The sequence below is a fragment of the Jaculus jaculus genome, chromosome 6 (assembly GCF_020740685.1).
Source record: "Jaculus jaculus isolate mJacJac1 chromosome 6, mJacJac1.mat.Y.cur, whole genome shotgun sequence".
NCBI classification, from domain to species: Eukaryota; Metazoa; Chordata; class Mammalia; order Rodentia; family Dipodidae; genus Jaculus; species Jaculus jaculus.
This window is the reverse complement of record NC_059107.1, coordinates 143,459,248-143,603,426: the sequence shown is the minus strand read 5'-3', so window position 1 is coordinate 143,603,426 and position 144,179 is coordinate 143,459,248. Positions and strand designations below refer to the sequence as shown.

The 144,179-nt window shown below is 40.1% G+C and overlaps 2 protein-coding genes and 1 non-coding gene across 5 annotated transcripts; 1 reads left to right on the top strand and 2 right to left on the bottom strand.

Annotated features, from left to right (window-relative positions):
• Positions 1–29,694: 29,694 nt before the first annotated feature.
• Positions 29,695–59,113, bottom strand: Gas2l3 (growth arrest specific 2 like 3). 2 transcript variants are annotated; one of them, XM_045153376.1, is made up of 9 exons: positions 58,902–59,113; positions 46,735–46,782; positions 44,281–44,449; positions 43,380–43,495; positions 40,473–40,614; positions 35,632–35,695; positions 35,147–35,285; positions 33,647–33,754; positions 29,695–31,761 (listed from the first exon to the last, which is right to left on the bottom strand). In XM_045153376.1, the coding sequence occupies exons 2-9, from the start codon at positions 46,756–46,758 to the stop codon at positions 30,496–30,498; spliced, it is 2,028 nt and encodes a 675-aa protein (XP_045009311.1). In that variant the 5' UTR covers positions 46,759–46,782; positions 58,902–59,113; the 3' UTR covers positions 29,695–30,495. The 2 variants fall into 2 exon arrangements, with proteins under 2 accessions (XP_045009311.1, XP_045009310.1); XM_045153375.1 differs by lacking the exon at positions 58,902–59,113 and adding an exon at positions 51,796–51,921.
• Positions 59,114–70,860: 11,747 nt separating this feature from the next.
• Positions 70,861–124,252, bottom strand: Nr1h4 (nuclear receptor subfamily 1 group H member 4). 2 transcript variants are annotated; one of them, XM_004650209.2, is made up of 9 exons: positions 124,126–124,252; positions 117,531–117,896; positions 98,145–98,297; positions 95,014–95,147; positions 92,994–93,092; positions 92,569–92,668; positions 87,276–87,422; positions 72,825–72,938; positions 70,861–71,355 (listed from the first exon to the last, which is right to left on the bottom strand). In XM_004650209.2, the coding sequence occupies exons 1-9, from the start codon at positions 124,232–124,234 to the stop codon at positions 71,117–71,119; spliced, it is 1,461 nt and encodes a 486-aa protein (XP_004650266.1). In that variant the 5' UTR covers positions 124,235–124,252; the 3' UTR covers positions 70,861–71,116. The 2 variants fall into 2 exon arrangements, with proteins under 2 accessions (XP_004650266.1, XP_004650267.1); XM_004650210.2 differs by having other exon boundaries at positions 98,157–98,297.
• A 6,623-nt stretch (positions 124,253–130,875) lies between these two features.
• LOC123461845 lies at positions 130,876–130,985 on the top strand. Its single transcript, XR_006637909.1, has one exon. It is a non-coding gene; the product is annotated as a U6 spliceosomal RNA (small nuclear RNA).
• Positions 130,986–144,179: the final 13,194 nt, after the last annotated feature.

Here is a 144,179-nt window from a genome sequence, read left to right as displayed (position 1 = left end):
TCTTTTTGGGTGAAAGAGGGAAAGAAAATATTTTAAAGTTTGTATGAAGCAATAAAAAAATGTGGATATAAAATAACTTCCAAAAACTCAGCAGTAATGCTGTTGGTGGGATGAAATAAAAAAAAAAATGCTGTTTCCCTGATGAACCGGATACCAGCACAAGGGAGAAGGAGACCAACACAGATAAAAATCAACTCCTACCAAATCAGAGAGACAGAGCCTCAGAGGCCCCCAAATGCTGGGTCAGGATATGCAAAGACATTTATCGTACCAATAACTGTGGGCTAACTCCACAATGCATGACCCATATACCTCAACAAGGAGGGGCCAATGGGGAGGGCGTAGGTCACGGATGAGCCTAATAATGGTACCAAACTGCCTGTATTTGCTGAATAGAAAACAAATAAAAAAAAATGCTAGAGAAACGCAAGATATTCTAGATGATTCTAATGCAATACTGGCAATAATATGATGACCTAAGAAAAGCCAAATTACTGAAATAAAGTAAACATAAAATATATTTCCCTGTTACATATAAGAATTTTGCCTATGAGATTTCAAAAAAGCATCACCAATGCGGAAGACAAAAATAATTCAATTAATGATGGTGGAATATAACCTGCAAGAAATATTATTTATATCTTTATTTCCACATGTATTTATTCCAACACATTTCAAATGGATGAAGATTTTAAAAAAGCAAACCTAACTGGGCATATTGGCTCACATCTGTAAGGTACTCAGGAGGTTGAGACAGGAGTCTTAAAATAAGTTCTAGGCCAGCCTGGGCTGTGGTGTATTACCTTATCTCAAAAAGTAATTAGTTAATTAGAAATACAAATAAGTCATAAAAGGGGGGCTGAAGAAATAGCTCAGTGGTTGAGGCATTTTCCTGCAAGCCTAGCAACCTGGGTTTGATTCCCCAGTACCCACTCAAAGCCAGATGCATAGTGATGCATGCATCTAGAGTTCTTGTCAGCAGCTGGAGGCCCTGGCATGCTCATTTTCTCTCTCTCCTCTCTCTCTCTCTCTCAGTTTCTTTTCCTGTGCTTGCAAATAAATAAATTTTAATAATAAAAACAAGTGCTGGAGAGGTGGCCTAGCAGCTAAGGTACTTGCCTGCAAAGCCAAAGAACCCAAGTTTGAATTCCCAGGACCCATATAAGCCAGATACACACAGTGACGCATGGGTCAGGGATTCGTTTGCAGCAGCCAACCAAAAGTCCTGACACCACAATTCTCTTTGTCTATCTGCTTCTTTTGTTTTCTCTCTTTCTCTTTCTCTCTCTGTCTCTCAATAAATAAGTAAAAATAAATAAATTATAAAAGTAGATGATATAAAAGTAAATGTTTATTAAACACTTGGGATAACATAACTTGAGACTAAAAAGAAATGGAAGAATTGACACAGGTGAGACATTTCACTGCGTACAATTAATATTACTTCCATATAAAACATATAACCAAGCAACATATATATGAAACATATATGAAAGAAAGCAAGAGCTATAAATTTTACTTTACTAAAATAATAATTATGCAAATTATCAAGAAAACCATGGAGACTGCTAGGAATGAAACTAAGCAAAGGATATTCATAGAATTTGTTTAGCTTTAATACTGACCAAAGATGTGAGAATGAAAAGAAAAACTTACACTTTTCACTTGTTAGTAAAAAATAGGAACAAAAACAAAGAGAAAAAAAAAACAAAAACAAGATCATTATCCAGAGTTGGAAAAGAATAGAAGTACTATGAAAGGCAGTTCCTCAGCCCTTCTGGTGAAATCGGAAACTGTGAGCACATATTTGAAACCAGTTGTAAGAACTATACACGCCTTCCTTAACCCTGAGCGGGCACGGCTGTGAGCTCCGGTACCACCAGCACTTGGAAAGCCTGAGGCAGGAGGCGCTTGAGCGCAGAGCCGCCCTGAGCTACAACCAAGCTCTTGTCTCAAAGAACAAAACTTAAAAAAAAAAAAAAAACTCACTAGTAATCCTAATAAAATTAAAGTACTTCTGATAAATGAAAGTATTTTTCAATGGGTGACACTACAGCAAGCATGTCTAACGCACAGGCCACTCGTGTTGCAGGGCAGCTGTGAGTGTGGCCCCTGCATTTGCAGACAACATCATGCTGCAACGTCCCAAGCTGGACACTCGTACTCTGCAGGACTCCTTTGTTTGCAGCCATAGACACTTACGTTAAAGATCCACAAGGTTTTTAAATATTTAGGAAAAAATTCCTGCTGCTGAAACTGTGATTCTCTGGTGTGATTTTTTTTTTTTTTTTTTTTATTCCCCAAAAGCATTTGTGGAACACTTCCTGCCTGGTGGAAGGTTAACCAGTACATCTCAGGGTTGGAACTCTGGTTGGTTGGTTGGATTTTTTTTTTTTTTTTTTTTTTTTTTTGGTTTTTCAAGGTAAGGTCTGGCTTTGGCTCAGGCTGACCTGGAATTAACTATGTAGTCTCAGGGTGGCCTCAAACTCATGGCAATCCTCCTACCTCTGCCTTCCCAATGCTGGGATTAAAGGCATGAGCCACCACGTCCTGCTGGATTTTTTTTTTTTTTTTTGAGACAAAGTTTTACTTTGTAGCCCAGGCTAATTTTGAACTCATGACCATCTGCCTGGCTTGGCATCCCAAAGCATGAACCACCACTTACAGTTCTTTCTTTGTGCAGTGTGACCAGCCTGTCATCTAAGGAGCATTCCTCAACGTGATTCTGTATACAAATGAGGAGGTCTGCTTAGTTTTATCACACACAGTTCCAAGTCCCAGGGGCTTGTCGCCTATTGGAGGAATTCACTCACAGCATTTAAGAGTCTCCAGGGAAAACTCTGAAGTAGAAGGTACGTATCACTATTAGAAGTCCTGGATGCCGGCACTGAGGAGATCGCAGTCAGCAAAGCACTTGCTAAACAAACATGAGAACGTGGGTTTGGATTCCCAGCACTCTATATATACATACATGTGGCCCACATCCATGTGAACACATATACACATGCATGCACACCACACACATAAACACATGAAAGAATGGAAGGGAGGGAGGGAAAGAAAAACGAAAAGTGAGTTCTGAAAGCTCTGTGACACTTTTCTTTTTCAATCTGTAATTTTGGTCATCACAACACTGTCAGTGAAAATTGCTAGAAAGATCTACAGTGCTAGTCTCACATTACTTCTTTGGTACATGATAAAGCAATCTAAACTCACTATGTACTGTTTGCAAATAGAGGAATACCCATGTCTCCAAGGTTTAGTGAGAAAGAGATGACTCATTGTCTGCATACACTGACAGGTCTAGGTGAGAAGTCACGGAACTGGAAAGATCCAGAAAGATCTTAAGATGCAACATTATTATCTATTGATATTGATTCTGACCTGGAGAGAAATGGAATGCCCTTGGTATTACACTGAACAGTTGTACCCATATCTACAATGACATATATCTTTGAAGCTTAATTCTGGTCCAAAGCACAAGGTCCCTGTCATCACAAATTCATCATTCTTCCCTGCTCAGAAGTTTGATAAAGTTCTGTTCAGTGAGGACCCCAGGTCTGTTTTCACACATGTGTTTCTGGGTTGTCTCTATATGTGTCTGGAAGACAGTAAGCACTGAAACAAAGGCAAGGGGAGGAAGGGGAATCTGGACAGGCTGCATCTTAGGATGGTTTTTAGAGAAAGAAGCTCAGGGGAAGGCTCTTTCATAGAAACTAGCCTTTCCCATAATGTATGCCTCAGCTCCCTTTTCCTTCATGATGTTATGTCTTAGGACTACTGCCTATTTACTACATATTGATTTCATCTTTCTCTAGGGCCTTATGAAGCAATAGAAGCTAAGCTGTTCTCTAGTGCACTGATTTGTTTTCTGCTGAAAGAATAAGCTTCATTTTCAGAATTCCTATGTAACCATTAAGGGTTCTCCAAGCTAACTTCTGTTAATATCAATATTTTCTGAGTCACATAGCATTTCTGTGGCTATTTGAGCATTAGGCTCTGATTGTTTGAATTCACACCCTACTCTTATTTCTAAAGTCTTTATAGGGTTGCAGATAAGTAGGAGGTCTCTAAGGGAACTTCCAATAGATAGCAACTCTCATCCCTGCCAAGGTTCTGAGCAAGGAGAGAAATTCAATTATGTATAAAGATAGAAATAAAAATAATAACCACTGTTCATAATAACAGCTGGGTGGAAGGGCAAAGTCTAAAGTGTTAATGGAATGAGCTTGCTGACAGGATTGGGCAGATTCGGGTGCCAAACTCTAGATAGAAATGAATCAGAAAGTCTCTTCACTCTCACCGTCACTCCTCCACTGTCTACCTACCTCAAGACAGAGAATTTTGCCTGGTCAGTTCATAAAGGAGGCAAAATTCTCTTTCAAATTTACCAATTAGCTAAGTTACCACCTTCTTCAGATGGAGTAGGGAAAGGGAGAAAGCACCTTTCATGAAAAGGAAACATCACAGGATGGGAAGAAAGGTCCCAGCCAATGAGAGCCTTACATGAAGCCATGGGAAAGGAAGGAAAGGGAAGGGAATTGGAAACGTTTGCCGTTGGTCCTGATTTCACCATATTTGCTGTCCATAAGGATTTGAGCAAACAATAACCTGCCTGAGCCTTAGTTCTGCATTCATAAGATGGAGATGATACTGTCACTTTGTGTCCCACAAAGTCATTACAAGATGGCACAAAACAACACAGCCCAAATATCGTTTAGGCACCAGTCCTACAATCACAAATAGAAACATATAAAACCCTAACTGGAAACTGCAGGATTGCAGTTAGATACCTTAGCTGCTGGCTTCCTCCTCTTAGCTTTCAAGCAGAGGGCATCTGTATTTAAACTACTTCCTAAAATGCTCCCCAGTCCCTTCAGCTACCTGCTGTGCACTTTTCACTATAACCCTAAAGGGACAAGACATTATCCACGGGCCTTCTGAACCCTACTGTCTTGGGTCCTACATGCCATCCCCTGAACTATCTGTTGGGCTTTCCCTCGGCTATGGTAGAGACAAAAGATCTAGCCGGTTGGTCCGAGGAAGCAAATGCCTAATTCCTAGGAGGCATCCTACATCTGGCTCCTCACAAGAGCCTGATTCTCCCTAATTGGTGGGCAAGAAATCTAAGGCAAGCCTGTTCCCAATCCAAGGTTCCTGTTTCCACAGAAGCAGGAATGGTGTGATCTGTGAGTCGCTAGTCTAGAAAGCGGGGCTTCACTGCCAGCTCCGCTAGCATCCTCCATGTCCACGTAACAGTTGTTAATATAGTTGGATCTTAGATGCCCCAGCATTGGAGGCCGTGGATTAAAGGCTTGGTCCCCTGGGTAGGACTCCTGGGAAGTGGTGGGGCCTTGAAGAGGTACAAGCCTTACGAGAGCTTTTAAGGTCCTTGTACTTGCTTTGAAGGTACAGTGGGGCCCTCGGCTTCTTCCCGTCTCTCACTTTCCTTGCTGAAGTAAGCAGGCCATAAGTAAACTGTTACACTCCACCATATATGATGATGTATGTGACCAACCAGGGACTGGGACCTCCGCAGCTGTGATCCAAGTAAGCCTTTTCCTTGTATGTTTGTTATCTCAAGTATTTCATGACAGGAATAGAAAGCTAACCCACAGCTATTATTTATTGAGAGCTGCTGTGAGGTGAGTGCTCTTTTAAATGCTTTATATATCTCTTTAGCTCAGTATAATCCCAAGGTAAAGGCTCAATTTGTTTTCTTCATCCGTTTAATGATGAGGAAATTAAGGTCCATGGAGGTGAATTATTATGCTGTGTTATTTACTTTTTGCATCTATATTCAGGTAGCAGAGGGCAAACAAACCGACCTGGAATTTACTATGTAGTCTCAGGCTGGCCTCAAACTCACAGTGTTCCTCCTACCTCTGCCTCCTGAGGGCTGGGATTAAAGTCAGGATTGACACAGGAATCTCCATCAAAGTGGCTGCTTTGGGGACTCTGTGATCCCGTAAGCAGCCCCTCTTTATGCTCTATAAGTGACAGCCCCACCATAAACTCATTGGTTCACTGAACTGGTATTGGTGAAATCATACTTTGATCTTCCATTTGGGCCTTATTTGGGGTGAAGATGTGTGTTTGCATCTCCCTAGGGGAAAAGTTTCCTGCAACAATCACCAAGCTCTGTATATTTTATATCATGTTTTTCAAATATCTTTGCATTGTCTCCTTGAGGCCCTCATCATTTCTCCTTCAGATTGTTGTAACCTCAGATGAAAACACCCTCCTGGCTTGGCTTCTGCCTGTCTCACCAACTATACCTCTGCCTCTGCCCACTTCATGCCTCTGCCCACTCCACACTCCTGCCCATGCCACACCTCTGTTTGCTCCACATCTTGCATTCATACTGAACACATTAGCTCCCAGAACACGATTTGTATTTTGAAATTTCTACACACCTTTAAAGACATTTTTCTACCTTCCCTAAACTTACTATTTCACAAACTCCTACCTATTCAGTCTCAAAGGCCCAGTTCAAGTGGTTTAAGTATGACAATGTCTTCCTAGTTACCTCCAGTATGGCTGGTCAGTCCCTTCTTTATATTTTATAAGTTTGTATCTTGAATTATCTGCTCATCTGTCACTATAGTCTGTGGTATTCATATATGGGGAGCTTGGGTCAACATAAAGAGTTAGGACCTACAGAGAGGGCATTGGTTCATCAGGGTCATGCTCTCTAAGAGATCATGGGATCCTGAATGATTTCCCTCCAGAAGAAATCCCACTGTTGCCTGAATACCCATCTGGCAATGACATTCCCTCCTCACTCACATGACTCACCATGATATGATCTGCCACAACACTGAACATCCAAAAGGACCCTGATGAGGAAAGAGCAGATACTGGGGCTAAGCTCTTAAGTCCCAAAACTAAATAAGCCTCTTACTTTCATATATAAGATCTCAGATATCCAATAGATTAAAAAAAAATAACACAGACTAATGAACATGTTTATCTTCTAAACTGACATAGTTTCTTTAATGACAAAGACAATTCATAATTTATAACAGCAATAAATTATTATACTTATTAAATTACTACATTCCAGGACACTCTGCTAGTCACTTTATAATTTTCATCACTCTATCTACCTACTTGGAATATGTTATACCCATTTTACAGATATAAAGACTATAGTTTACTGGCCTTTGTATAATCACATCTAGCAAAGTTTTAGAAAGAGTCACTCAACTAATGATCATTGAATTTTAAGGCAAAATAAATGATTACACAACCCACAATTATTTATTTGGATATTTACCACATCTAACTCTAACAGAGCTAGAACCTTATGGTTCATATAGAAATGTCGTAAAGCCATAATCTGTCTGTGTTTTTTTATTGTTTCCCATTTAACTCTATATAAACATATTTGATATAATTTTCTGCTTTATTTTTGCATTTAAAACTCTAATGAAGCAATTGTTGGTCCTGACGGAGGAATAGAACACAGGAATGCTTATTTCTGGCTTACTTACATCAAGATGATAAGCTATGTATTTTGGAATACACATATTTTAAAATTCATAGTCATGATAAAAGTAAAGGTTTCTGTGGCCCAGGGGAAGTGTCTTCCACAATAATGAATGAGAACTAAGGCCACAGGCTACAAACACATGAGACAATCCAAATCTATGATAGAACCATCAACTCCAACAAATAGAAAATTTATACCCAAAGAGAGAAATAAAGCAGTCCCCAGAAGACTTTGATTTTTTTTAATCTTAAAAGAAGTTGAAGAATAAAGGAAATAATTTCCAAGAATGTAAGCTATAAGGAGAACAATGAGTTAATGAAACACCAATTTTAAAGCATCTTAGAAAATAGATAGTAGTTGTCATAAGAAAAGTATGAATCTAGTTGATTAGATCTAGTGAAAGAAAAATTCTGTGAGAAAAATCACCCAGCAAAGACCACAGAGCTGAAGTGACAGAAAATATAAAAATGAAAAAATGCTCACCACCTGCCCTGTAAGAACTTTTCTTAACATTCATATCTGTGTATTAATGCTACTCTCACTTTTGGTTAGAGAAGATTCTCTTTGCAGATGGTGGTAACCTCTGGGATGACTCAAAAGGCACCATAGTGCTGAGAAGTGACAGAGGAGTGTTCAGCACTAAGTCATCTCTATCACACTCTCTAAGGCTCAGGGTCCATTGCAGAAGAGGTGGCATAAAAAGTGTAAGAGCCAAAGGAAGGGAAGGGCAGTGCACAATGCAATTTTCCAGATAACAATTTGGCCTGGATATCCATGACCTCACAATGCCTGACACTACCTACACAAGAACTTCATAATAGGAGGAAAAGATGATGACATCAAAATAAAAGAGAGACTAACTGAAAGGGGGAGGGGATATGATGGAGAGTGGATTTGTGAAGGGGAATGTGAGGGCGGGAAAAGGAGGGAATTATCATGAGATATTACCTACAATTATGGAAGTTGTGAATTAAAGTTTTTTAAACAGTGACAGGAAAGAATGCAATGCTCTGACATGAATCTTCACAATTAAAGGCATATCGGGTACAAAGCAGGAAACTTTAAAAAATGTTTTTTAAATTTATTTATTTTTTATTAACAACTTCCATGATTGTAAATAATGTCTCATGGTAATTCCCTCCCTCCCCTCACCTTCCCCTTTGAAAGTCCATTCTCCATCATATCCCCTCCCCCTCTCAATCAGTCTCTCTTTTATTTTGATTTCATGATCTTTTCTTCTTATTATGATAGTCTTACATAAGTAGTGTCTGGCACTGTGAGGGTATGGATAACCAGGCCATTTTGTGTCTGGAGGAGCACATTGTAAGGAGTTCTACCCTTCCTTTGGCTCTTACATTCTTTTTTTTTTTTTTTTTTTTTTTTTTTTTTTTAATTTTTTTATTTATTTATTTATTTTGAGAGCAACAGACACAGAGAGAAAGACAGAGGGAGAGAGAGAGAATGGGCGCGCCAGGGCTTCCAGCCTCTGCAAACGAACTCCAGACGCGTGCGCCCCCTTGTGCATCTGGCTAACGTGGGACCTGGGGAACCGAGCCTCGAACTAGGGTCCTTAGGCTTCACAGGCAAGCGCTTAACCGCTAAGCCATCTCTCCAGCCCGGCTCTTACATTCTTTCTGCCACCTCTTCCACAATGGACCCTGAGCCTTGAAACACCTTATAGAGTGCGATAGAAATATTGCAGTGCTGAGCACTCCTGTCGCTTCTTCCCAGCACTGTGATGCCTTCTGAATCATCCCAAAGTCACTGCCATCTGAAAAGAGAAGGTTCTCTAAAAAGTGAGAGTAGCATGATACATGGGTGTGAACATTAAGAGAAGTGCTTACTGGGCAGTTTGGTGAGCATAGTATGTGCATTTAGCCAGACAGCTGCAGACATTATACCCCTAGGGCTCATGATTACCCCTGTTGTAGGCTTTCAGTATCAGGTATGTATTCCCTCCCATGGAGCGGGCCTCCAGTCAAATTAAAGGGCAGTTGGTTTCCCCCATAACAGATGTGACACTATTGTACCCGTTGGCTCATTTGGTCTGGCTAGCTGAATGTAAGGCTTGTAGTGTCCACTGTGGAACATCTTCACTGGTGATTTCTCTCTGTCCCATTGAATTGCATGCAGTGTAACTTTTTCCAGCTTTCTGTCAGCTGGTCTATTATGGAGGAGGTTTTCAGCTCAGCTCTAGCAGGATTTCTCAGTGACCTTGCAGCCCAAGTATGTGTAGTCTTCAGCAATAGGGTCTTACCATCTATTCCTGGTGGGAAACCAAGGGCCTCGGCAATGGCCTGTAATATTTTGGGGTTTTCAGGAACCTCCCTGACCAACAACTCACTGGAAATTATCCCATCCCTGGCATTGAAAATTTTCTAGTAATAGACTATGGCTCCTCTGTGTTCAATTGTCCAAAAAAGTAGGTTTCCACATGACTTATCTATATCCTCTTAGATTTTGATTAGCCCTCCCTCCACCTTTCCTTTACTCAATCTCCTCTCCTGACCTCACTTAGGCCTTTTCATCCCCATTAATCTGTTCTACTTATATATACACAATACCATCCTATTAAGTACCCCCCTCCCTCTCTTTCTGTTGCCTTTATATCTCCCTTCTGGCTTATTGGTCTCTGCCACTGAGTTTTCTTCCTACTCACACAGAAGTCCAATCCTTTGTAGCTAGGATCCACATAGACGTTTGGCTTTCTGAGCCTGGGTTACCCTGGAAATGGAACAAGCCTAAATATCCCTCAACTGATAAGTGGATAATGAAGATGTGGCACATTTACACAGTGGAGTTCTACTCAGCGGTAAAGAAAAATAAAATTATGAAATTTGCAGAAAAATGGGTGGATCTGGAAAAAAAGTTTTTTTTAGCTCTTAGTCACCTTGTAGAAGCAGTCTAGAACACACACACACACACACACGTGATAAAAAGAGAAGTATTAAAACCAGAGAAAAACTACAGAAAGTGGCAATGATATGTCAAATTCCTAAACCAGAACAATATTTGTCAGGGCTGCTCTCACCTTTGGTCAGAGAAGCTTCTTTTTGCAGCTGGTGGTGTCTGCTGGGGAGACTCAAGTGCTGAGAATAAGTGATTGTTGAGTGATCAGCACTGAATGGGACAGCTGTGTTACCCCCTCCAAGGCTCGGGGGACACTGTGGAAGAGGGTGAATAAAGAATATGAGCACTGGAGGACGGGAGGAGTGCTTTGGAATGATGTCTTTGGGACATGAAGTGGCTGTCAAGCATTCATGACCTCACAGTGACTGTCACTGCCTGCATGAGACCTGCATAATACTGGGCACATCAATACATTGTCAAGGACGATGGAGGAGGAAAAAAAAAGATATCAAATCAGAAAATGGACTGTTGGAAAGAGGCAGTTCAGTGGAAGGGCTGGTGGGAGGAGGGACAAAAGAAGGTAGATATTAGAATTATACTAAATCATGTTCATACATGAAAATTGTCAATTAAAACAATTAAGAAGGGCTAGGGAGATTGCTCAGTAGTTCAAGCCAGATGCATGTGCACAAAGTAGCACATGCATCAGTTCTTTTACAGTGGCAAGAGACCCTGGTATTTCTCTCTCTCTCTCTCTCTCTCTCTCTCTCTCTCTCTCTCTCTCGTTGTACAAATAAATAAAAATATTTTTGAAAATTATAAAAAAGAAAATTAGAATCCTAATTTGAGCAAATAAAAATCACATGATCTTGAAAAAAGTAACTCACAATGCAACAAGCTTGAATGATTCATTTGCATAAGCATGTTGTGTTCATTTGCATAAGAATGCTGCATTCATTTGCATAAGCATGCTGTGTTCATTTGCATAAGAATGCTGCATTCATTTGCATAAGCATGCTGTGTTCATTTGCATAAGAATGTTGTGTGAAGAGAGATATAAAAACTCTATTTCAAAAAGTAATAAGAGGGCTGAGAAGATGGCATGGTGGTTAAAGGCACTTTCTTGCAAAGCCTGAATGCCTGGGTTTAATTCCCCACGTACCTGCATAAAGCCAGATGCACTAAGTGGTGCATGCATCTAGAGTTTGTAACTGCAAGAGACCCTGGTATATCCATTAATTCTCTCTCTCTCTCTCTCTCCCTCCCCCCACCTCCCGTCTCTCTCTTTCAGTCATAAATAATGTGTTTTTAAATAAAAGTGAAGAAGAAATAGACATTTTCATACAAAGACTGAAGAAGGTTATTATCCAAAGATCTTTGCTATCAGGCGTGGTGGGGCATGCCTTTAATCCCACCACTGAGGAGGCAGAGGTAGGAGGATCACCATGAGTTCAAGGCCACCCTGAGACTACATAGTGAATTCCAGGTCAGAGCCTGAGCTGGAGTGAGACCCTACCTCAGAAAAAAAAAAAAAAAAAAACACAAAAGATCTCCCCTGACAATTTAAATAAAATAGAAAAATAAATCCATGAGGAAGGGAAGGATGCAATTATTGACTATGAAATACAAGTACTTACTAGCTGTAAAAATAGAAATAACAAGTATTGTTTCTTATTTAAAAGCAAAAAGAGTTAAACCTCTAGATAATAATAATTAAAGCTGGTGGTGGGTGCCAGTATAAGAGATAAATAGAGTAAGTCCCCTCTTTGTTTGAGACTTACATTTTGTGTGTGTAAAATTTTAAACAACTGAAATACAATGTTGATGAGCTTATAAAATGAAAAATGGAAGAGAAAACAGAAAGTAAGAAATGAGGGAACAAAAGCAAAAGACAAAGTATGAAGAGAGAAACTCAATTACATCCATGATCACAATCAATGTGGGCAGGTTAAATTCACATACAGACACTTCTGGATTGAATAAAACAAGCAAATTATGACATTTGCTTGCAGCACACCAAAGTGAGATGCTCCCATTTCCTTTGAGTATGTGTGTTCTCGTGTGTGTGCATATGCTCTTATGTGTGTGCATGTGTGTGTAGGTATGTGTGCATGCATGTGCCAGAAGAGGGGACCTCATTCAGTCTACACACTCTCTGTTAAAAATGTTGGTGTTGGGCTGGAGAGATGGCTTAGTGGTTAAGTGCTTGCCTGTGAAGCCTAAGGACCCCGGTTCGAGGCTCGGTTCCCCAGGTCCCACGTTAGCCAGATGCACAAGGGGGCGCACGCGTCTGGAGTTCGTTTGCAGAGGCTGGAGGCCCTGGTGCGCCCATTCTCTCTCTCTCCCTCTATCTGTCTTTCTCTCTGTGTCTGTCGCTCTCAAATAAATAAATAAAATTTAAAAAAAAAAATGTTGGTGTTGGGCTGGAGAGATCACGTAATGGCTAAGGCACTGGCCTGTGAAGCATAAGGACTCATGTTCGGTTCTCCAGGTCCCAAGAAAGCCAGACGCACAGTGACACAAGCACACAAGGTCACACATGTGCACAAGGGGCACACACATTTGGAGTTTGAGCACAGGGGCTGGAGGCCCAAGAGTACCAATTCTTTTTCTTCCCCTTTCATTTTCTCACTCTCACATTTTAAAAAAGCAGTCTGTTGGGCTTGCCTCAAAAACAAAAATGTTGCGGCTGGAGGGATGGCTTAGCAGTTAAGGGGTTTGCCTGCAAAGCCCAACAACCCAGGTTCAATTCCCCAGGACCCACGTTAGCCAGATGCACAAGTGGGCACAAGCGTCTGGAGTTCATTTGCAGTGGCTAGAGGACCTGGCGTGCCCATTCCCTCTCTCGTTCTCTCTCTCTTTCTCTCTGTCTGTCGCTGTCAAATAAAAGTAAGTAAAAATTTTAAAAAATGTTGTTGTCACTGAAATTTTTTTAAAATTTATTTTCAAGAGAAAGAGGAGAGAGAGAGATCATATTGTGCATCTGGCTTTACGTGGGTACTGGGGAATCCCATCCCAGATGGCAGGCCTCACAAACAAGCACCTTTAACCACTGAGCCATCTCCCCATTCTTTAGTTTCTTTATGAACTGAGTAAGACAATTTTACCCTTTGCATACATTCTCTTACAGGTTGTCAATCAATTAAGATTATTTTTTAATTCAGTAAAATCTTTCATCTGAAAAGTACAGAACACTGACTATGAAACAGAATAGTATCTAGCCAAGAAAGTGGCATCGATGAAAGTGACTGAAGACACCAGCAGATCAGCTGTCTGTACACCATAGAAGGAATAGCTCCACGCTTCCAGTTTATTCTTGACGCAGCCCTTAACCTCCAAAGGAAGGAAATTTTCACAAATCCCTGATTATTCACTTGACAATTTTAGCCAGAGACCTTCTTCATGCTTTCCTGAGGCCTGTGTAAATCAATTGTTAGACACTGTGCAATTATCATTCTTGCAACTGACTGCTTGTGGCAGATTTAAATTCCATTTTGCAAGACAGCCAAAAACTCTCCTTTGCCTCCTAAGCTCAAAAGCCAGAAAACAGCTGAGAGATGGCCACTGCTTTGTTCTTGAATGGAGCTAATTACAGAGCTGTCTGCAGCGGGACAGGCACTCTGCAGTCAGTGTGTAAATAGGGACAATTAGAGCTCATTTTAGGCAGACATTATTTCTAAAATAAGAAACTGAGCTTCGGATTTTAATTACTCTCATAGGAATTGTTACATTAAACAGAATGTGAACATTTCCCCCCCTAATTCAGTTCAACGGACATGACAATTCTCTGTCATAAGAATGTTCTAATTATAACATTTCTACAGATGGTTTGGTAAGAACGTGAAGTTCATTCCCCTCATCGTTCCTCACCCAGTTTATTTTAATCCTATACCATAGTTTTAAATAATTTGCGTAATATTGAAATTGGAATATTTTGCTCTTATTCCTTAGATTCATTATTTTCAATGTTTAAATTTTAAGCAATCAACAACTCACTAAGACTCTTCCTGTACCTGCCAAACATTGCTTCTTATGTTTTGTGAGCACTGTCTTGCTTAGTCCTCATTTCTCCTTTAGGAGAAGTGTGAACTTCATTTTACAGTTGAGGGATTGAGATGTTGTGAGTTACCCAAGGTCACAGTAAGTGGTGGGTCCGTGATTCAGAGCTGCTCCACAGACATAACGCTCTGGAATTCTGGGGACCAGCAGCATTTAGAAACCAGTACAAACATGTCCTGCCTTTGGGATGTGGTGAGGGAGTCAATGGACATTTCAAGGTTGTTTAGGAAATCACTGTTGTGCGCCATGTTTGTGTGTGTGTGTGTGTGTGTGTGTAGCTCTAGGTGGAGAAATCAAGCCATCTTGAAGTTTGCAACAGTTGTCAAGGTGTAGGTCAGTGGGTGCTGGGGGCGGGACAGAGGGAGAAACAGTCAAATAAACACCTCAGTTGGGGTGCCTCTTACTCTTGTCGTTTTTAGGTTAGGTTCAAAATTCAAATGATTGTCCTTTCTGCATGTTCATTGTATGGATAGACAGCTACTTCGCACTTTCTAATTGACTTCCATTCTTTTTCTTGTTCTAAATATGACCATGTTACATTATCTCAACCATATAATCATAATCAATTTTAAGAAATAACAGATTAGGTATGGTTATGGCCTGTAGAATGGGTTCACTGTGAAAAGTCTGGAGACTAGAGTCAAATAGATGTGTACACGGCTAGAACCTTGACACCCTCCTAGACGTGTGTCTCCATCTCTGTCTCTCATACATACATGGCCAAGCTACATGGATCTTATCTATTTATAGCTTCTAGAGTCACAATGCTCATAAATGGCTTTCTGAAAAGGCAAACTCTGAACTAGCACCCCTCTGTTCCCATCTAGCCAGTCAGTCTCCTCATCATCATCTTCCTCATCTGTCTCATAATGAGATCCAAGCTCCTTCCAGTGACTCACAGAGCTCCACATACCCTTGTGTTACCTGTTCCCACATCCCACAGGTGGGAGTGCTACATCCCACCTGTGACTGGTGTTTTGAAGTTTTACACATCAGCATTTTAAGTGCATGTCCCCAAGTGTCTAGAAAGATATCAAGCCCTTAGTTAATATAGAATGAATAAAGAGTATGTGATAGACTGTAGAGGAACTAGAATAAATTTCTCAACCACTTCAGGATTGATATTTACTGACTTACTCTTATTGATCAATAATCATAAAGTTAGCCATTTCCAGATACCACATTTATATGATAGTGTTCCTTTGTGACAAAATGTGTAGCTCACAGACATTTAGCTAATGCTATGGAAGGTAGGAGTGATATACCTATTATTAAATAGCAACTGTCCTTAATTTGTCATTTTTTAAAAATATAAGCACTAAATGGCTTAATAGCTAGTCAGTCTTATCCCCAAGAGAGTCCCCCAGTCTACTATCCACAACCAGAGGCACTTTCCTTCTTTGCTAACACTTTCTGTGTACACATTCCATCAATATCACTGGCAAGTCAAACCACTTAACTTCAAATAGAACCAACCAGAGCACATGACCTTGAGATTTAAGACCACAAAGTGACTACAAAGTGAACAACCATTATATGTACTTTGTAGACAGCACAGACCTCTTTTTGCCTCATGCACTCACTCTTCTACAGCTTCAAAAGACAAGAGAAATATTAGGAACAACTCGTGTTGACATACCCTAAAGCTTCAGTACACAGCCTAGCTCCCCGTGGGTCATCACATGCATGGAGGAAGGACTGGTCATTCCTGACTTCTGTTGTCAGAATCAAGATTGGCAAATACACAAAAGTTAGGGGGAGAAGCTCTCATTTATATTTATAATTTTTATCCTTTAGAATTATTTCACTTTGTGTCTTACACTCCAAGTATTTCCTTCCTGTTTCTGACATTTTTATAACTATAGACCAATTATATTAATTCTCTTCTTTCCACACTTCCCCTTTTTCTTCTAGGACAAAGGCCAATCACTTCAGCTAGGCCCTTTGTGCTTTCCTCAGTGTGGTAGACACATTATCCACCACTGAGCTGCACCCCAAATCCTTGGTAATGACTCTGAGCAAACTGTGCTGTGGATTGCCTGGTTGCTCTTAGACCCACCCAGTCCCTTCTCCTGCTCTGCTTTGAGCTATGTTAACTGATTGTTCCAGACTCCAGGGCCAGTCAGCAGAAGACACTAGTGGGCCATGGGAGAATTAAAAAATAAAAAAAAATAAAAAAAGGGAGAAGCCAGGGTGTTTCTCTTCCTCTCTCATTGCCTTGCGCAGCATGTCTGGTGGCTGCTGAGTCTCCTCCTCGGCTCCAGCTCCTGACAGGCGGGCCTGCTGCGGTATCAGCTTCCTCAAATGGACAGTACGGATGGAGTCCCAAGGATCTCAGCCAAGCCTGGTATCCACCTACGCCTAAGGCAATAAGATGCTCTCTCTAAGTCTCACTTACATAAGCCAAGGCATCGTCTTAAACTTAAGCCATTTTAATTTGGGTCTCTTTCATTATTTGCAACAGATGGACCTTTATCATGAGTCAATTGAGTAGTAACTTCTCACTTATCAAGTAGATGGGAATACTAGTGACATTATAAGGAAGCATACAAGGTGCTACCTGGCATAGGACAGAAGGACAGCTGTGGAAATTCATAAGAAGGAGGTGACTTTCAGTATGACATCAGCAGGACTAGAACCAAGGCAGTGTGGTCTTAATTCTGGTTAGAACGGAAAAACCCAGGAAGATTTTATCCCCCTCCTATGTTTTTTTTTTTTTGGAGTGAATGTCTCTATATAGTCAAGGTTAGCCTTAAAGTCATGATTCTCCCAGCACTAGGGAAGGTTTCTTGAGCAGTGGTGTGTCAGGATTCAAGTTGAACTGTAGGCAGATTCCAAAGCCATGTGAGATGATTTGAGCAGGGCTGCAGGGCCACCAGCATGCACCGAGCCAGGGCCTGCTATGCACCCAGACTAGATTGTGAATGGTGTTCCCTAGTAACTGGAGGCAGCCTTGAGTTGGAAGGAAAGCTTAAAGTGCAGTTGAAGAGCTACTGGGAAGCTATTGGTCCTCCAGGAGAAGGGGAAGCAAGCAAAGAGCTTGGGAGGAACAGAAAGAGATGGGTTTTAAGACACACTCTAAAATAATAAGAGTTTCAATGCAGGGAGAGGAGATGTGAACAGGAATAGGGAAGTCGGGAGAAAGTATGGGTTTGGTGGAAACGGAGAGGTCCTTGTTAGATAAGAGAAATTGGGCTGCAAATGAACATCTGGCAAATATTCACATGGAAGCAATACTGGAAATCATTTCAGAAGAAATTTGTGAGAAGATAGCCAGGGAATTGCCCTTAGAGAAAAGCTATAGGGAAAGAACAGAGGAGGAAGACAGTCAGAAAAAGAGCAGTGTGGGATCAAAAATGATGAGAAGACCCGTGGCAGACTGAAGACAGCATATGGAGAGGGCTGACCATTCCCGCAGCCCTTCTTCCTGTCAACAATACCATCATGAAACACTTGCCACAAGGGACTTCTACCAACCCCAATCCCTGAACTACAAAGAAAGGAGTCCAGATGACCCTGACGGACATCCAGCATGAGCCACAGGCCACACAGACTCGTTCTTTCTGCAGCACAGCCCAGAGCAGCCTGTCCATGGTTGAGGATGGGGAGTGGGAAGAAAAATGAAGAGACAAAGTGTAATCAAAGATTTGAACATGTCTGTGGGATTCAGTGGAAAAGCCGGAAGCTATCCTAATTCAACAGTATTATGGTATGCAGGAAGAACTTTAGAACTTGGAAAAAAGAAGCTGAAGTTCTAAGTGAGAGAGTATAGTTGGCCATTCATGATTTTGAGGGAACCCAAAGGCTGGACTGGCTTTTATTTTAAAGAGTTATGCAAAAACCCATGCCTGAGCTCATATCTTTGTTTTTTTTTTAGTTTTTTTTTCTTAATATTTTATTTATTTGAGAGAGAGAGAAAGAGGCAAAGACAGAATGGACATGCCAGGGCCTCCAGCTACTACAAACAAACTCCAGATGCATGCGCCACCTTGTGCGTCTGACTTACATGGGTCCTAGGGAATCAAACCCGAGGTCTTTGGTTTTTTTTTGCAGGCAAATGCCTTAACCTCTAAGCCATCTCTCCAGGCCTCATGTCTTTTTTAACAAAGAATTGAAAATCCAAATTGAGAAAGATGATATTTTTGCAAATCACTACATTTATTCCATTTTAGGGAGTTTAGATGGGGAGAGAAAAAGTCTGACAACCAAAGGGTGAGGAGTGGATACATCCACGTGGTCTAAGGGCCCATGTAAAAGTCCATGGGCCTAGGCAAAAACCTTACCAGTGGCAAAATCCTCAGGTGCTGGGAGATGAACAGTCCACGAGTTGGAAAAGAGGGAAAGTCTGCCCCTAAAGCCCCTGTGAACAGCCAGGCTTTTTATTTTGGGACCGAGGTTAAATTTGGAAGGAGTTGGCACATTTGGGTACAGCATCCGGAAGGGGCTGGGCTTGAACTCTGCACACACCTGAGTAATTCCAGCTCTGAGGGGCCTGCTGCAGATAACAAAGCAAATGTGTGACATAAGCAGCCAGAAATCAGTTTAAGATTTCCCCTATGAGCCTTTTTCTAATAGATAATTTCCCTCTCAGAACTACCCCTCTGCACTCTGGTGTGTCACAGCTTAGACACATCCAACATAGGCATCACCAGCAAATATTTTTTGCAAAGTGGGATCCCTTCTAGAAAAAGGTAAGTAGAGGACTGAGGTGTAGCTCAGTGGTATAAATGGATAAATAACTTATAATCAAGTCTTTGAGATAATTCAGTATCAGATCTTCCTCTGAGTAGAGTGTCTCAGTCCAATAATGCTGCTATAACAAAAAAACTCATAGCCTGATAAATAACATAAATTTAGTTCCTGCAATAAACAATATAAGCATTCTGGATGCTGGAAGCTGAAGAGTAAAGTGTCAGCAGATTTGGTATCTAGGAACGACTCTCTGTTGGCTTTGAAGGTGGCATCTTGTTGCTGTGTCCCGTGGAGAAGTGGGATGCCACTTCCTTACATGGCAGGAAGAATTAAAGCCACACCCTCACTCCCTTTTATGAGGGCGCTGATCTCATTGATGAGAATGGAGCCTTCCCTGGCTAAATTACCTTCTAAAGCCCCTCTCCATAAATATTGTTGCTATTGGGGAATTTGTTTTGAGATGAATTTTGGAGAGTCCCAAACATTCAAACCAAACACAGAGCAACAAAAATTTTAAAAAAATAAATAAAACACCTTTTAGCCCTCCGTTTCTTCATTAAAAAACAGAGATAGTAATAGAATCTACATGATTAAATTGCAAAATGTATTTACTATGCACAAAGCCTTTAGAAGTATATAGCATAAGTTCTACCTAAGTGTTCCTGAACCCCTAGATTTTAGGAAGAACCTCTATAACATGATTAAATCTGCTAGTGGTTTCCTTCTGTGGTCATTTTAACAATTTTCTTCTATCTGTGAAGAAAAGCCAATGTCTACTATTCAAGGAAGCACACAGGTATGGCTAGCAATGAATATATTTAACATCTCTATCAGTATCAAAGATGTCAAATAAAAATCAATCTTAACTTTTCTAACACAATTGTGCCATTTCATCTAATAAAAAGCAATCAAAAACTGAGGGTATGAGAAAGCTCTTAAATCCTTTCGAGGAGTCACTGGAAGTCCCCCTGGGCCAGGAATGATATGCATGATCAGGTAAGCTTCCAGACAGCTCAAACCTAAAAAAACCTCACACCTAAAGAGTTAACCAACCTATTGTTCTATTTGCATGACTCCCAATCACTGGCATGACTGATAGTTTTAATGAACTAATTAATTCAATAGCTCCTTTTAATTTTATTTTTAATAGCTAGTCTTTTAATAGTTTCATGTTAAAGTTGGAGTTGCACCTCTAGAAATTAATTGAGAGGCACGTTAACTTTTCATCAGTGTAAAAAGTTACCTGAGATATATCAACTTAAAAGAAAGAAAATTGGGCTGGAAAGATGACTCAGCAGTTAAATGTGCTTTCTGAAAAACCATGAGGGCCTGAGGGGGCCTGAAACCACCAAAGCTCAAATTTCCAGTTCCCATGCAAACAGCTGGGTATGCCCTCCCCCGCACACACACATACACCTGTAACCCCAGTCCTTCAGGGGAGCAAGGGAGGTCTGAGAATCATGTGAGCCTCACAAGCTCTGGACTCAGTAAAAATACTCCAGCTCAAAACAAGTCCAGGCAGAAGAGCGATGGAGCAGGAAGAACCCAACATTCTGTACCATGGGTGAGCGCTCCCCACTGCAGATGAGCCTAGGGGGCGCTACACCCCCCTCTCACACACAAGTGGTAAAATGAACAGGGAAAGATTTTGGCTCCATTTCATGTGTTTCAGTCCATGTTACTTGACACAGTCACTTTGGGTCTGTGGAGGCGCAGGATTCCATCATGAAAGTACATGGTTTTGCTTTTTACCCTGGCTGCCAGGAATGGGGTGGGGTCTCAGTAACCCTTCTGAAGAAAAGAAATGCCTCAGTGATCTGGCTTCCTCCCTTTAGGTCTCAGCTCTTCTTACAGGCTTTATGGCCTTCTAATAGTACCATGGGCTGGGGACCAACCCTTGAATGAATAAGCCTCTGAGGAACACTTCAGATCCAAACCATAGCAGTGAGGACCTAGAACATTTTTTTCTCTCTCTCTTTCTCTTCCTCTCCCCCCCCCCTTCCCTCTCTCTCAGGAGAGAGCTTTGAAATGTTCTCATATATGCTCATTCAGGGAGAAGATTCTCTGGGATCTTGGGATAAAATACAACCTCTCCAACTTGGACTTTATAGAGATTCTTTCTCAGGAACATCCATGTACTTGAGCATTTCCAGGGACCAAAAGCACAGCTTTAGATTTAGACAGAGTCTACGACCATACCACCCTGAACATGCCCGGTCTCATCTGATCTTGGAAGCTAAGCAGGGTCGGGCCTGGTTAGTACTTGGATAAGAGATTTAGACAGAGCCAGAGAGCAGTCTGCATCTTGTCACTCTCAATCACCTAACAGGTCAGTGCTGGAAACTGATGACCTCTTAATGAAAACTCTGCCCTAGATAACGCAGACCAAGTTCAAGCATGAGTTGGGCTTTTTCTTCCCCCCTCACCCCAAGAGTACTAGACAAAAGCAGTCATGTCTATGCAGACTTCTAAAGAAAATCCTCCTGGCATCAGCCTCTGCTAAGACAAGAGAATAAAACTATTCTTTGTTCTGGGGCAGTGGTAGTCTACAGATCATGTGACCTGACTGTTCATATGGTGATGGGTCAAGGGAGAGTGGCCTGTGAGCAGCCTGGTCATTGGTTGACAGGTGACCTAGACAGTGGCCTGCTGAAAGAAGCACCGCCCTTAATAGTCTCTCTTGAGACTAAACTTGAAAATGGTATCACACCAGTTTTTGCTATTTTTTTTTTTAAACACAAGATCCATAAAGTAGAAATCTGGAGGATGGTAAGAGTGTGTTCATGGCAGAGCACTCCGGAGGAGGTGGGAACTCGGCTGTGGGAGGAGAGATGAGGCTGTTTGTTACTATGGCTCCCTAAGTTTCTGGATGACTCCAATTCAAGACTGTGAGGCTCACTGTCCTGATACTTCTCGGCTCAGGCCAGATTCCTGCTATCTTTTGGCTGTGTGTATCTATAAAGCAACCCACTATTAGAGAAGAATAAGCCAGTTTCTTGAAACCAATAGAGATAAACTAAAGATGCCAAGTCTTCCCAGGATGTCTTTGGGTTCTTTGGGCTCCAGGCCAGCTGGGAAGTTGGCTCAGAAGGTTATTCTGTGATTCACAGCTGTATATTTCACAGGGAAGGTTCCTCTGTCATTTGCTAAAGCAGCAGGAAGTGTTAACCTCAGAGAGCAACCTTCCCCTCACCAGTTGAAACCAGCCCAGCTGCACAGGAGCTGGCTGGAGATCCTCTGTCTGTTCTTACAATGTACTTGAAAGATTCAAGTGCAGCTTAGTGACTGGGGGTAAGAGCAACCACTCCCTAGTATCACAGGAAACAGTTCAGAGTTAGAGAAGCATCCTCGCACCCAACATGGGTTTCTTCATTTTTAAACTAATGACATATCCAAAGAAAGCCCATATTCATTTGTTTCCACCATCCGCTTGGGACTTGATTCTTACTGTTGTTTTCTAGGTAACAATCCTTAGCAAATGACTCTGATTCTTGGAGCTCAGATACAAACTAGAGTTCTCTCTCTCTCAATTTCTCTTTCTGTCTCTCTCTAGTGTTGTTTCTGTGTGTTCCTGATCTGAAGCAATATGAGAAAATGCAGTTTTCATGGTATTTTATTCCATGAGTAAAGTAAATCACAAAGTACTGAGTGGTCTACAGTCTCAAAGAACATTATGCCAACCCCCATTAAAACACTGTACTGTGTACCACAGCCTCTTTGAAGATTGTGGTTGGTCTTATCTGTCTTACCACTATCTCCCTAGCCCCTAACTTAGTAATAGTGATAGTGTCAGAGTGAATGCTGAGTATCAGGTAAACACTCAGAAAAACTACTTCTAAATGAACCACTGGATGGTGTTATCTACATTGTGGTCAAGCAGGCTGCTTCAGATCTACTGATGAACCCAAGGAATTAAAGAGGGTGCTGGGATAGACCCAGTGCACCGAGACCTGGGGAAGGGTCCAGGACCCAGGATTGTTCATATAAACAACTGGGATAACTACCAAAAGGAACAATACCTAGGGTGGCCCGTATAAACACCTGGGATGGCTGTGAAAGGGCCCCTTGCCCCTACGGTGATTCATATGAACACCCAGAATGACTGTTGTAGGGCCTAGCCCCTAGGGTGGTTAATATAAGCAGCCAGGATGACTGTTGAAGGGTCCAACCCCTATGGTGGTCTATATGAACACTAAGGATAGCTGTAGAATGGTCTAGCCCCTAGGGTGGTTCATAAAACACCCGGGATGATTGTGGAAGGGTCCAGCACCTAGGGTGGTTCATATGAACACCTTGGATAACTGCCTCTCCCTCTCTTGACTTTTTGCTGTTGATCCATTGGTTTTAAAGAAGTATAGGGCTACAGGGATGGCTTAGCGGTTAAGGCACTTGCCTGCAAAACCAAAGGACCCAGGTTTGATTCCCGAGGACCCACGTAAGCCAGATGCATCTGGAGTTTGTTTGCAGTGGCTGTAGGCCCTGACGTGCCCATTCTCTCTCTCCCTATTTCTATCTCTCTCTGTCTCAAATAAATAAATAAAATTGGTTTAAAAAAAAAAGAATTAAAACTAACAGATTCCATCAACTAACACATCCTTTCATTGTGAGGCTGGAATGAGGCAGCAGCATGGTATAATACCCTGAGTAGCCAGCCTCACAACCTTGCATTCTTTAAAATATAAACCTCAATAGTAATGGGGACAGTTCCCACATTTTTCCTTCTGTTAAAATACTTCAATCTCTAGGGCCAATGTAACTGAAAAGAATCCATCACTCTAAGGCCTCTTGTTTCTTCTCTTTCTTCTCCAAGGAAAAGGTTATGTTTGCTTCTTTTGAACTCTCCAATGACATTTTCTTTTGGAAAAGTAAGCCTGAGGTTCACTTCACATATACTGATGACTTGTGTCTATTTGAAAAGAAACAAAGATACTTCCTTCCCCTTCTTTCTCACACAAACATAACAGACTGTTAAATGCAGGAGATACAGTGATGATTAAGAGTTCCCAGCATGGGATGGAGAGAGTGAGGGGTTAGATGATGGGAAATTTCATTGTTAGACACACTGCAAACTATTAAGAGAGAAAGTGCACTGGAGGTATCTCCAACCCCAGCTTGAAGGACCTAACATTTTGGCTGAAGATAAAGGGCAAGCCTGAGGCAGGTGAGAAGGAACAGTGCCAGGCTTCTCTCACCTCGGCTGACTCTAACACCCCCTTAGCACTCCAAAACACTCCCCTTCTTCACTTGCCCTTTGAGCCTCATAGATTTCAAAGTGTCAGTGATATATAAATATATGTCTGTAACTGTTAGGCATTGTGAGGCTTCATGAACTCCAGAAATTGCTTTTGCCAATGCTTAAACCAAATGGAACTTACGCAAATGGTGGTTTAAATTTCATTTCAAAGCTTGGGATTAAAGCAAAATTTAAAATGTCACACTCCTCTTCCATTATCTACCGTAGTTTGGCCTATCTTTCCTTCTCATTTATTGCATTCCTGCAGGCAGCATGATGCAAGAAAATTATCGACGAGCTCTACATACCATAGCTTTGTATTGCATTTTCAAAGTGCTTAAGAGGAGTTTATTCCTTTTGGGAGAAGTATATGAAACCTGCCGACTCAAAGGGCCATTCTTAATTTTAAATGTCTTTTGTTTTTCTTTTGGAAGGAGATTCTAGGGACACTACATTACCTTTCACCATCATCTCCTTCCACTGCATTGTTGGGCAACTGGTTAAGCATTTTGCTAGATTTAAATTTTTTCTCATTCATTCATTTATCCACCGGATATTTAGAGCACTTTTATTGTCTTACAATGTCCTGAGATTTGAATGTAGTCACTAATTGTTCCAAGAACAATGCTTTAAACATAGTCACTTTGCAATTACTAATTAAACCAAAAATGTACAAATAAACCAATATTTAAGTCTTCACCTTTATAATACTATAGGATAATTTTTTTAAATGCAACATTTTTCTTAAGCAAAAGTAAAAAGAAAAAAAAACAGATTTTTTTAAAAATTTTTTTATTTATTTATTTGAGAGAGACAGACACAGAGAGAAAGGCAGATAGAGGGAGAGAGAATGGGCGCGCCAGGGCTTCCAGCCTCTGCAAACGAACTCCAGATGCGTGCGCCCCCTTGTTCATCTGGCTAACGTGGGACCTGGGGAACCGAGCCTCGAACCGGGGTCCTTAGGCTTCACAGGCAAGCGCTTAACCGCTAAGCCATCTCTCCAGCCCAAAACAGATTGTTTTTAAAGAGATATATAAATCCTATTTTCTTTCCCCTGAATCATATAAACATGAAAGGCAACTCAACAACTTATGGGAGAGTGTAAGTAGTTTAAAAAACGTATCCTTGGACAGGAGAGATGGTGCAGCAGTTAAGGAACTTGCCTGCAAAGCCTAAGGACTGGAGTTCAATTCTCAGCACCACGTAAAGGCAGATGCACAAAGTGGAGCTTGTGTCTGGAGATTGCTTGCCATGGCTGGAAACTCTGGTGCACCCATTCTTTCTCTCTCTTGCCTCTTTCTCTCACAATTTTATTTTTACAAGAAAACTTACCCTTTCATAAACTTCAGTTTATTGTGGTATTCTTTTTATATTCACTATCAATTGCCTTGAGCTTTCTTTTCCTAATTTGTTAAGTGTGTTCATTCATTTTCCATTAACAATACTGAATGCCTATCAAATGCCCACCTTTGTTGTGATATGTGGTAAACAACACAGCTCCAGTTCCTGCCTTCACAGTGAAGCCAATATTCCAGCAAAGGTAATCCCTCTCTCATAGAACTGTTGGACAGATCAGATGTTATGTACTTATTTTGTGACTTGTAAGAGCTACAAACACCCAGGGGTCCTGAAAGCCACTGCCTTCCTCCTCCTCTTTCATGACCTCCTCCACACTCAGCAGATTAAGTGATCTGAATAGACACGAGAGCCATTCAGCACTGACAAGTTAGTACTAGAGACCAACTTTCATATACAAGTTCAAAGTTATTCTATGTCAATTCTCATATGGGAAATCACTGAAAGTAATTTAAGAAAAAGGGTTATTTTATATATATATATATATATATATATATATATATATATATATATATATATGTATGTATATATATATGAAATCCTAAAATATTAGCCAGAGTTTAATTTTCACATTTACTGAGCCCATACATCTGCAACAGATACAGCTCTTCCTATTTAAATATTCAAAAAGAAATATTTCATTAATCTTTGTATTAAGACCATCTTACTGTTGTTAGAAAGCACAATATTTACTGCAAAACAGCTTAATTTCATATTTGTCTATATTTTCAGATTTACTGGAAAAGATTTTAATACATTCCTAATAATTTCTAAATTTCATAAAATGAATTATTAAAAAGTTTTACATTCATAAGCTAGAAAAATATAAAATTATGCTTCTGTTTTCCTCTTGGAAATACTACAGGTAATAAATACTGAACTATAACTGCTTTGTATAATTTCTCTGATCATAAATATAAGGAAAAATATGAGGATTTAAAAAATATTCATGCTGCAAAGTGTGAAGATGAAACAGAATTACATTACTAAGAATTCAGAAATTCCTATTATCATTAACCTGTGAACACAGTGCTTGTGGTGACCTATAAAATTTGATCTTAATAATCAATAATTTTTATTATCTCAAAGATTATTAAATGACAGTCTGGACCTTCTTAAAGAAACTTCTATCAGGGCTGGAGAGATGGCTTAGCAGTTAAGCACTTGCCTGTGAAGCCTAAGGACCCCGGTTCGAGGCTCGATTCCCCAGGTCCCATGTTAGCCAGATGCACAAGGGGGCGCACGCATCTGGAGTTCGTTTGCAGAGGCTGGAAGCCCTGGCACACCCATTCTCTCTCTCTCCCTCTATCTTTCTCTCTGTGTCTGTCACTCTCAAATAAATAAATAAATAAATAAATAAATAAAAATTTTAAAAAAAAGAAACTTCTATCAGATACAGCAATTTGGAGAGCTTAATGACACCACCTTATAATGTCCTCGGAGCAGTCAAATAAAAAGGACAATTTAAGTATTAAAAGTATTAAACAAAAGAACAAAGTAACAAAAGAATTAAAAGTTCTCAAATATTCAAATGTTCCATATATGCAACTTCCCATACAAAACAAATCATCAGAATGCACTTAAAATATACCCAAAACACAAACTGAGACATTGGTTTATGTTTAAATTTTAATACTTGAGAAAACATAAGTTAAATTAGATACAAATGCTGCTGGTACAAAAAATATACACAAATTTGGACTCAAGTAGAGTCAACACGGGGACTTGGATGTAAGAATACATCATAAAACTTTTATTGGATCCTTTTAAAGAAGTAACAGATTTAAAATCAGACATGAAAGATTGTAGAACTATTTCCCCTAAAAGACTCCTTCAAACACTAAGAATAATAAATGTAGGTCAGGTATGGTGACTCATGCCTACCCAGGCTGCATTGTGAGTACAAGCAACCAGCACTACGGAGTAAGGCTTTGTCTGAAAACAATACAATAAAATAAACAAAACTGTTTTATAAATTTAGCATGATTTAGAATGGAGACAAAACTTTTGCGTTCAGGTATTTTGATGACATAGGCATCAAAGATGTCACTTGAAGTCCAATGCAAAAATAAACAGTATTTCATTATCCTGTGCAGTTTATATTTGCCACATTACAAATGATTGTGAAGAAAAATAATAACCTATTCCATTTTTAATTATTTCTTCCTCTGGGTACTTTAGTATTTTATGCTTAACATTTTATTGAATACTAACACATAAAAAACCTTTATAAAATCTTTATTACTAAGAAATGAAAACCTCATTCCAGCTTCCATAATTGTACAATTTGTGGCAGGAATCATTAGCTCTCTAAGAGAATTTCAAAGTATATTTGAAGAAATTACTTGTTTTTTTTTATTCTTATAAAACCTTTTTATAAAGAATTAGGTAAGAAATATCCAATATGCTAATAACTAGAGAATTTTCCTACTGCTGAAGATTACATTCGCAAATTGACTTCTGATATTTCAAATAAGTAATTATCTAGTTAATTCTGGAATTTGTGCCAGGAGCCTGTGGGATATAGTCTCAGACACAAGCTAAATTATTTACATAACTGTAAAATCTACCAAGATCCATAGGCTGCCTATAATATCTTCTTTTAAATTTCCATAACCCTGATACAAAATTTCATTTAAAGTCTTTGTATAAGAGGATAAACTCTATGATGTTAAAATTTTTCTTCTTTGAAAGGTATATTAAATATTTCTAGTCACTAAAAAAGTAATGTTCCTAGCACCTCTTGAACACTGGATTTGCTTCCAAAGAAGTAAACATTAACTTTCTCCATGCCCAAAAGGAACTATACTGAGTATTACTGCTCTTTGAAAAGAAGCATTAATTATTTCAAAAGATGTCCTGAATAATCTATCTCTGAGTTTTAACCATGTTCCTTAGAAAAGGATCACTTGTTTTTATACAAAATTTTCTTGCTTTCTCCTGTGTAGAATATTAGTAGCAGCTTAAGATATTTATTCAATGATTGTACTCAAACTCTGTGTAAACTTTTTTCCTTTAGAAACCACACTTGAGACTGGAAATGTAGAATGTTTGCATAGCATGTGAAAAGCTCCTGAATCTATCCCTAATACTACAAAGATGACAAAAAGGAGGAACAAGACAGGGGTCAGGAGGAGAAGAACAGAGGAGAGAGGAAGGAAGGGACACTTACATTTAAAACAGAGAAGCACAAATCTCAATACTAAATATAAAGCCTATGTTGACTGATAATACTGTTCTGTTATATAAAGCTTTCCAAAGTATATTAATAATTTTTAAATAGCCACAATCCCTTACATAAGGTATTTGCAAGTATCACTGGGAATGGAAGAAATCCATGCCATCATGACATGATCTGAATCTGTTCCTGGAGAGAATCTGCTGGTAAAGCCGACTTCCCATGCATGCTGTCCTCGGCCACCGGAAAGCTAAAGGCAGCATAGCTTTAGTAAAGACAATTAACACAACTGAAAGAATATAATTAAAAGTGGTACTGTGCTAGCAAAAGAAAAATAATTACATGATAGAATTTTTATATAATATCACTCTAAGATTCGTGTGTGTGTGTATGTGCATGTGTGTGTGTGTGTGTGTGTGTGTGTGTGTGTGTGTGTCACGCATACTCCACGTGCATGTGTGGTAGTGTGGAAGCCAGAGGACAACCTTGCATGCTATTATTCAGGCACTACCCACTGTTGATTTTTGTTGGTGGTGTACTGTTTCTTTGAGGCAGTCTCTCATTGGCCTAGAACTCACCTCCTAGACCCGAGATCCCAAGTGCAGCAACCTGACCTTTTTTACATAGGTTCTGGTGATTAAACTTAGGTCATGTTAGTGAGGCAAGCACTTTACTGCCTAAGCAGCTCCCCAGCCCCTAACATCCTTTTAATGTCAGCTTAATTTTAAGATTGTTAAAATAGAATTATAGTATTAAAACACACTATTTTAATATAACATACTTAAATGTACTCATAAGAAATTCCTATTGAATTAAAATATTTTCATTACTAAATGAGTTTTCCTCTCACATTGCACAGCATCCATCTAAAAAATATAAGGTGTCTAAATTTTTATAAACACATGAAAAATCTTATTTTACTAAATTTCAGTTCATGTTTCAATAAGGTAATCTATTTGTTAGAGTTTTTTTCTACCAAAAATATTGCTTATGAAATGCTGACAAGTATTAATATAAGCCAGTTTAAAAAAAAATCAGTTCCTTCTGATATAGAAAACTTAAAAATATTTCAATAATAAGAATTTTATCTAGCCCAGAATAATGCCAAACCAAGCAGCCCCCTGCACTGGCACTTAGTAGAGGTGGCCCAGACAGTCCTGGCCAGGAAATAAAATCTGGTGCCTTCTGTAGTGCATGTGCCTAACCATTGCCTAGTTGCACTGCGTAGCCCAGGCTGACCTGCCATACTGGGAACACAGGCACATGCCTCCATGGCCAACCAAACCACAGCTTTCTGATGAACATGCAGTAACTAATACTAAGAGCATCAGTGTTTCCATTAACGGTATAATAACCTCCATACTTAATACCCGTTCAAAATATGGTAACTGTAGTTATAATTCTAGTAGTGTTATTTGACGTTTACACGTCCCTCAAACAACAGACGCCAACAAAGATGCTGCAGTTTGAAAACATTTGCCTGTTCGTAGTTCAAACATTGAGTCCTCTCCTCAACCCAGCCTCCCTCCAGCATCTTGTACTTAATGTCTGCTCCTATTTGGCCTTGACGATGTGAAGCTAATACACCCAACTGATCCTTTGTCCTGATGTGGTAAAGTGATGCACGTACACTTATTTTCTTGGCTTCTTACTTCCAGTCATAACAAAATAATGGTCATCTACTTCCTTTTTCTTTGGAGCAGGTTTATTTCCGTTGTCTGCTCCCTTCCCAGATGAGGGTGGCTTCCTGGTAGAAGGTGGTGCTGTGCCATTTTTAGGAGGCCCTTTAGCTAGATGTGGGCCCTTCGGGGCAGCCTGTGTTGACTTTGGTGCTGTCTTTGTCTTGGCAGCAGATTGGGGAACACTAACAATAGACAGTGGGGTGCGGCCAGGAGGCTTTGGGGAGGTAGGCCCTGTCTTCTGGGGCTGCTTCTTGGCAACAGAAGCTGCATGCTTGTCATTCGATCCCTGTGGAGGTTTAACAGAAGAAACAGAAGACACAGAGACTGGATGATTCAAATTCAAGTCTGATTTAAGTGTTTGTGTTGGGATTCCATCACATGCCTGAGACCGTGTTTCTAGCCCCAGGGCCATGGTTTTGGAACTCGATTTGGTTTTCGCAGGGGACTGGAAAGAAGGAGATGGTTTAGGCCTCATGTTCACTTTTGCTTTAGGTAGCATTGGACTCTCTGATGATGAATTTGTAGGTGTCTCGTCCCTGGAAGAAACGTGATTGTGTTTCAAGTGCTTTGGTTCAACTTTCCCAGATTTACTAGATGGAATTGTAGACATGGACAGATCCTTTGATTTCTGGGCTGGAATTACCTTGGCCTGAGCCCGGCTGGGGACAGTGACCCCCTTTCTCAGTGACTCTGGAGCACACAGTGCAAATCCTGATGAAGCGGGAGAAGCGCTCTTCCCAGCTGCCTTTAAAGAGGCGAGGGGAGAAGACGCACTGTGAGGGGCGTGCGGCTTCTTTGTTCCACCCTTCAAACACGTGAGCTTGACACGAGACGCTGCTGCTGGTGAGTCTGGATGTTTAGAGCGGACTGACACGGAACCCTGATCGCCTCTCACTGCAGATGCAGGCAGGGGGGGCACCCCGGGTACACGGGCCTGCTTTTCCTTGCTCTTCGGAACACTGACTGGTGTGCCAGGTTTTAAATTTTGCTTCTGAAACATGTTAACTGCCGACATAGGGTTCATTTCAGGAGGTTGAGGTGTCCTGGCAGGTGAGTCAGGAACACTTTCATTCGAAACTCCTTTCTGAAATGCTAAAATTTTTTGTTCCAAGGTAGCAAACTGTAGTATTCGACAGGGATCATATTTCAGCAAAAATCCTTGCAGAGTATCCCAACCTCCACCAACACGAACCATGACATGTTTCCCATGAAGCATCTGCCCCAAAAAGAAGTTTAAAAACAAAGCAGTAAAACTGTGATGTTTATTCTTACAGTTTACCAAAGTCACAACTGCAGTATCTCTAACATGCACTCAGAGTACTGCCACCAACTTCACTACAAACTCAGTCTTGTTTTTATACTAAGAACATAATAAATTTAGCAAGTATTAACTTACATAGCTAGCAGCAAAATCCCTCAATTTATAATAAAATATTTATATATAATTTACATTCTAAAAAAACAAATTATTAACATAGAAAACTGCAAGAGAAATAGTGTTCAATAAGTTGAGTATTAAGGGAAGGAAGAATACAGAAAGATAAACGGAGACAAAGAAAAAATGCTTCATGATGGAAAAAAGTAACTAACTATGGAAGAAGAAACAAAAACCAGGACTGGGGAAATGGCTCAGCAGCTAAAGTTTGCTGCAAAGCCCACTGGCCTGAAGTTCAACTTCCCAGCCATACAAGGAAAGGAGAATGCAGTAAGAGCCACAGGAGACTCTGCTATGCTCAAATTCACGAGAAACAAGAAATAAAAAATTTTTAAAAACTAAATACTGTACAAGTTAATAAATTATTTTCTTATACATTAGATCAACTACATCTTTAAGCATGTTGATGTAAGTATTATTAAATCTTCTTTACAGATAAGAAAATGATGGCTGGGGCTGGAGAAATGGTTTAGTGGTTGAGGCACTTGCCTACAAAGCCAAGTGCATAAGGTGGCACATGCATGTGGAGTGCATTTACAGTGGCAGGAGGTCCTGATGCACCCATTCTCTCCTCTCTTCCTCCTTCCCTCTCTCCCTCCCTCTCTCTCTCAAATAAATTAAAATAAATTAAAAAAAAAAGAAATTGATGGATGTAAATAATGAAGGAACTGGCTGTGGATTCAAATGCATGGAATCTGCTCTAGACCAAGCCACACTTCTGTGGGTGTAGACAAACCCTGTCTCTGCCAGTACAGCCCAGGCAGTATTTTAGCCTCTGTCCATTCAGCTAGCATTTGCTTAAGTTGGTGAAATTATTGTATTTTTTATATTTTATTTGTTTATTTATTTGATATGGAGAGAGAGACACAGGAAGAGGCAGAGACAGAGAGAATGGGCGCACCAGGGCCTCCAACTACTGCAAACAAACTCCAGGTGCATGTGCCGCTTTGTGCAACTGGCTTACGTGGGGCTCGAGGACTCAAACCTGGGTCCTTTGGCTTTGCAGGCAAGTGCCCTAACTGCTATGCCATCTCTCCAGCCCTGAAATTGTATTTTTAAGTACTTTTTCTATTATGTTCCCAACTTGACAGATGAGCAGCTCTGGCATTATATCAGAAGTATAAAGATTGCTCATCAGGTGACATTTAAATTTTCTTATCAGTGAAGGGGACAAGTCGCCAAATGCTGGTGGAACAAATTGAACATGGCCAGCGGCAGACAGTGTGGCCCTGTGCTGTGCCAATAAGGAAGTGATACCCCATGTGAATTGGATCTATGTGCTTACTTTCTTACTATGAATATTTAGCCATCTTACACATGTTGGTTTTTACATCTTTTGGTACAGTGGGTGATGACTCATTTTTAGAAAAGTTTTTAAATGGGGTAAATTACCTATGATGTATGAAGACTTTCCCTCAATTACATTCAATGTCTAAATAGTCTCAATTGTCTATAGTTACTTGTTTCCTGTGTTAAAAACATTTATTTCAACTCACTGAAAACTGATAAAATTAAGTACTCCAAGTTTTCCCCGTGCAGGGAAATTATTCCATTGATGGTACCCTCAATTACAACGTTTGAAAAGACAAAATGGGAGCAAAAAGGGTTGGTAAAGTAATAAACCCAATTTCAAAACAACACTTATATATGTGTATAGCAGACTTACCCTTATAAAGAGTATCTTATCCCCTAGTCGGTATCGTCCTTCTGACAAGTACTCAATAGAAAATCGATGAGAACAACTACAAGGAGGGTCTTCAGCAATATGTTTAACCTAAGATTAAAATTAACTATTAATATTTTATTACTCGTTACAACTATTTTGTGTCAAGCTAAAATGCAATTTTATTTGACAATAAAATACATTTCAAAGATAAAACTTAAAGACAGTTCAACTATCTAATATTTTTTCTTTTCTTGTTAGGAGATGTTGACTAAACATTGTTAAACCAGCAACAGCAAGCAGTGGTGAAGTCTGAGTGTCTCTGCATGTCTGTCTGCTCTGTCTGATTCTCTCTCTGTCTCTGGCCAAGGGACATGAGCTTAACGTCATAACCTCTGAAGGAGGCCTGCAAATGCATAAGACAGTGAAATTAGTAAAAACACATTTCCCATGTTTTAGGAAATGAGAGATCTTCATTAAGCTTGACTTATTTTAAGCTCTGCATAAGCATAGTTCTGTTAAATTAAATAATGTCCAGTCAGATAAAGGTTACTAAGCTAATATTGTAGGAGAATATTTAGATTATTGCAATCACTGCTAAAATAAGCACAGACATACTCATATCTTTATATCCATTATAAGGTAAAATTTCATGAGGGTAAATATCAATTCAAGGAGCATTTTTAAGTGCTTGCTCCATTTTAATCATCCCCTAAGGAGAGGGAAGGAAAAATATTACTTCTACTATGCCTCATCATTTTTTTTATTGAACAAAGCCCCCAAAAAGATAATAAACAGAAAAATAAATTCAGTTATTCTATATTAAAAACATAGAACTTTAAATAAATGAATTAAATGAAGATATATTTAAAATATTTTAAGTGAAAAAAAGTCACAGATCAGACACTGTGACAAACATTTGGTTTTTCCCTAAAATACATTTTTTAAAAGCAAGGTCATAATATCTTCTCAATTACTAGTCACAGTGTTTACAAATTCATTTAATTGAACTTAGGCCTGACATCTTAAAACATTATATATTATTGTCTTAATTATCTACCAAAAATGAATGGACAACTACAAATTCACCAGGGCCCAACAAGAGTATTATAGAGTTTATTTCCCTATATTGTTGACAGATTTTCACTCAGTGGAGTTCATCTTATTCAAAGGCCATGGCATGTATATTTATAATACACACAACTCATATACATAAAACAGTCAAGAATAAAGTGAAATTAGAAATAAATTGGGAATTCTTGTGGTCTACAGTGGGCTTCATGATTGGCTGTAGCCTATTTAACCCGTTACTCTTGAATTAAGCACCACTCTTCATGTACCTTTAAATATCTACTCTCATCTTATCAGGAAGTGAAGATGGACAACCAGTGTACATTGTAAGAAACCCTTCCTTGCAACTATATCCCACCTGCAGCGATCTTAAAGTACAGAAAACTATGGGACTTGAGGAGTCAGAGTCAAAGAAATGTAGCCATTACTTACAGCTTCATGTAGCTCCTCATGCTGACAGCATGATTTTGGAATGCTGAAGGACTCTTCAAGCCCAGAGGTATTAAGCAAGGTCTCTTCTAACTCAATTTCTTTCTCAAGCTTTACTAATACTGGAGGTTCAACTCCATATCTGCAAATAAACCAGGAAATCTGATAAATGCTGACCAAAGCATATATACCTCAACAAGGAGAGACCAGTGGGAGGGGGGAGGACATGGATGAGCCTAACAATAGTACCAACTTGACTGTATTCACTGAGCACAAAACTAATTAATAAAAAAATAATAAATTAAAATAAATAACTAAATACCACAAAGTAAACAAAGACATAAAAAGATAAATGAGAAAATTTAGGTTACTTCATTATAATCAAAACTCATTTTCTTTTGTTTATAGAAAATAGCGTGCTAAGCTAAAATTAAGTAGCATAAAAGTATCTGTGCCATTAAAATTCTAAAATACTATGGAATACATACCTTGACACAATTCGACCAATTTCAAGAAGACAAAGATACACTTGTCTGGGATCTTTGTGTAAAACTGTGGAAAATAAGACCATATATTATATAGAGCAGAATTAAATGAGGAAATAGAGTATTGGCATGGACAAAGGTAAAAGAAAAGGAAGCACTGAAGACAAGGGGCTTGTACTCAAAGAAGACTAGAAGAAACATTCTCATTGTTCTCTGTGTTCTTCTGCAATTTTTTTCTTTATTTGCTAGCTTGAATGAAGAGAATTGATGTCTACCAAGGACACTTATTTAGATAACATCAGGCTTAAAAAGGTAAGGGCTTAGGATTAGAGGGATAGCTTAGCAGTTACGGCACTTGCCTGTGAACCATATGAACACAGGTTTGATTCTCCAGGACTCACACAAGCCAGAGACACAGGATGGTGTATGTGTCCAGAGTTTGTCTGCAGTGGCTGGAGGCCCTGGAGTATATGCAAGCACATTCTCTCTCTCTCCCTCCCTCTTTTTCTCTCTCCTTCTTCCCTGCCTTTCTCTCTCTCTCAAACACATAAATAAATAAATAAAATGGAAGGGATTAGTAGTACTAAATTATTATTATTACAGATCTCTCAATAGGAGATAGTTTTATAAGAGATAATGGTAACTCAGCTGTACTGTAAACCACATCTTTCTCAAACTTTTCAAAGAAAGGAAGTAGTCACTAACTTATGATACCATCATTATCCTTAAACCAAAGCCAGGATCCAGAGGAAGGCCTCATAAGAAAACTAATCACAATATTTATTCCTTATGCATGTAGATGTCAATCTTAACACACCAACAAACAAAATTCAGGGAGGAAATTATGCACGATGAGCTTGGGAGGGGGAGGCAAGGATTGATGGCAGATGCAGTTCATTTAACATGAAAACCTACCAACTGTATTATCCTACTAGTAGAAAAAAAAAAGAGTTCAAACACTGGAGGGAAAACAAAACAATGAGAATAGAAGAAAACTATCTGAATTTGACAAAGGGCATCCATGAAAACCTGCAGCTAAACTCATCCTTAAAAGCAAAGGATGGAAAATGCTCCCCTTATGAGGTGAAAAAGACAAGGACATCCACTTATTCTACTCTGTTCAGAACTGTAGTCAGAGTTCCAGGTTTAGATTCATGCAAGGAAAATAAGCAAGAGCCATCCAAGTTTGAAAAGATGCAGGGAAACCATGTCTATTCCCAGTTGGTTAGCCCTGTGCTTAGAAAATCCTAAGGAGTAGTTTTCAAAAAATTACAAGTGAACAAGTTCAGCTAAGTTATGGAACACAATAGAAATACACAAAAATTAGCTGTATATACTTGAATGAACAATCTATAAAAGAAAATATGAAAATGTTCCATTTACATAGAGTTCAAAGAACTTAAAAATAAATTTAACCCAAGCATAACAGAACTACTGAACAATACTAAAAGAATATATAAATAGACATGCAATGTTCACACATTAGAAGAAAATATTGTTAACAAGGTAACATTCTTCAAATTGACCTACAGATTCAGATATATTCAATATAATTCCTATCCAAATTCCAACAAATTTAGAAATGAACAAGATGATGCCAAAATTACAGAATTGCAAAGGGCAAAAAAATGGTAAAACATCTTTTGGAGGAGTCATACTTCCCTATTTTAAGACTTATTTATTATTATAAGCTGTAAAAATCAAGATGGGGTAGATGGATCACTGGGTAAAGTGTTGTCTAGACAAGTATGAGGCCCTGGGGTTAAATCTCCAGTACTTAATATGCTATGTATGATAATATGCGCTCATAATCTCAGAGCTGGGGAGGGAGAGGAATAAGGACCCTTGGGGCTCAATGGCTAGCTAATACTAGCTGAATCAGCCAGTACTAGTTTTAACAAGAGACACTGACTCAAAAATTAAGGAGGAAAGTCACCAAGAAAGACCTATGACATCAACCTTTGGCCTCCATGTACACACACATCCTCTTCCACATGCCCAAACACATGAACATACATACATACATGCACACACCACACATACACATTTAAAAAATCAAGACAGGGCTAGAGATATGGCTTAGCAGTTAACGGGCTTGCCTGCAAAGCTGAAGGACCAAGGTTAGATTCCCCAGGACCCATATAAGCCAGATGCACAAGGGACACATGCATTTGGAGTTCATTTGCAGTGTCTGGAGGCCCTGGTGTGATCATTCTCCCCTTTTCCCCTCTTCCTCTCTGCTCCTCTCCTCTTGTCTCCTTTCTATCTGCTTATTTCTCTATCTCTCTCTCAAATAAATAAAAATAAAAAAGAGTGTATTACTGGCATAAAGACATATATAACAATAGAAGTGGACATCCAGAAATAAATTCATACTTTTATATTCAATTATTTCAACAACACAATTTGATGAACAAAGAACTATCATTCAACAAATGGTACAGCAACAAATGGGTATCTACAAATAACCAATGGCTAGGTAATAGTTTTTAGTTATGACAAGAAGCACACCAAAAAAAAAGGAAATAGATACACTTCAAAATTTGAAACTTTTGTACAACTTACCAAGAAAATGAAGTCAAATAAAACAGAAGAAAATACGTGCAAATCAGATCTAATAAAGATTAAGTATCCAGGATATACACCAACTCTTTCAAGTCCACCAAAAAAAATAAATGAACCAACTTAAAAAATGAGAAAAGGTTTTCAATAGACATTTCACCAGATAGACAAGTGGTCAATAAGCAATTGAAAAGCTTCTGAATGTCATTAAGAAAATGCAAATCAAGGCCTGGGGAAATGGTTTAGCGGCTATGGCATTTCCCTGCGAAGCCTAAGGACCCGGGTTTGATTCCCCAGGACCCATGTGAACCAGATGGCACAAGGGGGCCCATGTGCCTGGAGTTCGTATGCAGTGGCTAGAGGCCCAGGTGTGCCCATTCTCTCTATCTGTCTCTTTTCTCTCTCATAAATAAATAAATTAAATATTTAAAAAAAAAAGAAAATGCAAATCAAAATCATAGTGAGGGCTGGCTTAGTGGTTAAGGCACTTGTCTGCAAAACCAAAGTTAAGCCAGATGCACAAGGTGGTGCACGTGTCTGAGTTTGTTTGCAGCAGCTGAAGACCCTGGCACATTCTCTCTCCCCCTCCCTCTTTCTCTCAAATAAAATAATTTTTAAAAAAATCACAATGAGATGGCACTTCACATCACCAGAATGGATATAAGAAAAGAAAGCAAACAAAAAACTGGCAACAACAAGTGCTAGCAAGGATGTGGAGAAATTGAAACAGATGATCATTGTTGGTGGAACCACTTTTGCAGCCACTCCAATACTGATGCTTTCTCAAAAGGACAAATAGAATTACCACATGATCCAGTAATTCCATTCCCAGGAATGTACCTGAGAGAATTAGGAACATACAAACATCCAACGTTTGCATATAATGTTATTTATAACAGTCAAAAGAGTGGAGACAATCCAAATGTCCATCAGGTGATTACTAGATTTTAAAATGTAGTTTATCTGCAAAATGGAATATTATTCACCCATAAAACATGAAATACTTGTTATGTGATACAAAACCAATGAGCCATTATGCCCAGACATAAAGGTCCACATAATAATCATAATAGATTATATCCAGAGTACATAAACCCACACAGAGAGAAAGAAGAGCACTGGCTGTAGTACATTAGAAAAGAGAGTACTTTGGACTATTTGTTGGTGGAGATAGTCCTCAGAGTTAGAAACCATAGGGAACTTCTGAATCCAAATCTCATAATGTGCAACTGTGTGATGAACTGCATACATCTGAGGCACACCAAACAAGTGGAAGTTTATCCTGGTGCAGAGTACGCACTAACAGGAAAGAATTTTAAAAATATAATGAAGCCAAAAAAAAGTCAGTTTACTTTTCATTATCACCACAAGCCAGAGAGTGTAGACAATGTAAGTGATAAAGCTCTGTCCACAAGGCAGGCACACCCACAGTTTCTCCCTGGGCGAGCAGCTCCTGTCACAGCCTTATGCAGTCTCTTGGGTGATACATACATATACATATATGTATGCATGCATCAAAACCATGGATAGATAGATATGACATACACACAGACACAGACACACACACACACACACACACACAAACGCACATCTCAAAATAGTCAGGCAGCTCTGCCATACTAGTGTCTGTACAAATGCTTTTGTTGAATTATAAAGGAAATAAGCAAACATTAATAGATTATGTCCCATTTAAGTAATCAAAATGGCAACTGTTGTTGAGGTAAATCTAAACACTATATAGATTTGGCTCTGTTATTTCTGTAATGACCTGGCTAAAGAGAAATTACTAGAATTCAGACTTGGTACTTAATAAAGTATTAGTCTGGAAATTTCTGGCACCTAACTCAATTAGCAAATAAGATATCTTTAGAGCATTCCAGATATATAAAATCTTTTACTTTGAAAAAATAAATATTTGATTATCTGACTCTGTTTCATATATAAAATATAAATTTTTCTGACAAACTGTGGTACTATATTTTGATTCACTTCTTGGAAAGAAAATGAGAGATTCAAAAATATCCCAATTAACATTTAAAACTCTTACACCAGGGCGGTTAAGCCTGTGAAGCCTAAGGACCCCCGTTCAAGGCTTGATTCCCCAGGTCCCACGTTAGCCTGATGCACAAGGGGGCACATGCATCTGGAGTTTGTTTGCAGTGGGTGGAGGCCCTGGCACGTCTATTCTCTCTCTATATCTGCCTATTTCTGTCTCTGTTGCTCTCAAATAAATAAACAAAAATTTAAAAAAAAATCTCTCTTACACCAGCAACAACACTCACCTAAGCCCTCGGACTCAAAGAGGTATGTTTCATCAACACCAACACGCCGACACCACTGGAGGAAGTTTGCAGTGTTGTCCCTGGCGAAGAACGAACCTGAAGCGGCATCCTTCTTACAAGGCACTTTTCTCACCGGGAAGTTCTAGAAAAAAAGATATAAGGGACAATAAAAAAAAAGATATTTTCACTAGGTGTTCATATCAGTATGACAAAGTAAATTTTCAATGTATAGAATGTAACTAAAAAGCACACAATTTTTGAGAAAAGTACAATCTTCAAAAGTATATATATTCAAGAAAAGATCCCAAGAAAAATAATCTAGTCAAAATTGGCAATAGGAGCAAGCTTCTCTAATATTATATTATTATTCCTCTTAAAATAACACAAGAATCTTAATTAAACTTAAAAATGGTAGTCTGGTAATTCCAAAGCACATCTTTATGGTATTCACACATAGTTCAACCTAAAAACAAAACTACTGCTATGCAAAAGGTGAGCAAACAGTCATTTTGCTCACTTTTCTACATGCAGATGCACAGGGGCAGTTCTGTTTCTCCTAAGGACACTATCAAATAAGGAAGTATCTGCTATTTTTAAAAATTATTTTATTAATTGATTTCTGAGAGTGAGATACAGAGAGAGAGAGAAAGAATGGGTGCACCAAGGCCTTTCAGCCACTATAAACAAACTCCATATGTGTGCACCCTCTTGTATGCATGTGTGACATTGCACACTTGTGCCCCTGCATCCGGCTACATGAGACCTGGAAATTTGAACATGTGTGCTTAGCTTCGCAGGCAAGTGCCTTAACCACTAAGCAATCTCTCCAGCCCGTATCAGTCTATTTTTAATTCAGTTTCTTTGCAAGTTTATGGTCTATGTTTTATAGAATCTTAAATTTTTAATGTCCCAGGAACATTTAGATAGCCCTGCTGAATCTGGGGCATGAAATAAGGGATTTATTTTGTTTTTACTTGGAAACGCAGGCCGTAAATATGATACCTTTACTGTAATCAGCACAGTAGTCTTTAGGGACCAGTACCCTTCAGTGCCTCTCTCCCTAGACACAAACACCATTACCAACTCCACACATATCCTTCCTACTGCTGTCATTTTCTAGAATTGAAATAGCCAAATATGTGATTAAATATAAAAATACAGATCTCCAAAAATAAATAAAATACAAAGATGATTAGTACCAACTGAAATCTGATATTTGAATAAAACTTACCTGCAAAATTATATACACAGATTTGCCTACAAAATATCACAAAAATACACTACAATGCAATTTGACTTATGTATGAATGTGCATGTATACTTGAGAGGTTGTAGGTATCTTTTGAGGTTAAAAAAAAAAAGATTTAGGGCTGAAGAGATTGCTTAGTGATTAATGCACTTGCTTGTGAAGCTCATGGACACAGGTTTAATTCCCTAGTACCCACGTAAGCCAGATGCACAAGGTGGCATGGAATACATTTACAATGGCTAGAGGCCCTAGCATGCCCCTTCTCCCTCTCTCTATATATCTATCTATCTATTTGCCTCTCTCTCAAATAAATAAATAGTATTTTTAAGTAACAGACTTAAATAATAACTTCTAATAAATATATAATATTTCAATATGCTTAGGTACCAACATTAATTTGTTTAATAATTTCTCTCTTGGTAAACAGATACTTTATAATTTTTTTTTGTTTGGTTTTTTTTAACTTTATAATTTTTTGTATCACCATTTCTGAGAATATATTATTTGCTAAGACAAACTCCTAGAAGTAAAGAATTTTATATGTCAAAGTCTGTGTTGCATTTTTAATAGGATGTGTGCATATGTGTGTGTATGTGTATAGACATAGAGATTGATATGAAGTGATATCACTTTACTTTGCCACTAAAAATATATGAGTGTCCAGGCTCCAACCACATGAAAATACCTACATTTGATAACAATGTAATCTATTTCAAATCATTAATTGAAAGTCATTAGAGGAAAATTATTTTAAACTGTTACTAAAAAAGTAGATAAATAAGCCGGGTGTGGTGACACACGTCTTTAATCCTCACAGTCTGGAGGCAGAGGTAGGAAGACTGCAGTGAGTTCAAGGCCACCCTGAGACTAGAGTGAATTCCAGGTCAGCCTGAGCTAGAGTGAGACCCTACTCAAAAAAAAAAAAAAAAAAAAAAAAAAAAAGTAGATAAATAAGTACTCATTTCATCAATATTTATAAATTTACCACCAGCAGATAAAGAATACAGATGAGGGGCTGGAGAGATGGCTTAGTGGTTAAGCGCTTACCTGTGAAGCCTAAGGACACTGGTTCGAGGCTAGATTCCCCAGGACCCACGTTAGCCAGATGCACAAAGGGGTGCTTGCGTCTGGAGTTCGTTTGCAGTGGCTGGAGGCCCTAGCACACCCATTCTCTCTCTTTCTGCCTCTCTCTCTCTCTCTCTCTCTGTCACTCTCAAATAAATAAATAAATAAATAAAAATTAAAAAAAAAAAAAAGAATACAGATGATAGCAGTAACAGTAGCAGCTGCTGCTGAGTGTGGAGAACTATCCCAAGCTCCTTTCTCATTCAACCTCACAGCAGTCCTATAAGGGAAGTACTACTGTGGTTCTTAAGAGGAGCTATCTCCTGTGGTAGGTATACCCAGCTCTTTTGTAGATACCATCTAGATGTCACCTCCATCAAAATGAGCACTCACAACTGGGAGTGTCTCCATGCTACACTGTTTGGGGTTTTTTTAGGTGCTCAAAAAATGTTAAATAAAATTTTCAAGGTCTCAAAGCCAGTTGTAGGATGGAAGTGTCCAACCTTGCAAAGACAACAGAAAGGGCCCATGAACAAGTCCATTTGTTTCAAGCTAAACGACCAGTGTGTTCACTCACTCAAGTACTCACTCACCCCTGGCTCATGAGAGCTGCACGCTTTCACCATATTCTGAAGGACACTGATCAGCTCACATAACAGCACTCCATTATCAAGCTCTTCCAATAATCTTTCTGCTTTAACTTCAATACCTAAAAACATATTTTAAAGTTAAAACCTGTCTAGAAATAGCAAATTTGAAATTAGTGGCTAAAGTTAAATAGAAACAGATTACAGCCGAAAAACTAGACAAACAGCAGATCACACTCCAAGTTTTCACTCTCAAACTAACACCAGATCAAACTGGTGATTGCTGGGTGTGTATTTACCTTATAAGAGCCAGAAATGATTGCCACACTGATCCTATTAATGGAAATCTTGGAAAGCTACATGGATTCTGGATTTAAATTGTTTTGTTTGTGTATTTTGGGAAGAAACTTCAGAGCATCAATCATATTCTCTCATATGTAAACAATGATGACAGACATTCTCTAACCTGACATTTCCTTTAGGTCTCACTTCCCTCTACCAATCATAGTCTCAGAAACAGTAATCATTTTTACCCATAGTTCACATTCCACTTATAATCCTATGTCCTAACAAGATTGGGGTAGATCAGTCAAAACTGAAATAAAATAAAATCAGACTTAACATATTTTTTAAATGATTTTAATACTGACAATAAAATGCTGATTGCTCAAAGTTACTAACCTGAAGTGATTAACTATCAAAATTCTAATAATTCAAGACCGAAAGTTGAGTATGAGTCAAAATATCTTCTCAACTAGAGAAAATGTAAGCTTGAAGAGACAAAGAACTTGAATATTCACACATTGTGTAACTGGCATCTGACAATCACTCTTGACAAAAATAAGGCTTTCAACAAATACTTGCTGAAGGAAAGGATACAAAATCAGGGTATCTTTGCCAGCCTTACCTAGTAAGCCAGATAACCAAATAGACAAATCTTCTTGCATGGGCAGCAGAGTGGCCTCATGCCTCACAGCTATCCACTCATCATACTGACAAACATCTGCCAATCCTGGTCCATGTCTGGGAGTCAGTGGACTCCGTGGACTCAGAGGTAGATCATCTCCAAACCAGACCTAGAGAGAACATTGCCAGTCAGCTGAAATGATATGACCTTTGCTAAAAGTCAGTATTAAGCTATGCGTACGCTATACATACATATCTATAAAACTGAAACATCCCTTACCGAAGCAAACTATTAGTTAAAATACTTGAAATACTTCCAACAACATTCAATACTGTAGTCAATATAAATGAATCCCTAAATAATAAATGGATGGTACTACTGTGCTAAGATAAAAAACAATAGTTTCCCTGCACTTGTAAGCCAAGGAAGTTTAATAGCAACTAAAGCTAATTCCCAACATGTTAGCTATAAAATTGGTTACTGATATCTGCCTTATAAGATATGTGTTTGCAACATCTAGGACTGGTCCTGACAGATTTAATAAATGTTGGATGAATGAATGCTTAAACAACATTGGTAAAGTTCTAATCATTGTAGTGTTATCTTTTAAAAAGTTTCTAAATAATTTGATCTAAAACAAGGGAGCAAACTATAACCCATAGGAAATTTGGTTTGTCATTTGATTTTTTTATGATGCACAACCAAAAATGAGCTTTATATTTTAAAATGGTTGCTATATAAGTGCCCATATAAAATCTCGGTCTTGACTATTAGCCAGATGCAAGATTTGGTGTTTGCCCTGTAGAGTTTTGGTCTTGCTTTGGTCTGGCCCTTCCTTGTTATGCCCCCATTCCTCCTTTTTGGAGTGGGAATGCTTACTCTGCGCTGGAAGTATATAACGTGCTTTTAATGTTACAGGAGCTCACAGTTAGGAGACTGCCTAAGTCTCAGAAGGATCTCTGTACTTACACTTTTGAACACAGCTGTTAAAGACTATGGGGACTTTTGAAGTTGGACTAAATACATTTTGCATTATGAGGTAGCCTTAAACCTACAGGAAAAGGGGGTGAAAGGTTAGGGTTTTCAAGTGCTGTATATCTGAGTGCCAAGTTGACAAGAGGTAAATCTGTGAAGGTTAATCTTTGATTGTCAATTTAAACAGATTTAGAATCACCATAAATTCCAGTTCCTGGGAACTTTGGGGTAGGCTGCCATGGGCTCCCAAGAACCACCCCCCCCTTACTTTTTAGTATGATGGATTCGTGTAGAAGAGAAGCATACCTTCCCAGCAAGGAAGTATGTGTATAAGCAGAATCACACTCGTGGTTGCTCTGACACACTTGAAATTGTCATCTCTAGGCTATCATCTACTGCTAACTTTGTAAGCCTTTTTTCTTGACAGAAAGAAAAGAAGGGCCTCTGTCTGTGTCAGCCCATTGACTCAAGCCATACTGCAAAACAAGAATCATATCCTTTCCTCACAGAAAAGGAAGTAGAGATGTAAGGGGCAAAATTAACTGGGCAGGCTCACAGAGAATGTGGAAAAACTAAACTCAGAACTCAGATCTGACTCTAAAGTTCTGACTTTCTAATGAACTTTATTATTAGCTGAATATATCTTTCCAGGCAGAGACAGCCAAGGTGACTTTTACCTTTCAGTTAATATACAATCATGTTCCATTTTTATCAACAGAAGAAAACAAGAGGATAGAAAAATAATATAGCAAACACCAACTCTGGAAATCACTTGAGCATCAGAAGATTGTGATTTAGCTCACTGCCCCCATCTGGACTCCTCCATAACAAAATAAACAAAAGCCCTACTCTCAACCTGTAACACCTACTCACGTACAGGCTTTATTTTACCAAAAGCTCTTTCAATTGCAAATGTGTTTTATGTCTCAATGAAAAGGAAACTAGGAAGTATTCCACTTCTTTTCCCAAGGTAGTATTAATAAGATGGGTCTACTGACCCTAAAATGATTTTTATTATTTCAAATATTCAATACCAGTTAGAATTAAAATCCTCAAGGAACTAGAAAGTAAAAACAGCATTCCTATTATTAAAATGTAATGTTTAAGCTGGGTGTAGTGGTGCACACCTTTAATCCCAGCGCTCAAGAGGCAGAGGTAGAGGGATCACTGTGAGTTTGAGGCCAGCCTGAGACCACAAAGTGAATTCTAGATCAGCCTGGGCTACAGACCTACCTTGAAAAAAAAATGTAATGTTTAAAAATTAATACCATAAAAACATTTTGTAATAATTTTAATGTTTTACTATAGATTATATTAATCCATACATTTAGATATGCCTTTTCCAAGATTTATATATGTGATAAATATATACATAAGTATACATGTACAAATTATATATAAAATTTATATAATATATAAAGTATAACATAGATAGATGATGATAAATAAATAGATAGCTATTCTAAAAAGAATACTTACTTGAATGGCAGGCTGCATGGCCATCTAAACTGAAATGAATCTGGCATTCTGGAAATAGAATAAGATGTTAACATTCCAACAATGACAGCATTCTGACTTTCCCAAGTCTCCACATTACAAGATTTAAGAATGTGCTTTTCTCTCTCTTCTTTTGTAGTCAGAACAGTCTGATTATAAAAGAACTCAACATTGCCCTCCTGACTTTTCACTTCACAGAGGCACTTCTTACTGAAAGAGAAACCCTGAGCTATTCTTCAACACACTGCTTTGGTACTATGTCACAATAATATCAGATCTGACAGTAAGACAGAATCAATGATGAAAATCTACCAGAATTTTAATTTCCCCAATAAAATAATATAAAAGTAATATAAACATAAAAACTGATATTGAAAGTCAAGGATCTTTCATCTGTCTCCATAATGATCATTTTTTATTCTTTTACAAGTCATGTGAGTCATATGAACTTGATAAATATACATGCTAACTATAAGCTTTTTCTGTTAGGCAACATAGTAATAAAGAGAACTGTCAATTTAACTGAAACAAAAGCACTCAATGCCTTTCTCTAGCAATTTGTTAGAAACAAACAAACAAAACAAAGCCATAGCAATTTTAGCCCCAATGCACTATTCTTGAATTCTATGAGGAAAGAAACACTTTAATTAATTAGGTGAATTCAATTATCGAATGTGTTTTCAGGGAGAAAATAAGTAAAGACCATAAAGACACTCAGAATAATATAGTCTATGCAAAAGCAAAAGATTACTCCTTGCTATAGTAGCACTGTAAGCTAGGTTACTTTTTATTAGAAACCACCACTAAAAGGTTTTAAGGGAAACATAAACCCATTTATAAGGCAAACATGCTATCAATTTCCAGGGAAATACTATCTTCTCCTCTGAGCTCTACCTAACACATCTCATGCACAGAACCAGCTATACATACCACTTTCCTGTCAGGAACACTTCTTTTGGTACCAAAGTTGAACCTGAACTAAACCCAACTGAAGAACCTAGTTCTGTATCACATTTTCTTTGTGGGAAGGCAAAAGACAACAGAGTGCCCTTTTTATCTTATTTTTCCTTCTCTCTGCCACAGCAAAAGGCCAAAGTACAAGTGAGCATTACTAATGAGCTGGTTATGCTTCCCACGAGCTAATTCAGTGGGGAATACATTTTCCTTTAGCATAAATAATCCTTTATCCCCAACAAAGACCCACAGTAAGAAGCTTCCAAGACCATTTTTTGAAAATTCAGTAAAGAAGCTGCTCCCATTAAAATGAAGTTCCACAGAGCTAGACAAGAGCTCTAACAGTTGGAACTGCCAGCCACACACAAAAGAAAGACTAAATTATAAGACGTGTGCAAATCAGGAACAACAACACATTCACAAAAGGGCTATCACAAGAATGTTTAGTCATTGCACTTTTTATGAAAAAAGTCAACAAAATTGGTTTTATGAAAGAAAGAACTTGTGTACAATATTCAATCAACTTGAGCTTTAGCAGAAGTTTTATTCAGAAGAAATAGTTTCAAATTGTCCTTGTGAAATAGAAAGCACTAATGTTTTATTTTATTCTTGTTTTGTTCAAGACAAGGTCTGACTTCAGCCAAGGCTGACCTGGAACTCACTCGGTAGCCCCAGGATGGCCTCAAACTCATCGTGATCCTTCTCCCTCAGAGTGGTGGTTTGATTCAGGTGTCCCCCATAAGCTTGGGAGTTCTGAATGCTAAGTTCCCAGCTGATAGAGATTTGAGAATTAATTCCTCCTAGAAGCAGTGTATTGTTGAGGGTGGGCATATAGGTATTATAGCTAGCTTCCCCTTGCCAGTGTTTGGCACACTCTCCTGCTGTTGGTCTGATGTTGGCCAAGAGGGCTATACACCCTCTGTTCATGCCATCATTTTCATTTGCCATCATGGGGCTTCCCCTCAAGTCTGTAAGCCAAAATAAACTTTTATTCCCACAGGCTGCTTTGGTCAGATATTTTCTGCCAGCAATGAATGCAAACCTGACTGCAACAGTGAAGTTGGTACCAGAAGTGGGGTTATTGCTTCTTGAAACCTGACTGTGTGACTTTTGGCCTTTTGGAGCAGATTTTCAAGAGGAATGTGGAAGGATTTGAAACCCTGGGATAAGAGATGCCTTGAAGTATTATAAGTAAAACTTGAAGGACTATTCTGGTCAGAGTTTAAAGACCTGAATACAGTAAGAACTGAGGACTGTGAGATTTGGTTTATGAGGGTGTCTGGACTGGGCTAGAAGCAGTTTGTGTGAGAGGCTTGCTGTTATGCCTGTGTCCTGAGAACTTGTACAGGGTTGCATATGTAGAAATAGACTGATTTCAGCAGAGGGATATGGTACAGAAAGAAATCTTTGGGCTGAAACTTCTGCTTGTTCAGCTGCAATGGTACGACAGATTACAACCATTGAGATTGGGCCAGCTGACCTACACTGGGACAACAGAAAGAATGAAAAGTCTTTTGAAGGAGCCTGAATGCTCACAGACTGTCCTGTTCTTCAAAGTCTACTTTTATTCCCCACTCCCCCCCCGCCCCCCCACTGGATTAACAAGTTGGTAGCCCATCTGGCATTATAGAGTATAAGAAATGCAGGAAAGAGAAGGTCACTGAATTTGCAACATGGTCTTGTGTTTTGGAAACAGTGAAGGGTAGTGTGAAGCTGGTTTGCCTGCATTGAAACCCAATGAACCCAGGAGGATGGACTGTGGGTTGCAGTGGAGACCCAGTGGAGATGGCACGGTCACAAGATGGCTGCTAAGGAGAGCTGCTGGCCCCAGATGAAGTTTTTCAGGACTGTGAGCAGCCTAGCTAGAGGGGTGGAATTGGAACTCCAGAAATTTGTCACTGGTTAGAATTAATGGACTTGGAGATTGTCACTGGCTAGAGTTGTTGGACTTGGAGTTACAGTGTGTGATGTATGCCCTGGTTGTTTAACATCTTGCATTGGTTGTATATTCTTTGCTATAACCAATGTTATCTTTTGCTGTTTGAATGTTTATTCTGTGCCATTATGGGCTTGGGGGGAGGGGATTTTTGGTATTGTGACTCTCAAACTATGGGAATGTTTGAACAACATTAGGATTGTAAAAACTATGGGGAGGGACTTTAAAAGTTGGACTAAATGCATTGAATTTTACATCATGGATGGTTATGATTATGGGGCCTAGGACAGAATGTGGTGGTTTGATTCAGGTATCCCCCATAAACTTAGGTGTTCAAAATTCTAGATTCCCAGTTGATGGAGATTTTAGAATTAACACCTCCTGGAAGTATATTGTTGGAGGGGGGCTTATTATAGCCAGTTTCCCCTTGCCAGTGTTTGGCACACTCTCCTGCTATTCTTGTCCATCTGATGTTGGCCAGGAGGGGATGTCCACCCTCTGCTTATGTCATTGCTTTCCCCTGCCATCATGGGGCTTCCCCTCAAGCCTATAAGCAGAAATAAACCTTTTTTCCCACAAGCTGCTCTTGGTCAAGTATTTTCTGCCAGCAATACAAACCTGATTGCAACACTCAGCCTCCTGGGTGTTGGGATTAAAGGTAAGTGCCACCATACCTGGCTTTAGAATGGACTTTTAAAATGACAAAAATATAACTTCTGAATTGCCTTTAAGTTTTTGAGCTGGGATATGTCTCAGTGGTTTAAAAGTTGCTTAACATGGACAAGGCCCTACATTAAATACCATATATAATCAATTTTAATAAAATAGTACTCACATAAATTGTAATATATTCTCATCCATGAAAAGATATTTTGAATGTATGTGTTAATAAAATTGGGCAGGTAATTTTGCTAAACTGTCAAGACTGTGTAAGTTAATCATCAATTACTCAATGAGTACTCACTATGTTCCAGATAAGGAGAGCCAGTTTTTTTTTTTTGTTTTTTTTTTGTTTTTTTTTTTTAATATAAACTGGGGATTCACCATTCTCCTTCCATGTCCCAGGCATTTAATCCTGATGGTGACTTCTTGGTGAGCTACAGCCCCTGGTTCACATCACAACCACATCTCTTTCTCTTCATTCATTCTAGTGCCTATTTTCCTCATTTCAGCTTTCCCTAAAATTTTCAGCCTTAATTTTTCATATACATCAATTACACTGAGCCACTTCATTTAACACTTCATTTCTGGAGCTGTAACTTAATTAGCAATTTTCTTGCCTTATTTGGCTCTCTAGTCCTTCTGCCTTTCTGGAGATGCTGATTTCCATTCTTTACCAACCTAAAGAATTAAAATTTTCCCCCCTTTAAAGAAAAACAGAAAGAACTCCCAAACTTTACCTTAACCCTGTGAGAATCTTATCACAAAACAACCCTAGGCAAAGCTCATACAGTAAAACTACTATCTACTACACTTCCCAACATAGGAAAATGTTAAAAACACAGGGTTTGTCTACCCACCTGAAAGTCTGCCAGGACTTGGGTGGAAGCCAATCATCCCAAAAGTCATCAGTTAAGAGTCTCTCATGATTATTTTCAGGAAAGGTCTTCACTACCAACTGACCTCAGATCATGGAAGAGAAAGCCAAAGTGTGGAACTGAGCTTCCTGGGGCTGAAGGCTTTGGCACCCAGCACACTCTCATTCCTCTCCCACATAAGTAATATAGTGTTAAGAAGTCACTGTGTCATGACTTGATCCTGATACAAATCAGGGCTCCACTGTGAACAGTGATAGAGTGGTATACAAACAAAGAAATTTTCTTTAGAAAAAAAAATAACATTGCTACTGACCCACATGTCCACTCAGCCAAAATATGCCAAAGCTGCAGCCATGGTAAGAGGACAGGCATTTATATCATTCTGTACTCTACATGTGACTCAAAATGTTTTGCCATTTTTAATGTTTTATCTGGAGTAACAGTTGAAGAACACATCCTTCCTGATTTATGCAGAGATTTAGTCTTAAGCATTAAAATTCTGAACTAAATATTTCCTGATTGCTGAACAGAGAAAACAGACTTCCTTACACCAAATACTTGCACTACAGATCAAATATATTTTATAAAGTTTAAGTGCACACCAATTTAACTCACCATAAAGTCAGTAGCGTTATGGCAGACAGCATCAGACACATCTGGTTTTAATTCCCACTCCAGCATATACTAGATCTATGACCACCTCAATGTGTACATCAGAAAAATGGGCTATCACCACCACCTTCTGATGGCTGCTGAAAAATAAGACGAGATGTTACATATAAAATGCCTGACATGTGGCAGCACCAGACAGATGATACTATAAATTCTAGGATGAGACATAATTATAGTTTATTTAATACAATTTATCAAATTAAAAAGATAAAACAAGGCTGATAAAAATCAGACATCATTAAACATAATCTGAAAAGTTTCTTTTACTGACAAAAATAAATATGGTTATAAACAAAAGTAAGAGCTTTGTCCATCCCAAAAGGTAACAGGGTCTACTTATTCAGGGCCAGATACATAGGCCTGCACTGGAAGTGTTAATCTTTCTTTCCATGTCAGGAAAGGTTATGTATTACATTGAATGATATATTCTTGGTTGGCTTTACCCTTCTCAAATAAACTGTACTTTAGTGTTGAAAAAAAAAGTAAGAGCTTTAAAATATAATAAGCATAATAATAAACACCATAATTTGATGTCTGAATTTGAAACTTAAATTCTCTTTACCAGAACAAGTCTTCATGAATTACTATTTTACACATAAGATTTTTCCTCTATTCAGCCTTATTTCGGCTCCTATCACGATTGAGAATAGGCTACATACATACATCCTTTTTTATAGGGCTGTACTCATTCATATATTCAACAAATATTTATTCATACCCTATGCTGAACAAAGCACTAAGAGAAACAGTGTAATCACAATAGCCCTGCTGTGTCCTTACAGAGTTAACAACAGTAAAGAAGAGTGAAAAGAGAAAATATTACAAATACACACTTAATGTTAAATCATGGTAATTGTTTTGGAGAAAAAAAAGAGTTCTTCAAGAGAAAAACAGCAAAGACCTAGTTTAAACTTAAGCTGAATGAAATCATTGTGCTGGAAGAAAAGCATGAATCTGAAGAATAGCAAGAGTTTAGCTAAGACAGGAAGAAGAGTTCTATGCACAGAAAACACATTTTGCCAAGACTGTGAACAGAAAAGTGTGATGCATTCCAAGAATAGAGAGATCTTGGAGAACATGTGGCTAAGCACAAAGTTAGAGGAGTAAGCAGGGCAGTTGCTTCATCACACAAATCAATATTGAGAAAATTAGATTTTACTCTAAATGGAGAGGGAAACCACAAGAACTTTAATGAAGGGGTGGTGGCTGAGCTCACTCAGCTGTGGACAGAGAAATCCAGAAGTGAAATACTGCTAAGCTTAACAAAGAAAGGGGTAAGACATGAAGCAGGTGGACAAAGATATAGGAGTAAAAACCTAAGACAAAGGATGAGAAAAGAAGAAACAGGGGTGGGGGGACAATGAGATCAAAGCAACAGTGTCTACAGGAAGTGAGATGGAAGGCAGCCTGGGGGTGAAGAGCTCAGAATCCATGCAGCAGTTCACTGACACATGATTGTGACCAACCTGGAATCTGAAGGGGTCTCCATTGGACAGATGCAGATAGATTTGATGAATACCTCACTTGGCAGTTGGAATCAAAAGAACTTGATAGTAGTCAAATAGGTGGGCATGAGAGAGAGACTTAAGGGCAGAGTGAAAACAGAAGAGCAACTCCTAAGTTGAGGCTGGCAAAGACACCTTGGTAGCCTTCACTGGGGAGTGAGGATGAAGGAATCCAGATGAAGTGGGCTCACTGAGTAGACAGGTCAAGAGTGCTTTATTCTGGTTTTACTTAGCTTCAAGAATATCTAAAAACATTCAGGTAGAAATGTTAGGCAAGCACTTAGAAATACAACTAAGAAAATTCATGAAATAGAAGTTACCAGAAAATACTTGGGCAGTAAAACATTGGAAATGACACAATCATCTAATGAAATGGAAGAGGAAGGAATAGTGGTCTAATAACAAGACTGGTGAAAAGACATTTCATGAGGATTGAGCAAAGGAGAGAAGGAATGATCAGAGATACCTCATCCTCAATTACCCAAGATCTGTGAGTGGCTTAACCTATTTCTGATGACAGCTTTAGACCTTGGACTCAACTAGCATAAAGAAGAGGGGAGGGGAGGGGAGGGGAGGGGAGGGGAAGGGAGGGGAGGGGAGGGGAGGGGAGGGGAGGGGAGGGGAGGGGAGAAAAGAAAAACCAACAGCCAAGGAGGAAAGGAGAGAAAAAGAAAAAAACCAATAGAGAAGAGGAGAGGAGAGGAGAGGAGAGGAGAGGAGAGGAGAGGAGAGGAGAGGAGAGGAGAGGAGAGGAGAGGAGAGGAGAGGAGAGGAGAGGAGAGGAGAGGAGAGGAGAGGAGAGGAGAGGAGAGGAGAGGAGAGGAGAGAAAAACCAACAGCCAAGGAGGAAAGGAGAGAAAAAGAAAAAACCAATAGAGAAGAGAAGAGAAGAGAAGAGAAGAGAAGAGAAGAGAAGAGAAGAGAAGAGAAGAGAAGAGAAGAGAAGAGAAGAGAAGAGGAGAACCAATAGCATGTGGCACCTTGTGTAATTTTGGGTCATCCATGCACACTTCTTAGCCAAACATATGTTCTTTCAAGGCTGACAGAAAACATATTGCTAGAAAGATTCATCCAAGCCTGAATTTTAAGAAACAAATTTTTTGAGAGAAATGCTAAAATCCCTAGGGGAAAAAATGGTTATCTCCCTTCTCCAAGAGTTTGTCTTCTAGAAGAAATGTGACAGTAGAGTTTATGAAGCAGGTAGACAGTTGTCTGACAGAGAATTTTTTGTTTGTTTGTTTTTCGAGGTTGGGTCTCACTCTAGCCAAGGCTGAACTGGAATTCACTCTAGTCTCAAGGTAGCATTGAACTCACAGTGATCCTCCTACCTCTGCCTCCCAAGTGCTGGGATTAAAGGCATGAGTCACCACACCTGGTGAGAACTTTTTTTGATATTATTTATTGTCATCTGAATTGATACAGAATATGACTAAGACTGGTGTATAGGCAGAGGTTCCAAAAGAATAGAAAATGGATTAGCTCTGCCTAGGGGAAGAACTCAGACCAGTATGCTACTTAGGAATGCCTGTGGCTGCTCCCATGGATACTTATCACAATATAATCTCTACCAATCAGAATGGTAGGCTCCAAAGATGACCCATCTTAATTTCCAGAACCTGCACATATGTGTCCTCACAATGACCTTGCAAATAAGAAATTGTCCTAGTAGAGCATTTAATGTAATCACAAGAGTGCTTATAAGTTGGCTGTAGAAAGGCCAGTAATAGGAGGCAATGTGAATACAGAAGCAATGAGAGAGTGAGAGAGTGGGGGGGGGGGGGGACAAAGAGATCATGAGATCATAACGGGAAAGAGATTTAATAAAAAAGATTTAGGGTTCTAGACTACTAGCTATAAAGATGGGCAGAGCCAAGGAATGCAGGAGCACTGGAGACACTGGAAAAGTACTGTATTCCCTTCTAGAGGCTCCAGAAGGTACACAACCTTGCTGATACTTTTCTGAATTTTTTAAAGTATCTGGCTTTTTTTACATCCAAACTCCATGACAACAGACTTGTGCTGTTTTAAATCACTAAATTAGAATCTTGTCACTTGGGAGGCTGAGGCAGAAAGACCGAGTTCAAGAAGCCTAGCCAAGACTACCTAGCAAGAGTGGGTCAAGGGAGTGGAGGGGAGACAGAAGGGGAGGAAAGAAGGAAGAAAGGAACAAAGGGAGGGAGGGAAGGAAGATTCATTTCTGAGCTTAACTTTTTTCAGCAATCAATTTTATTTTGGAATCAAAAATATAAACTAGTCACAGGCTGGGATATTTGCCTGTCATACATGAAACCCTTGGTCTAGCTCCAGAATCACAGACACATACATATGTATGTGCATGTACATGAATGTGAATGTGTACATACATATATACACAGACAAGCCAAAGGAAAATAAAGATCATTATGTCATTATGTTTATCACCCTGCATATAGCCATTCACCACAGCTAATATATGTTTTTAAATTTTTTTATATTTTTTATGTTCTATTTGAAAGAGAGAGGGGAGGGAGAAAGAGGCAGATATATATATAGAGAGAGGGGGGGAGGGAGGCAAGGGGGGAGAGGGGAAGAGGGAGAGGGAGGGGGTCAAGGGAGGGAGGGAGGGAGGGAGGGAGGGAGAAAACAAGAGAAAACAGACCAGGGCCTCCAGACATGTGCCACCTTCTGCATCTGGCTTACTTGAGTCCTAGAACCTTTGGGTTTGTAGGCAAGCATTTTAGCCACTAAGCCATTTCTCCATCCCTAATATACTTTTTTACAAGTTTATACGGTACTGTAGAAAGCATGACTCCATTAGTCAGCACTTTAGCAATATCTATCATATGACTGATGGTATAATGCCACAAATATCTATGATGCCATCAGCAGCAAAGATAAAATTAGATTTAGCGTATCTGTTATATTATATTATAGTCTAGTTTTGTGAAAAGTTATAATTCATTTATCAAATATGTAGCAACTTTCTGTTAACCAAAATGCCCTACTGTGTAACAATATAATTTAATGAGAAGCTCACTGGATTTTTAGAAGAAGAAATACAACTATAATTACAGTTGGTATCTTATTAACATTACTTCTGAGACAACTCTTTGTGATAACTAAATTCTAACCAACTACAAGGAAACTAATTTTGAGGTAAACTAGCTAACGGACTCAAGATTCTTGTTCTCTCAAATCTAATGACTAGCACACATATCATTAGGTATGCAAATATAAACCTAATCAAAGTGTGGAAAACAAGTAACAATAAGAATAAAATTTACATGGACAGAAGAACAAGATAGCAAAATACAATGACAGTGTATATGTTAACTTTAACTCTTTACTTCAAAACATTATTGAACTGAAAATTTATTCTTTACATCCAAACTTAAATTAAGATACTATAAGATGGAGGAACAGAAGTCTGAAAAGGAGAAGCCTAGTTAGTAAAAACTAAGTGGGAAAGTATAAATTAGTAAGCATAACTTCTGGCCTAATTTCTACTTGCCATTAATTTGTATTTTTTTAACTAATATGTTTTTACATTCTCCTATCACACACTTTGATTTAACATCACAAGTTATTTGTCATATTTTATTGTTTGTTTATGACAGGGACTCCCTATGTAGCCCTGGCTGGCCTGGAACTCAGTACATAGACTATGATGGCCTCAAACTTGCAACGATCCTCTTGCCTCTGCCTCCTGATTATAGATGTGTGCAGTCACACCCAGTTTAAGAGGTGCTGGGGATGGAATTCAGGGCTTTGTGCATGTTAGGCAAGCACTCTACCAATTGAGCTACATGCCCAGCCCCTTATCATTTTTTAATTCATAATGTATTCAAAACAAATAACATGCATAGCAAAAAGAGAATCTGAACCTTACAAACAAGCCAGTATAGGGAAGTTGCTTAGTATCATGCAAAAGAAATGTGATGCAGAAAAGAGCCTATGTTGGAGTGAGGAACACTGAAATCTGGGTGGACTTCATTAAGTTCTTTCCCTTCTCTGAGCTTTGGTTTCCATGTGCACTAAATGACACCACCACCTAGATTACAGGATTACTCAGAAGTTTAATAATACAAGTGCAGCCCCTAGGACCCTATACCAGGCATATTCTTCATAATAATAAATGTTGGATAATTAGCAACAGAAGTGTTTACTATGTCCCAAACATAAATTTAAGTGATTGGCAGGCACTGATTTAATAATATCTTAATAATGATTATAGTAACTATCACCACTACCTCTATCACTGTCTTCATGAACTTTTGCTACTAACCTACCTTCTGAGGTTTAACTCTTTATCCAAGTTAAGTAGCATAAGAATAATAATAGTTAATGCCAAGCACTGAACTAAACTGTTTATGTACACTATTTGATTTAATCCTCACAACAATAACCTTTCTTTTACAGATTAGGAAATTTAAGTTGAGAAAATTTAAATAACCTCCCTCAGGTCACACACCTACAAGTCTGCTACCAGACCCCGCAATTCTTCCACACTAAAACGAAATGCTACTTTTAATTCAATAATGTCTACACAGCAGACATCCCCTATGCAATGTCAGTTGGTCCTAATGAGTTTCTTTTAATCGTTTATTTATTTATTTGAGAGAGACAGAGAGAACGAGGGAGACAAGACAGAATGGGCACACCAGAGCCTCTAGCCACTGCAAAAGAACTCCAGAGCATGCACCATCTTGTGCATCTGGTTTTACATGGGGTGATAGCTACTATAATCATTATTAAGATATTATTAAATCAGTGCCTGCCAATCATTTAAACTTATATTTGGGACATAGTAAACACTTCTGTTGCTAATTATCCAACATTTATTTACTTGGGGGATCGAACCTGGGTTCTTTAGCTTTGCAGACAAACACCTTAACCGCTAAGCCATCTCTCCAGCCTATCATGAGTTTTTGAAACTGATGAGTCAGATGAACTGCATGTTGGGAGCTGCACCAGAACATTCACACTACAGTTCCATCCCAATGGGAACCTCAGGTGTGGAAAATTCCAGTTCTTAATCATCCCGTGGTCAAGTGTCAAAAGAGGTGAGTAGACAGCAGTTCACAAACCGCTCATCTTGTCAAGAGAGTAGTTATTAAGTCCACCACATGGGCAAACTCAAATTCTGGCCCAGGCCTGAAAAGAAGAAAGCCTCCTCAGTCAATGAAGACTGCTGCGAAGCACTCAGTTTGTCAGATTTAACCCCTCGAGTTAGACCAGGAGGAAACCAGGGGTGACTGCCTAGGTAAAGTGCTGCGGACATCCACCTTCCCTGCAAGCCTCCCTCTCCCAACCCGGCTCCCGGGAGCCGGGGGCGTGGATGGGGAAGCTCTGCGGGGTCTGGGGGACCACAGACAGGGAAGAGACTGTCGCCGTCGGTCTTGTGACTTCATCACTTCTGCCTGAGGGTGATGAAGAGGAAATCAAGTGACCTCTGGGGGGAGGCGGGGCGCTGAGGACGCGCTGCCGCCTCGGATGCCGCCGTGAGGTCTAAAGAAGGACCGGAAGTGGCTCCACCGGCGCCGGGCCTACCTGGAGCCCACTCACCTGCCGCCCCGCACACCTGTCGCCGCTCCGTAGGAAGGCGAGCTTGACTTCACCCGGGCGCCCGCGGGAACCAATCAGAGCGCGCGGCTCCCGCCGCCAGCCAATCGCAGAGCTCCTTCGATCCCGCAGCTGGGAAGCCCACCGCGACTCTGGAGACGCTGAAGCTGCTCCGCGAAGCCTCGGACAGAGGCTCCAGAGACTCGGACGGCGAGGAAAGGTCCGCAAGGAAAAAAATAAATAAATAAGGCAAACGAGGGAGGTCACTCACCAGCCTCGAGACGGGACTACGTCTCCCCGCCGGGCGACACTTGGGCTCAATCTGTGCGGGCCGCCACGCCCCTCGCCAACCGCCGCCGCCGCCGCCGCCGCCGCCTCCGCGGGCCCGCTTCAGAGCCGCCGCCTGTTTCGAAGGGACCAATCAGAGGTGGGGGCGTGGCCTGAGGCCCCGCCCCCGAGGCCGCCGGGGAGCTGTCTTCCCTTTGAGCTGCGCTCCCAGTTCTGCACCTCCTGGTGCTTCTTGCTCAGGGCTTTGGTGCACGGGACACTCCTTGAACTGAACGATCAAGTGACAGTAACAGAGCTCGCTGTCCCCTCGCGATGCCCTCCTGATAGGCAGGACCCTTACCTCCAAGGACCGCTTCCTAGCCAGCGAGCAGCCTGAAATGTTACTCCGTCAAGTTGAAGGGCAAGGGCTTTCCCCGGAGCTCGGGCTGCTCCCTGCCCCAAATCCACTTACTCCTGATAGGAGCCATGGCTTCCGGAGATGCAAACTAAGCCAGCAGGAATGAAATACTAAGTAGAAGTCTTTCGGAATGAAGTCCCTCTCGTGAGAGGGACAGATGATCGAGGGAGAGGAATTCTGTAGTTTCAAGTGTATTGGAAACTGGAGGAGGATGTTGGCTCTTCCTTCAGGAAACATGGGGGAGGGGGATTGGCTCTCAAAGCAACAATGTGACCCTGTCATTGTTACACTGTAATGACAGAGCTATGCTAACTCTTTTAAGTGTGGCTTTTCAATATGGGGAAAAAATAGTTTCTGGCTAAAAGCCAGGAGGCCTGTGTTCCCTTCGTCAAATTCATGTCACCTCTGTAAAATATAGGCATTGAGCTGAAAGATAATCTCCGTCGGGTATTTTCTACCATCTATTCCTTCATTCATGGTACAAAAAGAATGCAACATTGTTGCTTGCGTGCTGAAGAAGCAAATGAACACCAATTTCAGCCTTCAAAGTGCTCAGTAGCACGGCAAAGGTTCACTGGAAGAGAAGGTAAAAGGTTTGAAAAGAACTGGGTATTGAAGGAACAGAAGAATCTGCCAAAACAGGGAGAGTACATAGCAAGGAATGAGTGATTTTCAGGCAGTAGGAACAAGAAATGCAGGAAATATGGAGGCATACGGAGTGGACTAGGAGTTGGAGTTCTGAATAAACCAGTTTAGAGCTGGAGAGAGAGTCTAATGTGGTGACATGAACACAGCTAACAGGCCTGGCAGGTCTGAGGAATGCGGATGCTCCTCTAAAGGCAATTGGGATGATTATAAGGAAGAGATAGTATGAATGCATATGTGGTTTAGAGAGAAAATTCATTTTTAAGGATTTTTGAAGAAGGGAATGAGGCCAGTTGTCATTTCAAACATTTGAAAGACAGTCGACACATAAACCACCTCAGAAGGACTGGTGAGAAAGAAATGTGTGGAGATAGCTAAAGCGCTGACTTATCTGGTCTCCTGAATTATGTGATCAGGAGGATAGGCTGAGGAACTCAGGGGAAACAGCTGTGGGGGAAAAAAGTGTGTTTTTGTTTGGGTGTGCTCTGTTTGACTTGGGAAAGAAACAGGGGCATAGATAGAGATGTACAAATGATAGTTGGAGAGTTGTCTAAAGGTACTTAAATTCATCTGTGCAAGAGACAGGAATCTGAGAAGTCAACTCAACAATGATATTGAATGCCTGCTCTGCACTAGACTCTATCCAAGTACAAGGGTTCTCACTTTCACAGGATTCTGGGTGATTAGGTAAAGGTGCTCACTAAAAGTTGACATACAAGTGGTAAATGAACCTAATGAAGCCATAAAGTATTGCTATTGTGTGTGTGTGTGTGTGTGTGTGTGTGTGCGCGTTTAACTGACATTGACATCAGCACCTTGCTCACCATGACAGCAGTAGAAATCCCTGTTTAATCAACCTATGTTTCCTAATGCTTCTATTTAAAACTCCAGGCCATTCATATACTTCCTCATTTAGCCACATTTTGAGTTAAGGCTTTAATTTGTTGAACACTCCCTTCAAAATACTTCTGTGCAGATCCTTAAGAATAAATGTGGTTCAATCTCTAGTACTGAAAAAAAGGTAAACTGTCATAGCAGTCTTATTTGCAGAGTCACTAGTGGTTACTGCATGCATTAGTTTTACTTACATGCATGCCATGGGCCTAAAGATTTGAAAAGCATTTATTTAAAATTGAGGGGCTGGAGAGATTGCTCAGTGATTAAAGCACTTGCTTGCAAAGCCTAGCCCTGTAGGTTTGATTCCCCAATACCCATGTAAAGCTACATGCACAAAGCAGTGGATGCATCTGGAGTTCATTGGCAGCAGCTAGAGGCCCTGGTGTGCCCATTCTTTCAGTCTTGAAAATAAATAACAAATCAAAATAGTTTTTAAAAACTTGAAAGTGGGCTGGAAAGATGGTTTAGTGATTAAGGTGCTTGCCTGTGAAGCCTAAGGACCCAGGTTTGATTCCCCAGTACCCACATAAAGCCAGATGCACTAGGTGGCACATGCATCTGGAATCCATTTGCAGTGGCTGGAGGCCCTGGCATGCCATATGCTCTCCCTCCCACCTCTCTCAAACAAATAAATAATATTTTCAAAACTTGAAAGCATGTTATGTGAGGAATATAAAAAGACACCCCCTCTTCATACACAACACAGTATTTTTTAATGACTTACTGAAAATTTGCAACAGTATATGTTTACTTCTTATTCTCCTTGCCTATTTGGTTATTTTTTTTAACTTTCTTTCTTTATTTATTTGAGAGTGACAGACAGAGAGAAAGAGGCAGAGAGAGAAAGGGGCAAATAGAGAGGGAATGGGCGCGCCAGGGTCTCCAGCCACTGCAAACGAACTCCACACGCATGCACCCCCTGTGCATCTGGCTGATGTGGGTCCAGAATTGAGCCTCAAACCCGGGTCCTTAGGCTTCACAGGCAAGTGCTTAACCACTAAGCCATCTCTCCAGCCCCTATTTGGTTATTAACTTGGAGGACAGTGTGGTAACATGTGGTCCAGAGAGAAGACATCTTTGCACATCATTCCTCAAAGCCCATAGTTCTCAGTGGTGAAAGGTGAGATTGGCCAAGGAGCTCCTCTCTAGGCTTGTTGATCCCTGTTGCTTTTCTCTGCTTAAAGTTCCCCTTGCTACTTTCCCTAAACACACTGACCAGTTGCTTACCTTGATTTTTAATGCTGCAGTTAGTAATTGAGGGTTCCAGCTAATGAGCTGAAATCTACTTTCATGTGTGAGCTTTCTAATTTGCAGTTAAGTTAATAGCCGTGTTTCAGAATTGTCTCTTTCAATGAAAATGGCATCACTGTAACATGCAAACCAGACTTGCCAGTGCATTTCCATCAGATGACAAAGTCTGTTTATTCTGACTTTCCTGCTGTGAAAAGACATCTTCAAAGATGCTGCATGTTTGGAAGACTAAATTTTAAACTTTGTTACATTAGGAGTCATCATCTATCTAACTGAAAAGTGCTTTAGAAGACAGAAGAATCTCTACTCCTTGATATTTGGGTAATGAAATGCAGTTGGGGCTTTTCACAGCCCTACAAAGATTTAAAATACAGTGTACCTGTTGATTTTTGTTCTGCTTTTAACTGGTTTCTTAGCTCTTTTCTTCCTCATCTTGTTTTAAAAGTGTTTTGAATGCTTTAACATTGTTGAGTCCAGCCTATGGATTGTGCTTTGTGTGGCAACCTAAATGAAATCTTTGGGTAATGGAGATCTTAACTTATTCACAATCAGATCACACATTCAGCAGATAATTTCCTGAGACCTAATTACACTGAAAACAATACTAGGCTCTATGCTACTGCAGAGATGCTATAGGTTTGTATTGATAAATATTTTGTATGAATAATTATAAAACAAATCTCTATGTTAACAACAGCTGTGGTAATACTAAGATGCTGTGTTATATCTATGTTATGGGTTACATACTGCCCTTCCCAATCCTGTGCACATGAAGCATCAAAATATGTCATTATTTGGATCCAGAGGTTTTGTTCCAAATCCAGTGATAGTTTCATATAAGAGACAGAAAATGACAGTGAGAGAAAGAGAGAGAGAGACCACATGAAGACAGAAACAGGTGACGATAGAGTTGCTCTGAGGAGTGCTTCCAGGGACTATCAGAATCACAAAGATGTAAGGGAAGATGCTTCCATGAGACTACTGGAGGGAGCTCAGCTCTGCTCCCACCTTCATTTCAGACGTCTGCCCTTCAAAATGTCTCTTGCTTTAATCTACCAAACTTGTGATAGTTCAGGGACCCTAAGAAACTAGTCCAGTCTGTATGTGCAGAGAATTATAAAACTTTAACAACACGATGAAAAGGATAACACCCAGATCCGCTCCTCATTCATTGACTTCATTGTTGCAGTCAGGTTCACATTGCTGGTAGAAATCACCCATCCAAGAGCAGCTTGTGGGAAAAGAAAGAGGTTTATTTTGGCTTACAGGCCAAAGGGAAGCCCCATGATGGCAGGGAAAATGATGGCCTGAGCAGAGGGTGGACATCACCTCCTGACCAACATAAGGTGGGCCATAGCAACAGGAAAGTGTGCCTAACAATGGCAAGGGGTCACTGGCTAGAACACCCATAAGCTCACCCCCAACAATACACTCCCTCCAGGAGGCATTAATTCCCAAATCTCCATCAGCTGGGAACCTAACATTCAGGACAAGTAAGTTTATGGGGGGCACCTGCATCAAACCACCACATTCAACTATAAGATGTCATAATATTAACAGCTCTCCTGGAAAATTAGTTCTGTCTAATTGGCTCATCTTCCAAGTATCATCAGGTTTCTACCACATTTAGTTATATGTGATAGAAAAATCTTCAACCTCATTTAAGAGAAGATAAAAAGGGAAGTATATGAACTCATCTAGTTAAACTCCTAGTGTAGAACTTTCTAACCTCAGGCAAAGTGTAAGATTGCAAATAACATCACCAGTATCCAGTGTCTGTTGACTCTGATTTAACTGTTGGCATTATTCTCCGACTCCTCTGGTTACAAAATGGTTCCCAAAAGTTTTAGTTTATGCTCTTAGTTTCGAGTTTTAACTCAGAAAAGTGAGTGACTAGTTGTGCTCAGGTTAGAAAACACAAACCATTTTGAATGCATCAAAAAAGAAGCAATTTACCATGAATTTGGTTTCACAGGAATGAAAGAGCTGAGAAGAGAAACATTTGCCAAAAAGCAACCCCCAGGGGCTGCAGGGATGGCTTAGCGGTTAAGGCATTTGCCTGTAAAGCCAAAGAACCCTGGTTCAATTCCCCAGGACCCAAGTTAGCCATATGTACAATGGGGCACATGTGTCTGGAGTTTCATTTGCAGTGGCTGGAGGCCCTGGCATGCCCATTCTCCCTCTCTCTTTCTCTCTCTCCCTCTTTCTCTGTCAAATAAATAAATATAAATAAAATTAAAAATAAAGCAACCCCCAGACCAGTATCAGTAGGAATTCACAGCAGTCCCAAGTTGAAAGTTCAGAGCCAGAGCCATCAGCACAAAGACAGGGTTTTCACCATGTGACTGGGGGGGTAGGGGCACATAGGAGAGGACATCTTTACCAGATACCGAGGAAGAAATGCCCTATCTTTCCCCATTTTTCAGTCTTCCAATTTTCCACCAATGATGCTCATTGATTGAACCTGGCCAGAGCCAGAGCTATCTCTCCCTCCCTAAAGGAGCAGAGAGGGAAGGGGAGGGATCTGGACACAACAAGGCATATTTATTATGTTTTTGCTCTGGTATACAAACTTTCAGTGGCATATAATAAAGAAAAACAACTTGACTCTATCTTGTTTGGAGATCTGCAAGTCATCACATGGCCAGTGTGTGTGTTGGGGTGGGGATGGGGGAATGTTGCTTCAAGATGTAGAATGGCTTTAGGTGAGCTCTTTCTGCCTCTCATACCTAGATCTGCAGCTGCCCAGGGCATACTATTCTCTAGACAGATGGCAGACTGCAGAAATGCAAGAGCAGTGAGCAGATATGTGAAGTCTCCTTGGCCTCAGCTCAGCACTGGCACATTGGCACTTACATCCACATTCTGTAGCCCAAGGCAAACCACACGGACAAGCCTAGCACCGGTAGGTGAGGATGTAGGTATGCTCTGTCTAGTCTTGGAAAGGATGTTACTAGAGGACTCGGGAGCCCCTGTGCAAGCTCGTAGTCTCATAGATAAAAGAACTGACAAATGTTCTTAGAAGGAACGATAATTTGAGTTAGGGAGAGAACAAGGCAGGCAGCTGGTGGGAGAAGGGAGATGAATAAGAGGGAGTGAGGAAGCCGTGCTTTCTGATCTAGATGTCAAGGCAATAAGCAGGCTCAATGATGGAAGTCTGGCAGAGCTGCTGCATGGGGGAGGGGCGACTTAGGGGTGATTAGGGACTAGAAGGCTTAGAGTTTCAGGGCAAATAGGTTTTGGGCTGGTATTTGAAAAGGAAGATCGAAAGAATGCAAAGATGTTAGACCTTTCTAAGTTAGAAAGTAGACCAACAGCCCAAGGATCTGCAAAAGATTGCATTAGAGGCAGGAGTTTATGGGATATACAAGTACATGTCTTCTTAATATATCTTAACATCATGTTTCTTAAAGTTTCTGGAACAGGCAGCTTCTCTGGGTGGCAGCTTCTTGTCCACATGTTTGATAGGTCCATTTAGATTATGTTATGGGAGGATATCATACTATGCCTTTGTAATTTTATTATCTGGGAAGACTGGAAGATGAAAATGCCATGTCTCCACCTGGGGCCAGAGATACAACTAAGGTTCCATGCATTTGACAAAAAAAAAAATCGGGGCTGAAGGAATGGCTTAGAGGTTAAGGTGCTTACCTGCAAAGCCAAAGGACCCAGGTTCCCCAGGATCCATGGGAGCCAGATTCATAAGGTGGTACATGCTTCTGGAGTTCATTTGCAGTGGCTTAAGGCCCTGGTGCACCCATTCTCTCTCTCACTATCTGCTTCTTCTTCTTCTATCCATCAAATTAAATAAATAAATAAAATTTTTAAAAATCATATAAGAAAGTAGATTAAAAACTTAAAAACAGGTATGGTGGTGCATGCCTTTAATGCCAGCACTTGGGAGGCTGGGGTATGAGGATCACAGTGAGTTCAAGGCCAGCCAGAGCTACAGAGTGAATTACAGGTCAGTCTGGGCTACAGTAACACCCTACTTCAAAAAAAAAAAAAAAATTGAAGGAACATTTTTTTTTAATCTATAAAACAAAGCTGGGCAAATTGGTGCATGCCTTTAATCCCAGCACTCTGGAGGCAGAAATAGGAGGATCACTGTGAGTTTGAAGCCAGCCTGAGGCTATATACTGAATTCCAGGTCAGCCTGGGCTAGAGTGAGACCCTATATCAAAAAATACCACTAACAGCAAAAATCTATAAAACAGGACTGGAAAGATGGCTCAGCAGTTAAGGAGTTTGTTTGCCAAGCCTAATGGTCTGGGTTTGATTCTCACGCCCCCCCCCCACCACCACCACCGTAGTCACATTAAAGCCAGATGCACAAAGTGGCATATGCATCTGGAGTTTGTAGTGGCATGAGGATCTGGCATGTCCATTCTCTCTCTCTCCCTGCAAATAAGTTAATAAAAATTTAAAAAATAAACCTAGGACACAGCCATGCTTTACCATTAGTAAATAATCTTTACAAAATACACTTCAACAGAGCCCTCATATCGCCACATCCCTCCCTCTCTTATGGTGTTTTAAATCTTAAGGAGGGGAACTTTTTTCTTGTTTTTAACTTTTCTTATATCTGCCCCTTGTGCATGGGACTGTGTTGTATAAGGACTTTTTTTTACAAGTCTATTTTGCACAGTGAGTATATCTTCCAACACTCCCATTTTTATGTTTATTATTATTATTGTTAATAAGATGTTTCATATGGATACATCATGTGTTGGTACCCTTTTTGCCCCTTATCCCTGCCTCCAATCCATTGGGAACACTCCTCAGTAGGTTGTAGAGATTCCCCATGGGATGGTAGTTTATGCCTTGTGGGAGCAGTAGTCAGTCATTTTGGGGAGGAAGAAATGCCTCTGGGCATGATGTCTCAACCTGTGGCTCTTACAATCGTTCCATCCCCTCTTCTGCAAAATTCCCTGAACCATGGAGGCTGAGTTTTAAGTCTACCTTAGTGATGTGTTCTTAGGAGCCTCTGGATCTCTGCTTTGGTAAGTGTTGAGTATCCTCATGGTCTGTCACCTACACCCTGGTGCTGATTATCAGGAACAGCATGGAAGCAGCACTCTTGCTCATCTCCCCAATTCCTCTGTGGATTCAGCTGTGGCTTGGCTGAAGTGCAAGGGGTAGTTTAATTCCTTCAGGCTCACTGCCTTCTGAAAAAGAACAGATTCTCCTGTGGATAGTGAAGCCAGCATAGTTTAAATGGGATAAGCATTATTAATTTAGGCAAAGACTAATGAGACCTGCTCTTTGAAGGCCTAGTAACATTAGCTCATCCTTTCTTCAGACAACAGCCATAAATCCCAGATTAACACTTTGGTCAACCAGTTGTATATTGTGACGCTTCTGCAACTCCCTCCTCAGGTTCAAAAATTCACTGGGATAGCTCACAGAATTCAAAACAGTTTATTCACTGTTCTGGCTACATTTCTCCCTAAAGTTTCTGTGGCAAAATACCTAATAAGCAATTTACAGGCTTATTTTTGCTGACAGTTTAGGGGGTAACATCATGGTGAGGGAGTTATAGTGGGTGGAATGGTTCTACAGGCCTATGACATCAGGAGCTGGTAGTGTGGCCAGTTCACATCTCGGCAGATAGGAAGCAGAAAGCCAGAGTGGAACTTGAGGTGGATAGAAACTTCAAAACTCACCACTAGTCAAGCAAGGTCCCATAGTACAAAGGTTCTATAACTTCCCAAAATAGTGTTCAAACACATGAGTCTGTGGGGGACATCTGAGTCTCAAAGCATAACGTTCACTGTTACCGCTTTCTTATAAATATAACTCAGGAAAAGCTACAATGAAGAGTTGTGCAAGACCAGGTAAGGAGACAAGGAGCACCCAGAGATTCCGCATGCCCTCTCCTGGCCTAACACCCTCCACACCATCTCAGTATGCTCACCAACCCAGAAGTGTTCAAAATCTTATTGCTTAGGGGTTTCATTGAGACTCTGTCATATAGGCATGTTATATTATAATCACCGGGCTTTGGCAATTAAACTTGATCCTCATCCCTTCTTCCCTTCCTCCAGAGGTTGTGGGTTGGGGCTCAAAATCCCAGCCTTTTAATCATGTTGTTTGTTCCTCTAGCAACCAGCATATAGTAGACAGCGTCATTTCACTGAGATGAACTTCAAAACCAGGCACAGTTATGGAGGAAGGGATTTATTGAAGCTTACAGATCCAGGGGAAGTTCCATAATGGCAGAAGAAGCTGGCCTGCTTTCACAGGTCTAAGCAGAGAGAGAGAAGCTACAAGCCAAAACCCCAGAGCCACACCACAAGGCACCCTTCAGGAGCTCCTGGTGGAACTCCGGCACTTTGCATCTCCTTAGAGTGGAATTCCAAGTCCACCACCACCCCTTAGGGCTGAACCCTAGGATCCGCCCAGTGACACCTCTTCCAGCTAGGTAGCTGGAAATCTAAGAAGCTTTAATAAACTCCTTGAAGCTATCTAGGAGCCCACCAAGAGTCACCTTGTTAGACTAAGTAGGGCTAAAGGGGATTTGTTATCAATACCAAAAGATATTTCTATTATCCCAGGAAATAGGAAATTCCAAGAGTTTCTGAAGCTCTGTGTCAGATACTGGGAGCCAAGACCAAAAATATAATTCTTCTAGTATCACAATTGTTTTAGCGTATGTTAAGCATTATTGTTTGCTACTGCGAGGTTTAAACCAGTTGAATAAATCCAGATGTGTCGGATGCAGGCTCTGGCTCTGTCTGTCACACCCCACTGGCTCGAATTTCCCATCATCACAGGATGCAGGCTGTACTTCTGTCTTCCCTACCCCAGCAGTTCCCGCTTCCTCAGCCTGTTCCTTGTGATCTGGAGGCAACAAATCACACTTAGTACTCCAAAACTGGGTCTGCCTTCTCAGTCAGTCAGAAATTTACTTTTGCCTTATTGCCCTCTCCTCACCATGTCTCTCCCCTTGTGGGCCTGCACGTTCCCTCTCACTCTTCAGTGAGCAAATAAGACCTTCCAAACAGTGGGCTTTCAAAATCTGCATTTTAACAGTGGTGCACCTTGCCTCCTGCCCTCAGTTTATGCCTGAAACTTCCTCCTTCTGCTCCTGCCCCTCTTTTAACTGGAACCCATGTATTCAAGTAGGGGGTTATCCTTTGAAGCCCAGGGGAAATGGTACCACCACCGTGAGACAATCTTGAGTTTCTGGGTGTAGCAGTTACCCACTTTTTCCCCGGATACACAACTAGAAGCAGTTTATAGGAGGAGAGAGCTTATCTCAGGCTTACAGCTTCAAGGAGAAGTTTCATCATGGCAGGGAAAGCGTGAGCCAAGGAAGAAGCTGGCTCGCATCTTGTCACATATCTGGGTGGAAGTAGTCTCAGTACTGGGTTGGAAACTGGATTAATAAACCCCAAGTTCTGCCCCTCCCCCAGTGACACACCTCCTCCAGCAAGACTCCATGCCTAAAGGTCCTTCCAGCTGGGGATTGAGTGTGAGACTTAATCACAACACATGAGGCTACCAGGGACATTTTACATTCAAACCACCACACTGGGTAAACCCACAGTATGTTCCTCACCATCCCTTTGTAAAACACTAAGACCCTCCAGGCAGCTCTTCTGTATCTTAGCATCTTAGTATACCCCATGGAGTTTTCCAAATGAATCTAGCTCAAGGCTTTTTGTTTAGTTTTTTTTTTTCTTTTGTTATAAAGAATAGCATCCAAATGATCTAGCTGAATTCATTCCTATCTCCACAGATTATTTTTAGAATGTTGGGTTTGCTATGTATTTTAATACAAAAACTCTTTGCTTGGTAAGCAATCTCTATTTGGGCTGACTTCATGAGAAAGGGAGATTTCAGCCCATTACTTACAGAAGGTGTTTTATTGTATTAGTCAAAGGAGAATGGGGAGAAGAATGCCACAGTTGAATAATGGGGGGAGGAAATGAACAAATTCCTGCTGTGGGGGAAGTATGCAGCAACTATGGACTGGAGGAATGTTTTGGGGAAAAAAATGAAGAAAACAAAAAAGACTAGTTATATGTGCTGAAGCCTGTAGTGAGCGCTTTTAAGAGTGGTAAGAGATTTCCCCATACATGCTCTCAACTTGTACATGCCTCCTCAAGACCCCAACCATGAAGAAGGAGAGCTTGCTTCAGAGAATAATTTATGTGAAGATCATTAACTTCTCTGAGTGATAGTCTCTTTGAATGTCAAAGAAAATGAGGTGGTTGAGGGCTAGGAATGTTCAGCACACCTTCTCTCCTGATTTGGAAATGTTTTATTTGCATTGTGAGAGTTTCTCTTTCTATAAATTACCCTCCCCGGAGTCAGTAGGATGTTTTCCATCACCTAAAGAGATATTTCTCAAATTTTGATCCCAAAGAAAAGCCTGTTGCCATTATGTTCAGTTTATTGCCAAAACTGCATACAGCTCTTTAACAAAATATATGCAATATGGAGAACAGCAAAATAAAGTTTGTTCAGCAGATAGAATTGAAGTAACAGTTGATTTATTAGGCAAATAGGGCGTGTCAGTTAAAATGTAGGGTTCTCTGGAGCCTTGTAAAATATAATATAGAGAAAGCAATTCTATCTAACCTGTATTTACAATTGTGGAAGTTTTATAATACCTACATAAATATTCATGAAGATTCTTAAGCGAAACCAGGTACAAATGAAATAAAGTCACACTTCAGATTCATGTCACAAGGAAAAGAAGAAAATAGATGCCCCCCACCCGCAATGCTCATCACTGAACATCCCAGATCTCGCAGAGGAGTGGGGTGAACTTGTGGTCATTTACTCTCCATGACATGAGCATCTCAGCGTGGTGATGATTGAATGTCCGCAGTTCTGTCAAGCGACCCAGGAGACAGGCAAAATGCTGAGGATTTTCGGGCTGGTAAATCTTGCACAACTTTTGTAGCACGTCAAGCAGAGGTTCTTGAAGCTTCTCCACAGCCTCTCTGTCCTTGATGTACTGCCTGTCTGTTTGGGAATTTAAAGTAAAGTGACAAAATTAAAAAGTGGAAAAAACGTTATCTTGGCATAATTATTACAATGGCTCGCTTTTTTGAAGTAGTTTCTAAGAGCAACGTACACTCACATGCATATAGTGTTCAATGTAATGAATTTACCCACATATACACACACAATGGACTCATACATAGATCAGTACATGGGGCATCTAATGCTATCTAAAAGTGTCCCAACCTCTTCTGCCAATAAAACCTATATAATAAAACCCCTGGAGAGAACCTGCATAATGGGTGCAAGCATCCTCTGTGGTGGATAAAATTTGTAATCTTACTAGGGCATAGCGTATATATGTTGTAACTAACTGTAGAAGGTCCTGTTAGACTTTTTTTTTTTCCTATTGTTAATAGCAAAAGTAACAACTAGCCTCTGCTCCCAAATATTATCTTTAAAAAGCCTAAAGACTGGTATAGTAATTATGCCTCTCTAATCATGAGCATTGTCTTTCTTGCACCCACAGAGAATTTAAAAATACACAAATTTTATAGACAGAGGTATTCATTTCCACAGTGTTTAAAACAACAAAAAAATTGGAAGCACTCCTACTGATATATAAACAAATGATAAATATTAAATATATTAATGTATAGCCATACAATGGACTATGACAAACATTTTTGTTTTATTCGCAGTAGGGTCTCACTCTAGCCCAGCCTGATCTGGAATTCACTCTGGAGTCTCAGGGTGGCCCTGATCTCATGGTGATCTTCCTACCTCTGCCTCCTGAGTGCTGGAATTAAAGGCATGTGCCACCACATCCGGCTATGACACATATTTTAATAAACTTTTACCAACATAATTTTCAACAACTTGGAAAAAGTCTTTTGAAGAAATATGAACTTTTTAAAAGTTGAATGTTCTTTAATGCATGAAATTTCTTTGATATCTCTGTTTAAGCAACTATTTAGAAAATCTTTCCCTCACCACTAATGAAAATATCATTCTTCTAACCACTTCTTTTCTTATATTCTCATTATTACAATTTTCTGAGACAGGGTCTTAAATTTGCCTCCTTCCTTCATCATCATCATTACCACATCCTAAGATTATAGGTATGGGTTACTTTATCCAGCTAGAAATTATATAATTTTGTAGAAGTTTCCAGCCCCTGAAAAATTGGTACTAGAATGTGACCTTCATAAAAGCTGTATCCCATGTCTCCCCAGTGTCTATCTATATCATGTTTAATACACCAAAAGTGCTTAATATGTACCTGTTGGATACCTGAGGATAATGGTTAGAAAAAAAACCATTGAGAAAAACACAGAATTGTTAATTAACAATGGTTGTATTTGAATGGTAGAATTATAGGCCAATTTACTTTATGTTTCTGTGCTTTCTAGATTTTCCTTAATAAACTTCATTCTATTATACTAAGAAAAACAAACAGAAGAAGAATTCAGGTATGATGCTGAGATTACCTGGAGAAAGGATAACTATTGCTGTCAGCAGAGCGTACTCTTCCTGAGTCATTTTCAATTCCCCAACACTTTTATAAAAACTGAACATTGGCGTGATATATTCATCAGAGATGCCTACACAGGAAAGTTGAAACATGAGTTACAAACAGTTTTGAGTGACTAAAAGATGTAAACCTGGAAACACATGACTAATACTTTCACATACTTTCAAATAATTATAGTACAGTATGTGCCTGACCAAAAACAGAAGGTTGCAAAGAAAACCAATCAACTAAATCCTCAGTACACAGCCTACTCAATGATGTGTAGGTCTTTGACTTCTAGCCTTTGTTTCAGTCATGACTGCCTGACAATAAATAATAATGCTCTTGAATTGGCAAAAGAATCTCAAAAGAATCTCAGTTTCTACACAGCCTAGTGAATCTTTTTAATATTGATACGTGTAGTCTAGGCCGTGATAGGATCTTAAACAATGAATAAAACGTCATTGTTCTCCAGCCCAGAAGTATAAACAGCTCCATTTAGTAAATTGGCCAGGGTGATAGTGAAAGGGTTCTGATCTATAGCTGAAATGCCATGCCATTTACTCACTATTATACTCCATAACTTGGCCACTCTCTTCAAACTCAGTATGGCTAAAGTCAAAAATATCAAGTAAGAACAGGTCACCTCATTTTCCTCCAAAACAACTCCTTTCTTGGTGGTTTCATTCTTAGTGATTGACATCCTTGTTATCGCAGTTGTCCAGGCTGACAACTGAGATTCAGATGGGCATAGCATGGGCCCGATCAGCTCTGCTTCCCCTCTCCATGGCTCCTGTCATTGGCAGAGTCTCAACCATCTCTTGACATCTCCAACACTGCAATTGCCTCCTCACACACCGTTCTGTCTTGCTGACTCGTCTTCAATCCATCCTCTATCCACAAACTTTCAAACCACATACTTTCTCCTTACTTCTTTCAGACCTTCAAAATCTTTCTATGATTTTTAGCACATGCTTAAATTGCTTTTCACATTGTAACATTTGCCCACCTCATAACCCAAAATGGTAATAATAGGAGCTCCCACTTATTGAATGCTCATTAGGTGCTAGGTACTGTTGCAAGCAGTTCTTTTGCTACAATTAATCTTTCTAAAGCCCCATGAGCTAGGCACATAGCTAGTGAGATGATGTCATGATGCCAATCAAAGTTGATGGGCTTTAACTAACTTCCGTTGCTTTGCTCCAGCCATGTCCAGACTCTAGAAATTCACTCAGCAATGCAGTCTGCGCAGTCTCTGTGCACGTTGTCTCTGGCTGGGATATCTCCATTTTCTTTATCTACTTTAGTTCTCTTAATTTAAGATTTCTTTGATTCACTTTGTTTCACCTGCTCATCCAACAAATATTAGCTTGGTGCTTGTTATGCACATGGCTCCTATCCAGAACAGCCCATAGCTGGGGGAGGGAAGAAATAGAAAAGACTATACAGGGTGCATGCCTTAAATCCCAGTACTCAGGAGGACAAGGTAGGAGAAACACTGTGGATTTGAGACCAGCCTAAAACTACATAGTAAGTCCCAGGTTGGCCTGGACTAGAGTGAGACCCTACTTCAAAGGGGAGAAAAAAAGACAGTATCATGACACGCTGATAAACTGAGAGGATGAATTTCCTAGGAATGATCCAGAGGAGAACTAAGTGCATGTTCATTCCCAAACAACATCTAGAGTCACAGAATCAAACCAATATAAAATTAGAATCCAGATACTCATAAATGTATCATCTATTTGTATACCTTACAGAAAGTAGATTTATCAAAAACTATAAATTCTCACCTTTAGACAAATTGGAAGAATCTTCCAAATTCAATCCTGGGCTTTTCCCTCTCTAGTCACCATACCACACTGTCCTCCCTTGGACCTTTGATTATGTAACTGACCCCAGTGGACTCTACTAACAACAAAGTCTTTGTTGAACAAGATGAAGATTGCATCACGTGGAAGACTGCCCTTTAACTAGCTGTTATAGAATTGAACCAAATACCCATATAGACATTGAGGCATGTGAGTTTAGGAATGCTGGACTCAGCTTTCAACATAGGAGTTAGAAGTTGGGAACTAGTGCTGACTTTGAATTCTGACTCTGTGAATTGGTCTTGAGCACATTAAACCTTTAAAATCTCTTACTTTTCTTATCTGAGAAATGTGAATCATATAAGATAATATACAGTACTTAGTGCAAAGCCTGCTTCATTGTAAGCCCTCGGTAACTGTAAGAAGCCAGGCCTAATGATCCAGGCATATAATTCCAGTTACTTGGAAGGTTGAGGCAGGAAGATTACAAGTTCAAGATCTGCCTGGGCAACACAGCAAGTTCACTGACAACTAGACAACTTAGTGAAACTCTGTCTCAAAAATAAAAAGTAAAAAAGAGGAGCTGGAGATATGGTTTAGTGGATAAGGCACTTGCTTGTTGAGGCTAAGGACCCAGGTTCTATTCCCCTGTACCCATGTAAACCAGATTCCCAAGGTGGTGCATGCATCTAGAGTTCATCTGCAATGGCTCTGGCACACCTATTCTTTTACCTCTCTCTCTCTCTCACACACACACACACACACATATATACACATGCTCAAATAAATAAATAATATTTTTAAAAAGCATTATAAAAAAGTAAAAAACAAAGCTAGGGCAACACCTCAGTGGAAAAGCATTTGACTGACATGCTCAGGACCCTAGGTCTAATCCCCAGTACTGAAATAAATAAATATCAGAGCAAACAATCTTAATGTCTATTATTATTATTCAAGCAAATTGCATTAATATCTCAAATCTCAGTCCATTTTAGTCTAGACTAAATAGTGTATTTTTGCCTTTACAGAGATTTTTAAAAAATAATTTTGCTTATTAATGGGATAAATACACATTAGTTGATTAGTATTAAAGCTAAATTATGATTTGTATTATTTTCTTGCTGCTAGGTTTTCTTTCCTTTCTTTCTTGCTTTTTTTTTTTTTTTTTCTGAGGTAAGATATTACTCTAGCTCAGGCTGACCTGGAATTCAATTCACTATGTAGTCTCAGGATGGCCTTGAACTCTTGGCAGTCCTCCTAACTCTGCCTTCTGAGTGCTGGAATTAAAGGCATGCACCACCACTTTTAATATTCAAACACCTGCAATCTTAGCTGGGAGTGGAGGCACATGATTTAACCCCAGTGCTTGTCTGATCAGTTCAAGATCAGCCTGAGCCACACAGCAGGACTGACCCAGAAGAAAGAAAGGGAGGAAAAAAACAAGAAGAAGAAAGCAAGAAAGATGGGAAGGAAGAAAAAGGGAAGGAGGAAGGGAAGAAGAGGGGGGCAGAGGAAGGAAGGAAGAAAGGAATAGGGGAAGAGGCAATATTTATGCTTCCTTTAGCACTCTGGGACTGCACCTATTGATGTAATGTCTAAATGTAATGTAATGTGCCCTAACTTGAAATACCACGAGACTTGGAGATAAAGCTAAGGCAACTGATCTGAAAATGTTCAGTTTTTGGAGGTAATCTTTGTTTACCTAATTTTCTAGCTTGTTTGTCTTTTGAACTCCTCATCCTACCTTCAAAAATGTTCCCTCCATCATCTACTTAATTATAGCTCCTAATGTTTTAGGAAAGTTAAACTGTTCATTATGATTCTTTCAAGAACCTAGGGAGATAGGAACTTTTTTAGGTTTTTTGTTTGTTTGTTTGTTTGTTTGTTTGTTTTTTTGCTATAGTATAGATCAAATATACTCTCCGAATTAGGAGACCCGCATAAACTCCCAGCAAGTAGTAATTTCCCAGCCTGTGAACCAGGAGTTTCTAACCGAAGAAATGTAGAAACAACTTCATCCTGAAGGGGGCAGCCTTTTCCTATTTTCCTGCTTCCTCCTTCATTGCCGTTTAAACACTTGCTAGAAATTACCTTCATTTTCTCTCTTATGACCAATTGCTAATTTTTGGTCACAAGAGGGGGCTATTTTCCAACTCAACCACAGAAACTTCGCCATCAAAAGGTTTGAGGTTGTATAAAGAAAAAATATTTTGTTTCTGCTGCTGCTGTTGCTTCTCGTGTTTACTTCAAAAGCAGGAGGGACTCTGTGGCTGGTAAGTTGCTTAAGAATCAGAAACACCCCCTCAAAGAATAACCTGTTGTGCCTATGTGTGTATATATATTATATAATATATACATATATATATAATTTTATATATATGTATATATAATCTTTTTATTTATTTGAGAGAGAGAGGTAGATAGAGAAAGAAAGAATGGGGGCTGGAGAGATGGCTTAGCAGTTAAGGTGCTTGCCTATGAAGCCTAAGGACAGAGGTTCTACTCCCCAGGTCCCATGTAAGCCAGCTGCACAAGGTGACACAAGCATGCAAGGTCACACATGCACACAAGATGTCAGACACGTCTGGAGTTCGATTGCAGTGGCTGGGGGCCCTGGCATGTCAATTCTCTCTCCCTCCTTCTCTCTCTCTCTCTTATAAAAAAAAAAATACTAAAGAAAGAAGGAAAGAAAGGGCATGCCAGGGCCTCCAATCACGGCAAAGAAACTCTAGATCCCTATGCTTCACAGGCAAGTGCCTTAACCACTAAGACACCACTCCAGCCTCTGCCTTCTTTGTTGTTTGTTGCTTCTTTTAATTTCTTTGTTCATTTTTATTTATTTATCTGAGAGTGACAGAGAGAGAAAGAGAGAGAGAAAGAGAGAGAGAGAGAGAGAGAGAGAATGGGTGTGCCAGGGCCACCAGCTACTGCAAACAAACTCCAGATGTGTGTGCCCCCTTGTGCATCTGGCTAACATGGGTCCTGGGGAATCGAGCCTCGAACCAGGGTCCTTAGACTTCACAGGCAAGCGCTTAACCACTAAGCTATCTCTCCAGCCCATGTTTCTGTTTTTATTTGGGGTAATCTAGGGATTAAACCCAGGGCCTCAGGCATGCTAGGCATGTTCTCTACTACTGAGCTGCATGCATCCTTAACCCCTACCTTTTATATCTTAGCTAATGTCCTAGTCTTAATTATGAACAAAGCTAAAACATTTTCTTTGTGTGTCAGTATGTTCAAGGATACATAATATGTCAGACCCATGTTCTGATGCTTTATATCTATGTGAGTCATCACTGTTGATGACCTCAAGATGGACTGCACATCTTGTTTAAAATAAGTGGTACTGTTTGTTCAAAACCATGCCATTTGAGGCCCAAGATATAGCTCAGTTGGTAGAGTGCTTGCCTAGAATGTGTGAAACCCTGGGCTCAATGTCCAGTGCCACATAAAAACCAGGTGTAGGATTGCTAGCACAAAAGAGGTGGAGGCGAAAGGATGAGAAGTTCAAGGCCATACTCAGGTACATAGCAAGTTTGAGGCCAGCCTGGGGTACATGAAACCCTGTCTAAGATAATATGATGATGATCTATAGTTTGATTTTTTTTTTTTAAGAAATGGTATCGTCCTACCCAGAAAAGTTAAATATAAGTCCCTGGCATGGCATCTAAGCCCAGGAATGCCATCTATCTTCCTCCCAAACTAAACTCTGGCTACCCCAGTGTTTTGTGTATGAGCTGAAGACACAGACTCTTCTAGGTTCCTAAAGCTAGGAACTCCCCCCATCCCTGCCTCACGGAGGTCATATCCTGTGGAGGAGGCAAAGTCCTGCCCTGTTCAAGGTCCATTGAGTGTCGGTCATATTTCCATGATGGAGCTTGGCACATTGAGGGCTATCTGCACAACTGTAGCCACCGAGATGGAAGGAGAGGTTCCTGGGAAGCTCCCAAGGGAGACTTCTGTGTTCCTTCCCTCCTCCGCCACTTCTCAGCCTTGACAGCTTTAGTACTTGGACGTGAGGCCAGGACTGCTGTGGCCCTTAGGAAACCACCCCCCTGCAGGAGAACTTGCCTCAGAGCGAAGCTAGCATTCACACAGGGCAGAGCAGAAAGACAGGAGCTGTGTTTCTGATGGCCTGTGATCATTTATGCTGCTGTGGCTCCTTTTGGGGGGTTTTCACTGGAGCTAAGACATTTCCTTAGGGTTTTGTTAGTGACATTGGGGATCAAACCCTGGGCTTTGTACATGTTAGACAAGCATTCTAGCACTTAGCTATTTCATATCCGTATGTTTTTAAAGTCATGTTCAGTTAGATTTTCTGTTACTATCAGCCAAGATTGCCCTGACAGCTCCCTTAACAGATACATCTCATCTTTAGATTTCTTTCCTTGAAATATAATACGGAATCCTTATTATGCTGAGGCACTGTACTCATGTTCAGAGCTCAAGCTGCAATTTTGTTTTCTCTCTGGGATTTTGTCCTTCACAGTGAAGGGACAACCGTTTCTCCTCCATGTGCAATTCTAACATGGCTATCACAGTTTATATGTCTCCTTCCACTGGACTGTGAAGACCACGTACAAATACACGGGGGAGGAAACAGTGGGTGCCTCTCACTGCTGCCTGGTCCATGGAGGCCAATGCACATCGGCATCCCTGATAAGCACGCTGCTGATATCGTGGTGAGAGTTTCATACCTGTTGGTTAACTTAGGCATGATTATATGATGCTAGTTCCTTGGGACAAAGGTGACATAGTTGTGAGATGTAAAGAAGGCAAGCGGTATCATCAAGGCAACGGAAATGGCTTTCTTAAGGCGCTAAGAGACCCTTGAACTACTAAGCTCTACCAAGTGAGCTCTACCTTTGTGCCCTAACTCGGCTTTAATTTTAAAACCTTTCCATTAATTTAGTAATTTAAAAAAAATCAACTTTGGGCTTGAGGGATGGCTCAGCAGTTAAAATTACTTGCTTATAAAGACTGCCAGTCCAGGTTTGATTCCCCAGTACACATATAAAGCCTGACACACAAAGTGGTACATCTATCTACCGTTTGATTGCAGAGGCGAGAGGCCCTGGCATATCCATTCTCTCTGCCTAAAAATAAGTAAAAATATTTTTTAAAAGTCAACTTTCAATATAAGATATTTAATAAAGGCTAAGGAGATAACTCAGTCAACAAAACACTTGCCTAACAAGTGTGAGGACACGAGTTTAATCACGAGAACCCAAATGAAGTACCAGGCACAATGGCACGGGCACACTTGCAATCCCAGCGGGAGGCAGAACCTTGTAGCTGGTGGGCCAGCTACTCTAGCCTAATTGGTGAGCTTAAGGCTCATGAGAGAGTGTGTCTCGAAAAGAAGTGGATGATTTTCCTGAGAACAATACCTCTGGGGTTGCCATCCAGCCTCCTTGTTCACACACATACACATGTATGCATTACACACATGTATACCCCCCCCCACAGGAACATGCATGCACACATTAAAATAAATAAATAAAATAAGAATTCAATATTAATGCTTCATGTTCATCCTAGTGTAAAAATTATCTGGTCAATCTAGATTTCACTGGTGTTTAGGACTTGTTAGGGTTTGGACTGCCAAAGTCCAGGTTCATCTCAACAAGTGTCTTCAATATTAGAATGCAAAATAGGTGCCAGACACTGTCATAGCACCAGAAGTAGAAAATCTCAACTAGTTAACAGACCAGTGCAACAGCAGACACAGATAAATACACAACGACCCAAACTGAGCAAACCCAGAAGGCAGAGGACGCAGCTGAGGAACGAAGGGTCCTGCCCGGGGACAATGGAAACACTGACTCTAGCACTTCCTTTGTACTTAAAGAGGACTTCTTCCTATAAGTGAGCTCCAAACTGTTCATGCCCAAATTAGTGCATGACCACTTTAAGAGGCAAAATTAGAGGGGTAAGAATTCTCAGCTTTAACGTTTACGCAATTATGCAGTTGGCTATGTTTCCAATCCTTCTTTGAAAGACAGTATCTTTTGAATATCTGTTTATTTATTTATTTGTGAGTTGTGAGGAGTCAGAGAGAAAAGGAGAGGGAGAGAGAGAGGGAGAAAGAGAATGGGCACACAAAGGTATCTTGCCACTGTAAACACATGCCAGACGTATGTCTACTTTGTGCTTTGGGTACTGGAGAATTGAGTCCTGGTCAGCAGATGTTGCAGGCAAGTGCCTTTAACCAACTGAGCCTTCAGCCTGGAAGATGGGATTTGAACTGGTCGTCACTTTTCCTCTGCTTCTTTAAGAAATTTAACTCTTATTGTTTTCATCTTGTGCACATTACAAAGAAAGAAAACTGCACTCTATGCATCCTATATGCAATTTAGTATGGGATTCCTAGCTAGCTAGAAATTCATCTCCCTGTGAGGATATCTTCTTTCTCTGACCTCATCTGTATTTAATCTTCACACGAAAGCACTTTGGCATGGCAGGCTGCTTCTTGTTCTTTCTCTGTGTGCTGAAGGACAGGAAATATGTTTGGCTGGTTCTTGATATTCCTGACTCGCAGAAAGTTGGCAAATTGGACCTTGGTAAGTGATCAAAAACACAACATATAGAAGGAGCTCTGGGCTTTCCAGCAGAACTCCTGCCTTCATTTCCTGGCAGTGTGCTGACTGGCTGGATGGCCAATGCAGGTCACATGGCCTCTCCCTTTCTATTTCCCAATCTGGAAATAGGAGCGTGACAGCCACCGACAGGGCCACTGGGAGCACTCACAAGATGAGACACAAACAACTCAAATATCCCAAGTCTTTATTTCCAAGCAGAGAGCTTGAAATTAAGCAAATTAATATTAAAAAAAGAAAAAAAATAATAAAATATTCAAAATCTTGAAATATGCCATCATCCTACTAAACACTTACTATGTTGACTATTTTATTTATGTTCATGTTGAAGATAAAAAAAAAGGCAAAAATAAACTATGAACTTCAGTATTTATTTAAATTTGAAACAAGCAAAACAAGTTGTTTTGGTCTGTGAGGGATTTTGCAAATTTCCTTACTGTTAAAATGTAAATTTATTAGGGTTAACAAGTCCATTTCAATCATACCATATTTTATTGTAGCACATGATTATTCTTTTCATTAATGCATTCAGCTTGGAATCCTAGTTTGCATTATAATACTGCATTAGGAATAAAATCATTGATGCAATCTCATTGTGTAGAGAAAGTTTACCCATAGATTGTGTCAGATACACATTATGAAACTTCAATTAATACAAATAAACACTGTAGCTCCCATTCAGTAAAGTATCTCAGGAGACAGTATCTTTTTGTATGTAATTGGGATGAAATAATAGAAAACTAAAGAGTCTGAATTCATAGAACAAGAGAAAAGGTTTTGTATTACATTCTCTGAAGACTTCTTTAGGCTTAAGGTAACTTTGAGAAGTTATGCTATTCTGGAAGTAATCTATAATAGAAATAAGATTAGTCCATTAGCATAAGAATGAAAAGTTATTCTGAAAGGTCATCTTGCAAGATCAGGTTTTTATGTGACACATGGAAAAGACAATATTCTGAAAATCCTCTGAAAAAAGCAAATTCATAAATATTAATAAGTGGAAGAAACATCATCATAGATAATAAAATACAAAAGAGCACGTGAGTTTGTTATTTATTGTCACCACATGCAGTTGGTATTTGGATAAAGTATCTTACTATTAACTAAAGGCATTCATATTTATTTACACAGATTATATTCTGGAAAACTTCATTACTGAACTTCCCTGAAACTTGAAGAATCAAAGAAACTTCTAACATTATGAACAAAGGTTTTGTTTCTTACCATGAGATAGATAGATAGATAGATAGATAGATAGATAGATAGATAGACAGACAGACAGATAGATAGATGTATGTATATATGTATGTATGTATGTATAAGGAAGGGTCTCACTGCAGCCCAGACTAATCTGGAATCCACTTGATAGTCCCAGGCTGGCCTGGAACTCACTGTTTCCCTTCCATCTCTGCCTCCCCAAATGCTGGGATTCAAGGTCTGCACATCCATGCCTGGATATGATGTATTTTTAATGTGCAAAAGCCTCACCATTTCTCACTGAGCTCGTTTGACTCTATAGATCTCCTTCTTCTTCTCAATTAATATTTTCTATAGTGAATTTCATCTTGGTGTCTTCTTCTTGTAAGATGCAAAGCTCACATGGAATAGAGCATGGCACATAGTTTGTACTGAATCACTGCCATCGTTTGATGAAGTGGTTAATAGTTCTATCTATGTACTCTTCATATATAACTTTTACAAACATTTAGAAGTTTCTTCTCAGAAGGTCAATAAACCTATCTTTTTGAAAAGTTGGTCATTTTTCTTAGTTCAACATATTGAAAGAGATTTCTTTCCCCCACCTCCCTTCCTTTTCCCCCTCCTCTCTCCCTTTCCTTCTTTTGGGTCCTGAGCCAATGCGGGTGCCACCACTTTTATGATGACCAGAATTTGGCAGAGGCTGATGTTAGGTGTCTTCCTCAGTCCCTCTCCACCTTATTTATAGATACAGGGTTTCTTTTCTAAACACTATTTTTTATATATTTATTTGCAGAGAGAGAGAGAGTACAGGTACTCTAGGACAACTGCTTTTTTCATTGTCTGGTACCTGGATTTACTTCAAACAACTCATGTCTAAAGGGGAGGAGAGGGGGAACAGCAGAGCGTCTATGCCCGAGCTGCCTTTGTCCGTTGCTTGACACTCAAATGCATAACAGGCATCCGCCCCTCAACTTGCTAAAGGCAGGGTCTGGAGAAACACTTGGTGCTTGGTTGTCAGTCTAGAAAATCAGTGACTCTGATACTTGGAAGAACCTCTGGGAAGTAAATTGACAAGGCAGGCGAACCTTCTCGCCATTAACTCACTCATTCATTCCTTCTGTTGTTCTTTCATTCAGTCTATAGATGTTTGTTGAGCACTTACTCCAGGCAGCATGGGCTAGGTGATGGGAATTTCCCGGCTCTGCCTCCCCAGTGCTGCCATGCCCAGCATTTTACTTGGGTAGCAGGGATCTGAATCCAGACCCTTGAGTTTGCGTGACAAGCACTTTGCAAACGAGCCATCTCCCCATCCTTATCTCACAGATTTTTATCTCTTCTTTGTTCTGGACCATGATTCATATTTGAATTTAGAATGGAATCCATTTTTCTTCTTCTTCTTTTTTTTTTTTTTAATCTTCCAGGTAGGGTCTTGCTCTAGCCTAGGTGATCTGGAATTGAATTCACTACATAGTCTCATGGTGGCCTCAAACTCACAGTGATCCTTCTACCTCAGTCTCCTAAGTATGGGGATTAAAGAGGTGTGCCACCACACCCCAGCTGGAATCCACATTTCTTGACAATATACTGACTTTCAAAGGGTGAACAGCTGATACAATAGATCCTCAGGTCCTTCCTCACCTCTCCTTGTCCCCTACAGCATCAGGGGAATCATCCCTACAACATCTTGTCTCCTTACAAGTATCTCTCATCCTGGTTTATTTTAAGAACACTTCGAAACCTGGATTTTTATTGGCCCTTGCCCACTGCTCAAATATCTTCATCCAGGCATGGTGGCCTACACCTTTAATCCCAGGATTTGGGAGACAGAGGTAGGAGGATCGTTGTGAGTTCAAGGCCACCCTGAGACTACATAGTGAATTGTGGGTCAGTCTGGGATAGAGTGAGACCCTACCTCAGAAAAGAAATCTTCAATGTCTCCCCATTGTTTAGAAAATAACAAAATCTTTAGCCCAAGGCCTTTAACCATCTGGTTCTATTCTTTTCTGCCTCTCTATCTCCTCTTATGGTAAGCCTTAGTGTAATCATGTCAACTATGCCCTCTTATTTTGTACTTGCCTGCACTTTGTTAGCTCTATGACTTTGACTCCAACAATCCCTCTCTCCACAGGTCCACTCTGGGCATCTGCATGCAGTCTCATTCCAGGCCCAGTTCAAAGTCTAATCCTTTCTTAACTGTAAAACTACCCAACAAGAAGTCATCTTTCTCTCAGCTCTTCTCATCCACATTTTATTAGAGTTTTGTCCAGGGCTGTTTCCACTATCTGTTTCACTAGACTTTCACACAGGAAGCCTTGTGCTTGGTTAATGTCTTTACTACCACCATAACCCATAGCATTTTGTCTGAAGTATTCATGAAACTAATAAATCAATGGTTAGAAAGGAATTAGAATCTGTCAATTATGCTAAATATATTTCCATGGGGAGGGGTCAATATATAAATAGGGATCTTAGTTTTTTGTTTTTGTTTTTATTTTTTTCAAGGTAGAGTTTCACTCTAGCCCAGGCCGACCTGGAATTCACTATGGAGTCTCAGGGTGGACTTGAACTCACAGCGATCCTCCTACCTTTGCCTCCCAAGTGCTAGGATTAAAGGTGTGTGCCACTACACCCGGCTAAACAGGGATTTTTTAAAAAATCTTTATTTTTAACTAAGAGGAGGAAACTAAGAGGAGAAAACACAATGACTATAGGAAGGCAGTTTTAAAAAAAATGATCCTTAATTTTTAAATCATTTTATGTATGTTACAAATGTATGACAGACCACTTTTCTTCTGATCACTGTTCTAAAATATTGGTTTTAGAAGTGTTTAAATGTGCTCCAGTCAATTATAGAATAGATCTATTAACAAGTGCTTTCATTTCATTCATCCTCCTACCTCATTCCATATATGCAATCTCACAGGAAAGTGAAACCATTCTAATTTTAAGGATCTCCCAAGCTAAATTGCATGGGATTCCTGGAAATTCATCTCATCAGTTCTTGACGTTCTCTCTCATAGTAGTATTCCATAATAAGTTGAGTTACTGGTGCTATGATTTCATTCTGTCTCTTGAGAGGCAGAATAATGCAGTATCTGGCTGGGGATATAGCACTCTGGAAGACCACATGCCTTGAAGGGTGTGAGTTCAATTCCCACCATGGCAAAAATAAAAGTAAGACGTCCTGCCTGTCTTTGGAAAAGTGATTAAGCCTCTCTGTCTTGGTTTCTTCATTTTTAAAACGAAAATGAAGATACAACTGTACTTATTTCATAGGATTTTTGTTAGGCTTTCATGGAATCATATGCAAAGTTATTAGAACAGTGTGATGGGTATATACTGATGTAATAATCGTTATTTGCTTTATTTTTTAAATAAGATGAATAGCTGGTTACTAGTCTTTCAAGCTTAAGGATTTTAAATACATAAATATTTCTCTGAATAGAATAATCTGAGTTCCTGTGTGTGTATGTGTGTGTTTTAATCAGAGGAAGATTTTAGTCTTTCAAAAAAGCCAGCTCAGCAGGAGAGAATTCATGCCTAGTACTGAGAACCAAGTCAGGAGCCTATGGCTTGGAAGGTCATAGATCCTAGAGGGAAGCTTCCACTGTTCTTTAGCTAAAAGGAGGAGCTATGCCCATCAAGTTTTCTAAATGTTTCTTTATCCACTTTGATCCATGATGCTCTCACTCTTGGCTGAAGACTCTGCTTTTGCAGAAGATAATGAATACTGGGGAGAACCAAGGCCCATCAGTACGACATGAAAAGAAAGCCAAAAGCCTAGCATGAGATGAGCCATCTCCAGTCATATCTGTCAGGGCCCAAAGACATCACAGAGGAGGTGGCGGGTTTAATCTGAGTGCTGCTCTCCTGGCTAGCCTGAGAACTCCTCTAGGGAGATGGCAGTAGATGCTGAGGATACTCAAAACTTGTCAGAGCAAAAACTTCAAGGCTGCCAAGAGCTCTTCACTAAGGAGGCCTACAGTGCACCCTGCAAGGCTCAGGGATCACTGCATGAAGATGAGCAGGCAGACCTTAATAAGAGTTGCCCGATGGGAAGGCATACTGTGAGGCATTGCCCCCTTCCTACAGGGATGTAGTGGTGCCTTCAGATTCCACAGTGATTACCAATAACCCTGCCTAGGAGGTCCCTCAGCAGAATGGGGAGAGGGAACATAAGTGTATAACCCAATGACAATATGACCAATTTGCAATACAGCCATATATTGAATTCTCAATAAAAAATTCTTTTGAGCGAGCAGCAAGTGAGAGAGAGAGAGAGAGAGAGAGAGAGAGAGAGAGAGAGAGAGAGAGGGAAGGAGAGAGAATTGGAGCACAAGGGCCTCAGCTACTCCAATCAAACTCCAGATGTTTGCGCCACCTAGTGGGCATGTGTGACTTTGCACTTGCCTCACCTTTCTGAGCCTGCTTTACTTGTTTTCTGAAGAGTCAAACCTAGGTCTTTAGGCTTCACAGGCAAGCTCCTTAACCACTAAGCCACCTCTGTAGCCCTCTCAATAAAAATTTTAAAAATTAAATTTCAGAAATATAATTTTAAAATTGTATTAAAACCTCCCAAGGTCTTCCTCTGGCCCTTTATCTTAATGGAATGAAGAAAACATTAATGGTATTTTGCTACTATCAACTGAATTTTTGAACCAAGATACCAAAAGTCCCATCTATTTCACACATCTCTTAGAACGATGTTAGGCACAATGGCCATATAATATTGCCTGATCAATAACAACCTGCCTTCACAGTGTGTGCCAATTTTTATGTACAGAAACAAACACTTTCACCATTAACCAAATCACTTACCACTCTTTCGAATTCTTTCTTCCAATAGGTCTGCATGTCCAGCTGGGAGCTTTTTATTGAAAATCTCAGCTGAACGGAGAAACATGGCTTCGACTGCAGAGCCCTTCAGCAAGGCAATCTGGTCCTCATGGTCCAAAGTCTGAAATCCTATGGGAAGATGAGCACCAAGCCAGTATCAAGAAGCTGTGTTTATACAACAGTATTTCACACTGTGCATGTATAATGCTGCATACATATAGTAAGAGAGTAAGAGTTTGTCATCACCCCTAATAAAACATTTTCATAAATAACTTTTTTAAAATTTTTGTTTATTATAATTTATTTGAGAGCAAGAGAGAGAGAGGGGGGGGAGGGAGAGAAAGAAAGAAAGAAAGAAAGAAAGAAAGAAAGAAAGAAAGAAAGAAAATAAAGAAAGAAAGAAAGATAGATAGATAGATAGATAGATAGATAGATAGATAGATAGATAGAAAGAAAATGGGCACACCAGGGCCTCAAGACTGCAAACAAACTCCAGATGCATCTGGCTTACGTGGGTACTGGGGAGTCGAGCCTTGAACAGGGTCCTTAGGCTTCACAGGCAAGCACCACTTAACTGCTAAGCCATCTCTCCAGCAAAGCCCCAACTTTCTTTTTTTTTTTTCTTTTTTGGAGGTAGGGTCTCACTTTGGCCCAGGCTGACCTGGAATTCACTGGGTAGTCTCAGAGTGGCCTCGAGCTCATGGTGAGCCTCCTACCTCTGCCTCCTGAGTGCTGGGATTAAAGGCACGTGCCACCATGCCCAGCTGGAAATAACTTTTGTAATTGTCTTACAATTGGGTATTCAAGTTTGGTATTGTACTGTCAAACTGAGGCTGGCTTTGACTTTCATTGAGTCAGAATTACTGATAAATACATGGGGGCGAAAAGATGTTATGTCCACAACAAATACATATATAATGGAAGAGATAGACTGATTCAGAGGGAGCAGACTATAGGAAAGCCCAGTCCCTCTGAGTCGTTACTTAGTCACACTAGCTGTGCAGGGTCAACTCTGAAGCCAGGAAAGCATCCTCCTGTGCAGCCAGAACACTGGCCTGCCTCGTGAGTCTTCTGTGAACACTCACAGAATGTGCAGCAGAGCCCACTACCCAACCCGTTAGGGCTGTACTGAGGTCTCTTTTCTGAGCTCAGGACCACTGTATCACCATGCATGGCAGGAGAAAACAAACAAAAATGGGAAATGATTTCTGGCCTTAAGGAACACAAAACCATCTGGAAAATACAAGGACCTTGTCCAGGCCTATATGGAATGGTCTCTAACCTGACCCAGTGCCTACTTCTCCTTGCCTTCCCTCTGGGCTTCGACACACTGAAGCCTGGCTCTACTGGTAACATGCAAGCCTTCTTTTGCTCTTCCATATATATCCATGCCACTCTCTCACTGCCATTGTGTCTCTTCTTCAGGGTTAACCTATGTGAAGACATGTCGTGAGCTCTCACAAGTTCCCTCCTGCTTTATTTCTGTTCAGGAAACATACCACTACCTACCAAGATCTGATTGAGCTATATGCTTATTTCTTGTCTGCTGCCTCTATAAATTTCTTGGTTCAGAGGCTGTCTATTTGGCTTAATTTTATATCCCCAATGTCTGGCACTGCAGAGGAGTCAAAAATTATTTGCTAAATCGCTGCATGAATGACTGAATGAATAGGATACAAAACACACATCTGTGTGCATGATGGTTCATATGCACACATGGTGTGTGCATGTTTGTAGACAGAAATAATGCCATTGGGGTTCTAACTGGCTAAGAAAAGGATAAACAGCAACAGGAATCAGATAAGAGAGCAAGACTCTGGATTAAGAGTCACTATTCCAGAGAATTCAAGGGCCCCGATGGTAGGAGCCATTCTTTCTTTCTGAGTGTCCAACTCCTTGGACAGTGCCTGGAAGAAAATATCCTCAATAAACTGAATAGACTTCACAGACAGCTAACAAAAGAAGAAACACAAATGGATAATAAGTATTTTTAAAATTTGGGCTGGGGAGATGGCTCCACAGTTAAAAGATTCATGATGGCCTAGGTTTTATTCCACATTGCCCATGGAAAGCCCCATGCACAAAGTAGAGTGAGCATGCATCTGGAGTTCGCAGTGACAAGAAAGAGGTCCTGGCACACTCATACACACAGTCTTTTTCTCAAATAAATAAAATAGTTTTTAAAGTATATTGAAAAGTTTTCAGTGTCTCTGGCCATCAGGGAAATGCAAGCTAAAATCATTTTTGAGATAACGTCTCACCCTGTTAGAATGGCTATCATCAACTAACAAATGCTGACAAGGGCACGGGGAAAGAGGAACTTCTATTCAATGCTGGTGGGAGTACAAACTGGTACAGATGTCATGGAAATCAATGAGGACATTTCTCAAAAAAATTAGAAACTAAACTAAACTACCATATGTCCTAGGCATACCATTCCTGGACATATAATCAAAAGACTCCATATCCTACTACAGAGAGATTGGCACGTCCCTGTTTACTGCTGCTCTGCTTACAATAGCAAGGAAATGGACAGCCTAGATGACCTTCAAAAGATGAGCGGATCATGAAAATGTGGTGCCCATGCACAATGAAATTTTACTCAGCAGCAAATAAAACTGAATTTATGAAAAACTACAGGAGCACCCTTGGATCTAGAATAAGTTATATTAAGTGAAGTGAACCTAACTCAGAATGTCCCAAAGCTCGTCTTCTCTGATAGGCAGATCCTACCTTACAATGTTTATATTCATGCACACAAATGGGTGCAAACACGGGTAAAGCCTAAAAAGCTAGAAAAGGATGACCAAGAGAAGGTTAAAAGAGGTGATGAGAAAGCTCGGAGGGAGGGCAAAAGAACACATCTGGCCTGACAGCAGAAAGGAGGAGGGTGGCTAGAAGGGGAATGCAAGACAGGAGGAGGGAGAAGAGAATCAGGTCAAACAAACAGTTGGAAACTGCTGTGATGATATCCAATACTTTGCGTGCTAATTTGGAAGATTCAATTCAGTTTTTCACAAAACACCCTTTTCATATTGGAATTATACCAATATTTGTCATAATTCTTCTGTAATTATTGTTAAAGAAAACATTTATTTTTCAAGGTCCTTTTATTTCTTTCTATAGTTTTCCATTTCCCCCTCTGCTTTACTCATTGAACATAATTTACAGAACTCTCCCTCAGGAAGCAGGCGAGGCACTAGGAAGGAAGGCTGTTAAGATATTGCCTTTGCTTTCAGATAAGCTATATCTTACAAGATTGTTGGTCTTAAATTATTTCTCAGATCAAAACTCACTGACCACTTAAATTGAAAAATCTACCCATGAATCATATTTCTTCTTTACTTTTCTCATTTCTTCCCCCCATGCCTTTTACTTTCGTGTAATCGTGGTTTTAGATCGAGATTGGTTTCAGCTTAATTAGCATATAATAAAGTATTCTCCTCTTTCATTGTTAATAAAGAAACAAGAGAATATTAAAGCTTCAGTGATAATGAGAACTTTCTTCCCACATTTTATGAGTTTTATATCAGCTCATGTCTACCTGTGACACATTTAATTAAAGACATGCATAATGCTGGCAAAAAGAAGGCAAATTAACATGTCTAATTAAAATCATAGGTCAGAAACTGCCTTCTGTAATTTAGCATTCCAGTGGTATGCTGTTATCCAGGTATCTATTACACTTTTCTAACACATGTAATCACAAAGTACTAACACTTTTTAAATTTTGTTCAGACAAGGTCTCACTAGGTAGCCCAGGCTGGCCAAGATAGTCTGGAAATTATTATTTTAAGAAAAAACACTGAAAGAATTTAAACCAATTAGTTTACAAGATTGTTGGTCTCAAATTATTTCTCAGATCAAAACCCACTGACAGGGCTGGAGAGATGGCTTAGCAGTTAAGCGCTTGCCTGTGAAGCCTAAGGACCCTGGTTTGAGGCTTGATTCCCCAGGACCCACGTTAGCCAGATGCACAAGGGGTGCTCACGTCTGGAGTTCATTTGCATTGGCTAGAGGCCCTGGCACACCCATTCTCTCTCTCTATCTGCCTCTTTCTCTCTGTCTATCTCTCTCAAATAAATAAATTTAAAAAAAAAGCCCACTGACCAATTAAACTGAAAAATCTCCCCATGAATCATATTTCTCTACTTTTCTCATTTCTTCTCCCTTCTTTGATCATGAAGCAGAAGGAACATCAGGCAGGAGATGATATTCCCACATTCCAGACTCTTCACTGGCATCTCCACCATCATGTCCTTAACACATCAGGATAAGTACTTCTCCTAAATCTTATACATACAATTTTTCATTACCCCCTATTGATTATCAGTGACCCTGAGTTAAGCTTTCCTTTCTTGTCTCTTCTACTGCCAGTGCTTCTTTCAGGCTCTCTTACTTGGACTTGTGCAGTAGTGTACTGACTGATCCTCCCCAGCTTCTCTCCCCACTCAAATTCATCTCATACAGACCCGATAAAGCCAGCCGCCTTCAACAAAAATGTCATCATTTTCCAAAAATGTGGGGGTGGGGATTGATGAGTGGTGTCATGTAGTATAGCATATACATGCAGAGGATGGAGGAGAATGTTGGGTGTCTTCCCTTGTCATTCAATTGCAAATTTTCTTCAGATGGAGTTTTCTCAAGCCCCAGCAATTCTCTAGTCTCTGCTCCATAGAACTGGGGTTACAGGTATGTCTAGCTATTTACATGGATAAACTCAGGACCATTGAGTGATATCCCTAACCCTGGAAGATTTGTTTGAGACAGTGTCTCTCATGATTCTCAGGCTGGCCTCAAACTCAGCTATGTAGATAAAGATGGCCTTAAACTTCTGATCCCCAGCTTCTATGTCCTGAGTTCTGGGACTACAGGTATGTGCTATAACATCTGGTTTATGGAGTAATGAGGACTGAACCCATGCCAGGCAAATGCTCTACCAACTGAGCTACATCCTAAGGCATGGAAGAATTATTATAAATTATTTTAAATATACTTTATTATTGTAGCTTTTCATGTCTACAGCAGTTAGACACATTAATTTAAAGCACATATTATTTCCATTTTACAGTGAACAGACCTGCATATCTCAATGTCACAGAAAAATCATACAGTGTACTAGAGAAATAACTAATATAAAAACACCTGCCTATATCTGATCACATAGGAATGTTTTTGAAGACTGAACAAAACATTGTATATAAAGTGGTTAATATAATCTGTGACACATTGTAAACACCCAGTGAATGTTAACTTTTATTATTTAAAATAATACCTGGCAGCTTTTTTGTGAATTCTACAAGAATCTGTACATGACTGGTAGCCATTTCTGTTAAAATGAGAAAATTTTCTTCTGCACTGAATTCTTCTTTTAACTAAATTTTAAGAAGAAAAACAAATGATTAATAAGCAGGTAGGGAAAGAATAACTCAAAATAAAATAATTAAACTAAAAACTGATTTATATAATAAAATTTAAAGACACAACTCATATTTCTGAAATCTTTGGAGAACAATTTACAAGATAAATGTGAGACTTATTAATTGCTTAATGCTGGTAAAAGTTTAATTGCATAACTTGAATTCTGAGCTATTGTCATTTCAAACAACATATATGCATATAAACCCCAGCTCCAAGGTAGTAAAAGTTCCAGAGTACTAACTTTAAACAAATACATTTTAAAATACATGTTATACATACAATTTTATTTGTTATTTCCTGAGGCATCCTCTGTTTGCTATATGAATCCATAATATAATGTAGGAGATTCTGTTGATCTGGGGTGAGTTCAGTTTTCTCCTGCACTGGCAAGAAAATAAAAGATGTTAGGGAAGATGATTAGAAGACAGTATTCTTATATGTGTATTTATCTGGAATAAATTATTAGCAAAATATTCTTCAAGTCCTAAATAGAGAAAGAACTATGAGTTATAGAACACAATTTCTTTCTATGGGTCCTGGCACAAACAATATCATATTTCACTAATGTTGTTTTAAGTTGCTTATTTTCTCAGATAGAAAATAGGGACATCAAAATATTCCTTTCATGAATGTCTTGAGAATAAAGAGTACTCTGGATATGAAGGATCCAGAATCCATCCATACAGAAGGACAGTGAAAATTCAAGGTTTAATCATAACTATGGAAAAGTTTACCAGGAGAAAATCTAGACTCCATCTAAGATTATTAATGTATGCTTAAAGGTTGACAAACTGTGGCCTATGGACCAAAGGTACCAGTTTTTGTTTTTTTTTTGTTGTTGTTGTTGTTTTGTTTTTGTATTTGTTTTTTTGTTTTTTTTGTTTTTTTGAGGTAGGGTTTCACTCTAGCCTAGGCTGACCTGGAATTCACTATGTAGCCTCAGGGTGGTCTCTAACTCACAGTGATCCTCCTACCTCTGCCTCCCGAGTGCTGGGATTAAAGGCGTGCACCACCATACCCGGCTACAAAGCTACCAGTTTTATACATAAAGTTTTATTGGAACATGCATGGTTACACTACTTGTTGATGTGTCATCTACGCGGCTTTTTTTTCTAAAATGGGCAAAACCTAAAATATCTGGCATGGCAGAGAAAACAGCTTGCTGAGTCTAAGCATAAAATCATCAGTCTTCTCAGACAGACCCCACCATGTCTTTCCTTCTCAAGAGCATCCTCCGAGGAACGCGAATCTTTGTGTCAATTTTTCAGTTTTCTTATACCAAAGGGTTACTGATATAATGCCAAAATAATTCTTTTCTTTTACAGACTTGCTTTTCCCGAAATGAATATAAAATAATGCACTTGCAAAACTGAAAGTGAATAAAATTGTCTACCCTTCTTGAGAAGGGGTGGCTAGCTTACTGGATTTCAGCTAATGGCAAAGTAAATTCTTCTGAATGTCCTGTGACATTAGACAAATGTCAACCCAGATGCTGTTCCCTCACAAAAATTTAAAATGCTCAATGAATTTCTTGAGAGCTTTGCAACTCTGTGGGAAACTCTACTGGTCCACAGAAACATGAACCAAACCACAGTCTCTTTTTTTTTTTTTTTTTTTTATTTTAAAAGGCTCTCCAAGTGGCCAAGTTCATTTGATAATAGGCCATAAAGGAGATCTGGTTTTTTTTTTTAATTTTTATTTATTTATTTATTTGAGAGCGACAGACACAGAGAGAAAGACAGATAGAGGAAGAGAGAGAGAATGGGCGCGCCAGGGCTTCCAGCCACTGCAAACGAACTCCAGACGCTTGCGCCCCCTTGTGCATCTGGCTAACGTGGGACCTGGGGAACTGAGCCTTGAACCGGGGTCCTTAGGCTTCACAGGCAAGCGCTTAACCGCTAAGCCATCTCTCCAGCCCAAACCACAGTCTCTATTAAGCCCATATCTCCCCTGGTGGAGGCTCTCTTCTCAAGGATGGGGGAAGGGCAGGAAATGGTCATCAAAACTCGGTTGGAAAGCCCCATCCTGCACATGGAATCATCCCCTTTGGTGGCCACTATGAATTAGCAGCTGAATGAAACCCCAGAAGAGCTCTCACTTTTTACCTCACACACTGCTATTTGAATATTTATACCACAGCATCTGCTGCTCTCTTGATTTAAAAGAAAATAAAGAATTCATTTTACTGCACAACTGAGATGGAATTTCTGCTTGAATTTGAGAGCCTCTCAGCCAGATCCCCAGGATCCCAGAAACACAATTCCTGTAGGCTTTAGCGGCCAGCATTGCATGTCGTTACCCTGCATGACTTCGTTGTAGAGGTCACTTGTCGCGAATCTCGCCCTTCGCTGTCCTCGTTCATAATCTGATCTGTGTGTTGCTTCACATTTTTTCTCAGTCGTTTAGATTTGCACTGAATTTCAGTTAACAGACCTGAGAAATACAAGCACAGAAAGCACTACTGGGTGTGTAGTCATGAGACAGCTGCTGTGTGGTCAGTTAGGTGTAATTAGTTTTCACACCCTTAGATAGTAAAAAAGAGGAGGCCAATCTTTTATTAAAATGGCTCTGTGTGTGCGCACGCGTGCATGTGCGCGCACTCATGCATATGCATGCATGTGCTTGTGCACCTAAGTGCCACAGCACACGTGTGGAGGCCAGTGGACAGCCTCAGGCTCCTTACCTCCCACCTTGTTTGAGGCAGTCTGCTGTTCACCACTATATTTTGGTTATACTTCTATCTCTACCTCCCATCTGATGTTTACAGGTAATACAGATTCTTGTGAAACCGCACCTGGCTTTTGGTGAGTTTGGGGGGATCTGAACTCATGTCATCATGATTGCACAGTGAGTGCATTTACCCACAGACTATCTCCCCATCCCATATTGAGCAAGCGATTTAATTTCTATGAGCCTGTTTCTTCACTTGTAAAATGTGAATGTTGTCGACTTGAGAGTTTCATGTAAATGTGAACAGATCAATTTTGAAAAATGAGCTTTACATAGATAATCTGTGATTCTAAAGTATTGTGGAGAACATACATATTCACTCAATAAGATAGTGAACGACCTTCTCCCTTTTCCTGACCCAGGGGACTAGGAAAGCTGGTATTTCAAAACAGCATCAGTGTTATTTTTCCTCAGGTTGCATACTGTACCATAAAAGTATATTCAATTTCACATTAAATTCTCTTGAGTAAAACAAATGCTAACAACCTTTAGGGGAAATGTTCAAATCCTGCCAATCTTTACAACTATACAAATTACTGAGAAGTATAAAGGTAAAAGTACTCAGAGAATGCTACCATTTTGATATTGAGTGTTCTTTAAAAGTGACTTTAAGGAAGGTATGGTCCCTGGTATGCCACTATTGGAAGGTGGTGGAAACTCTAGAAGATGAGGCCTTGGGAGGTTCTGATCATTATGTGTACTTCCTCAGAGGAGATTCTGAAACCCCACTCCTTCCTTTTTTCTTTTTCCTTTCTGATCATGTGACCATGAGATGAGCTTCTTGTTCTGTCATCCACTCCACACCATTGCCTTAGGCTCTCCTCCCAGGAGCTTAAAAGCAGTAGGACTCACTAATAATGGGATCACCAAAACTATGAGCCAAAAGAAACATTTTCTCTTTAAAATTAATTATTTTAGGGGCTTAAAAAAAAATCTTAATTTTATTTATTTTTTTTTTGCCATTTGTTGCTTGTGTGGTGTGTACGTGCATGTGGTATATGCACATGAGTGTTTAGATCTGCTTGCCCTGTGCACACATGTGCAGAGCCCTGAAGAGGATGTCAGGTGTTCACTGTCCCTCTTCTGTCTTATCTCCTCAAGACAGAATCCCTCACTGAACCTGGAGCTCACTCTGTTTCTCAGTCGGGCTGGCTGACCGCGCGCCCCAGCAATCTTCCTGTCTCTGCTCCACTCAGAACCCGGGTTATAGGTATTCACAGCTATGCCCAGTTTTTCACATGGACACTGGGGATCAAACGCAGGTCCTCATGCTTGTGCAACAAGTGCTTTGAGCCATGAGCCATCTATCTCCTTAGTCCCTCTCAGGTATTTTTCAGTATTGATAGAAAACTAGCTGATTGAATTGTTTTTGAATGACCAAGTACTATCATCCTTGATTTATACATTAAAGTATATATTTAAAAAAAAAAAAACAGTATAGCAGAACCTCTTGTATTCCCATTGGACGTCTCTGTTCCTCTCTCAGTATTAATGAAACAAAGTTCCAAGGAGTTCTTGATTCAGCACATTTACTTTATAGACTCATAAAAGAGCTACATCTATAACAAGAAAAGTTGGTGCCCATAAATAATATTACGGGCTTTTATGGGGGAGGGGGGGTCACACAAAATGTCCCAAGAGTGAAATGGAACAAGCTCATCTCTAAGTGATGAGCAACAGGAACCAGTGTGAGTCAGGATTTCCATTGTAAGATTAGGTTGCAGCGGCAGCTCCCACGCGGGCTCTATTTCATGCATGCAAAAATGAGATTGTGATCAGCGAGCATAAAACTTTCATCCACCTGGAGCCGGATTATTTACACAGACCTATTTTCTCCCTCCTGCACATATTATTTCTCTGGGTCCATCCCAGTCGCCTGTATAGTGCGGGGAACAATAGAACGGGAGTCATCTTCCACAGGCTTTTATTTCATGTGGCATTCCCTCCCTGACTGCTATCATCCCCTTGGTGACATTTGTTTGTCTATTTGTTTGAGGAGCAACAGGACATATCTCAGAATCTGAGTGGTCAGCAGCATTTGCAGAATAAAAAATTAATGATGTTATATACTAACATGCATTCCAAGTTTTGATGAAGATTATGATGCCTCAAAAAGCCAGCAGTTAATACAGTGTCTTTTTTTATCAGATTAAAGGGCAAAATTATATTAAAACTCAGGGTAGTTAATTTCCTGTGCAAACCTATACAAATCGGTTCAAAACAGCCCTAAGACGAGTTCTTGATAAAATGACTTGGCTTAGGACTCTATTTAAATAATTCAGAGGCAGCTATACTTTATAAAACATTCTTATTCTTTTTTACCAAAATATGAATGTTTATGTTAATTAAGCAATAAATGAGAAGTATATGTTAAAATCAAATGTAGAGGAAACATGTCAGACTGTCATTCTTTATAGTTCATTAAACCATGTTAATTTAACAACATGTTAATGCCACTTCACTCTACACACAATTCTTCACAACAAAGGAAAACACAACAGCCTTCTCTTTCAGGAAAATAAAATGCTCTTTAGTTGACAGTTTGAACAATTTTAGTGGCTCATTGCCCTTTTCAAGAGCTGAGACATCATAGCAGACACCTTCTTTAATACGGGAAACACCATCCGTGCAATATAAATTACCTGACATCTGCCTCCTTAAGAGATTTTTAGCGGAATTTAATTGCTTGAAGTGGAATACCTGTATACATACATTCAGCCAACATTCCCATCTCTTTGCACTTTCTTAGTCGGCACTCTTGGCACTTCCGCCGCATGTACATGTCCATCACACAATTGCCCCCATTCTTACACTTGTACACTGCATTTTTGGTAATGCTTCTCCGGAAGAAACCTGTGAAGAAACACTGAAAAGAGTCAGAATACCACCTAACAAGTTTTCAGGAATACACATTTGACTTCAAAGATTCCAGGATTTTTTTTTTTTTTTCACACTGCTGGAAAGCCTCCAGGTAAACCCTGAGTATTATATGAATAAAGGATATTTTCACTGCACTGCATGGTTGAAAGGCTTTTTTCACTTGTTTCTATAAAGTTAGAATTATACCTCTCTTGGGAAAAAAAAAAATCTTAGGTTGTTTTTTAGGGTATATTACTTTCATCTATTTTTATTGGGGGACAATTCTATGCTAGTGAGTACTAAGTTCTGGTGCTATAAAGAGGAATAACTCATCCCTGCCCTCCTAGATAGAGTTTAAAGGTTGGCTGAAGGCAAAGACACACAGACAGCTCTAACCAGGTCAAAGCAAGTGCTGTGTGGGTTCTGACGGGAGGCTGTGCTGAGCAGAGCAGACACAGACATGGTCAAAGTAGAAAGTTAGCAATGGGCTAAGAGTTGGAAAGTGTGCTGCTGCTGTTGACCAGATATTCAGGGACAGGGCTGCCTTCAAGGCTTCTAGTCAGTACTTCATAAGCTAGCCTGGCACAATGAGAAAAACATTGTTTGATTTAGAAGCAAATATCTCCCTGGAGAACGTGCAGCATATTGTCAGCCTGTTTGGGTAAGATACCTTCTACACAGAAAGGGATGAGACTGGCTTGTCACTGCTTTTCCTTTTCCACATGTCCTGCTTTAACTTGTTCTCTCTCAGTGGGAACTATAGATTCTGCTACTCCCGTTGTCACCAAGGGGCCCGGTGAAGAGGGACGACTGTGGGAATCAAAGGAAGTGACAGGACAGTACTGACTTGCCTGGTTCACAAGCTCATACCCCCATCCATAGTTTGAGTTTCTGAGGCTTTGGTGGCCCTTGGTTGTGCATCCAAAGTTATTGATGAAAGATTGCAGAGTAAACTCTTCCTAAGTTTCAAATTTTACATCTTTCTGAGTAGTGTGACAAGATCTTGCATAGCTCCAGTCTGTCCCACTTATAATGTAAGTCATCCTTTTGTCTACCAAACCCATCCAATAGCATGTGGGAGAGATCACACTCACATAACTTTTATTTTGATATTTTGTTATAATTTTCATTTTTTAACATTATTCAATTATTAACATTTGTGATAAGCTCTTCCTGTGCCTAGTTGCCAGGTTAATAATTTAAATTTGTCGTAGGCATACACATGTCATATCTATAGGGTTGATGGTTTCAAGTATCCACTGGAAGGGGGCCTTAGAAATAGTCTCTATGGATAGGGTGGAGCTGTACTGTGATAGACAGGTATCCTTAGCAGGTTTTCAAAGCTGACTCTTGCTCTCTTGGACTGGGTTCTTTAAAGAACCCTTCCTGTCATTGCAAGACTTCCAGCCATACTTCCTTGAGGAGAGCAAATATATTTCAACGCTAGTGCACACATGTTTCTCCTTCAGCATCTAAGAATTTGGTCATTCACTCCACACCTCTCATACTGAGGCCTCTTTATAAGATGGTCTCTGCATGGACTCACAATAGCCCTATGCTGGCTTTTTTTTTTTTTTTTTTTTTTTTTTTTTGTCTAAAGCACAAGTCCTTTCTAATAACTAAATTAATATCAAACCTTTGTTAAGTTTTCTAATCCATTTGCTTCCATTTCACTGTTTAATCGTCATATCAACTTTCCAGTGAAGCTAGTCTATCTTCTCATGTTACAGATGAAGGGGAAAGGTACAGAGAAGTTAAGCATCTCGACCATGATTTCAAGATGTGGGAAGAGTCAAAATCAGGAAATCATGCTCTCCAGTTTGTATACTTTCAACCAGTCTGCTACAGGGAGCTCCTCTGGGTCACAAGAGGAAACAGCGACACTAAGCACCTAGTCTCTGAAAACTGCATTCTGTAACCCAGGGGGACATTGGGATAAGTGTGATTATCTTCAGAGCTTCTGACAGTGGGAAGTCAAAATGAATTCACAGCATAATACAAGACAGTTAAAGGACAGGAGAGTTAAATAAATAATCCACTGTTGGAATATAAAAGCAAAAGTATTACTTTAAGGTCACAGCTGAGGCTAGTAAAGGTTGGGCCACATTTAAAAAGGAGCAACAGTAATTACGTCGTAGACATGGAAAGCTGACTATTATGAAATTTTCCCAGTAGCAGCCACATAAATTATTCTAATAAAATAAGTATATTATGATGATTTCCAGAACCTAAGAATCAAGTGTTTTGAAGAAAGAGCATCATATGAGCTGGAAGTAGGGAACTAAGAAAATTTTTTCATGAGCTTGAACAAGGGCTTAGGGAATAAGTAGGCTTCTGAAACATGGGCTGTGAGGGAGGAAAGGTATTCTGGGAAAGGAGCAAAGGCTGAGTGTTGAGGTTCAAGCAAAAGCAGATTGTCCATCTTTGTAGGAGGCTAAAGTCTTGGAGAAATAGTGGGAGATAAGAAAGCGGTTGTAGTCAGAGCAAAATGTCAACCACCTTGGAAACCTATGCAAAGGAGGAGAGTCGTTGCTATGCAGAAAGAGAGCCTTCGGAAGTTTGACAGGGGAGGGTATGCCTTACCCTGCATGTGGAGAAGGATCCTTGGAACAAGATGACAAGGGAGGGTGTGACCTACCTTGAGTGTGGAGAAGGATCCTTGGAACAAGATGAGGAAAAGTGGAACCAAAAGGTTGGAAACTGGAGAGAGAAAAGGCCACACGACAGCTGAGAGGTAGTGGATGTCAGAGAGAATAGCAGGGAGATAGGGAGCATGTGCTCTGGCCTTCAGTTGCTAAATACGCAAGCAGAAGCTGCAGGAAAGGACATGCACCAAAGTTAGCAAAGTCACAAGCTTGCTATTGTATTGATCTTAATACTTCCCCAAATATCAAGTCCAACTACATAAAGCCTAAGAAGATGAAATAAAAACACTTTATGCTGCAGGTCAGCATTGACATTGGGGATGCAAATGCCACTATGTGTTTTAAAAGAAAGCAAAGCAAAAAGAGAATGTTTTTCATAGTACCAATCCACAAGCTCAGTGAACACCTTGGCCCCCAATAGTCTTCCTGTGACTCCTCAGCTTCTCCCTTGAATAATTCCTTTAAAACTGTCATGGATATTGACAGACAGCTCAATAGTTAGCAGAATGAAGCTCCTTATTCCAAGATGAGTCAAAGGAAGAATGCAAAGAACAATTCTGCAGGTTTTTCCCTTTTATTTTTACCTCTGGTATTAACAGAGAAAGAAATCATTATCATCTCAATAGCTGAATTAATTAGCTTTCACTCTCAGATAGCAACACAATATTATCACTATATCACTGAAATGTGGGCACATATACTGTATTTATACTTATGCAAATCTACCCATACACATACACCGCCTCTATCTTGCTCTTTCTTGTGCATATTCAACAATGCTTCTATCAAAAGAGTCATTTGAAAATGAATGGAAAGGAAATTCACAGAGGAGCAGAGCCTTTCTGAAAATAAAACACAAGTAGACAGGGTTGCATTGCCATCTGGGGGCAGGTATGCAACACTTGGGGGGATCCCTGGGTGGGAGAAGAGTAGCTGGAGGGTGATGCTACCATTGGGATCCCTTCATTCTGAAGAATTAACACATGCTACCCTCGTGTTCTTTTTATGTAGCTAGACACCACATGTTAGACCCTATTTCCAAGTCATCACACCGATGTGCACATATAGATGTGCAAACAGACACCGGCAGCCTATGGCAGTAGACTACCCATTGCTGTGAACATAATAAAATATTATTTGATGGCTTATATATTTTTGGGGTCTTATGAAACACATAGGCCTGAGAAATGAGGGTTCTTAACATTCAATATGACTCAGAGTCAGATCTTGGTCTGTCTCTACTTTACATTGCACTTATTTTGTAATGGGCACTCTTCTGAACATTTTGCATATACATTAATTTCATATTCTTAATCCAGTAAGGTACATATGATTGTTATTTCTCTCTCATGGTACTAGAGATTTGAACTCAGATCTTCATGCTTGTAGCAAGCACTTTACCCAGAAGTTCATTTGCTCAAGGACTTATGGAGAGTGAATGGTAGAGCCTATATTTTAATCCTGATAGGCTCAATTCATATGCTGGTCTTAACCACTGTTAGACTGTTCCTCTAGTAAGGAGTTGACATTCCCCAATTTTTTCTCTTTGGGCTGGGGAAATGGCTCAGTGGTTAAAGGTGTTTGCTTACAAAGCCTGCTGGCCCAGTTTGATTCCCCAGTATATACATAAAACCAGATGTATAATGTGGCGCTTGCATCTGGAGTCTGTTATCAGTGGCAGGAAGCCCTGGCATGTCCACACTCTGTCCTCCTCTATCGCTCTTGGCATTTGTTACTCTCAAATAAAGAAATAAATATTTTCTAAAAAGAACTCCAAATTTTTTTTCTTGAGACATTAATTTCCTCAAATCCCATGCATCATGATAAGGCCCATAACAAAGACCTGTTGCCTTTCCCAACTTGAATCCATAATGAGTACCTTTAGCAATGCTGAAATGAGCCGAAAATGGATCCAGTCATTTATGAATGCTTGGTTCTTGTTCCTACCGCTTTTTCACTTTTTTTTTTTTTTCCAACCTGAAAAGGATCATCTCTCTTTTTTTAAATTGTTTGTTGGCTTGAGTGTGAATAGGAGTGGTATGCATGCACATATGTGCCCATGTGGTGGCCCTACTGCTGGTTTGTGTTGGGGTGCATCCACCTGTGGAGGCCAGCAAAAATATCGGGTGCCCCATTCCATCCCTCTACCACCCATGTTTATTTTTGAGCTAGAGTCTCTTAGAGTCTCCAGAGCTTACTGTTTCTTCATAATCACTATCAATTCTCAAGTCTCTGCTCCCCTACAAGACTGGGTTACAAATACATGTGACCACCTCCAACTGTTTATGTAGAACCTGGGGGATTTAGCACCAGAGATCTCCAGGCCTCCTAAGGCCCTCATGCTTGCACAGGAAGTGGTGTTACCCACCAAATTATCTCTCCAACTTGATGATCAACCTTTTTTTTTTCTTTCTTTCTTTTTTTTTTTTCAAGGTAGGGTCTCACTCTAGCCCAGGCTGACTTGGAATTCACTATGGAGTCTCAGGGTGGCCTCGAACTCACAGCAATCCTCCTACCTCTGCCTCCCGAGTGCTGGGATTAAAGGCATGCACACCACGCCCAGCTTAATGATCAACATTTTATGCTTACTTGCTTAAATGAAAGCTGAAGTTGGGGCAAGGAAGATGTCTCAGGGAGTAAACTGCTTGCAGATTTGAGTTCAAATCTCCAGTACCATGCAAAAGCCAAACACAGTGGTGCATGCCTATAATCTCAGAGTGATGCTGGAGAGAAAGAGACAGAGGATCCCTGGGATTTACTGGCTAGCTAGTCTAGCTAAATTGGTGAGCTTTCAGTTCAGTAGGAAGCCCTGCCTCAAAAAATAAGGCGGTGGGCTGGAGAGATGGGTTAGAGGCTAAAACACTTGCCTCGGAAGCCTAAGGACCCATGTCCAACATAAGCCAGACTCACAAGATGATACAAGTGTACAAGGTCACACAGGCTCACAAGGTGGTGCACACGTCTGGAGTTTGATTGCAGGGGCTAGTGTGTGCCAGTTCTCTCCCTCCTAGCCCCCCCACTCATAACCCTAGGTCCCAAGTCTCCCACCTCAACCCTTCTCCTCCAAACTGCAAGGGCGAGATGGATGTATTTCCCCCAGGACATTTCTTCCCACATAGCTCTTCTTCCATGTTGTGAGGAGGAGGGAAGATGTTTTTCTACTATCCAAATGATGAAACAAAACAATAGCCACCCAAACTTCCAAAGTACAAGGTCATTATACTGGTACTCTTTGCAGAAGAGTACTTAGGGTGGAGAAGGTTGGGTCAGAGGTCATTTCCCAGTGCTTCTCCCTTTATTCCGTTTGGCTTTGAAATTATATGCACTACTTTGACAACATGCTTAGTAAGTAATGATGTGGTCTGGAGGAGGAGATGACAAAAGTTCACAGTCACCTTCATCCCTGCTGGATGCCCGGTGAGACAATGAGGAAGGAGTTGAACTCTACTGGAGTTTGACTCTGCATGTCTTTAAGAGCCAATTAGACTTCAATGTAGACAAACTGTTAGGAGCCATATAGCCTGATATCAGCATCTTCTCTGGGGTCCTCTGGGCTCCTGGGAGGTAAATTCTAGCTATAGGAGGCACCTGCTGGTTTATGTAGCACCTGAGCTAAGAATTAATTGACTTTTATGAAGGTTCAACTCTTACTCTCCAAAGCACTATTTAAATGCTTCTTCACTTTGTTCTCTTCATTTTTTGGGGGGTGTCTGTGGCAGTTCTCATTTAATAAGCTCTGCTTTAGAAAATTTCCTTTAATTACCACTTACCTATTTATATATTGCTTTAAGCATCTCTCATATTTAAAGAATTATTGTCTTAGTTTTACATTATGTTATTGCCTATGTATTTCTTTGAAATATCCATTTTTGTTCACTAGAAATTATCTTTTTACCATTTTATTTTCCTTTATGTGCTTTCAGGTTCTATTTTGTTGGTATTTTCTATTTTAAAGACTCTTGTAGTTGTTTCACTGTTTTCTTCTTGTTTCTATTTTAGGTCAGTTATATAAACTGTTTACATACTACTGCTTTGAAATGGTAACCTCTGACAGAAGTTATTATCTGTTTTGCTCACTATTGCATCTTCTATGCTGAGAATAGTACCTGAGATATGAGATGACATTTAATAATGTTTTTAAGATTTTATTTATTTATTTATTTATATGTTTGCAAGGAGAGAGAGACAGACAGACAGACAATGGGTGTGTGCCAGGGCCTCTAGTCACTATAAAACAACTCCAGATGCAGGCATCACTTCATATATCTGGCTTTACATGGGTACTGGGGACTTGAACCCAGGTTGTTAGGTATTGCAGGCAAATGCCTTAACCGCTGAGTCATTTCTCCAGCCCGCATTTAATAATATTTGATGAATAGCATCTTTAGCCAATTAATTAATAGGAAAATAGAGCTTTGAAGACGATGCATGACCCCAAGGGGGTGGACGAACAAAGGGAAAAGAAGGATAGTAAGAGTAGAGCCCACCAAAGCATAACAGCAAATGCTTATGAAGTATTTACTTGTGCCAGGCAGAGGGCTGGTCTTTTAAAAACAGGGCCTTGGTTTTTCATTACAACAACCCATTGATAAAGTAGCAACAGTCGACAAATCATGAGAACTTAGCATTGGCAAGCAGAGTGTTAATTGATTAAACTTTACTAACTCCTCATAGCAAGCAGTAATCACCTGCTCACGGGTTAGCCTGAAGGTCATGAGTTAGCGCGCGGGACGTGAGAGAGCAGGGCATGCCCACAGCGCTGTCACTGTGTTATCTATCCACCTACCCGTCACCACTGCCCTCTTGTCACCCCTGTCTCCCTCTCCTCTTCACCATTGTCTCTGTTTTACATGCGAGGCATCGGAAGCCCAGAGACATTAATTAACTTGGGACAACTGGGAAGAGATTCCCTGGGATTGGAGTTCAAGTTGCCTGCCTGAACCGTCCCTCTCCACCCATGATGTCATGACTCTTACTGTAAAAACCTCAAATTCAGTGAGATAGTCTGCAACCCACCTAGTATCAGACCTTGAGGCAATTTGACCTGTGGAGTTCATTCAGATAATTATGAAATTTATAAAGTTAAATGTCACATGTTCTCAAATAGTATCTCAAGACTCAAGATCTCAGTGTATGGACATCCATTTTCACAAGAGTCCATAAACACAGGATGCATGGAAAACAGTCTACATATACTCTATACCATAAAAGTTCTACACTTTTGAAATCTTTTCGAACATTCCAGAGATAAATCTAACACTGCTTCATGATCTTATATAAGAATATATTCAGAAGGACAAGAGACTCACATACTCGCTCATGCAATGCCTTTTAAGCATTTTTCCATTCTCCCTGTTAAATGCAGACAGTGCTGACATTGAGACAGAGGTAATAGACACTGACCCTTTCAGAATGTGGCCATCTGAAACTTCTAGTCAGATGTAGATAGGTTCTAATGCCTAAGGTTTGAAGTTTGAATCAAAATCCATTCAGACATTAGCACATTTCCATAACCTGCACTGACAACTCACAGAGGAAGGAAGAAAGCTCTGAGCAAAAAGTAATCACCATCACTCTACACTCTGCCTGCATTCTCAAGTTACTTTAAAAAAAGTAATTGAAGCCACATGTGGTGGCACACTGCTTTAATCTCAGTATTCAGGAAGCAGAGGTAGGAGGATTGCCATGAGTTCAAGGCCACCCTGAGACTACAAAGTGAGTTCCAGGTCAGCCTGGTCTAGAGTGAGACCCTACCAAAAAACAATATATGTATATATTTATATGTATAATATATATGTATATGAAACTGAGCTGGAGAGATGGCTTAGCAGCTTAGTAGTTAAGGCACTTGCCTGGGGCCCAGGTTTGATTCCCCAGGACCCATGTAAGCCAGATGCACAAGGGGGTGAACGCAACTGGCATTTGTTTGCAGTGGCTGGAGGCCCTGGCATGCCCATTCTCTCTCCTTGCCTATTTCTGTCTCTATCTCTCTCTAAAATATATAAATAAAATATTATTTTTTGGTTTTCCAAGGTAGGTTCTCTCTCTAGCCCAGGCTGACCTGGAATTCACTATGTAGTCTCAGGGTGGCCTTGAACTCACGGCGATCCTCCTACCTCTGCCTCCTGAGTACTGGGATTAAAAGCATGTGCCACCACCCCTGGCTTAAGTATTTTTTTTTAATTGTATTAAAAAACAAACATCCTCCCCCATCCTGTGACCTCTTCCTTTAAAAAGAATGGAAACCACAGTTTTCCTCATCAATGTTATAAATATCTATGACAAATAAAACATTGAGATAAATTAGAATAATTCCAGTAGAACTGAAGGTAGAAGCTTAACACAACCAGAACCTAATTGCCATCCTTGCTTTGCTTCTAAGTTTCAAAAAGTCTCTCAGATTTTTTATTCAGCTTCAAATACCATGGGTCTGACATATTGGTAGGAAAATACTAAAGCAAGAGAGATAACAAGAACTTTATAATTCAATCTAACCTTCATAAAGACATCATGACATAGATAATATCCCCATTTGGTATACATAAGGCTTATAGATAGTAAGCATTGAAGCCAGGCATGGCAGTTCAGGCCTTTAATCCCAGCACTTGAGAGACTGATGTAGGAGGCCCACTATGAATTCCAGGCCAGCCTGGGCTACATAGTGAATTTCAGATCAGCTTTGGCTAAATAAGACCCTACCTCAAAAAAAGAAAAACAAGAAAGAAAGAAAGAAAGAGAGAGAGAGAGAGAGAGAGAGAGAGAGAGAGAGAGAGAAAGGAAGGAAGGAAGGAAGGAAGGAAGGAAGGAAGGAAGGAAGGAAGGAAGGAAGGAAGGAAGGGAAGGAAGGAAGGAGGCTGCGAGATTGCTCAGTGGTTAAGGTGTTTGTTTTGTTCACAGAGTCTAATAACCCTAGTTTAATTCCCCAACACTCACATAAAGCCAGATACACAAAGTGGTGCATGTTTCTGGAGTCCATCTGCAGCTGCTAGAGGCCCTGGTTCATCCATTCTCTCTGTATCTTATGTCTCTTTCTCTCTCTCCTTGCAAATAAATGAATAAAAATATTTAGAAAGAAAGAGAGTGTGTGTGAGAGGGGGAGAAAGCAAAAAAGTGAGAGAGAAAGGAGGAAGGGAGAGAGAGAAAACTGCATAGAGAATTGGTTAGTGTGATATCCACTGTACCCTCCTTTCAGTTTAGTTGAGTGTACACTGTAGATTCAAGGAAGGTGAATACAACCTTGCCCAGACTCCCTTGCAACTGACGTGGTGGCTATGACCAACACTCTACCCATAGAAATGCATTTGAAGGACTTGGGATACAGCTCCGTCTATAAAAGGCTTGCCTTGCAAACATGAGGACCTGGGTTCGATAAAGTGCTGGTAATGGTAGCACATATTTTTAATCTCAACACTGGGTAGCAGGAGACAGGAGGATCCCTGAGCTTGCTGATCAGCTAATCTAGCCTAGCTGATGAGCTCAAGGCCAGTGAGAGACCCTGCCTCAGAGAGGTGAACAATGCTCCTGAGGACATCACCCTGGTCGTCCTCTGGCATCAGAGTACACACACACACACACACACACACACACACACACACACATCCTTGTACACATGAATGCATACACATGCCTAAAAATGAAATGCTGGGCTGGATAGATTGCTTAGTGGTTAAGGTGCTTGTCTAAAAAGCTTAAGAATGCATGTTCAAATCTCTAGGTCCCATGTAAGCCAGACGCAGTGGTGTAAGTGTGCAATGTTGCACATGTGCCACAGGAGACCATGCACCTGGAGTTCACTTACAGCAGCTGAAAGGTCCTGGCGCGTCCATTCTCTCTCTCTTTCTCTCAAAAATAAAATCATAAAAAAGAAATGCAGAAGTGAGGTTAGAGCTCTGCTTCTGCTGTCTTACTGGCAAGTGGCATGATAGAACTTTGCCATGACGTCTCAGGGTGAAGGGCATCGCTGTTTACACGCAGGTCCAATGGATTCAGTTAGCCACGCCCTCGCTCCAGAGCCATCCATTTCAGCAGAGGCAACTTCCCCATACTTAGACGGCAGCTCAGGTGGGACGTTCCCAGGGCCAGCCAGCTGCTCTGTGGTGGCAGAATAGCAATGGCCCTGGCAGGCCAGGGTCACCAGGTAGCTGTGAACATCCTCCTCAGTGCTCAGTGCAGAGCCTGCTGTGGTCCTCTCAACTTCTCCTGCACCGAATCCCTTCTGCTTGAAATGTTGGTTTCCCTTTTGTTTCACTGAACTCTTAACTGAGATGCTAAATAACTTGACTCTTCTGCCAAGAGATGCAGAGCTACATTTGCTATGCGGTGGTCTGGTCCCCCAAAGCCCACACTCTCTTTGAAGGAATATTATGGGGTGAAAATTGACTTTGCCTCTGGGAGGTCACATGCAACGGGCGGTTGGCTGGGGAAAGGTAGGGAACTAGTAGGTAGAGCTGTGGGACTTGCCTGCCACAGGACCCGGTTTCTTTCACCTGCATTCTACCCTGTTCTTTGCTCCTCCTCCAGCTTCCTCACTGCTGTTCCCAGTGTTCACTGAGCCAGGATGCTTTTCATATGGGAAGACATAAGATCACAAAGCCAGCCAGGCCAAAACTCCCAACCCCCAAAGACTAGATAGAATTCCCCCATTTGGGGAGGTAGCAGGCAGCCAAACAGGAAGTCAGAAGAGCTAGGCCACTTTAGTACCTGAGAATGCCCCTGCGCCCAGGCTGAATCTGAAGGGTATGTTAGGCACTGACAAGATCTGGGGACAGGGGAGGGCTAGGACAGGGATGCCATTTGGGATCTCCCTGCCCTCAGCATGGCCCAGAGCAGACAAAAGGCTGCATGTTCTCTGTGCAGTCAGCCAGGCAGTCCTTCAAGCCCAGCCCGGAGGCAACAGACAGCAGGGGCTGACAGACATGCCCAGATCAGCAGGAAGTGAAGGAGCAGCACAGCAGACCTTCCTCCCCAGTGACCGAAGGACAGACAAACAGCACCCTGCCAGATGCCGGGGGCTTCAGCAGTGCTGAGGCTCAACCCCCCTCCAAACCACTCTCTCACTCCCTCCCCACCCCTGGCAAGCCCCATGCTTGCACAACAACCCACCGGTTCTGCCGGAGAGAGGGGGCGATTGCTGATTTGAACGGAATCGTTTTCAGAGCTTGAGACGGAGTTGAATCCAACCATACAAAGTAGAGTTGGATTTCTCGCCCGCGTGGTCCCTGGGTCAAGTGCTGTACCTTCTCACTGTATGAGTTTCCAGTTAGTTCTGTGACTGACCTCAAGGGTCATTGGTTGAGAACAGGGCTCAGTAAACCACAGCCAGCACACTGCCTGCGTTTCCCCTTGCCTGGAGCTTAGTAGAGCAAGACCATGCTCACTCTTTGCACAGCCTCGCGGATGCCGTATTTACAGGGCCGAGCAGTTGAGGCAGAGACTCTTGAGGTAGAAGGCTAAAATCCTTACTGCCTGGCCCTTTGCAGGAAGAAGCGCAGACTCCTGCTGCACCTCGCGTGCCCTGCCTGGTCCATCTCATCCTGTCTCTTGCGCATTTGTCCTTTTTGCTGACACCACGGTGGCAAAGTCTCAAGTCATAATCAATGAAAAGATTGCCTTATTCTGCTCTTAAAAACCTACTTACATGCAAAGTTAGCTCTTCTTCCTAATGACCCCCCACAGGTCAGCTCTCCTCTGACTTCTCTTTCTATGTCTTGTCTCCCGGAATCCTGGAACCCTTTCCCACAAACCTCCTACCTCCGACTTCGATTCTATTTCCTGTGAGGTTTCTCTTCCCCGACTGACCTCATGGCATTTCTTAGGATTGTCCTTGGCCCACGAGCCTCACCGTAGTCACTCTGCCGTGGCCCAGAATTCTTGTCAGGAGAACCGTCACCACAGAGTTCACGCCTAAGGAGGTGAGTTGTCCCAGATTTCTGACTTTAGGGGTTGGTCTATTTCCTGGGCTTTGGAAATAAAGACATGTTAATACCTAACTGAAGCACTTGTCTCTCTTTCGTTGGCCACTGAGGTAATCTGTATTAACCTCGAGCAAATAATCCAGGAATGGATAGAATGACCACTTCATGAGAAAGCAATGAAAAGTAGTCATAGCCTGCAAGCCGTGCAGGGTGTGGTGTTAGGTTCATAAGCTATACAGTCTGTTGTTCCTGTTGTTGCGTTAGGGTGGGGAAAGGGTTTATTTCTGGTTTATAGCTTTCATCATGGTGAAAAATATATATATATAATAAGCTATAGTATTGAAGCTCTACAACTTTATTAGCTGTGAAGATCTGGGTGAGTTGTTAACTTCGCTTATTAGAATTTTCTCTTCTCTAAAATGAACATTAGGCGTGACAATTAAAGAGCTTCACTTAGTCTAGCATGGTGGTTCATGCCTGTAGTACTAAGCACTCGGAAGGCTGAGGTAGAAGCATGACTGTGAGTTTGAAGCCAGCTTGGACTAGAACAAGACCCTGCCTCAAGGAAGAATGAGAAAGATAGAAGAAAAGAAAGAAAGAGGAGAAAAATAAGCTTTCCTTCTGAAGTACAGTAGAATAGTGGTTATTTTCTACTTACATTGACAAATGTAAGTAGAATGCTAATACTCAATCCATCTTCAATCTTTTGGTGAAGACTTACTCTACTTGGCATCCATTTAAATTCCTATTGATTGCATTGGCCTATAGAAAGCTCACCTTCTTTTTAAATATACTTTAGCTCCCCTTCACAATGGACACAATAATACCCATTTGTCACAGCCATTATAAAGACCTGAAAAAAAATATCCTGTCATCAGCCCTGTAATGTATAGACCAAAAATATTTTTACTAGGATTTTTTTTTTTTAGTCTAGCCCAGCTGAGCTTTTTCTTTTGAGTCACTTGTAGAATAAATTATGAAAGTTTTTTCTCTCTCTCTCTTTCCAGGCAAAACGTATGGCTTAAATTAGAATTCCTATCTTCCCAGTCCAGGATTCTAGTCTTCATTTTTGTATGTTGAATTGTCCTTCTGGTGACCCAGTAGAGAGCAGACCTTGCATATTCTCTGCTCCTATCCTGTGGATTTCACAGTTAAAACACAACCAAGGTGCTTGGCCACATGAGTCCTCTCAGGTGCCTTTCAGATCTAATTTATAATTTATGCCAGTGGTTCTCAAAATTTCACATGAAGGCCTTGTGGAATCACAGATTCTGGGGCTGGGATGTGGCTCACTTTATAGAGTGCTTGCCTGGCATGCATGAGGCCCCAGGTTTGCACCACACAAACTAGCATAATGGCACACACTTATCCTCCCAACACTCAAAAGTTAGAGGCAGAGGGATTGAGAGTTCAAAGCCATCCTCAGCTACATAGTGAGTTTGAGGCTAACCTGAGCTACATGGGACTCTCTCAACACACACACACACACACACACACACACACACACACACACACAGGCGCGCGCGCCACTCATAGGTCTTTAAGCTTCAGGTCCAGAAATTCTTAATCTAATAGGCTTGAAGCAGGGCGTAATTCTCCTAGAAATCCTAAGAGGTGCTGATACTGCTGGACCAAGGACCAGACTGACCAGCACCTCCCTGCACAGACAACTTGAGGTGGCTCTCAGTAATTTAAACGGTTGTCAACAGAGCGAGTCTAAGCCAATGATACACATCAATACCTGTCAAGCAGAAAATGGTCATGTTTCTACCCCATAGTATGTGTACAAATACAAAGACTGAAAGGAGTAATAACCGGCACTTATTGTTTTGAGTAAATGTGTCACTTGTTATTAAGTCCCTCACTCATATTAAATTTATTATTACATTTTAATTTCATGACATTCTTCAAAGAATCTAGTAACACCATTCTCCGGATCATATCTGTGACTATCTTATCCTGACACTTAATCTAATTGCCCTCATTTTTTGTTTGTACTTATGAGCTCACTAATAGCAAGAGATATGATTTAATTCTCAGGAGCTATGAGAGAGTGGCAAAGATAAACCTAATAAGTATGATGTGTGCCCAGTTCAGTGATGGCCAAATAGCTTTACATAAATGGAGATTTGGATGAACCAATTTTTGGGTCAGAGAAAAACGGTGAATTGAAGCCTCATATGGGAGGCAGCAGAAGCCACACTCAAAGGAGCCTATGCTTTCATGATATTTTGAGCAACAAAACCACACAACTAACCAGATAGCTTACTCTTTTGTTAGTTCTTTAGTCTTTTTAATACTCAATTTTGTAAATTTGATTCATTGTGAGCTAACATGGGAATTGCACAAGAGCAATTTGACTTCATATTACAAGTAGTCAAGAACTCATTTCCTGTAAGAAAGCTCCATACATAGCCCAAGTTTGATAAATTTTGTATAATAATATTTTTCTTTTATTTTTAATTTGTTTGTTTATTGGCGTTTTGAGACAGTTTCACTATGTAGCACAGAGTGTTCATGAACTCTTGACAACCCTTCTGCTTCAACCTTCCAAGTGCTAAGTATGGGCGTGAACCACCATGCCTAGCTGAAATCAGTACTTCCTATCTTAGTAGTCCTCAGCTAGGGTGATTTTGCTATCCAGGGAACATTTAACAATGTTTATAAACAGTTTTGGTAGTCACAAATTGGGGCTTCTTACTGGTATCTGCTAAATACTCAACAGTGCACACAAAACAGTCCAACCGAAAATGTCAATGGTATGATGCTTAGGAAGGCTTGGTCTTTCTCTTCCATCAATTCAAAGCAACAGGAAAGGCTACTGATGAAAACTGAAAACCACTTGGGAAGGTAAGAGATAGGGACATGAAATAGAATGGTGTAAGATACGGCATTATATAGCTCAGAAAGTTTACAGAAGGGGCTCATGAGCTGCCTAACCAACTTCTCATACAATGCAGAAACTTCCAGTAAAAGAAGTCAAATTTCTTCATTTAACCTCTTTTTAGTTAATGCACATGGGGGGGGGCATACATATGTGGGGAGGTGACTATGTGGGTGTGGAGGTCAGAGGACAACCTTTCATATTGTTATATATTCTGATACCTCAGGAATACCGTCCACCTTTTTTTTGAAAAAGGGTCTCTCATTTGACCTGGAGCTTACCAAGTGGGCTATACTGGCTGGCCCAGGTGCTCTAGGAACCCACCTGTTTCTTCTTCCCCAGCACTGGGATTATAGGCATATATCGCCATGCCCAGGGTTTTTTTTTAAATGGTCTAGGGATCAAATTCAGGACCACTTTACCTAATGAGCTATCTCCTCAGGCCCTCTAATATGTTTTAAAGTTCTTCTGAAAATGAGTCTATCTCCTGAGACAGAGGCTGAATTAATCTACCAGACAAGCCATTGTATAAAGTTCATTTTTTGGTCCTAATTTTGCTGTCTAGAGTGGCAGCCCCAGCAACGTCTTAACTAAAGCCACCACAAAGCTAGCTCTTTCATGTAGGTCAGTTGGTTTCTCAAAACTACCTGTAGAACTTTTATCATTGCTTATTTTAACCCAACTTTTGGGATTATAATTTAGAAAAAAAATATTTTCTACCCAATTAGCAATTTCTTTCTGTCTTACTACCACTTCTTTTTTTTAACTGTCACATAAGCATAGTTTCATTTCTATAACTGTTCATTCACTAAAAAACTGTTGTTAGATATAGGGTTTTCAGGGTCTACTCACTTTTTACTGTTGGGATGTAGGAAAGAATTAAATATTATAAACACATTTGAATATACTTTGACAAAGTGGGGTTATATGTACTGGATGATTAAGTACTAGCAATGAACATAGATTTTCATCATATCATTCAAAGGATATTTATTCCATACACACTAGATACTGTGCTAGGTGCTTTGAGCAGTAATAAGGTGGGAAAAGATTCAATCTATGCTTTCAATGAATCTATAAATTCACTTTCCCTACATAAACTCACCACAAAAATGGTAAGGATGTTTGAAGACTAAAAATAAGATCTAGTAAAAAAAAATTCTGTACAAATCTGTTGGAATTTTCACATAAAATACATTATTAAAAACTTCTGGGCATGGTGGCACATGCTTTTAATCCCAGTACTTGGGAGGCAAAGGTAGGAGGATTGCTGTGAGTTCAAGGCCACCCTGAGACCACATAGTGAATTCCTGGTCAGCCTGGGCTAAGAGTGAGACCCTACCTCAAAAAAAAAAAAAACAAAAAAAAACTTGTGAGTATTAGTCGTTGTCATATTGACAGTGAACAACTCCTCCCACTCTTCAAGTTGCTTCTTTGCTTTGTTGATGCTTTCTTTTTCCAGGCAGTAACATTTAAGTTTTATGTAATTCCATTTGTTGATTTATTTTCTATTGTTTTCTATGCTTTTGGAATCATCCAAAAAGAAAATCACTGCCCCTACCAATATTTTGGGGTGTTTCTGTTTTCTTCCATTAGTTTCATATTTTTAAGTCTTATATCTAGGTCTGTGATCCATCTTGAGTTGCTTTTAGTATAGGGCAAAAGAGGGGGAGGTGTTGAGGTTTTAATCTTCTCATATGGCTATCCATTTGTCCAAGCACCACAGATTGAAGAAGCTGTCTTTTGCCCAATGTGCATGTTTGATATGGAGTTAGCTGTAAATGTGAGATTATTTCTTGGATCTCTATTGTGTCCTATTGGACTTTGTGTTAATTTCTATACTAATATCATGCTGTTCTGGCTATGATGGCTCTGCAGTATGTCTTCAAACTAGGTATTGTGATGCCTCTATTTTTGTTCAAAATGACTTAATGACTTTGGCTTTTTAAGCTAGTCATGATCTTTTTTGATTCCGTATGAACTTTAAAATATTTCCCTTTCTTCTTTCTTTCTTAATTTATTTTCGTCTTTTTCTTTTTCCTTGTAAAAATGCCATTGGTATTTTGATGAGTATTACATTGAATTTGTAAATTACTTTGGTTTATATTGATACTTCAACTATCCTCATTCTTCCAGTCTATGAACATATAAAATATTTTCTTTTTAGTTTTATTTCTCAGGCCTTTCAAAAATGGTTCAAAATGTCCTTGAACCATTTTTATGGGACCGCAATTCTGTTTATTTTTGAAATGATTGTTGATCTCTGGGAGACCCAGCTTAGCACACAATTCAACAGATCTTGTTCAATAGATAGTTCTCATTCAGTTATCACATTCTAGAAGTCAGAAGAGTTCCCAGCACAGAGAGGGCAGTCTCAAACTATCTGTTGAATGAGTAAATATAAAAATAAATAAATAAAACCAGTAGTAACTGTTTCTTTCTCTCTCGGGTTTTACAGGTGTGGTACCTATGCCCTCAATGTGAGAATAATCACATGGGACCTCTTTCTCTCTTTGTTCTTTTCTCTCAGCTGACTAAAATACATGAAATGTCTATCAAAATATGCAGGGACCCTCCTCATTAGGGAATGTGAGTCATGCATTATGGGGTTAGTCATCAGTTATGGGGAGGAGGCAATGTCTCTGTGCATAATGTCCCAACTTGGAACAGATCATTCTCAGTGAACTCACCCAATCACAGAAAGATAATGGTCTCATGGCCTCACTCACCTGTGGCTCCTGACCTGAATCTGACTTAGAAGCTGACATACATAATAAGCATCTCAAGGACCAGACAAAAGGGAAGACGGGGTAGGAGGGGAGGGTAAGGGTAGGGGTGGAGGACATAAAACTGAACCCAAATGGCAAAGGTACCATAAAATTCTATATCTTAAAAGATAGACTAAATGGCTGAACCTTCATCAGGTCCTTAGAGGGAACACTTGAATCACAGGGTCCTGGAGAGGGTATGGTGAAGACTAACCTTAATCTTCTGTGTTTTCTCTCTCTCTCCCTCTCTCTCTCTCTCTCTCTCTCTCTCTCTCTCTTTTTATATTACCTGTCTTCTTCTTCCTTCTTTTCCCTTGGCACTGGCCTATAACTCCCAGTACCAGCATGCAATGATGTTAACTTTTAAAGAAGAGTGCAACTGTTATTTTTTTTTCCTTAAAAAAAAAAAACCCAAAAAACAAGAAAGAGGGTCAAAAAGATATCTTAGTGAGCAAAAGCACTTGTTATGGAAGTCTGGCAAACTGAGTTTGGATTCCCAGAGCCCACATAAAGCTAGACACCTGTAATCCCAGCCCTCCCGCAGAAAAACAGGAGGTAGAGATGGGAGCATCCTACAAGCTCCTAGGCCAGCTAGCCTGGCATATGCAGCACTGAACAAGAGGCCCTGTCTCAAACGAGGCAAGGACCAGCACGCAAAGTTGTGCCCTGACTGCCACACATGTTCCGTGGCATGCTTATAGAACATACCCCCCCCCCCACACACACACAAAATTTTAAGGAAAGGAAAAAAAATCAAAGCTACTACATCATAAATTCCTTTAAGATATTTGTGAGAGTTTGCATATGAAAAAGATGACTTGAGGCTACGCTAATCATAGGCTTTCCCCTGAGATTGGTGGCAGCCCAATGTGGATGAGAAGGTAGAAAGGAGTAGGAAGCAGAGAAGGAGAAAATATGGAACCACATGAGGAAATGGAAGAATTCGGTTCAGAGAATTTGAACCACCAATAGTACAGGACTTTACACGGAGAATATCGCAATGGAATGATGCTCACCTTTGCACCCTTCACAGGTCAGCGCATTGTAATGGTATCCAGATGCCCTGTCTCCACAGACAACACACAGCTCGTCCCCTTTTATCCTCCCTGCAGGGGCACCCGTTCGGGGCTTCTTGGTCACTGGCATCTCGGATACCTCAGCTTCTCCCTGGTAGAATGTCTCGGCGGGCACTCGCCTGAGTTCATATATTCCAGGAGAGTACCACTCTTCAGGCTGCTGGGGATAGAATCCCAGGTTGGAATAACAGGACGATGAGGAAAGCTGGGGTTGGACTTGCGGAAACTGAGCATGGCTGTACTGTGAATATGGTTCGACATCTAGGTTCTGCCCCAGGGGACCTGCTGCTTGTTCTGTGAGCACACCTGCAAGGAAGTGACGACAGAAGTAAGGTTAACGTCTTCTTCTGCTCTCTGACCTTGAGTTTGCAACTCTCTCTGCTTGCACAGAAACTACAAACAGGCCTGCTAAGTGCCTACATGACCCTTTCTTTCCCAGCCATTTTCCATGTTTCACAGGGTCTGTTCCTTGAATATCTTCTTTCGGTCAGTCTCCGGACATTTCTCATGCGCTGTGTCTTGAGGTAGCAACTTTCCTCAAGCGGTTGGTTATTCCTTACAAGAGCTCAGCTCACGCATCTTAACCTGTCGACAAGTTTCCCTATAAGGATCGCTTCTCTTGGGAAGTCTTCCCTGAATCTAGGTCCTGGAAGTCATGGGTCTGAATCTAGTTACATGGTGTCTAAAGGCCATTACTTACTGCCCTGCCTGGGCCTCTCTTTGCTAATCTGTAAAGAAAAAAGACTATATGACATGATCCTCTAGTTCTTCCTATGTCCAAAATCTCTATAAACATGACTTATTCATAAGCATCATAATTCAAAACCTTTCTGCACTGGTAGCATAAAGTATACAAATATTAAAGGCTGGGGAGAGTGCATTCTTCATTGACCCAGGAGATGACTGACAGAACACACAATATATATGTACAAAAATCAATTTTATTCCTCTCATGTCCAACATATCCATATCAATCAAGACAAAAAAATCAGTGGGTCTAACAGACAAAAGAATTTGATAATGCTAGTTTGTCTTATGACTACAAAATAAAAAATTAAAATATAAAGTTATTATTAAAAACAAAAGAGGGCTGGAGAGATGGCTTAGCGGTTAAGCGCCTGCCTGTGAAGCCTAAAGACCCCAGTTCGAGGCTTGATTCCCCAGGGACCCACGTTAGCCAGATGCACAAGGGGGTGCATGCATCTGGAGTTCATTTGCAGTGGCTGGAAGCCCTGGCACGCCCATTCTCTCTCTCTCTCCATCTCTCCTTCTCTCTGTCACTCTCAAATAAATAAAAATAAAAACAAACAAAAAAATTAAAAACAAAAGAGCTCGGCTGGAAAGATGGCTTAGTGGTTAAGCGCTTGCCTGTGAAGCCTAAGGACACCATTTTTAGGCTTGATTCCCCAGGTCCCACGTAAGCCAGAAGCACAAGGGGGCGCATGCCTCTGGAGTTCATTTGCGGTGGCTGGAGGCCCTGGCATACCCATTCTCTATCTATTTGCCTCTTTCTCTATCTGTTACTCTCAAATAAATCAATAAAAAATAAACAAAATTTAAAAAAAACGAGCTGGGTGTGATGGCACACACCTTTAATCCTAGCACTCAGGAGATAGGGGTAGGAAGATTGCTGAGAGTTTGAAGTTAACCTGGGACTACAGAGTGAGTTCCTGGTCAGCATGGGCTAGAGTAAGACCCTACCTCAAAAAAAAAAAAAAACCTAAAATTAAATCAAAAATTAAAGCAAGATAAAATATAAGCAAGATATGGATCCATTTATATCCAAATATGACTATAATTTATGGAACAGATAAGAGTGAAAAGAACTTCAAAAAATAATGAAAACATTAGTTTCATTCTAGCTTCCCTGGATTTTACCCTCTAACTTGTTCCCTTCTCCCTCCACTCACAGCCTCATTTCTCTCCACTGCAGTTTAGTTAGGTTATGCAATTTGTCCAAGGTCAAATGACAAATTAACAAGAGAATCTAGATTTTGTAGAATCAGGGAAATGACTAATTTCTCTTCCTCCTCACAGGACAATTCCAGACTTTTCAGCATTATTTTAGCAAAACAAATACTTCCATAATCAAAAAGAACAGAGTCCCAACTCAGGATAGATAATGGTATCAACATCATATTAATCCTTAGAGCCATCTAAGTAAAAACAGATAACTTTTACAAAGTTATAGACAACTTCCTACTCCCTAATCATATCCACTTTCTAGTATCTCACAGTATAATTCACCAAATATCAGCAAAGTAGACAGGTAAATCTAGGAGTAGCATAAAACCACAGACTCAGCTAGGCGTGGTGGCGCATGCCTTTAATCCCAGCACTCAGGAGGCAGAGGTAGGAGGAGGATTGCCGTGAGTTCAAGGCCATGCTGAGACTCCATAGTGAATTCCAGGTCAGCCGGGGCTAGAGTGAGACCCTACCTCGAAAAACCAAAAAAGAAAAAGAAAAGAAAAGAAAGGAAAAAAATCCACAGACTCAATACAGCCAACATACTTGAAGATGAGCCAAAACAACTTCCATGTGAGGTCTTTTTTTTTTTTTTTTAATTTTTATTTATTTATTTGAGAGCGACAGACACAGAGAGAAAGACACATAGAGGGAAAGAGAGAGAATGGGCGCGCCAGGGCTTCCAGCCACTGCAAACGAACTCCAGACGCGTGCGCCCCCTTGTGCATCTGGCTAACTTGGGACCTGGGGAACCGAGCCTCGAACCGGGGTCCTTAGGCTTCACAGGCAAGCGCTTAACCGCTAAGCCATCTCTCCAGCCCCCATGTGAGGTCTTAAACAACTGCCACCCCTTCTCTATTCCAAAATCCTTTTTAAAATGGGCTAGTTAACCCCCCCCCCAAAGCCTTGGTATCTCATAAGGTAAGTCTGAATATAAACACAGTGGTTGAGAAAAAAAAAGGTTTGTTTCTGAGAAACCTAGAAAAATCCCATTTTTCACTTTTTCTACTTTTTAGTGACAATTTTCTTATATGTACATAATGTATTTTGATCAAAATCTTCCATTAATTTTTGTCACCACTCCCCTGTCTTTCCCAATCCCTTTCCACTGAGCCCTTCCTCTTTTTTTCCAACTAGCCCTTCCTTTACTTTGATGTCTTCTTTTTTGTGTCCTATTCCACTGTAGATGATGATATGCTGATTGGCCCAACATTACGGAGGGCAGGTGATGACAGTCACTGTGAGGTGATAAATTCAGCAGCCACTTCATGTCTGGAAGGTAGCATTTCGAAGCATCCCTCCACATAATCTGGTTCTTACATTCTTTCCACCACTTTCTGCAAAGTTCCTTGATGCTTAGAGAGCATGACAGAAATGTCTCATTAAGTACTAAGCACTCAACAGTTACTCATTCTCAGCACTTTGATGATTCCTGTGTCTCCCCAGTAGTCACTTTCATGTTAAAAAAAAAAGAAGTTTCTCTGACCAAATTGAGATCAGCACTAATCTATGAGCATGGTCATAGATTACATTTACAGTGCAATTTGATGTCTGAAATATATGTATTTAGTCAAACAACAGAGGTGACTCTCCCCCCAGCCCCCACCTAGGGCTTATGATCTTCCCAGCCATAGACTTTTGATTAGGCTTTCAATATCAGAAGTTAATATCTCTTCATGGAGAAAGCCTCAGACCCAGTCAGAGAGCAGTTAGTTACCCCCATAACAATCATGCCACTGCTAACATCAGTGAGTACAACTTGCCTGGAGGGCTATTTGTGTAGCTCACAGGGTCCACTGCTGCTTAAGACAGTTGATGACTTTTCTCCCCCAATAACCTGCATAGTACTTTCTAGCATGAAGGGGAAAATCACCCTTTTAATAATAGCTAATTAACAATTATTCATATACAGTCTAGTATATTGACATGTTATTTCATTTTATATATATATATATATATATATATATATATATATATATATATATATATATACACATACACACTTGGTATTTAGTATTTTATTGGGTTAGGTTTAAAGGACACAGTTATGAACATGGTGGATTGAACAAAAAATAGTAAAGCTTCACCTTTCTCCCTGTTCCTATGTTAGAGGAAATGTGAATGCCAAGGACTGGGGAAAAAGCAAGAAAATAAGCAAATGAACACAAAACTGCATGATAAAGAAGAAAATGTGGAGGAAGTTGGAGTTGTTCAGTTTTAAGTATGTGAATATAAATTCATTTTTAACAGAAATCTCTCTGTGCGAGTTCTTGCATGGGAATGCATGGATAAATTCCAAAGGGGTCTGTAAACTACTGGATGGAAAAGCAAAATTCTTCTGGATAGAAGGCCTCTATCTTCCAAGAGATTCTCTAAAGAACCATCATTCATAGGAGCTTTCAGAGATGATAAGGAGAGTTTTGTACCTACCAATGTAATTGCCACTCACCACAAGGGCCTATTGGACTCTTGAGACTTAATTCCAAGTCACCAACATTCTGATTTAAATAATCACATGTGTCTAATGACTCCTTTATTTGGCAGGGCAACTCTAAGGAGTCTGTCACCAGAACCACTGTAGACCCCAGTGGGAGGATCAGGTCCATACAATAATGATGTTTTTCATAACCATGGGTTCTGATGCTCCTGAGGAATGGTTCCTTTCTAGTGTTTCATCCCTGACACAATGATAGGCATAGGAAATATTAAATGTATGATTTTTAAATTGAAGTGAAGAGAAAATTACCTTCATGCCTTCTTTATTTCCTAAGCCATGGCTTCTTGGTCAAATGACATGGCTTCATTTGTGAAGCTTGTTTGCTATTCCTGGTGCCAGGTCTTTGTGATGTTGGAGTCTCTCCCACCCTGTCTCGTCAGCTCATGACCGCCTCTGAGAGGCCCGGCCTAGTTCCCTCAAGTAGAATTCATCTCTCCTAGCCTCTGTATATCTCTAAACTGTAGTGTTTATCAGAAGCATGTAGAATCATTAGTATTTGTTCAATCTTCTCTTCCATGCTAAACTTGAAGGTGGCATAAGAAACTAGGCAGGGGCTGGAGAGATGGCTTAGCGGTTAAACGCTTGCCTGTGAAGCCTAAGGACCCCGGTTCGAGGCTCGGTTCCCCAGGTCCCACGTTAGCCAGATGCACAAGGGGCGCACGTGTCTGGAGTTCGTTTGCAGAGGCTGGAAGCCCTGGCGCGCCCATTCTCTCTCTCTCCCTCTATCTTTCTTTCTCTCTGTGTCTGTCGCTCTCAAATAAATAAATAAAAAATGTAAAAAAAAAAAATTCAAAAAAAAAGAAACTAGGCAGAAGTGCAGTCATAAATAGACACATCTGGACCTAATTCACCTGAAACTTGCATTGCATGACCTTGGGAAAGACATTTAACTAAATGAGGCTTCTGTTTCTTCTGCCAGAAAGCTAGAGAATATCCTTCTATGTCCAAGGTTATAGTAAGGAGGAACTAGACAAAGAATGTAAACTTGCATTCTCGGCACAGTGCAGACATTCAGTACATTTTTGTTTTATTGCTATTGTGGTGAGTCTGTGAACTCTTTGGAGGAAATAATAGATTATATTCCCTTTTATCATTTCTGGCACCTTACACATGCCTAGCCCATAGTAAATGTTTAATAAATGTGTGATAAATTGAAGGGGATGGAAAAATTTGCTTTCCTAGCCTTCCAACTAATTTCCACTTATAAATACAGCGTCAGTCACTTTGAAACATCACACTAAAGTAATATGCTATGCTACCAAGTTTATGATCAAAAATATGATCATAATTATAATTGCTGGAAAATTATCATAATTTTTTGATTGAAATTTTAAAAGATGAACTTATGTTTTGAGAAAATATTAAGATAATGTTTGTGTTACCTTTTTATTATCTGATATATTTTAATTCAGAGAAAATAAATAGCCTAGGCTCAAAGCCCAACTTTTCATTTATTTGCCATAGAACATTGAAAGAAATATGCTATAAAACTAGTCCATTAACTTTGTGTTTCTTATTTTCTATTCAATATTTTTTACCACATTCCATAGTCTGGAATACATTTTCTATTATGACCCCTGTACACACTCATACGTACTTCATTGAATTAAAATTTTCAGGAAATAACACCTTATCCTTAATTCTTGATACTCACACTGTATTTATTGCATTCTGTTTTCAAAGTTTGTCACAAGCTACTAAACAGAGTTTGCAAATCAATGAGATCTGGCGCTCACTATTTTTAAAACACAATATTAAACAGTACACTACTTTTTTATTGTCAAGTGTCCATTGACATTAATGTTAACATTTGACTAGAAAGGATGGTGTTAATTTGAGCTGTCGTCCATGTGAAGAATATTAGGGAAGACATACTTAGATTCGACCCTAATAAGATGCTCACCAGCCTAGAACTATATAAAATCACGCCTCCCAACCTCTCATTTCATCTTCTGTTGGCAACTGAGTCACCTCTGTCAGAGATTCATTCTGTGATCTCAGACAGAAGGTTCCCAGATTTCCCTAGTGCAGTTAAAGAAGCCCAGACAAGAGCACCCTAGAACGGTGTCCTACCTTTAGCAGGCTTCACGCTCATCATTTCTGGGACAAATCCTGATGGTGAGTGGCTGTGGTAAGGACTAATCTGAATTGGATTTTCTAACCCCTGGAACTGCATTACCATCCTTAGCTTATTCACAGCAACTGAAAATGAGACTAGGTAAGAAGTGAGAGGCCAGAGGTTGTGTGGTTTACTGATTAACTTCATTACAGAGCAGAATATTTGTAAATGTTTATGAGAAAAGTCCTCAGTGCTGAATTGCCTAGTTAGCTGGAAACCAGTGTCTCAGATAAACAATTTTGGGGAGGAGAGATTTTCTAGTTTAAGAACTTTTAGAGGGTAAATTTCTATTCCATGCCTCTGAAACTGGTTGGAGGTCTAGATCTTGATATTTATCCCTTGTATGACCGTGCTGTCAGAAGCATGCTTAACACTTTGAGGTCTAGAAGCTTACTAACCTGGCCATATGGGTTTGTATCTAGTATCCTGTGTTAAATTGTGTCCCACTCACCCTCCAATTATATACTGAAGTCCTACCCTCCACTCCCTCACAATGTGACCTTGGAGATAAGGTCGTCCACAAGGATTACCTTTATACAGAGAAGTAATCAAGTTACAATGAACATTAGGGTGTACCCTAATTTGATATGACTCATGTCCTTATATTTTAAAATACACAGGAAACTGGAACACAGACACACATGGAGGGAAGGGAAGGCAAAGAGACCAGAAGGCGACTCTGAAAAGCTGAGTAGAAAGGCCTGAAACACACTGTTCCCTTACAGTCTTAGGAGAAACTAATCCTCCTGACACCCTGACTTTAGACTTGTGGCCCCCAGATCTGTGAGATAATACATTTTTGTTACTTAAGCCACCTAGTTTGTAGTATTTTGTCACAGCAGCCCAAGAAAATTAATAAATCCAGGTTTTCTTGATAACTCTTATCTCTGTGAGAAAATGAACACATTCCTGTTCAATTTTATGCCTGGAGTTTCTCATTTTTAAAAATATAAAGCTGGGGCTGGAGAGATGGCTTAGTAGTTAAGCGCTTGCCTATGAAGCCTATGGACCCCGGTTCGAGGCTCGATTCCCCAGGACCCACATTAGCCAGATGCACAAGGGGGTGCACGCGTCTGGAGTTCGTTTGCAGTGGCTAGAGGCCCTGGCGTGCCCATTCTCTCTCTCTCTCTCTGCCTCTTTGTCTCTCTGTGTCTGTCGCTTTCAAATAAATTTATATATATATATACATATATATATATATATATATGTATATATATATATATATATCTTACAGTTACATAAACTTTTAAGTTATATGTGAATGAAATAAAATAATAACAATAAAATGTTGAACACAATGGGTGGCTATTATCTTGTTGGTGTTATATGATAACTGTTTTGGATTGAGATTGTGTATTGAAGAGAAATAACCCTATTTTTCATCCACTTTCATAATCTCTGGCTATTAAATTCAAGACCTGGCTGGCTTTTGTAGAGAAAGCTTTAGAAGGGCACTCAGTGTGAACTAGGCGTAACATAGCTTGACATACTGTATAACCTGAGCAAGTCTCTTAGCTCCTTTGAGGACCATTTGTCTATACTAGCAGATGGTAAAACACATATAATAATCAGTGTCCTACTTCCTTTATGGGCCTGTTGTGAAGATAAAATGAGATAATCAATATGAAAATTGATTTAAGAGGCCAGAGTGATATAAATGTAATTACCGAGACATCAACGCAGCCTTTATAAGAACACAAAGTGGTTCCATTCTGTTACTTCACTGGATCCTTACTTCTACCCTTTGAAAAAGATATTACTTATGAGATCCATTGTCTTGAAACGCCATGTACAAAGAAAGAAAAGCAACTCAGTAAGATTAAATAACGTGTGTGTAGTTTGTGAGGAATGAGGCTGTGATTTTAACACTCGATTTCAGAATCCCATGGTGGAAAATCTAAAGCACACTTTCCCTCATTGCCAGAAGGGTGGAAATAGAATGTGGTTAACAGATGCATTTAAGCTTAGGTTGCTCAGTCAAGGTTTGCCACTTCTAAAGCTGTTCATGGTTTAGCTCTGACCTCACTGTCACCTCCCAATCCAAAAAGTATCCTAGCCCTGAGTGGATCGTAGGTGGAAGAGTTTCCCCCAAAGGATGTGAATGGAGGGCAGCTGCAAATTTTCTATTTCAATAATTCTACATTTTATTTTTCAATGGTCAGCATAAATTGGCCTCTCTAGTGCTCTCTGAAACTTGTGGTATATAGAAATGAGCAAAGTAATTTAGTGGATCCAGAGTACTCCTATCACTGAGCAAAAACTCACATAGAATGCCCTCAGCAGAAAATGGAATCTGTTATCAATGCTATCTGAAGCAGTAGTCAGTAACTGTAACAATCTACTAAAACTTGAGTCAACTGAGAGCCATACTAGTTCCTAAGCCACGCTGGTCATGTTTCAAGTGTTTGATAACCATAGGTGGATAATGATACTCTACTGTACAAAGTGAATCTAGAACAATCCCATCACTACGGAAGGTTCTACTGGATAGCATTGCTATACGTGGTACTCCAGAGCAGTGAGAATGATAGCTAACCAAGGGGAGCTGAGCATCAGCTAGGAAGGTATGCAAACGGGAACATTCTAGAGCAAATGTTGGCAATATCTTCCCGAGAACTACTGTACTTGAGAAGAGTAGTAGAAGACAGGCTTTGACACAATCTCACTGCAAAGACTTTCTCCACTTAGGAAAGGTTGTCTTGGTTATTATATTTATGATTACATTATTATTATATTTTAGTGGTTTACCATCTGTGGACTGCTAGGCATATTTACATATCTATTTTCTGTCCAAAGTGGGGGAATAGTTATGATACATGCCTTAGAGGAGTGTTGTGAGAGTTAATGTTAATAGAAAATAGAAGACATAAGTGCTTACAATAAGCCTGGTGTTCTCCTGAGCCCTTTATAAAATGAGGCCAGTCATTTGCACAGAATTAGGGAATGTGCCTACCACTACAGACTAGTTGATGGCAGAGATGGGACTGAACTATAAAGTCTAAGAAAAAAATCTACAATGACTGGGTGTGGTGGAATATGACTTTAATCACAGCACATGGGAGGTGGAGACAGAAATATTGAGTTGAAGGCCATCCTCAGCTACACAGAGACCTGACTCAAAAAAAAAAATAAAACCAAAAAACCAGCTAATATGCACTCAGCATGGTGTCTGACACATAGAAAGCACTAAAGAAATGGTTATTATCTCAGTGCTTATCACTGCACATTTATAAGCTTACAATCTGATTGTAAACTCAGCCAAGGTTTCTCAGTTTGGTGTGCTTAAGCCTGCAAGATGTAAAGCTAACCATTAGCACTTGTGGAATCACCCACCAGCTGACTCAACCTGTGTATAACTCTTGTTTTCTATGCTCTCACCAAACTATGCAAGTGCAAGCTCGTTTGTAATAAGAGAAGACTCATTAAATATTTCTTTCTGTCTCCCATTTCTTTACTCTATAAACAAGAACCAAGTTGTATTTCTTAAGATAGCAAAAAACACAGCCACAGTGAATTCATAACTCAGGAGGCTGTGTAGAGTTATGGAAGAGATGTGGATAAGAAAAAGGAAGTGGGACTAGAGAATGTAACTCAGTGATAGGGAACTTGCCTAGAGTGTACATAGCCCTGGGTTAGATCTCTGGGAGAGAAGGAGAGAGAGAAATATATTTCAGTTATTTATTCTGTCTCAGCCAATGGTAGTTTTCCATCTTCAGTAAACTTAACCTTCATTCACCCATTAAGTCAGAGCTCCATTCACTTGAGTTGAACTCAATGAGATGGAAAAATACTTGAAAATCAAGTGTCAGAAATACTCTACATATCTTAATCTCAAGACTTTTAATTGTATTTCAAAACATCTGGATGATTCTGTAACATCTGGAATATTCTCATAACTCAAGCATGCAGCTTAGGCCAGAACCAGATTCCAAAGTGTTTTCTGATTAAAAAAAAAATACAGCAAACCCAGAGAAAAAATGGGAATAACTAGTTGAGTGACACATAAAGCAATGAGAAATAATCAAAGGAAGCAGAATGTGCATAAATAAGATTGTATGGGATCTGCCACTTTCCACTTGCTGAGCCTCATTCAGAATGGGGACTTGAAAAAAACCATCAGTGAAATAATAAAAGTCATACAAAACATGGATTTCAAAGCCATAATGCCAATATGAGTCAGAACATGTGTTCTCTTCCTTAGGGATATAGAAATTTATTTACCTATCCGTCAAGCTTATTGGCTTCTTAGATTCAATAATGCTAAGATAAACATTACTTCCCTCTGTGAGAAAGTAGTGTTTATCATTTCAACAATTTAACATGCATTTCAAATTTCATATTCATCATAATGCTTTACAGTTCCAGAGTAATTTCCCACACGCTCATCCTTTCCTTCCAACATGGTGTGATGTCTGCTTTACAGTGCAAGAAAATGAAGTTCAGAGAGTATCACTTGACTCTGAGATCTTAGTTCTCTCCATTTTATTTCTTTTACCACTCAGATTCAATGAATTTTCCACAGTATCATGGAGTTAAGTGGTTTGAGACATTGTTATGGGGACATTGGGCATGAAAGTACTACACTGTACCATCCATCCCTATTATTAAACTTTTGTACCTACTTAAAAGTTTTTCAAGCTTTATGGTATGTTTTTAAATTCTTAAACCATAACTTACTAAAATAATATACAGATTTTAATTAACATACCATCTCCTGCCCTATTCACTATGTGAACTGTAGGAAGCCATGGACTTTGGCATTATTGCCTTTTATTGTGCACTAATTACATAAAACCTTGCCTTCTTTCATCACAGATGCTCTTTTTTTTCCAAGTCACTAAATTAATCTTTGACCAAGTTTCCTGGCTTGCAGGCTCTCCCAGGGGAAAAGAGACTTATCTCTGTGAGGTCACCTTTTCTTTCCATCTCTGGTCCTCTGCATGGATCCACTTACTCAAGGGCTAGATTTCCATCTGGGTGTGCAGGGCAGCAGTATAAGTAAAAGTCACTCAGGGAAGTGATCCCAGTACCTCCATAGCTCCATTGTGTCCAAGCTTTAATCCTCATTTTTCTGTTGACAGTGTCACAACCCTTTGGCACACTTCTGTCTTTTACTGTGTTCTCCAGTACCACAAGGTATGGTTTGGCTTGAGCACAAGGACAGTCCAGGAGTGCATGGGACTTAGTGGCCAGGGATGACCTTCTACCAATGGAAGCTAGAAACCATGTACTAAGTGTCCAGTCCCTGGTCTCTCAGGTGGAAGCTCTCTATGCCACCACTGGTGGCCTCAGCTCACCTTGCTCATACCAGTGGTTGGCACAATTAACTTCGCTGGTTTTATCTCCTTACTTGTCTGTTGGCCCATTTCCTGCATCTGCTCTCCCATCACCTCACACATAAAGTGCCTGTGACATCCTTCTTTCAGACTCTGCTCTTTGAAGTCACTATTTCTATGGTCTAGAAACTTCCCCCTTCATTTTGAGAAAGCATTCCAGAGGAAGCTGAAAGTGATCACTGGTATCTCCAGCACTCACTAATGTATGCCCATTACTATATGTCTTGATAACAGGTCACCCCACCCCCAGTGTCTTAAGGCTGGGATTTCACTGGACAATCACCTTCATTGAAGGGGGTCATGAACAAGTCCACCTTAAAAGGACTTGTCAAGACATGTGAAAAGTGAGCACCACTGAGTCATAACTCCTCAATGTCGATGTGGGCAATTATATTCAAATGCTGCCTTCCAGCTTTTACTCTATTTTCTCACATCTTTTCCCCTTAGCTAGTGCTGTGTAAGATAGTAACAATCATTCTGTGAGTTCTGATTGGTTGGACAAAAATCATGCAGATATTTACACATTGATTTTTCTTTTCTTTCCTTTTCTTTTTTTTTTTTTTAATTTGGTTTTTCAAGGTAGGGTTTTACTCTGGCCCAGGCTGACCTGGAATTCACTATGGAGTCTCAGGGTGGCCTCAAACTCACAGAGATCCTCCTACCTCTGCCTCCCAAGTGCTGGGATTAAAGGCGTGCACCACCAGGCCTGGCTCACATTGATTTTTCTAAGGAGGCATAGAAGAGTGGGCTGGAGGTAAGTGGTCATCAGACAGAGGTAGAGCCTCCTGTTGCCCTGGACTGGCTGCGCCTTGGGGATGAGTAAAAATCCCACTGGAAGAAATAAGGTGTGGTGAGTTTGTGTGAGAATGGGTGCTTCATAAATAATTACTACTGCCTCTGAGAGTTCCTGATCAACGTCTCCTTTTTTTATGGGCTGGGAGCTGTCTCAGCAGACAGCTCACTACTCAATCTGGATTGAGGACCCAAATTCAATCCCCATACCTCACATAAAAAGCCAGAAGCTATGGCTGTCTTCTGTAATCCCAGCATGCTGACATTGATGGTGAGATGGGAAGTGGAGGCACAAGCACAGGCACGCGCGCGTGCATACACACACACACACACACACACACACACAAATAAAAAATATTTTTGAAGTTTTGGGGACATGTCACAGTAGTTAAATGTGCTTGCTTGCAGAGCTTGCTTGCCTGGGACAAAGTCTCCAGTACCCATGTAAAGCCAAATGCACAAAGTGGTGCATGTGTCTGGAGTTTCTATATCAGGAGACCCTGGTTCACCCTTGTTCATGCACTTTCTCTCTCTCTCAAATATATAAATATAATGTTTTTCAAAAATTTATAGTACCTGCTTCAGCAGCACATATACTAAAATTGGTACAATACAGAGAAGATTAGCATGGCCCCTGTGCAAGGGTGACATGCAAATTTATGACGTATTCCACAAAAAAAATTATTAAAATATCTCCTTTTCTATTAAACATTATTTATTCCTTCACTTCTATTATTTATTACTAGATTACAGTTTATCAAGTATATACAAGTGTTAATAAAAGGTAGTCACTGTACTTAAGTGCTCATATAATGTGTAGGGGCAGAGACATGTGTACATAGGTAATTCAATTATTAACCACTCCTTGGAAATCACCTCATAAACCACTGCACAGAAAAAAAAATGATAAAGGCTACTAGGTGACAGTATAATTATTAGTGTCTCCCAAGCATATCTGACACCAAGTAAGAGATTATGCCTTAGCACATTGAGCTTGGTGGAATTTCAAGCATTTGCTTTCACATTATCATAGTCTACCATGTTCTGTACATCAATGTTGGATGGAACAGGAGCATCCTGGCCTCCTGTCAGAAAGGGCTCATTTTAAGAGTGACAGGAAAGCTCTTTGCCCACCCAAAATATGGCCTCCTTTTGACTCGTTGCTAATATTCTCAACTGAACTCTTTATTAGATGTCCTTTTCAGGGCTGGAGAAATGGCTCAGTGGTTAAGTCACTTGCAGGCAGAGCCAAAGGACCTAGGTTAAACTCCTCAGGACACACGTAAACCAGATGCACAAGGTAGGCAGTGAATGGCTAGAGTCCCTGCTATGCCCATTCTATCTCTATCTCCTCTGCCCTCTCAAGTAAATAAATAAAAATTTTACTAATGTTTTATTTTTATTTATTTATCTATTTGACCGAGAAAGAAGGAGAGAGAGACAGGGAATGGGCGCACCAGGGCTTCCAGCCCTGCAGGCGAACTCCAGACACATGTTCCCCCTTGTGCATCTGGTTAACGTGGGTCCTGGGGAACTGAACCTGGGTCCTTTGGCTTTGTAGGCAAACACTTTAACAGCTAAGCCATCCCTCCAGCCCATAAACAAAATTTAAAAATATATTTTATAAGACTTTTTCATAAATACAAAATAAGAGTAATATATCATTTTATGGTATCATCTAGTCATAGATCTACTAGAGACAACTTGGCACAATTTGTCCTCAATCCAATTTAAATGACTAATTGTGACATTGCAGCATAGAACCCACAGCCCTGGAGGGATGACAGGAGCTGTAAGCTAGGCAACCTCAGCCCTGAATAGGTTTCCTATGAAGCCATAAGCATCATGATTTCATGCTTTAGTACCTGCTATAATAATACCAGAACTAGCCTTAGAACAGGAATCAGTTTCTACTCTCATCTTGACTAGTTACATAGCCTTATAAACCTGGAAAGTAGCAAAGATATGGAATTTAACAGTCCTCAATCTATAAAAAGAGACCATCCAGTGCAGTGAATCCAAGGTCCAACTAGGCAAAACAGTTCATACTTATTAAGTACTTAGAAGGAACAGAAATATTTTCTTGACTTTGTGGGGCTGCTGATCCAAGTTTTCATCTCGTGCATTTCCACATGGTAGTTTGTTTTTACTGTTATTAAACCCGACTTGACAACTTACCAAACAAATTTTCAGAGAGGGAAAATTCATCCATGGCCTGTGCATGGGAGTGTTCGATGAGATTCATTTTAGATCCCACCCAAACTTTTCAGTTTGTGAATGTGCTTTTGTGCTGGTGTTCTTCAAATAAGAACCCTGAAAGGGAAATAAATGGAGAGTTCAAGGTTACAGGACGAGTTCAGGGCAAGTTATATCATAAACTATAAATGACTCCTTTGCAAATATTTTACTATAGCCTTTCTGAATGCATTTTTCTTCAATATTATGTTTACATTTCATTTGGACTTCAACATGTTCAAAGCTTATACTTTCAGTAGAAACTGTCTCTAATTTATCTGAGAAAACACCATATGTTTTCATTTACATTTCAGAAGTTGGATATTTGGACAAGATTTGTTAACATTTTTGTTCTCTTAATTTCTCTTACATATAGAAAATAAAAAACAGAAACAAACATAAACCTTTTAATTAAAAATGGGGTGAGGGCTGGAGAGATGGTGTAGTGGTTAAACGCTTGTTTGTGAAGCCTAAGGACCCTGGTTCGAGGCTCGATTCTCCAGGACCCACGTTAGCCAGATGCACAAGGGGGCCACACGTCTGGAGTTCGTCTGCAGTGGCTGGAGGCCCTGGTGCATCCATTCTCTCTCTCTATCTGCCTCTTTCTCTCTCTGTTGCTCTCAAATAAATAAATAAAAATGAACAAAAAAAATAAAAAATGGGATGAATACATGATTTATTTTCTTAATTTTATTAAGAAGTTTAGTAGGGCTGTGTAAACATGCAATAGTAGCTAACAGGTACATCCTACTGGGATTTCCTTGATAATTTATGTATTGTATCAAGAGATCAGGAGTCAGAAATTGTTCCTCTAAAACCTCCTTTATTTTTGCCATTAAGGAAGGTTTTAGGGACTTGGACTTTTCATTCAAATATCTATCTCAGCCATACGTTAGTATGTTAAAAAGAGGGTATAGTACACAGAGAAATAATATTAAATCTCACCTCAGTGTCTAAAGTTTTGTCCTGAAGAAATTCCCAACATCAATCCAAGAGAAGCAGAGTTCACTTTGAACTCTACCTGTACGTTTTTGTTCCTTCTCTCCAAGATGCTTCCTCCCCCTGAGAAGCAATGAGAAAGGTTGAAGAGTGAAATGCTATACCTTTAGAGCCATTTCTCCTATTTGTTCCCCCCTGAGAATGATTTTCAAGTCTTTTTTAACTTTTTGTAGCAGTTACCTTCTTTTTTAAGAAAAAATATTTTATTTTTATTTATTTATTTGGCAGAGAAAAAGGGAGACAGAGGGAGAGAGAGAGAACGGGCGCACCAAGGCCTCCAGCCACTGCAAATGAACTCCAGATACGTGCGCCCCCTTGTGCATCTGGCTAACATGGGTCTTGACGTATTGAACCTGGGTCCTTTGGCTTTGCAGGCAAACACCTTAACCTCTAAGCCATCCCTGCAGCCCAGCAGTTACCTTCTTATTGCTGGGACAAAACACCCAACCAGAATCACCTTATGGGAGGAAAGTGTTTATTTGGAGGGGTTGTTTCAAGGTGGGAAAGCATGGACGAGCAGACAACTGGGGCATTTCTTCTTGTCACAGCAGCAGAAAGGAAGTAGTAAGAATTTTCATGCTCCTGGGCTGGAGAGATGGCTTAGCGGTTAAGCGCTTGCCTGTGAAGCCTAAGGACCCCGGTTCGAGGCTCGGTTCCCCAGGTCCCACGTTAGCCAGATGCACAAGGGGGCGCACGCGTCTGGAGTTCGTTTGCAGAGGCTGGAAGCCCTGACGCGCCCATTCTCTCTCTCTCCCTCTATCTGTCTTTCTCTCTGTGTCTGTCGCTCTCAAATAAATAAATAAATAATAAAATAAAAATAAAAAAGAATTTTCATGCTCTTAACATCCAGTAGGACTGGACTAATAAACCTTAAGGTCCACCCCCAGAGACATATCTCTTCCAGCAAAGCTCCATCTCCCAAAAGCTCCACTGGATGAGGATGAAGTAGGAGGCTGAGTTACAACCACTTGAGGCTACAGGGCACATTTCACATTCAAACATCACACTTATCTTCACTAAGTAACTATTTTTTAATAAGCAAACATTTAACTTTCTACACAGGAAGCTAATATAAGTGTTTTGTTAAACTAGTTTTTATTTCATTAGCGTTTCTCCACAATTAAATCAATCTCTCTCTCTCTCTCTCTCTCTCTCTCTCTCTTTCTTTTCTTTCTATCAGCAAATGTCCCAGCACAAGCAGAATGCAGTTTTAGATCTCTTTGTCTGTGGTCACAGAGGTCCACCAGGAACCAGCTTGCCTCACTCGTTCATGTATTCATGCTTTCAACAAACATTTACAGTGTGCTTATGCTCCAGTAACACTGAGTTGGATAAAATGGTGACAGTCAAAAAGCACCCATGATCCATGATGTCAAACTTAATGAGGAATAGACATTCACAAGACAATCATACAACTCTCAGTTGACATATTGTCATAAAATGTTTACTTATTTACTTTTATTTATTTATTTATTTTAGGGAGAAAGAGAGAGAGAGACAGACAGATAGAGAATGGGCACACCAGGGCCTTTAGCCACTATAAATGAATCCCAGATGCATGGACCAACCTATGCAGCTGGCTTATGTAGGTACTAGGGAATTTAACCTGGGTTCTTGAGCTTCATAGTCAAGTGCCTTAACTACTAAGCCATCTCTTCAACCCCATGAAAGATGTTGTTGAAGGCAAGGAATAGAAAGCCTGCATGGGTCTGGTGTCAGGTGATAGGGAGTCAGTACTTAGGGAAATAGCTAAAGGAGTTCATGTGCTTTGTTGGTTTGTTTAAAGACAGGGTGTCTGGGCTGGAGATGACTTAGTGGTTAAGTGTTTTCCTATGAAACCTAAGGACCCCAGTTCAAGGCTCGATTCCCCAGGACCCACGTTAGCCAGATGCACAAGGGGGCACATGCATCTGGAGTTCATTTGCATTGGCTGGAAGCCCTGGCGCACCCATTCATTCTCTCTCTCTCTCTCTCTCTCTCTCTCTCTCTCAAATAAATAAATAAAAATAACAATTTTTTTAAAATAAAATAAAATAAAGACAGGGTGTCTTTATGTATTACATACTGGCTGGCCTTGAACTCACTATGTAGTCCAGGTGGCCTTACACTTATACTGTTCCTCTTGCCTTAGCCTCCTGAGTTACTAAGATTACAGGTGTGGGTTCCCATACCTGGCCAAGGATATAGTTACAAAGGCAAATTTCAAAGATGGGCAATACTAGGGTACAACTGAGTTGATGGGAAGATACTAGAAAGAGTATGAAGAAAGAATGAGAGAGGGACTCCGACAAAGGGGTAACTCATGAGGATCTGGGAAGATGTGGGCCTATCCACAGCCTCAGTAAACTCTAGAAAACTTTTGTTATCAAACCTCACCATTTAGTAAGACAAGTTGCTTGTTGGTTAAAAAGCCATTCTAAGTTAGAGGGCACTAGGAACCATGACCCAAAACAAACCTTAGCCATTACAGAAATGGGTCATTCTCTGTGGAGCTGCTCTTGGACTCAGGAGGCTTTTCTGAGGCCAGAGATAACAGGGGAAAGCATGATACATAAAAATGAAGCTTGGGGGGATCTAGTGAGAAAGCTTTGTGTTTTAGACACTTGCCTGAAATGCCTAATGACCCAGATTCCATGCCCCAGGACCCACATAAATCCAGAATCACAAAGTGGCCCATGCATCTGGAATTTGTTTCTCTCTCTCTCTTTATCTTTGTGTGATTGTAAATGAATAAATAAAATATTTTTTAATTGAAATGTGGAAATATTGAGTGAAACATGTAAGTCAGACTCTCCACAGAACACAATAAGACAGAAAGTTCATCTCAACTCTGCCCTCACCCTCACCCTCAAATAACTGCCACATATCACAGTGGAACTTTGGACCCACAAAAGTCCAGGGATTTCTAGGGCAATTAGGAAGCAGCTGTGGGATACAGGCCATGTGAAGGGCCAAACAGAGCCAGCCTGACTGTTGTGTGGCCCTGGTCTGTCCAGGGATACAGAAATCAGTGAAGAAAAGCCCGAAAGACAGAATTATGAATGTGAAAAGACCGAAAACACTTCTGAAATACTTGGGGGTGTGACTGGGATAATAGGCCTGATAGGGGCTGGAAGTTCAGAGGGCCACACTGAGCTATTGCTAATAACTGATCTCATTAATATTCTAAATGCAGTTTAGGAGCTGGAGAGATGGCCCAGCAGTTAAGGCACTTGCCCGCAAAGCCAAACGACCCAAGTTCAATTCCCCAGGACCCACATAAAGCCAGATGCGCAAGGTGGGAAATGTGTTTGGAGTTTATTTTCAGCGGCTTAGGTCCTGGTGTAGCCATTTTCTCTCCTTCCCACTTCTCTGGGGCATGATGGCACATGCCTTTAATCCCAGCACTTGGGAGGCCAGGATAGGAGGATCACTGTGAGTTCAAGGCTAGCCTGAGACGGCATAGTGAAATCCAGGTCGGCCTGGACTAGACTGAGACCCTACCTTGATAAACCTAAAAAAATAAAATAAAATAAAGTAGTTTAAGACTGGAGAAACTTGAAGTTAGATATATAAACACTCATCTTCATCTGGGGTCCCTGTATGCTCTTCTATGTGCTGGTATGAACTTGGCACCCATGACTTCAAGTGACTAGCACATAGTGGGTCCTGAAGAAATGGATCACTTAAATTATCTGTGTTTACAATTCTTCTTGCTTTGGTCTGCCAAAGTCTGTAACAATTGTCATGTCCCCCTGGAACAAAATGGCATAAGAATATCAATCTCCTACTGGCAAAACTTTACAGACATAATTTATCATTTGTTCATCCATGTGGAAGTCTGATTTCTCCAATTCTGCATCACTGGAGACCTACATGTTGATGCCTCTGAACAGTTATCAACAGAACTCTACATTATCCCAGATAGTTAGAAAGGTTCACTCAAGCCTGGTTCATTGTGTACACAATCCCTGAGACCCTTTGAAAGGAAACTCCTTAGTTTTTAAAGTAGTAACACAGGTACATAGTGGACTTTTTTTGTTTTTATTTGTGTGCGTGTGTGTGTGTGTGTGTGTGTGTGTGTGTGTGTGTGTGGGTGGGTGTGTGTGGCATGCCAGGTCCCCTTGCTGCTCCGAGCAAACACCAAACACTTGTACCACTTTTTGTGTTGGACTTTAAGTGGGTAGCATGAGATTTGAACCTGAGCCAACAGGCTTTGCAAGCAAGAGCCTTTAGCCACTGAGCCATCTTCCCAGCCTTTGTGTATGAAGATTTTTTGTGTTCTCTACCAGAATCCCTGAGTCTTGTTAACTTAGAAAATAAAGAAGTCTAGTTGACTTATAGTTCTGGTGGCTAGCACAGTGTTGATATCCTGACAAGGTCATCCTTGGTATATTATAGAATAATGGAGACATGGAAAAGGAAACTGTCACATGCAGAAGTACAGAGAGTGGCCTCATTTCATCACAGCTCATTCTTGGAATAACTAATATCTATTTTGAAAGACCTATATTTGTCCTTTTTAAGGGTGGTGCCCATGACTAAATTTACTCCCCATAGATTCCACCTTTTTTTAAGGAAAAAACTAATTTTATTTATTTATTTGAGAGAGAGAAGGGGAAACAGCCTCCTGCTACTGCAAATAAACCCTGTACACATGTGCCACTTTGTGCATCTGCCTTTGCGTGGGTACTGGGAAACTGAATCCAGTCCATCAGGCTTTGCAAGCAAGCACCTTACACCATTCAGCCCTAGGTCCCAAGTACACTAGATCTTTAATAAAAGCTGGTTTTGGCTGGGTGTGGTGGCACACACCTTTAATCCCAGCACTCGGGAGGCAGAGGTAGGAGAATTGCCATGAGTTCAAGGCCACCCTGAGATGATAGAGTTAATTCCAGGTCAGCCTGGACCAGAGTGAGACTCTACCTCGAAAAACCAAAAATAAATAAATAAATAAAAGCTGGTTTTGTGTCCTTCTTTCTAATAGACTTTGCCTTTTGTTGGGGGCAAGAATTGTCATTGTAAACTCCAGAATAATCCATACCTTATCCCTGCAGCCTTTTACCCCTTTAAATCTTCCCTTCCATCAAAAAACTCATTAAAGCTCAGAGATTTTAGACTGCTTTGCTCACTCCCTCTAAGAAGTTTACAAAACAATTTGCTCCTTTGAAATATTTTGGGGTCAACATCTAAGGTTTTCACTAAGATAGTAGTAATAAATAAAATTTCTGATGTATTACAAAATTTGACATTTAAACACACTGCTATAGTCCTCTTAAATCTATTCAATTCAGGCATTATGGCTCACACCTTTAATCTGAGCATTCTGGGAGGCTAAGGTAGGAGGATCCCTGTGAATTTGAGGCCAACTTGGACTAAAGTAAGACCTTGCAAAATAATTAGTTACTTAATTAATTCAACCCAATCAAATCATTACAACCACCCAATATCCTTCCTCATCCGTTTAGGAGAAACACAAAGATGTTTTAAGCAGCTAGAAACATTTAAAATCATCCTCATTCTTCCTTGATTTCACATTTCATTCCACTTCACTACAGAATTTTATCCTAATGTAGTCTCTTTCTGTGTTGAAGAGTCTAAAGCCAACTTGGCAAACAATTACCTATTACCTATCATTTTCTGCCACTAAAACGTATGCATAAATTTGAATTTGGAAATTTCTAGAAACTTTAAGATTTTAAACATTTAACTTTTTTATTGAGTTTGATACTAGTCATCATTAGTGCTCCCTTGATCAAAACTACTCCTTGCCCTGTGATCAGTCTCTATAAGCAGCAGGGCTCATGATCAAGCCTACGCCTTGCCCTGTCATGTGTTTCTACAAGCAGCGTGGCTCCTTCTCCACAAGCAGAGAGCTGCCCATCAGCCGTGTATGTAGATGAGTAAATGCAGATAGGAAAAGAAGACACCACGGACTGGCACCAGCCACCGGCAGTGGATGACGGAGCACATGCCCTAGCAGACACCAACTCCTTAGAAACTCAGTCAACTGTTCTACATAAAGAATAAACTTTGAGCAACTGAACACAGAATCCAAGGACTCTCTGAAGCTAGTAATGACAGTCTAAACCACAGAAGCTGCCATTCCCATTCCACGTAGGTGTCAAAATGGGAATGATTGAGCACTATCAGAACAGATAAAGAAGGGCATCTGAATTGTACACACCCACTTCCCAACCTTCTCCCTCAGCTCGCTATTCCCCACTCCTGTCCACAGATAAGGGGACTGCAGACGACATGAACCAATTGCCCTCTCTGGACTAGCTTAGCCCTTCTCTGTATTTTTCACCCAAGTGAAATGGGACAGAATGCTTATTTTCCTTTGTCTATTCATTTGGTGCTGTAACCCAAGTCTTAATTTGGGGACTCAGGGAATACTTTCTAAAAATGGCATGTGCTGTTTGTTTTCATTGTGATAAGACACATAATTACTGGTAGCATGGATTTCCACTTTCTGGTAATCAATATTTACTTGTTTACATACCATGTGTTACATAAAGTTCACGGTGTAAGAAAAGGAGATATTCCAATTCAGCATAAGCCATTTGCAAATAGAGATCTTGCAAAGACACTGTTCCAATTAAAATTTGGCTGATGGAGATGAATGTGAACTTTTGGGAGATGAAGATAAAAACTAACTTTGTGGGCTGGAGAGATGGCTTAACAGTTAAGGTAGTTGCCTGCAAAGCTAAGGATCTATGTTTGACTCTCCAGATCCCATGTAAGCCAGATGCACATGGTAACATAGCATAAAAAGTTGCACATATGCATAACTTTAACTCACTATCGTGATTTTATTTATGATTTATGGAGGGCAGGAAGGAGGAAGGGAGAGAGGAAAGAAGAAAGGAAGGAAAGAAAGAAAGAAAGAAGGTTGATCTATAAAAGGAAAATATTTCTAAATTTCAATGTATTTTTGCCATCAATTCCATAGTAGTGTGACACTTTGACATAGCTTTGGGGCATGAAGTAAGGTCTAAAAACTCCTCTCTCTCTCTCTCCCTCTCTCTCTGTCTGTCTGGATCTCTCTCTCTCTCATGCAGAGACACACATACACACACACAGCATTTAAGCAAATTACATTAGCACAAGAAGTGTTGTCTTAAACCAGAAGCTAACCTTGACCTTCCTCCCATAAATATGTGAAATTTATTTCTCCACCCCTTGAATGAGCTGCTTTTATGACTTACTTTGATAAATAGGACTATGCTACTTCTCAGATTAGAACTTAAGAGAACTTTGGAGTTCTTTCCCCTTGGAATGCCGTCCTAAAACCAGCACACTAGGAGAAGATCAGAGAAGAAACACCATTGGAAAAAGATACCCAGCCAGACTCAACCAGCTAGCATCAAGTCCCAGATGTAGGAGAAGAGACTTAGCTGACTTTCCAGTTGAAAACAGCTGTACAGCTCAACCAAAGCAAAAACATTTTCAACCTATAGAATTGTAGTTAATAATAATTGCTATTTTAAGACATTAAGTTTTGGAGCAAAGGGGTAGCTTATTACATAGTATAAGGTAATTGATACAATGCTATCCCAGTAAACAATATGGCAAGTTGGCCATTGCTTCATTTGTGCCCGACATGAACATTCCCTTAAAATTACTACGTTTATCCTTTTAAAATGTAAAAGAATGACATGAAGTAATTTCCAATTCATCCACTCACTTATTCAATCAATATACATTCATTGACCTTGTGTTAGACAACTGAGTATATAAAAGAAAAAAAAAAAAACTATCATGGCCTTCAATAAACTCAGTGAAAAAGTGAGGCAACAAAATAAACTAGTTAAAGTAGTGAGAGAATTAATGTTAAGAAAATATATTCATTCATTAATCCTCTTTGGGTTACCAAATTTTGTTTAGGTATTGGATATACACAGGTGGCTGAGGCAAAGCTTACATTCTGGTGGAAGAGGTAGATAATGTACAAGTAAGCAAGAAAATTTCGATGGGAATTGTAAGGAATAAAGGAGGTAAGAATAGAGTGGTAGAGCTGGACACCAGAGAGGATGACTGGAGAAAAGCTCTCTGCAAAGTCAACATTTTAAGCAAAGTACAAAGAACAAAGAACAGGTCAGAAAAAAATGGGGGCGGGGACTAACACCAGGGAGGGTAGCAACAAGCACAAAAAGCACCCTGGATCAGTCCTTGGAGTGTTGGAAACACAATGCAAACCCAGTGGGGCCAGAGGTGAACCATCCAAGGAGGGAAGGTAGGAAATGAGGTCCAACTAGGTGCCGGTCATATGAGTGTGGAAATGAATTTGAAGTTATTCTCAATGGAGTCTTTGGGGAGTTTTGAACAAGGACATTAGGAGAATGAAGGAAATCTTTCAGAGGTTAGAGGTTGATTTCTTAGTCTTAGTCTTGAAAGAGTAATAATTAGACTGGGAAAATGGAAGGTTATAGAGATGACTATAGGAAAAAGTAGCAAGGTATATTCTGAGCAATTGTAAACAATTCGTTGCTATAGCCACTGCATTCAGTTCAAATCAGTGGAAGAATGGCCTAATTGAGAACAGGAAAATTGGGTATTCCTTTGCAGATAAAAACAAGTATTTTGTCATCTTTTATAATCTCTGAAAATAAGCCTCAGATAGATTAAGCCTTCAAAATTTATGAAATTGTTAGGTGAAAGTGAAAGTGATGGAAAAATATACTGTCATTATGGTCTTAGAGACTGAAAAGGATGAATTAGATAATATATAAGTAGGAAAAGAACAAGCTTGGCACTATCAAGATGTAAGACAGAAATTAAAACACTACAAACAAAACTAAATATCTGAAACTGAATGATGAGATTGGTTAAGACAAACAATATATAAATAATTCCCATAAACAAAAACAGAAAGGAGGGCTGGAAAGATGGCTTAGCAATTAAGGCACCTGCCTGCAAAGCCAAAGCACCCAGGTTCAAGTCCCCAATTCCCACGTAAGCCGGATGCACCAAGTAGTACATATGTCTGGAGTTCATTTGCAGTGGCTGGAGGCTCTGGTGCACCCATTCTCTCTCTCTCTCTCTCTCTCTCTCTCTCTCTTTTTCTCTGACTCATTGTCTCTGTCAAATAAATAAACAAGTAGAAATAAAATATTTAAAAAAAAAACATAATAGGTACACAACCCTAGGGACAAATTGGCAAAGAATATGAAAAGGAAATTCACTAAGGTGGAAACACAAGTGGCCAATAAACACAGAAAATATCTGAAACTAACTAGGAAAATAAAAATGAATATAACCAGGTACCACTTTTACCCATAAGCTTGTCTAAAAAATCATTTTTAGCTTGATAATATTCAAAGATGTATTCTTATATTCTGCAAGGGGGTATATAGTGGTTCACCTTTTGGAGAGCTCTAATGGTAGCATATATTAAAATGAAGTACAATTCTAACTCATAGGTAGGCATCTTCCTTAATGAAACCTTTGCCCATGCGTGTGGACGCTCACTGCAGCATTGCTTCTGATAGTGAAAAAGTGGAAACCACCTAAATGACCATCCACAGTGGGATGGATAAATATACCTTGCTCAACTGACGTGTGATGCACCAATGGCTAAAACATTTGAAGTGGTTTTATATGAGTTAATGGTGAAAGGGTGAATCAGAGGAGGATGAGAGGGGGAGGGTCAAGAGAGAACTTAGGCCTAGTTATGACTTAACCATTTATAAGTTGAATGCATTGCTGTGTACCAATTCCCTAAGATATCATTCTTTGTCTTACATTTTGCCAATTTTATATTTGGATACTATAAGCTGGTATATTTAGATGGTATAAGAAAGTTTTCTTTCTTTGTGAAGTAGGGTCTCACTCCAGCCCAGGCTGACCTGGAACTCACTCTGTAGCCCAAGCTGGCTTCAAACTCATAGCAATACTTTTACCTCAGTTGCCTGAGTGTAAGAATTAAAGGCATAAGCCACCACACCTGGCTTGATTTTCTCTTTTGCAAGGCATTTTTAGGGGCTTGGAATACCTGCATGGTAAGGTGTGCACTTAGTACCTTGGGCTCAGGCTATAGTGGTATTCATAAAAATAAATTAAAAGGGTAAATCTTAAATATAAATAAATTTTAAATGTACAAAATATAAATATTATAAATGAAAGATAATACAAAACCATTTTTATGATTGTGTGGCATTTTATACCACAGTGCAAATTATAAATCTCTATGTCAAAAATGTATAAAATATATGTTTTTAAAAACCTAATAAAACTGGAGGGTAAGGAGTTTCAGGTTCACAGATACATTGAACAAAAGTTCCCAAATACCTCTCCCTCCATACAGTTACAAATGCTCCCCCACTGCCAACATCCCCTATCAGAGTGGTGCATCTGTTCCAATAGATGAACCTATGTGGACACGTCATTCCCAGACACCATAGTTTTTATTAGAGTTTGATCTTGATGGTCGATAGACTATTGGTCTTGATAAATGTTTACTATAACATGTATCCACCATTGTCATGTCATTCAGAATAGTTTCACTCCCTGCAATTCTCTATAAAATACTATATTTTTAAAATATAGTCTCAAACAATCCCTGGCTCTCTGAAGCTCAATTATGGCCTCAGAGTCAGAGCTGAGACCAGTGGGGAGCAAGAACCTTTCATGCCTCTTTAGAAGGATACGACTTTGTGTTGTCT

Bases quoted from the DNA above. Each gene is read 5' to 3' on its own strand.
- Nr1h4 (XM_004650209.2), bottom strand. From the start codon at position 124,234: ATGGTAATGCAGTTCCAGGGGTTAGAAAATCCAATTCAGATTAGTCCT. The intron at 72,939-87,275 runs GTAAGTGATTTG...TTTCCTGTGTAG, and splicing joins AGAAAGAATTCGAAAGAGTG to GCATCTCTGATGAATATATC. The intron at 71,356-72,824 runs GTAATCTCAGCA...ATTCCCAAACAG, and splicing joins AATAGTTATCCTTTCTCCAG to ACAGGCAGTACATCAAGGAC.
- Gas2l3 (XM_045153376.1), bottom strand. From the start codon at position 46,758: ATGGCCATGCAGCCTGCCATTCAA. The intron at 35,286-35,631 runs GTATGTATTCCA...GTTTATTTGCAG, and splicing joins ATTGGTCGAATTGTGTCAAG to ATATGGAGTTGAACCTCCAG. The intron at 31,762-33,646 runs GTAAGTCTGCTA...TTTTTGGGGCAG, and splicing joins ATAAGATACTCTTTATAAGG to ATGCTTCATGGGAAACATGT.